General features: G+C 38.8%; 4 protein-coding genes across 7 annotated transcripts in view; 1 reads left to right on the forward strand and 3 right to left on the reverse strand.

Moving 5' to 3' along the window:
- SPAM1 (sperm adhesion molecule 1) overlaps positions 1-14,356 on the reverse strand; it is a 17,113-nt gene extending 2,757 nt beyond the window's left edge. Inside the window, exons 1-3 of the mRNA XM_082692227.1 lie at positions 14,123-14,356; positions 4,592-5,741; positions 3,832-3,921 (exon numbers count right to left, since the gene is read on the reverse strand). Of these exons, the coding sequence (XP_082548353.1) occupies positions 3,832-3,921; positions 4,592-5,623 (1,122 nt within the window). The 5' untranslated portion in view covers positions 5,624-5,741; positions 14,123-14,356. The remainder of the gene's footprint in view (positions 1-3,831; positions 3,922-4,591; positions 5,742-14,122) is intronic.
- Positions 14,357-28,078: 13,722 nt separating this feature from the next.
- Positions 28,079-40,519, reverse strand: HYAL4 (hyaluronidase 4). The gene is made up of 4 exons (XM_082692232.1): positions 40,390-40,519; positions 37,796-38,794; positions 30,408-30,497; positions 28,079-28,799 (listed from the first exon to the last, which is right to left on the reverse strand). Exons 2-4 carry the CDS (start codon positions 38,747-38,749, stop codon positions 28,398-28,400), a joined length of 1,446 nt encoding a protein of 481 aa, XP_082548358.1. The 5' UTR covers positions 38,750-38,794; positions 40,390-40,519; the 3' UTR covers positions 28,079-28,397.
- LOC309844883 (hyaluronidase-4-like) lies at positions 38,889-120,384 on the reverse strand. 4 transcript variants are annotated; one of them, XM_082692231.1, is made up of 6 exons: positions 63,273-63,437; positions 61,619-62,570; positions 58,119-58,208; positions 55,246-55,576; positions 50,084-50,153; positions 38,889-39,008 (listed from the first exon to the last, which is right to left on the reverse strand). In XM_082692231.1, the coding sequence occupies exons 2-5, from the start codon at positions 62,537-62,539 to the stop codon at positions 50,110-50,112; spliced, it is 1,386 nt and encodes a 461-aa protein (XP_082548357.1). In that variant the 5' UTR covers positions 62,540-62,570; positions 63,273-63,437; the 3' UTR covers positions 38,889-39,008; positions 50,084-50,109. The 4 variants fall into 4 exon arrangements, with proteins under 4 accessions (XP_082548357.1, XP_082548356.1, XP_082548354.1 ...); XM_082692230.1 differs by lacking the exons at positions 38,889-39,008; positions 50,084-50,153; positions 63,273-63,437 and adding an exon at positions 119,921-120,384 and having other exon boundaries at positions 55,037-55,576; XM_082692228.1 differs by lacking the exons at positions 38,889-39,008; positions 50,084-50,153 and having other exon boundaries at positions 55,037-55,576.
- A 5,657-nt stretch (positions 120,385-126,041) lies between these two features.
- The window catches only part of WASL (WASP like actin nucleation promoting factor), a 73,104-nt gene continuing 69,289 nt past the window's right edge, over positions 126,042-129,856 (forward strand). The window contains exon 1 of the mRNA XM_082692254.1: positions 126,042-127,207. Coding sequence (XP_082548380.1) covers positions 127,091-127,207 — 117 coding nt within the window. The 5' untranslated portion in view covers positions 126,042-127,090. The remainder of the gene's footprint in view (positions 127,208-129,856) is intronic.

Raw genomic sequence — 129,856 nt, forward strand, 5'->3', positions numbered from 1 at the left:
ATCCCTCCAACGTTAATATCTGCTGCCTGAGTGCCGAGACTTCATCAGTGTTCTTCAATACTGTATCCCCAGGGGCCAAGATATATGAGAATTGATACGAAGTTCAGATGACAGTCTGGGTGACCACAGAGACAAGAGCTGGGCAAAAAGAGGAGTGAAGGATAAGAATGGTTTGAGAATCGTTAGCCCACACAAGATGTAGTCTTTGGAAGGATCTGAAACTGACTTTCTAAAAGATAAGGTCTGGTTTATAGCATTTGTCAATATATCATGGGGTATAAGTACATCTGCTGTGGCCAGTTTTAAGCTATCAACCTGCTATCACTGAGTGATTGGAAATCAAGCCCCTGTTGGGGTAATATGGTGTGGAGAAGCACATCATTATGTACTATTTCCACTTATGCAGATATAATAGATGTCAAGTTCCTCAAGAGTATAGATAATAGTAAAGTGAAGTATATAACTGATACATTTTAAGTATTTATTACTTCTTTTTTTTAGGTTTTATTTATTTATTTGACAGAGCACAAGCAGGGGAAGCAAGAAAGGGAGAAAGAGGCCCTTCACTGAGCAGGGAGCCCGACGCGGGGCTCAATCCCAGCACCTGAGCCAAAGGCTGCTGCTTAACAGACTGAGCCACCCAGGTGCCCCGAGTATGTATTGCTTTGGTTTTAACACTACTTATTTTATTCTAAGTTTTTGTAATTTAATTTTTAATAATGGTTGTGTTAACAACCAGTTCACAAAATTTCTAAATATTTAATAATCAGGTCTCGTGAACTGGGACCGGTAGAAGCTGGCTGTCATACCACTGGATCTAATAACAAGGAATGGAAGGAAATAGCTTGCTTACATTTGATAACAATTGTTTTAAGTCAATTTCAGTCATTAAACCTGCAGGTACCAGTTTCTTAAGTTGTCAATGAATCAGAAATAAGATGAGTAATCCATGATTCTGCTGGCTACAAATGACATAGAAAAAAGGGGAAGTAATTATAGAACTAACGTTCAAAATCATCATGTGGGAAAAGTAGCAGAAATACATAGTATATGTGCTGCCGAAGCGAGCACAGTAGCAGAAATACATAAAACAGAGATCACAGGGGGCAATTTCAAGGCAGTGTCGTTAGGTAGGAAATTGAAGAACTGTCTGTGTATGAAAAATGCTGAAGATGCTCTGAGAGTCATGGTAGAAGAATGTAAATCTAACATTAAAGTGCAATAATAAGAGAAAAAAACTAGGTGTGACTTATAATAATATGTCATGCCATACTACTAATTGGAGAAAGCCTGATTCACTCCTCATCAGAGTAAGGGTGGAGTTCTCAGTTCTTTAAAAAAAAAAAAAAGAAGGAATGTAGTATGGGGAATATTTATAAATGATTCCATCAGATAATTTATAAGACCCTTGAGAAAGGTGTTTACAGATTTGAGACACAGTGAATGAAAATTAGGAATATATTTAGGAGAATTAGAATTTTTTTAATGATTTTCTGACATGGAAGATTTTGCACCAGGGACATACACCTTTCTCCATACTTTTATTTTATATTATTTCTCCTTATTGGTGATCAAGCCAGAGACAATAGAGTTCTACCAAAAAGTAGAAGGGCTCAGATGACCTTGAAAGAATCTCATAATGGGGAACTACTGTTAGGTACTTTTGTAAATGAATTAATAATATAGTGAGGCTATCTGAAGGACAAGAGACAAAAGGCCTCTTCTGGTCTTAGATTGCTGTATAAAGTCTCTTCTCTATAGGTCCTAAGAGAAGTCTCCCTGGCCATGAGCTCTATGAGATATTCTCTGTGGCACCTAAGTCTCTCATATTTCCACATCTATTAGAGAAAGAAAAGTTGAGCTCCAGTTCAGCAGTGTCCATGTGATAGCTTTACTCTTGAGTCAAGAGGATTGAAGAGGTTGGGAAGACAGATCTGACACAGAAAAATAGACAAGGATGAAAATACAGGAAGAGAGAAAAGGATTAGGTGGTAATAGTTAAAGGCCTTTTGAACTGAAGAAACTGCATTAGGAGAAAAATGAAAAGAAGTCACCCATACAGAAAAAAGTGGACATTTTTTCCCTAATAAAACAAGTTTTACTCAAAATTTTACTTAAAATAGACAACAGTAAATATAACTTGTGGAAAATAAGGAAGTATTCCTTTTCCTCTCCCTGAGAGAAGGTTTGAACAATTTAGTAATATTTTGAAAAAAGTAATTCCCAATTGCTTATGCACCTCTTCCCCACTCCCGGCTCCTTTGTCTTCCTCCCCACCCAGCCTCCACCAAACCATTCCTCCTTAGGTCTCTCCCATCTCAGAGGCCAATACCTTCAAACCAGAAGCCTTCGAGTAATCTTAACCACTTCTCTTATCCATCCTACTCATCCAGTCCCTCAGTCCAACCTCTCAGTTCTACTGTTGGGTTATATTCAAACCACACGCCAGCACCTGTGGTCCAGGCCATCAACAGCTTCCTCTCCCTGTTCCCGCTCTTGCCAGTCCACCGTGGATCCTCAGCTCAGCTAAGTAAGAAATGTTGGTCAGAGACTGCCGCTCTTCTGCTCAAGTCTCTTCGTGGCCTTCCATATCAGAGACAAAGCCCCATGGTGGCCTGCGAAGCCCTCCATAAGACCCTCTGTCTTCTCGCTTACCACAAGTCTTCCTTGCTCCCTGCACTCCCGTCACACTGACCTCCTCTGTCTTTCTTTGGCGAGCACATTCCAGCCGGAAGGCTCTTGCACTCACCATCCCCGCTTGGTCTCTTAGAGACTTGGTGCCTGGTTTTCATCAGGTCTCTGCTCCAACAGCACCTCGTCAGAGAGGCCTTCTGTGACTGCCCCATCTTAAGTACCACCATTTTATCTCTCTTTATCCTGCCTACACTGCTTCATTGCTCTTTATTGCTATCTATTGCTCTCTATTGCTATCACTACCTGACATATCTTATCTGCATAAGTTGCATTTCCACTTGTAAGGATGCAGCTTCATGGTGAAGGGACTTCTCTTCATTCAGTTCAAAATTCATTCAAATCCCTTCAAAAATTCATTTTTAGCACCTAGGATTATCTGGCACTTAATCACAGGAGATGTTCAATAAACCAAGAGTCAGCACACGTTTTCTGTATAAAGGCAGACAGTAAATATTTCAGGGTGACTGCCATAACTATTCAGATTATTTCTTTGTACTGCAAAAGCAGCCATAGAAATCTAAACTAAGAAACATGCCTGTATTCCACTAAATAAAACGTAACCAGTAGACACTAAAATTTAAATATTACCTAATTTTCACTGAGTATAAATGCTATTCTTTGGGAGATTTTCCCCATCCATTTAAAAGGAGAAAATTCATTCTTGGCCCCTGGCCGTCATTTGCTGACCCGTGTAACAAACTGCCATTGAATGACTAAATGAATAAGCAAAAGAAGTGCTTAATAAACAGTAATTGAATGAATGAATGAATTGACTATTATTTCATTGACTACTTCATGGGTTTTTTGAGAGGAGACCTATCACAGTACAATACAAAAAGCCAAACACCATGTCAGAAAACTGAGTTTGTAGTCCTCTTTTTGCTACTTGCTAGCCCTATAGCCTAGAGAATTTTGGTCAGTTTCAATGAATTTGTTTCCTTGCTGGAAAAGAGGTACAATTTTTTCTGCCTTATAACATAACCACACAAATGAAGGACAGCTTGATGCAACCAGTATTAACTGAGCACATACTACTATGTGCCAAGCATAGTACTTACTTTTATTATTCAGTACAACCATCCTCAAAAACATTAAAAGTAGAAATCTTTTCAGATATTTCCTGTCAATTCAACTTACCACATTTTGGCTTACATTGAGGCTTCCCCACATTACCATTCCAGAAACACCTAGAGAAACTGTTTCACCGATTGTGTTCACAAGGTCCTCCTGGTGAATGTGACAGAAAGAGTTAACAGAAATAAAATAGAAATGCTATGCATAAGACAGTAACACCAAAGCTAAGAATTCTGACAACAATAATAATTCAAATATTTCCCCACTATTTCTGTTGCCACCACATCCTTACTATCACAAATATACAGATTTTTCTGTTATTATTTTAATTACTTCTATTGACAAACCCCATGAAAGGGAAAAAAGGGAACTGAGTTAATACATTGACTGTGCTACCTAGTTTTTTCATTGTTGCTAAGATATTATATGATCACATTTAAAAGAAATATATTCTTGAGATGCCTGGGTGGCCCAGTCGGTTAAACTGCTCTCTTCAGCTCAGGTCATGACCCTGGGGTCCTGGGATTGAGTCCCTCATCAGGCTCCTTGCACAGTGGGGGACCTGCTTCTCCCTCTGTCTGCCTCTCTCTCTGCTGTGCATGTGTGCTCTATCTCGCTCTCTCAAGTGAATAAATGAAATCTTAAATAAATAAACAAATGAAATATACTCTTATTTTGCATTCACATAAAAATGGAGTACTTATCTGTGTGCATATTTGTAAAGGATGTTAAAAGCCAAATCTCACTCCCTTCAAAAATGATGTTGAATTCCACTAAACACCTTTTGTGGTTGCTAGTTCATAGGTCTCACACCTTGACTTACCTGAGAAAAATATTTCAAATCTATGTCAGCAAAAACTGGACGGGTATATACAAAAATTGGAAGTGGATGTTTAACACTGTGTACTGCAGAAAGTCGAATGGCTTCCAAAACACGATTGCGGACATAGAGAGCAGCTTTTAAAGTAGATTGGAATTTGCCACTCAAATAAATGGATGGGAAAAGGGCCGTGCTTTCCTTCCATAACCAGTCGAGTCTGTCGTTTCTCTTCTTTTCTATATCAGGGCAACTTCCATTGTAATCGGTATCTCTAAAACCATTGTAACAATCAGGAAAAAGATAAAAGCCCCATAAATAATTTGGCCGAAGTTCTTTCACCAGTTTTAAGGTCGTTTCCATGAAACACCTTCCTGCGCTTTCAAAATCTTCTTTGGCTTTCTTGTTGGCCTCTGTGTCATTAAGTTCTGCATGTTGTTGGTGAACCAAATCAATAGAAAGGTTCTTGTAAATATCTTTAGGTTTCCAGTTTCTTATCCAGATAGGCCTCCAGTTTTCCCAGTCAATGACACCCAGGCCCGTCGTGTCTACGTCTATGTAATGGTCAATATCTTTCCTGACTTTCGCCAAGTGCTTTATCATGTTTCCAGTCTGGGGGATTTCTCCATTCATACCTTTGCCAGTCTTGTCATCTATGTAAGGATAGTAGCCAAGTCTGCTATTATAAAATATTGTAATATTTTGTCCCTTGGCAGTTTTTCGAGGGCTTCCTATTAGAGAGAAAAGGTTCAGATCTAGATGCACGTTAAAATTTATAGCACACCCTTCACTTGGGATATTCCAGACCCAGAGGAAAGATATGTTTGGAATAAAAGGGGGTGCTCTGTACTCCTGAGTCGAGCAACATATAATAAGAAGGAGGGTGAGCGCGGCTTGCGTGAGTCCACTGGATCCCACAGAACTCCTAAAGAGGATACGCTGGAACCTGAGCACACCCATTGCAAAGACAAATGACTGAAAATTTTCTCCCAAGCACTTCAGCTTGTCCGATCTTTCAAAAATGCAAGATCTGAGCATAGAAGAGAGGTAGTGGAATGAAGCCACTTTGATGGATAAAGAGGTATAATGATCACACGACGTTTAAATGTTATTCTTCTTGCTTCATGTTTCAAGAATGTTTTGCAAGTTGCTTCATCTATAAATGGAAGAAAATAAATAGAGAATACATGGTTAATGTTACGTTTCTGTATCAAGACTGTCAACTTTACCAAGTTCTCAACTTGAAGGGCAGGAGTTTAATTCTGTTCTAGAAACTGGAGAACTCCTGTTTGAACCAATAAAATTACATTCTCTTCTGCATGATACAAATCCTGTAATAGCTAACATTTGTCTCATCTTTCCAAATCATTACTGCGCCTACAGGGAGACGAATGTACCTGTTTTTCCTTTTGCCTTCCCACTTGTGTAGAATGCTATGCCAAGCATTGCCTTAGCAAAGCCTTGTTAAATAGCATTTCAGTTGAATCTCTCATTTTTGTTTGTTATTTCTTGAAAGACCACCTTATAGTGGCATGCCAAAAATTGAAAAAAACCTCTCATAAAACTATGAGATTTCATCTTATTTCTTTAAGGGGGGCAAGTAGGGGAGGAGGCAAAATTCATTTCTCCCAGAAGTAGTGTATCAAAAATGTGCTAGAAACTATTGAGTCAACCAAAATCTCCTACTGAGGAACAAGTTGAAGTGTTATTTGGAATAGTGCTCCATCATATCTCAAAGTGAACTGAGTAAAAGATTAAGTAAAAGATGCACTACATTTGTAGATATCTGTGTGTCTATATGTATATAGACACACATACCTACACACACAAAATTTATGTATAGATATAAAAATAGGTAATTTTTTTTTATGAAACGATGTATCTCTTCTTTATACATTTTTGGACAAAGCCTTGGGTCACAGAATTGGGGACAGACACAGGTTAGTATCTAGAAATGCATCTCTTTAGAAGATCTACTAGAGACTTTACACAAGAATTTCATCTTCCAGGAGAACTTGGGTGGCTCAACCAGTTGAGTGGCTGCCTTTGCTCGGATCATAATCCCAGGGTCAAAATTTGAGGCTAGAATTTTGTTTGTCAGAACAGATTTGAAGCTCACCTTCTCCTTAGTGGGAAGAGGAAAATAACCATTCACTTTCTTACTGTTTATTCACTGGGTTCTCGTTTTACCTTTTTTTTTTTTTTTAAGAGAGAGAAAGAGCACGCATGGGCATGCAAATGTGGTAGGAGGAGGCGCAGAGGGAGAGAGAGAGAATCCCAATCAGACTCCAGATGAGTGGAGCCCAACATGGGACTTGGGCTCCATCTCATGACCAAAAGATGATGGCCTGAGCCAAAATCATGAGTCAGACACTTACCTGACTGAGCCACCCAGGTGGCCCTCATTTCATGTTTTGGAGGAGTTGGTAGTTGGGATTTTTGAGGTAAGGAGAAGACAGTCACAGACAGAAAAAGCCAAACAAAACAGCTAAATTTCTTGGTTCAATGCTAAGCTCTTCTTTTCTACAACAAATGCTTTCTTTCTAGAAAATCATAATTAACAGGTGTAGAAGTCAGTCACAGGACTGTCTTCAGAAACCACTCTTCTGATAGTCTTACTTCCTATAAGGAGTCTATGTATATATTATCTCAGTGGAATTAAGAACTGAATTTAGATAAAATTCTCTTACTGTTAAAATTGTTATAGATTTCTAATATAAATTATTATATTTATATAATATATAAATTATTATATTATATATTTATATTATATATTATATTTATATAATATACAGATATAGATTAAATATAAATATATAGATTTTTAATATAAATTATTATATTTATATAATATATAAATTATTATATAATATATAAATATTATATAAATATATAATATATAAATTATATAAAGGTGAACATTCAGAAATGTGGACAAATAGTGATAAAGCCAAGATTATAACTTTGGTAAAAGCTCAGTGAAGACTGAAAGGAAGGACAGAGTGGAGAGTCCCAAGGTTTAAGGTGTCTTTCCAAAGCACCTCTGAGGTCCCCATTACCCTACTAACCCCCAGAACAAATGCACATGAGAAAAGTATTGTTACAATACTTAATCAAATAGCCCCAAGCCTCAGGTTGCTGAAGATAACTTTAATATATCTAAATTACCTCCGTAAATACTTCAGGAATCATTCTTTAATATGAAAAATAAAAGGCAAAACTTCAAGTGAGCAGCTGGCCCCAAATTTGCTGCCTTGGTAGCCCTTGTAAACTAATTACATTTGGTAGGCTGTGTATCATTTCTGAAGTACTGCTTGGTCTCTAATTTCAACTCAAAGGCTAACTTCTACCTCCAGTTACAAGTCATTCTCGATCTAAGCCAAGTTCTGAGCAAACTTAAGAGACCAGCATAATACCCCCAAGGCAGAAAAATCCATGTGCCATTTTCTTCTCTCTCTTTTTTTTAAAGATTTTATTTATTTATTTGACAGAGATCTCAAGGAGGCAGAGAGGCAGGCAGAGAGAGGAGGAAGCAGGCTCCCTGCTGAGCAGAGAGTCTGATGCGGGACTCCATCCCAGGACCCTGGGATCATGACCTGAGCCAAAGGCAGAGGCTTTAACCCACTGAGCCACCCAGGTGCCCTTGTTGTTGTTCTTTTTATGCGATAAAAGTTTTTCCTGTTCGGCCATGATATAAATAGAAGGTAATACATCTAAGAAGCTAGAAAACCACCACATGATTAAACATGAATTCTAAATACTGAAGCCTTAAGCAAATTATATTGATAAGGTATAAAAGAACTAATATTTCATCTTTTGAAAATGTAAGATAGTTCAATAGCAAGAGTGTTTAATTGAAAATAAAAAAGTAATTCATCTAAATCTTAGAAGGAAATTCCTTTGGAAAGACAGTAAAGGTGCCTATAATAACATTCTGTGTCCATAATGTCTTTGTAGACCCGAGAGTCCTTATAACAGAAGGTACATAATATATCCTTAATTGTAGGATTAGGTGGTTGTTCGAATTTCCAAGCCACTTACGTGATATTCAGTAGATACATATATGAGTTAATTATTTAACTAAATGAATAAGTTTGATATACTTTGAATTTCAGTAAACTCAAAATTACAGCCAAGGTGATACCTTAAAATGAAGGTGTTCAAACAGAAATCAAAACAAATCACCAGGAATCCACAGAGCTGTCAAAGGAAAAGCAGTGGGGATAGAACTGGACTCAGTTCCCAAAAGCAGTAAGAGAATTTGGGACTTTATAGCCAAAGAGCAAAGTGAGGGGGGAGGGGTGTCTGTGGATGGAAAATTAACTAAGAGGGAACATCAAGGGTGAGGGGAGACTTTGGCTAAACTGACCTAACAGTCAGGCCAGGGTGATCAGGCAAAACCAGGGGGGATAGTAGAAGATAGGAAACATAATCAGATATCCAAGGTGACCAGGTAGGGAGGATGGGAATTCTTACTAAACTGACTTAACAGGATTCTTGCTAGAACTAAATTCTACAAGGAAGAATACAGAAGCCCAGCGTCTGAGGCTTAGTCAGAAAGAGTTCAATGAGCCTGATTAGCGTGGTCAGTAGGGGTTGTTTTGTCAGTCCCCACTGTGGTACATGCTGGGTGAGTTCATCGTTTAATTAAGTAAATGAACTTCATGTACTCTGAATTCCAGTAAACTCAAAATTATGGCTCAGGGTACCACTTTAAGATGAAAATGTTCAAATAAAAAATGAACTAGAAGCATCCAGAAGCCATAGAGTTCAAACATTACTCAGAAGACAATTATGTCTTCTATAGCTTTGCGTGAAGCACTGTCACACCCAGATATGACTGAAACTAAGTACTTGAATAATTGAATCAAGTCTCTAAAATTCTAGAGGCTAGTTGAAAACACAGTAGCTTCACTAGGCATCCCCTCTGCAATGCTATTTGTCAAGCCTCAGATGGAGCTTAGTGATGCCTGACTTACAGCCAACCCAACATCCCACCACCAAAAACCTGGGGCCAGTCCTAGTTCTTCTGTAATTACAGTGTTTCAGCTGCCTTGCACAAATAGGCAAAAAGCCTTAGTATCACTGACGTCAAAGTTTAGGAGGAACAAGCGCCTCCGTGATAACCAGTGCCTTGGGCAATGACGGTCACAAAGGTATACCAGCTTTGATATGGGCTATGAGTTTACAATTGGTCTTCTGTTAGCAATAACTAATATTTCTCTTTCCTTGACCAGTCAGGTGACTTTTGGGTTTTGTTTCTCCGAATTGTCAAAGTCATAGTAACTAAATCTGCATGTGGGATTATAGCAAAGATCCCAATGGCCACTATAGTCTAATTCAGACAGAAAACACCTATTTGCTCATAAATGTCCTGTTTCAAAGGCAGTAGGGACCCAATTGCATCCAATGTGATTAAACACATTTGCCAATGCTGAAGGTAAATACCATGGAAGAAAAACATATGAGCTCAGTTTCAAAAGATAATACAACAGATGTTTTCCTTCTTATCAATTTATTCGGTGCCTGTAGAGATACCAGGCTACTCAATGCTGCACATAGGATGCAGATGGTTTTTTTTCTTCTTAGGAATGAGGACTGGTTCAAAAATCTTGTCAATGTTCTAAATAATTTAATATTTATTTTCCTAAAAATGCATGTTCCACAGTCCACCTTAATAATGCACATTTTGTGAAAGCAAAACTATGACTGAACTCTCAAGCAAACAGTTGTCCTCCCCACCTATTCATCTCTTTCTCCACTTTTTTTTTTTTTAAGATTTTATTTATTTATTAGACAGACAGAGATCCCAAATAAGCGGAGAGGCAGGCAGAGAGAGAGAGGAAGAAGCAGGCTCCCTGCTGAGCCGAGAACCCAATGTGGGGCTCGATCCCAGCACCCCGGGACCATGCCTGAGCCAAAGGTAAAGGCTTTAACCCACTGAGCCACCCAGGAGCCCCTCTTTCTCCACTTCTGAGGAACGTGTGGCAACTCAGTTTAGTCTAGCTTCTGGCCAGGATGTAAAGTAAAATAAAACTCAAATCTTTCATTAGCCACATGAAAGTCCCTCTTCCTTTGAGGAAGAAGAGTTTTGTGGTGACAGATGCCTGTGGACTATATGAATTCCATATGAGAATTATATATGTTTCATTCCAATGGGATCCTGCCTTGCACATCTTGTATAAGTCTTTGCCCTGAATCTGTAAAAATCTGTTCTGAGCCTAGAGATAGATCTCTCAATGACTGCTCCCACTGTGTAGCCTTTCCAGACACATCTGATTATTGAAGTATTCATTTCTGATTGCCACCAAGGCGAATTTAAATGTGTCAAGACTGTCATAAAAATTGTATTTATTTCTTAGTACCAGTCGTAGTTTGTGTTCCCATTTGAAATAAGTCTATCTTTCTTCACTAAACTGTGAACTCACTACTGTGTCCCCAATTCCCTGTACTATGCCTGGTACACAGTAGAAGGTCCATAAGTACTTAATTGTATGGATGAATGAGTGAATCTATCAGTTAATTCTTTGATCAGATTACTTTTTCCTTTCCCCAGTTTCACTAAATTATTTTTCATTTCCTACCATTCTCCCAAAGCACAAGTTCACCTATTGGTTAAAATATAATTTGTTATATCTGAAACATTAACAAGATAAGGAGTTAAGAGAGTTGAAGAAGTAACAGTAGGTAGCTACTTTGACCTTGCATTGTGGTATGGAAAGTAAGATTTATCTTAGTGATTATAATTAGCAGGGATTTTTAAGATTACTAATTCAAATCTAACCTGTTCTCTCAGGACAGTCCCTAACTGCCACCAGTTGGGGTGTGTTATAGCTCAAGATCAAAACAACTGTGCCATAGATCATAGCTAGTAACATTTATTGGAGTCTCCCTTTACAAAGACTCTTCTCTCCTCTTCATACATCTACTTTTTTTTGTTGTTTGATTTTTACATCTATATATATACATCTACTTTTAATTTTTTTTCTTCCTATCTTAACTTTGTCTTCTACCTGCCAATGGGACCTGAAGGCTGGTGGGACCTTTAACCCACAGTTAAAGGGATTAAGGAGCCCAGACCAAAAAAGATTGAGATGTTATTTCCATTTTTAGTTATATCATGCAAGAACTGGAAGATTCAATTACTCAATCTTTAGGTATTAACTTTTTAAAAATATATTGGTGATACCCCGATCAGTCTCACACTGAGGGATGCTGGGATGATGTGTGAAATGATACCTATGAAGTATTTTTTACAAGAAGCTATGCAAATCTGGAGTGCAGTATTGTTACCCCTGGACTACCTATATTATGAAATCTTGCTTATTATGGTTCATTTGCATTTCCTCCAAACCATAAGAAAGACAACTGTAGTAAGGTATGGAGATAGTGGTTTTTGACGTACAGCAACCAGAAAAGTCAATATATGTAATTAGAATAAGGATATCTCTGGAAAAATTTAGGGGTTGTGAATTCCTAGTCCAAGAAGGCCAAAGAAGTGTTTACTGGGGATGCTGAAATTTTTAGATGCTACAGAGAAGTTTGGGGGTTATATCAGGACTCTAATTTCTTTAAAAAGCATGGTCAGTGAAAAAGGCAAAAGGGAAGAGAATGAGTCATAGCTGCAAAAATTTCTTCAAATTGTACAAACTCAGTAAAAAATTGTATTTCTTTGCAATTAAATTGCCCCCTTACTTCACCTAGAGGTTGGGAGGTTGCTGCTGTTTGGCCTTGACAGAGATCACATGCTTCCAGCTCAAGGAAATAGAAGAGTTCGGATAATGCTTCCACACTGAGATCACCTCTGGTCTAAATGTAATTACAAAGAGCATTGCAGAGCAAGGGCTAAATGTTGCCTAAGCATTTTAGGGGCATCTTAGGCAAAAATGGAGAGGAGTTATGAGCACGATTATCCAATCCAAGAAAGTGATGTTGGGGAGGCCTATTTCTAGAATTTTTTCTTCAAAGTTCAGTCCACCAACTATTAGCGGGCCATACAACTGATTTAATTGGTGGTAATGACCATTTAAAAAAAAAAAAAGAAGTGAAATTGACTCTGATAGAGTGGAACGGTTAGATTAGGAGAGAACAGGGCAAAACAGAATTGGAAGCGTGAGAATACCATCATCACTTGCAGTAAGAAAATTATTTTATGGACCTTTTCTGTCTGTTTTATGCTTCTAAGTGTGTGCACTGGGTCACAACGTAATTTTTTTTTTTTTTAAACTGAGGAACAAATGGATCAAGCCACTCTGATAGCAAAAGTTCTGGAGTCTGACGTATCTGGGTTTTGAGTACTGAGAACAGGCCCTTTCTTATTTGGTGGCCTCCACAGAATTCTCAAACCTCATTCATTTAATTTCTTCGCAACCAGAATAGAATTCTGATCTGTCTGAAGATTCTTTAATGTCTGTAAATGACTGAACTACTATAAAGGCTCCCACGTGCATATAAAAATATTAAAGTTTGTATGTTTTTCTCCCTTTAATCTGTCTTTTGTCAGTTCAACTCACAGGCTCGAGGTGCAGAACCTAACAGGGTAAAGGCAAGTTCTTTTTTTTCCCATACACCTGATCCAGAGTAAATACCAAATAAACTTAAGTTGTTCCTGTTATTATTAATAATATTATCCCTTGCCTCCACCCCCTTGTATGAAAGGCAGGGAAAAGCATGACAAAAGTAGACAAAATCCAAGACTATTTCATGATTCATAGACCTGGTAGCATTAAAGCTTCCCTAGGAAATTTAAAAAAAAAAATTTTTTTTTCACTCTAAATGTATGAGCGTTCTGGAATTGTTCTGGTAGAAGTGAGATAGTCAACTAATTCATAGCACCATGGAGCCAGATCTGATGATGGCCTTCATCAACAATGGCATTCTTCAGCTCACAGCATGGTCTTCATGAATCAGACTCTATCAGCAGATCAGACTGGCTCTAGCTTTCGTGTGCCTTGCATTAATTTATGACTGCTTCTTCACATCTTATGGAGGAGTCCACTAAGAAAGCAACCTTTTCAAGCTCAGACTTCAAACTCTTCACTCAGCCTGATGGAAATATTTCTCTAACTTATCAAATGTGATTTATCTGGACAGTTTTCAGCCTTGATATTGGATTAGGGGAATAAGTAAGTAGCATATAAATAAGTGATATTTAAAATGAATAGTAACAAAAATTATTAATATAGAATTCAGATATCTCTACAGTGTTTGGCGATTATTTATCAGTTTGGCTGAACGAACTGGCTCTGCTTCCATTTCACAAAAGAGGAGGAAGAGCCGTTACCCAAACTCAAAGAAGCAATAGTTAACAAAATTATTTCTCGGTATCAAATTTCCTTTGCATGTAGCATCTAGCATGTTTATTACCTGTACAAGATACGAGTACTCATTCATAATCATTACTGTTGTTGTTATTAAAATAAACAATACATCTAACACATCATATATATCAAAATGTGGGACAAATGCTATCCAAAAAGAAAAATTAGCTACAAAGTCAACCTTCTAATGCCATTATAAAGATCCATTAGTACTTACAGTTACCTCTGCTCCTCTGTGCTAGTCCATGAAAACCTTAGCACATTTACCCTTGTCAATGAGAAGAGCCGGCAGTTGGACTTGTGTCTTCACCAAGAACGGAGGAGAACAGAAGGACCCTGTGATTCTCACCTGAGACAAGGAAAACAGGAACTCAGTGTGGACGGGCAGCTAAGGCTTATTTATGATGGGATGGGAGTGTCCCTAAGACTCACCTACTGGGAGACGGCTCAAGGAAAAAAAGGAATTCTGAGAGAATGGGGAAATCAGAATTTCTGCAGCAGAAATTCTGCTTTAGAATTTTTGAAGAGTTTGGACCAACTATGAAGTTGGGGGATGGACCAAGTTTGAGGGTGGGGGTTGGGGACAATTTCTTTATAAGACCCACAATTTTTCTAGAAACAAACAAACAAACAAACAAGTACAAAACAGAATAGACAGATGATAAGATAACTTCAAAGATTTAAAAAGAAACTTCCAAGGCACGTGTTCACTTGTCAACGTAATTATAGGGTAGTGAGTCTCTCAAGGTTGAATCTAATTAGTACTTTAGTTACTTAATGAATGTTTATAATTTTGAGAAAAAAATATTGTTTTTATTCACTTGTGTATGGTTCATTTGCTTTTAATTCTTAACATGCAATGGCTATAGTTTTAAAAATCCAAGATATAGGTAATATTTATTGGTCACCTAAACTGCTTTAAACAAATGTGCAATGTTTATTATATTTTAAATGTTAATGTGAGTACAGAAAGCCTTTCATTAAAATGTCATTGAAAGAGTGTTTACATGAAAGCAGCAGTTTCAACCAATCTTTAAAATCAGACAATCAACAACTAATTAGCAAGTCATCTAAGAGTTTTCAGTTAACAATTAGTTATGATATTTGAACGTCTCCTTAACACTCTGGGGTAAGAATTATCATCTGCATTTTCTAAATGAGGAAGTAAGCATTAGCAAAAACCAAGTAACTTGCCCGCCAACCCGGTTCTAGCTAATTCTGAAGATCTTGCTCTTCACAACGTCCTCTACTGGACAGGTCACTATCATTACAGATATGAAAATATAAAACAGGATATTTTCTGAGAAGGAAGACTGAGTATTTTAACTGTCTAGGACAGCATGTAGATAAGGACATATTGCCACTGGCATAAATTAATCATCATACTTTGCTATTAGAATCAAGTCACTGGAGAAAAAGGAATGAAAGCCCGATCTAAATATCTTCAGAGGTGTACAGTTAGACCGCATTTGCAGTGTGCCTACCTGCTTTTGGTTTCAATAACTTTAACAGAGTGCTTACCCTTTCTATTAGTTTTTTGGTGCAACTCTTGCTTTTTGTTCATTTACTCCAAATGATTAGTGGTATTAATGTGGCAATCGTGTTTTGTGTTTTGACTTCATTTATTCGGTTTTGAACAGGAAAATGGAAATGCTGTATTCATAGTTACTAACTTTGCACATCACAGGACCAAAGAAGCTAGCATAAGAAGTCCTTTAAACTAAAAGTCCAACCTTTACCAAATTAGAAGTAAATTTGCATTATTTATTTATTATTTTATTGTATTTTATTATTATTATTTTATTTCCTGGTTAATGCTTATTACCTTCTAACTTTGCCAACAGTGATAAACAAGCACAGCCTTGTCATGTAACTTTCTCGGAAAAATACAGTGTTGGGCGTGGGAAGTCCTCCCCTATCAGCACCCAGCCTACACTTTTGTCATATATTTGAGGAAACAGAGGACAAAGGGCATTGGCTTGAGTCTAGCCTCAGTCCCAACTCTGAGAAGAGAGTTGAATAGTCACTAACATTTTAATTTTCTTCCTTTCCTTCCCTCCCTTTCCCTTCTGCCCTTCTCTCTCTCAGACACTGTACAGTATTAACACGTTTCTTCCTAATAATAATCCTAAGTAGGCACAAATGTTGTCCCTGTTTTACAGATGCTACTCAACTACCCCCCCCCCCACCTCAGGCAAGCAAGTTTCAGTTGAATCCCTTAACTTCAGATTTCAGAACCATATTGACTCAATTGCCAAAGTCCTAGAGGGTGGTAGCTCAGCAGTTCAGATGAGGAAAATAAACCAGTTGCTATGAGGCCAGGTGGGTTCTTCAGTTCAAGAGATCTGTTTCATCAAAAAGCTAACTTGGGTCATATGTGAGATGTTTCTGGCTATCTTCACAAATTCAGCCTCGAATTTTAAAATCTCAAGGATAGAATCCCAGAAAGAGCCCAGAGATGTGTGGCTGGACCCAAGGTCCCAAATCAGAGGGTTGGCTAAAATTAGACTGTGTCCAGAAACGCTGTTATAGCGTTGGTGTCTGTAGTCATGTATAGGTTACTGCCCAAAGGACAGAGTTTTTCCACACCTCAACCTTGCCCCTTTCCATATTCCTACTAGTGACAAAAGTGGGAGTCTCCATTACTTTTGTCAAAATCTGCCTAAATTGGCTGACACTTCTAATATCTCTCTCTTCATCCAGAAGTAATGTCATGTATCCCCTTAATTCTTCTGTGCCTGTTGTCAGGGGCTTTGCTCTGGAGGCTCTGGCTGTAACCCACTACTTCTCCCTGCTTGATCTGTTCTGAAGCCTGAAGAATATTCCCCTATGCCCTGGTTTTTCGCTTCTCTGCTTAGAACATTCTGGTAAACACTGTAGTATCTGCCTGCTTTGGTTTTAATTCTGGTTTCTCCTCTGTACTTTATCTTAAAACTTCTCGTGGCTATAATCTCTACAACCCAAGTAAGGCTCCCCACACTGTTGTCAAGGTCTGCCATCTACTTGTTTGCAATTAATTAAGATCTACTTCATGATTCTGATCTTACCTGGCCCACAACCTCAGTTACAACTTACTTATCTCTTGCTCCAGTTCCTAAGCTAATTTACGTCTGTTCAGATTTTCATGATGTAATCATTCAAGGAGCTCCCTTAGTGTCTTCCTTATTTGCCTAAGTGAGAATTTCAGACATTGAGGAAGAATATTGAGATGTTCTAGAGTCATTGGGGCATCTCAGACTATATCATAGGTGCTGATTTCTTAATTTGTTGATTCAACTAATTTATTTTTTTTTAAGATTTTATTTTTAAGTAATCTCCACACCCAATGTGCAGCTCGAACTTTCAACCTTGAGACAAGAATCATGTGCTCCACCAACTAAGCCAGTCAGGCTCCCTGACTGAACTATTTTGAATGGCGCATTTATAACAAGTCAAGCATAGGCATGGAGGATACCACATAGACTAGTCTCTGCTCTATGGAGCTTACACTTAGTGTGAGGAGACAATAAGCAAGTAAATAAGCAAATAATTTCAGAATGGTAATGCTGTTTTAATCCATTTGGGTTGCTGTAACAAAATACCACAGACTAAATAGCTTGTATACAACAGAAATTTATTTCTTACAGTTGTCAAGGCTAGGAAGTGTAAGGTCAAGGTGCCAGCATAGTTGGGTATTGGCCCTCTTTCAGGTATCCTCAGATAGCAGAAGAAGGCTAGCAAATTCTGTGGGTTGTTTTTTTTTTTTTAAGATTTTATTTATTTATTTGACAGAGAGATATCACAAGCAGATGGAGAGGCAGGCAGAGAGAGAGAAGCAGGCTCCCTGCTGAGCAGAGAGCCCGATGCGGGACTCGATCCCAGGACCCTGAGATCATGACCTGAGCCGAAGGCAGCTGCTTAACCCACTGAGCCACCCAGGCGCCCCTGTGGGGGCTTTTTCGTAAGGACATTAATCCCATTCATGTGGAATCCACTCTCATGACCTATGCACCTCCCAAAAACCCCACCTCCTAATACCATCACACTGCATATTAGGATTTCAACATGGGAATTTTGAGGGGACACAAATATTGAGACTATAGCAAATGCTTTTACAAAACTTGAAAAGAAAGAGAAAGACCAGAATCAAGGTTGAAAAGGTAAGTCCTGTCCACTTCAAGGTTTAATGTATAATGTTGACTGTTTTAAGATTTTATTTATTTATTTGACAGAGAGAGGCACAGCAAGAGAGAAAACACAAGCAGGGGGAGTGGGAGAAGGAGAAGCAGCCTTCCCAATGATCAGGGAACCCAATGTGGGGCTCAGTCCCAGAACTCTGGGATCATCATGACCCTAGTGGAAGGCTGATGCTTAATGACTGAGCCACCCAGGTGTCCCTATAATGCTGACTCTTAAAGAGATTGTATTGGTTAACACTCCTTCCAAAAATTAAGAAGGCTGACTTCCCCATACCCAAACTAACACTTTATCATTATACTTTATAAAGAAGTTGCCTATCTAGGTAATGTAAAAATGGTATCTTATTGTCATCTTAATTACAATTTCTTTTATTTTGAGAAATTGAGCCATTTCATTGTTTCTTTGCTGTGATTTTCTGTGTCCTTTTCCCATGTTAGATCTGCGTTGTTTTGAACTGATTTAAGAGCTCTTTACATAGAGCATTTAGCACTTTGTCACGTGTTCTAAATGTGTTTTCCAATTTATGTTTTAACATGTCTGTGCTAATTGTTTCCATGTAAAAGGCAAGCTTCCTTTTTTTTATGCTTGTCTCTAAATATTTGGAGAACGAGGATTTTGAGTCAGATTCCCTAGCAACGGGGCGCCTGGGTGGCTCAGTGGGTTAAGCCGCTGCCTTCGGCTCAGGTCATGATCTCAGGGTCCTGGGATCGAGTCCCGCATTGGGCTCTCTTGCTCAGCGGGGAGCCTGCTTCCTTCTCTCTCTCTCTGCCTGCCTCTCTGCCTACTTGTGATCTCTCTCTGTCAAATAAATAAATAAAATCTTAAAAAAAAAAAAAAGATTCCCTAGCAACTAACTTAAGATACGGTTTTATGTGCAGCAATTTATTAAAGAAGTTTTCTCAGGAAAAAAACACTTAGGAGAATGAAAGCAGCAGAGACTTAGCCAAGGAATGATGCAGTTTCAATAAGGTCCTGAGGAGGGCAGCATAAGCCTGCTCACCCAAGGGATCCAATTAAGGGCTACAGGAAGCAAAACCACACTGAACTAGGAGGAAGGTGGGGTTGGGGGAAGCACCGTCAATATGGGCAATTGGATGCACAACAAATTATATAAGGAACCTTGGGGGATCTGTGTGGGCACTGCAAGTGTCTCTTAATAATATGTGTGTCAAGGATCAATGAAAGGAAAGAATAGGGAAGTTCAAACCCAACATTTGATTTCAATGTGGAAATCTCTTTATTTACTTGTTAATTATTAAACTAGGCAACAGAAGGAATCTACCCAGTCAGGACAATTTAGTCCACCCTGACCTAGTCACTAATGATTACTCATGTATAATTTGTTTTCTCTTCTCCCTCACACCTTCCTGGAGTTTGACAATCAATCCCAATGGTGCCAAAATTGTGGAGAAAATCAATTTTTAATAACTTGAAGGCCAAGTAAATAACTGTAGGTTAGATCTTGGGAGTCTATGAAAAGAGGTAATGCATTGAAAAGGGGAGGTTTGATCTCAGTTAAGGAACAAAGAATTTAGCCTTGTACAAATGCTGATAAGGATCACCTTTGCTGTATTTCTGGAGCAACTGGAAAATAGCCCCTGTTACTGACTCACATTAGCATCTCAGACTGTTTTTTTCTTAGGCTCCACTAAGGAAGTAACTTTTTTTTTCTCTTCTTTTCTCTTTTCTCTTAAGATTTTATTTATTTGTTTGAGAAAGAGAGAGCACAAGCAGGGGGAAATGTCATACTTAATCCTCTTGTGAAGTAAAAAAATTTTTTTAATAGATTGCATTTTAAATATTTTATTTATTTATTTGACAGAAATCACAAGTAGATGGAGAGGCAGGCAGAGAGAGAGAGAGGGAAGCAGGCTCCCTGCTGAGCAGAGAGCCCGATGTGGGGCTCGATCCCAGGACCCTGAGATCATGACCTGAGCTAAAGGCAGCGGCTTAACCCACTGAGCCACCCAGGCGCCCCTGAAGTAAAATTTTATCTTGTAGATATCAAGCTGAGAGCATTGGGAAGATTTCCTATGACTCCTAATGACAAACACTTTTTTCTAGCACAGAGCATTAACCAATATAGGGCTGTCGTCTTCCACTGGTCACTTTCTGGCATGTCATGTATGTAGATTAGTGGTTTTCCAGGCTTAGAGGGGAGGATTGGGAAAAAAATGAATAGTGCTACTAATGGGCTTATGGGGCCTGGGGGGACTGATAAAAATGTTCTAAAATTTAATGGGGTGATGAATGCACAACTCTGTGAATATAGTAAAAAACCACTGAAATGAATACTTCAAATTGACGAATTCTGTAAAACGTGAATTGTGTCTCAGTTAAGTTGTATAATTTTTTAAAAATCCTCTCTATGAAGAAAACCCAAATTTTGACACCTAGAATTCACACAGACTAAAATCAAGAAAATATTAACTCATTATTAAAAATTGCCAAACACACAAATAAATAAGCTATCATTACTGAAGTTAGCAAGAATAAAAAACAACAAATATAGGATCTCATATAGATTTCTATATGAATCTATTACATAGAATCTATATGAATCTATCAGAATCTCTATAGATTTCATAATGTTCAAGGAATTATAAAATATTAAAGTCAATTTATAAAATACTAAAAAGGAAAATATGGGATCATAAAAAAATGATTAAGCCAAATGATAAGCAGGATAAGCAGAAAAAACCCACTTACACCCTACACCAAAACTATAGAACTCCAAAACCAGACAGAATGTTGCAAAATGGGCCAGATTATTTACAAAGGAAAGCAGTTAAATAGAAAGCAGTTTTATCAATAAAAACAATAGAAAACTAGGATAAGGTTCTACAAAATGCTAAGGGAAAATAAGTATCAATCTATACTTTTATACCCATTTAGACTATCTTTCTATATTAAGGGTAAAATTATGATCAAATTAAAAACATAAAGAGTTCTCCCCCAGCTGACTTTCACTAATGGAACTATAAAAAAATGATCATCAGTAAAAAGAAAAGTGATCCTAGACATAAATTTGATGTATAAAAATGTAAGATGAAGGAATAAAAGGTAAATATGTAAGGAAATCTAAACAAACTGGGTCTATCTATCATAAAAGTAATAATGATGTTTAATTTGGGAAATTGAAATGAACTAAAATAGTGGACAGAAATGCAATTTAACTGGAAGGAAGGAGAAAAGAAAGAAGAAAGAAGGGAGAAGGAGGAAGGAAGGAGGTAGAGGCAAGCTTCCCCATTTTATGGCTCTCACAATTCCTAGAACAATCTATTTTCTGTTACTACAGCTTAGGATGTGAAGAAGAACTCCAACTAATGGTTTTTTTTAAAAGATTATATTACTTGTTCTTCCCTTATTATTTAGTTGAATGTTATTCTCACTAGGACTACACATTATAGTGGACTGAGGAACTTTTTCAGAATATGTATGTAAGCTCAGGCCATCTGACTCCACAGTAGGTGGTAGGCCCAGGAGTGCTTGTTTTGGGATGGCTACCCAAGTGATTTTAATATGCATCTCTGGCTAGCAAGTTATTATGCTCTGTTTTAACAAACACTTTCCAAGTACCTCCTAAGTGGGTCTGAGCTTGACCTCGAGATACAGTGCCAAAAAAGATAACCCCACTTTCCAGGAAATGTTAGTGAGTAGGGGGAGGAAAAAATGAAATGAAAAAAGTGTCCATTGTACAGGATATAGAGTGGCATAGAGTGTTCATTACTCCTCAATCTCTTGTTCCCTTTTAAAAAAATATTTTATTTATTCATTTGAGAGAGAGCACAAGCAGGGAAGAGACAGAGGGAGAGGGAGAAGCAGACCCTCTGCTGAGCAGGGAGTCCCATGTGGAACTTGATCCCAGGACCCTGGGATCATGACCTGAGCCGAAGGCAGAGGCTTAACAATCTGAGCTACCCAGGCATCCCTCTCCTGTTCCTTTTTTTTTTTTTTTTAATTTGACAGAGATCAGAAGTAGGGAGAAAGGCAGGCAGAGAGAGAGGTGGGGAAGCAGGCTCCCGGTGAGCAGAGAGCCTGATGCGGGACTTGATCCCAGGACCCTGGGATCATCACCCAAGCTGAAGGCAGAAACTTTAACCCACTGAGCCACCCAGGCACCCCCCTTTTTTAATAGTAATAGATGTTAATCTAGCCAAATGGCTGTCAGAAATAATAAAGACCACTTTTACCAGTCTTCCTTGTAGCTAGATGGGGTCAGTGATCAAATTCTGCCAAAGGATATAAACTGGTGCAGTATTTCCCCAGACAGGTTCTGGGAAATATTCTAAAGAGATGTATTGTGTTGCTTTATTTCTTCTTTGGACTTCCCTCCATTGTGCTGCGCGGAATTCATATGTGATAGCTAGAATGTCATACACCATCTTGAGATGATCAAGTAGTGAGTCTGATGATTCTTAGTCCCTGTCTTCTTTGTAGAGTCTTACATTGTCTGCCTCCAAAGGACAAAATCATTTAATGTGTTTTAATAGAGAGTAAGTTTAGATTTCATATGCCCAGAGGAAAATATAGATTGTAAGAATACACACAAATTAAAATCAGTAAATGCTCCTAAATGAAAGATTTTAGCACCACGTTACACTTAGGTGTACAAACACAGTCCAATAGATAATACAGTAGATATAAAATATGTATGATCTATTTTTCCTTGACAAAGGAATGAAGTTATTTGAGGGTAGCAGTAAATTTGATTGCAGAATATTATTTCTCTTAGTATATTAATAGAACAGAATGCCATAAGCAGTCTTAATGATGACCTAAGACTTTTACTTTACAAACACAAAGAATGGAGTACTCTGTTCTGTTTTCATAATAAAAGGGATATTTGAAGTGAAAAGTTGATGGTTCCTGGATCTGCAGAGAAGAACAAACTGTCAAGTTAATAAGCGAATGTTCAGCAACATTAAAAATTTTCCAAGTTGTTAAAGTTAGCATTAAAGACAAAGGAAGCAGTAAGTTTATACATTTAGTTCTCTAGTAGAAACAAAAGAGTACAATATTAACATTCCCTTTGACACAACAGTTATTTTCTCATTATTAAATTTTATTTCATCATTTTAAGCTATAATCACAAAATAGAGCTGCTGCTCAAGATTTAGGATAAGCACATTTCTAAAAAATTTTGATAGAACTACATATTACTTTGTATTTGAGGTACACGACTTAGTAATGGCCTATTCTGGTTCCCTTTTCTGTATGATATCATTTCCTTGAGTTTGGTTGGTCTGTTATGGCTTTGGTATCTGTATCCCTTTAGAGTTCCATTCCCACTAGATCTAAGAAACTTTTTGACTAGTTTAGCTGTATCCAGGAAGTGTTTTCTAAAATGTAATTGGAAATACATTCCTAATATATAAGATCGTGGGTTGCCTCTAGTGTGATTAGTTAGAAGTGAAAATAAAGCCTAAACAAGACAGTGATATTTTAGAGATCTTTTTGACATTGGCATACAGGGAACTTCCTCATTCCCTTTGAAAGCTGAATGTTATCCTATTGTATAGATTTATTATAATTCATTTAACAGGCCCCACATTTATATACACATAGGTTCATTCTCCTCCACCCTCTTTTTTTTTTTTGCCATTTATTTGTTGATAAAACCAGATTACTTGACCTATAGAGCTCCTAAGGAGCTGAATTTTCATCATTATATCCCTGTGATGTTGTTCTGCATTTTCCTTTGTTCCCGTGAATTTGTAGAAGCCTGATCAGATTTCTGGAAGGATTTATTCTTAGCTGGTGTTACATACTTCAGTTAGGTAGTATGTAATGTCTGGCTTTATCTCTTTTCATGATGTTAGCAGCCATTGATAATCTGTGCCTGATTCATTAATTCATTAAGAATTGCAGAATGTATTCTAATTTTATCATACCTTCTTCATTTGTTGCCTTGAATAAGAAAATTTCCCTTCTCCACTATTTGGTTACCCAGAGATTATATATACAATTCATATAGGAAATGTTCTTAATTTTTCCCTTGAATTTACCAGTTTTCAGAGTAATAAAGTTTGTCCCTTAACATTCTTCAAAAGTGGTCAATGAAGATTTTTTTTAATATCATTTTGACCTCATAGATTTAAATGCATTTGAAGCATTTCAACCCACTGCGATTATTTCTTTAGTGATTCTTGAATTTTCCCACCTTTGGCAGCAGAAGACTCTTTAAGTTGGCTAGTGGGTATTTTTGATACAATTCTAATAATCTTTGATAGCATCCTTGCTTAATGGTATAACAAGATATTTCTGATTCATTGTGTACATTTCCTACTTAAACCTAGAGTTGGACATTTTCTTAAGAGACCCTGGTTTCTTTTATAGGTAAATATTATTTAGAGTATGCAAGCTAAGGGTACATTGCTAGTAGATTGGTTAATCTTACAGGGGGTCAAAAAAAAATCACTGATTACCTGATACCAGAATCAATATACTTGTAGGTTATATATCTCTATAAGTCAGTAAAAAGAAATTTGGTACAAATAAGACTCCTGTATTCTGCTGAGATCTGATGAAAAGATAACTAGTTTAAGTTTCCCAAAAAAGGAGGTGCCTGGGTTGCTCAGTCAGTTAAGCATCTGCCTTTGGCTCAGGTCATGATCCCAAGGTCCTAGGGAGCTCAGTGGGGAGTCTGTTTTTCCCTCTTACCCTCTTCCTGCTTGCACTCTCCTTCATGTGTGCGTGCTCTCTCTCAAATTAATAAATTAAAAAATATTTTTTAAAAAGTTCCTCCAAAAAGGGTTCAAAGGCTGGGTACTTCTTTGTGGTATTAAGTTAATCATTTCAATATTCTGAATCATATATAACTTCTACTTCAAAATAGAGATAATATTGCCTATCACAGCTTTTATGGAGACCAATATTGAAGTACGTGATAATAATAGCTAATATTTGCTAGGTATTTTTTATGTGCCAGGTTTTATGCTAAGTATTTTACCTACTTTTTTCATTAAATCAGTATAAAAGGACAAAAGATACCATTATTATCTCCCTTTTGTAAAGGAGACTATTCAGATTAGAGAGGCTAGAACCTTGCTGTTTCCATGAAGGGAAGGTAGGATGATCCAGAAGCTATTGTCATTCAGCAGCTCAGAAGGTAGATTTCCTTTCCAGGAGAAATGAGCCAAATTAAATAGAGAATCTACAACTGGACTATTTAGAGTTTGATTGAGCATAAGTAGTAATAGTAGCCCAAATTAATTTTTTAAAATTCATTAAATTCATGGTCAAAAGATGAAAGAATATATTTGGATTCCATTACAACCAGTTATGGTGGAAGAAAACTCGGCAACTCAGATTCCAGAAGGGGCTTGCTTCTTTTGTGGGCTGTGGTGGTGGGGGGTGGGGAGGTGGTGAGGATGGAGGAGTATTCTTAGCTTTTTATTTTAATTCCACTATAGTTAAAATAGTTTTTTACTAATTTCAGGTGTACAATATAGTGATTCAGCAATTCTATACATTACTCAGTGCTGATCATTGTAAGAGTACTCTTTCTTTAATCCCCATCACCTGTTTCACCCATCCCCCACCCCCAGATTGGGCTCTTTTACAAACTGGCTTTTTGATCTTGCCAAGTGATTTGTTCTCTTTAGGCCTGAGTTCTTCAACAGAGGAGCTAAATACGTATTTCAGAAGCTAACGTGCTAGGACTAGAGTAGAACACTAATGTTTGAGTGTGGCATACTTTTACTTGAGTATGGCTTACTATTCATGTGAAGAATTAAACACACACACACACACACAAAACCCTTACAACAACTATATAGATTCCATAGATTCAGGTTTCTGAATCATTGAATGATTGACTCATTTAACATACTTATTGGACACATACTATGTGCTAGGTACTGTAGCAAGTAGTATTCTAGCAAATGCTGAACAAAATGAAGTCTTCATTTTTCTAGGTTACATTCTAGTAAAGGACTTATGAATGCTTAATAAATTGATGAATGTAAAAACTGGTTATTAGGTGAATGAATGAATTAGGAGGGGGATCTGGAAAGTATTCTCTGATAGGTGACCTAATGTTAGAAAGCTTGACATTTAAAAATGAAAATTTATGGGGGGCACCTGTGTGGCTCAGTCAGTCGAGCGTCCCAATCCTGATTTTGGCTCAGGTCTTGGTGGGGGGTCATGAAATGGAGACCTGCATCAGGCTCCCTGGTCATTAGGGGATCTGCTTGGGATTCTCGTTCCCTCTGCCCCTCCCCTCCACTCTCTGTCTCTCTGTTTCTCTCAAATAAATAAGTATAAATAAATAAAACTTAGGGAAAATTGTTGATTAAATCTTGTTCCATCTATTATGTGGCTTTAAGGATGACATTCAAATGTCATGAGAATTATGAAATAGTATGGAAACTGCTTATAACATGGTTAAGTGAAAAACAGAGGACACAAAATTATGCACATATTTTTATTACAATCATTTTTTTAAAAAGTCATTAGAAGAAAGGCTAAGAAGAAATACATCAAAAGTTACCAGTATATGTTAATAGTGATTATTGGTGACTTCCCTTATTATTTTTTCTATTTTCCAAATTTTCTATAATGTGATTATATCATCTTTGATATGAAAATAAATTTAATTTTTAAAAAGTTAGTCTATGTAATAATACCTCTCATTCATAGCATTATAAAAGTTTTTGTTTCGTTTGTATTTCACATTTAGAAATTAGACCTTAACCATTTCCTTAATTTGGACAAGTTGGACCCAGAGTTGAAAACAGCACACCTGGGTTGCAAATGTTTCCTAAAGAGAGAAAAGAGGCTGCCGATGAGGTTGAGTCAAGTCTCATGCCTTCTGTTATAGCATCATACCTATATGGAGTTAGCCTTCCAAGTGGATTTTCTCCAGGGGTAGGAAATCCTATCAACTGAACATCCCTCTCAATAAAACACAATGCCCAAGTGATTTATAAATAGAACATAACATCAGAAAGAGGAAATTGCCCAAGACCCTGTTTTATCCTAAGTGTGTCCGTTACTTTGGTGATCAAAGGAGGATAACTGAAGATTAGCAACATGTATTAAGAGCCAAAGCCTGGGGGCACCTGGGTGGTTCAGTGGGTTAAAACCTCTGCCTTCAGCTCAGGTCATGATCTCAGGGTCCTGGGATCAAGCCCCGCATCGGGCTCTCTGCTCAGTGGGGAGCCTGCTTCCCCTCCATCTCTCTGCCTGCCTCTCTGCCTACTTGTGATCTCTCTCACTGTCAAATAAATAAATAAAATCTTTTTTTAAAAGCCAAAGTATGCATGGGATATGCTATTCTATGTACTCTTTAGAATAATTCACAGAGGAGAGAACTGTATAACCAAATTTTGGATGAGAAAATAGGAAATATAAATACCTGGAGTCCCACATCCAGACGAGCAAGGAAACTGTGATTCAAATTAGATGCAAACTAACTTGAAAACCACTGCTTAAAAGCTTACATATGGGGACCACAATATCAAATATTTCTTGGTAGAACCGCTTCCCAGTAGCACTTCTGGGTCCCTTAAGTGTTTATTAAATATTTTTTAGTGATGATTTTGCTTGCAAAAGACACCAACCACCTTTTTAGTAGCATGACATCAGTTTCTGGACCTAGAGCAATGTCAGCCTAGGCAAGTGTGAATACTATCCTACAGCTGTTCATAGTGTTTAAATTGCCAGGGTCTGTGAGAGAAGGACTCGTAGTGGGTGAGAGAAGCGCCATATTGGAATAGATGGCTTTGCAATGAGTTGGGAACAGTTCCCCTTGCCTCTCAGTCTCTGCACCTCCATGAGAAGCCACATCAGGACCTGGTTCTGCAGTCAGTGTGCTCAGGTGAGGAACAGAAGCCCAGAGTGAACCTCAGGCTGGAACAAGGAACGTTGCCTTTGGTTCCTTTCAGTAGATCGAGTGACCAGCTCATACCCTGAGGGTGACCTCTTCTATGGAATCAGATGATTACTTAGTCATCTGTTCGTAATACATTGCTGACCAGAAAAACCAGACTTTGAAATCAATAATTTAATATGTATATGTACACACACACATATTCATATAAAGACGAAAATAAACTAGGTCTGGTTTAAATACAACTTAACATTCCAGAGTAATGAAGACTGTACTGATTTTATTCATGGGTATGGTTTCTTAGCCAAATCAGAGCCAAATAAAGCAATATGTTCGTGTTTATGTTAAGGGACATACATAATGTCTACTTAGGATACTTCTCAGTGGCTTTCAGAAGGAAAAAAACCCATCCTAAGTTTCATCCCTTCTCTAGGTGACTATGCTATAAGCTGTAAATCTCCCTTTAAATTCAACTGTCTCACAACCAAGCTCTCTGAGAACCTGCTAAAACCAGCAGGCACAGTGTCATCAGTGAGCCAGGAAAAGAGAAAACCCTGGAGCCCCCATCAGCCATCTTGGTCCCTCTGCAATCGGCTCCTTCGTAACCCCGATAGCAATGACAGGAAAATTTCTTCTCCATCGCTTCCAGGTCTGTATCCGATGCTCTTCCTTTCACAATAAACTCTCCATCCTCGGAGGCCTCTATGCGGTAACTTGCAGGGTTCAGGTGAAGGTAATCCGGGGCTTTCCATACTCTCCTTCTGCATCTCCCATTCCCCCTGCAAAGGTGAAGGCTGCACACCTCAGCTGCTCTCGTCACGTTGACTATGTAGCTCCCTAAATCAGAACTGACGTACTGCTTCACCTTTGTACAGTTGCCCTAGAAATGTGGAAACAAATGGGCTTTAGTGGGTTTGGGCACTGATAGGGTTTGAGCATCTAGGCCCCCAAGGCAGTTCTTTGGCCTTGAGTGAAACCTAACATCTTGGCTCCAGCTGGTTGATCTCTGAGGCTCAGGTGCTAAAACACAGGGGAGCTGATCAGAAAGGATGAAAGGTCCCAGGGGCAGGAGATGGAGAATAGGGTCCAAGGGAGCTAAGCCACTGAACTTGCAAATGGGTCCCAGAGTCATCGTATAAGGACCCTGCCTTCTTCCAATTTACCTCCTTTTTCCCTCCTTCTAGCCCCCAACTTAATGGGTGTGAAAAAAAAGAACAAACCCAGATTAGAAATCATGCCAGAGCTGCTGTCCTCTGGCTGCTTTTTGGGGTGTTCTTTACCTTTCATACTTGTGTAGAAACCTGAATCCTCATAGTCTAACTGATTTATTGTTAACAGTCGACCGGTAGGTTCCTGGATTTTCCTGTCAATTACACTCAAATATCAACTACCCTGGGTTCTGGACTTCTGTATACAATTCAAACACGGGAAAGCCTGTCTAGGTCTTTTTTTTTTTTTTTTTTATGGTTCCTATTATGTGTTCTAAACGGAGGCCACCAGGTTTGTGCCCTCTGCTTCCTCCCATCCGCCGCACAGGCTGGAGAGGAAATATTAACACCTAGAGAGTTAAGAATTGATTCTTCCCACTTCTACCTAATTCTTATGTTAGACAGGGGAGACTTTTAAGCTGACAATATCAGCTTAAAAGTCAGGTTAAAACAAACAGTTTCATGAAAGAGATCTTGACAGCAACAAATTGAACCGGTGCACTTCTCAGAGTAGTATCAGATCATCACGAACTTGCAAAAAATTCAATTTAACAAAAAGTGTTGAGGATACAAGTATTACAATTCCAGGCAAATGTATCATACTGTAGAGATATAAACAAATAGCATCTGGAAATACAGAAGAGATTGTGACTAATATGGATTGGGAAAAACTAGAAAGACTTATTAGAGTAAATAATATCTGAGCTGGGAGAAATTTGAAGAGAGCTATACATCTCACTTTAAATGCTATTAATTTTCAGCTAATTTCCCCAAAGAGGAAAAATAGATTCAATGCAGAGATTAAAAACTTACCATCTGTTTCTTCTTCTCCAAATAGGATATAACACATTTAATGTTGTAGTTAAATGCAAGTTCTCCAGAGTCAAACTGTGGTTAATGCCAGCTTTACCAGTTAAGTAGCCTAACTAGCTGTTAACCTAGTTGGATTTCCTCTCTTGTTTCTTGATCAATAAATGAGGATGGCAGACCCTACCTCATAAGGGTTATTATGGCCAGTAAGTGTGCAAATCCAAAACAAAAAGCATTTAGCACAATCTGAGCACATAATAAGTAGCCAACGAATGTCAGTATTATGATTACTATCTTAACAAAAGGTAATAATACTATTGAGCTCCTTCAATTATTAGGCATTGATTTAGACTTTAATTCTAAAGCTAGTTTATTGTGGGAGCCATGAGAGCTCTGATTGGAGTTAACTATCCCAGGAAAGAGCAAATACTTTAAATAATATTAACTATACCTTCAAGGTTCCGCCTTACCTCAGATGAAGTTAAATTCATGTCTCCCCAGATGACAATGCCTGCCGCTCCCAAGGCAGCACTTTCTCCAATGGTACTGATTAGATCTTGCTAGATTGAAGAGATCAGAGTTCATTATTCATGATATAAAAACAGTACTCCAGGGATTAGGATTAGAGGCTGAGTGCAATATAATATAATAGGAGGATTCTCCACGTTCTTAGAGTAACACAAATGTTGAATAAACCAAGGCTCAAAAATCACACTCCATAATCGTACAGAAAAACATACCAAATATTTTTAAAGAAAAACTTGAATTTTGCCAAATAGGATATCATTTTGATGACAGCCTAGAAATAGCCACCAAAAGCTGTCTAATCAAAGTCAACTGGGGCTAATATACACAAACCAGCCATATGTACATGACCCAGAAACAGAATCTGAAAGTTTTTTTTCAAATGTGGAGAATACCTCACATTCCTCTTAGCTAAATTCTCTTCCCAATTTGCAACACTCCCGGGAGGACTTCGCCTCTGCAAGGACACAGAGGGGTTTTGTGTCCTTTGGATCCCAAGGCCAGACAAAGCGACTCAGTGTTAAGGACCTATAGGCTCTGATTTGGTCCACCCTTATGTTTGATCTCTGAAGCTATTTGTGTCTGATTTCAATGTACCTGACTTCATGGGCTTTATTTATGACTCATCTAGTCATGATAGAGGTGCCGACTTTTTCTTTGTATGTTAAGTAAATGAAAACAAAACTTCAGTAGGGGATTTTTGGTTTTGTCATCCTAAAGGATTTAAGTGTTTAAGGATTAACATGGATTGAGGCCATTTAAGAAGGAAATTAGGAGTTGAAGGTATGCAGTTGGTTTCCTAATTTAAGGTCCTGTGGTAGGTTTCCTAGATAAGTTTATTAAATTATAGTATATTCTCTGATGGTTTAAGATCCTAAGCATTCACCTTTTACTCCAAGGATGAATTTCCATCAGTTACATGCTGGAAAATGTAACTGGGTGATTTGCTGGGAAATAAAAGCAGAACTTTATAATTATATTTTGCCTGGGACCTTTTCTATTAAAATCAACACTTGAGAGATACATCTTATCTGTTCACTTTTATGGTCCACTCAAAGGTTTTACAGTCTCCGTGTCTTAAGTTTTATTCTTCTGGATGTTTTCAAGAAGGGTAGAGATTTTGGGTTAAATGACTTTCCCTTTCAGGTTCAGATCCATTTCCATTTCTGTGACCACGGAGTCTGCTGACTAGGTCAGAGCTGACATAACAGGAAAGGAAGTTTTCATGAGGCTCTCGTGAGATAGGGGAAGTGAAATGTTTTTGAAAATTATCTATGATATGGTGAATATGGGAGGTGCCAGCCGAGTAATGCCCAGAATGAGGACTCTGCTGGGTCTACACCCATTGCCTCTTTCGGCAAAGATACAAGGAGCAGGGAACCTTCCTTCACTCACTTTGAAGTTAGTGAAGCCATGATCACATCATGTGACCAGAGAGGCCAAATCCCCCAGTGGCCTTCCATGAATTACTATTACATGTATGTTACACCTTTTTCAGCTGCCCCATAGTTCTTGAATATTCTGTTCTGGGGTTTGTTTTGTTTTGTTTTGTTTTGTTTTCCCAGCCTTTGTTCTCTTTGCTTTTCAGTTTCAGCAGTTTCTATTGAGACATCCTGAGGCTCTGGAAATCTTTCCCCAGTCCTGTGCAGTCTAAAGCCCATCAAAGACACTCTTCATTTCTGCTATAGTGTTTTTCATCTGTAACATTCCTTTTTGATTCTTTTGTAGCATTTCCAGCTCTGTGCTTACATTGCCCATCTGTTTTTGCATGTCTGTCTACTTTATCTATTAGATCCCTTTGGATATTCACTAGAGTTGTTTTAAATTTCCGGTCTGATAATTCCAGCATCCCTGCCATATCTGCGTCTGCTTGTGATGCTTGCTCTATATCTTCAAATTCTGTTTTTGCCTTTTAGTATGTCTTGTAGTTTTTTTTCTTAATAGCTAGACATGATTTAATTTTTTCTTGATGGGCAAATAGCTCATACTAGGTAAAAGGAACTGCTATAGATAGGCACTCAGCATTGTGCTAGTAAGATGTAGAAGAAATGGAAGTGTTCTGTAGTCCTATGATTAGTTCTTGGTCTTTTAGTGTGTCTTTGCCTCTGGACTGTGAAATTCACAGGTTGATCAGTTGTGTTTCCCACTTCTTAGGTGGGATAGTCAGGCTAGATGGGGTTAGAGCTGGGCATTTCCCTTCTTGCAAGTGGAAGACTAGAGCCAGCTGGAGTTGGGTATTTCCCTTCTCCCAGTTCACCTAGACTCTGATGAGTCCCCAGTAGGTTTGGTACTGGTTAGTGTCTCCTGAGGGCAGACCTTGTTAAGAAGAACAGAATGTTCTTCAAAACAGTATTCAAAACAGTTCTTTTTCTTCTGCCCCTGCCAGATGCATTAGATTTTTCTCTGATATTCACTGTGAGTATCTGATAAGCTTTTGGAGAGAAAACTCACAAAATTATATCCCTACCCATGACTGAGTCCCCTGGAGTTTTTATCTCTCAGATTGGTCCTCACTGAGTCTCCAGCAATTTGTCAATTATAGTTCAAGTTACCCTACTCTGGCTGTGGTTCCCACAGAGGTTTGTGTTCTGGTAAGTTGTCATTCTCTATTTTCACCTGCTTTCCTCTTGAATTTTTAGGGCAGCAATTTGCCCATGTCTTCCCTTCTCATGAATCTAAGAAAAGCTGATCTTTCTTTCTTTCTTTCTTTCTTTCTTTCTTTTTTTAAAGAATACTTGATTTTTCAGTCTGTTTAGCTTTTTTTTTTTTTTTAATTTATTCATTTGACAGAAAGATCACAGGTAGGCAGAGAGGCAGGCAGAGAGAGGGGGGGAAGCAGGCTCCCTGCTGAGCAGAGAGCCCGATGCAGGGCTTGATCCCAGGACCCTGAGATCATTACCCGAGCCGAAAGCAGAGGCTCAAGCCACTGAGCCACCCAGGCGCCCCCAGTCTGTTTAGCTTTTTACTTGTTAGGATGGTATGGTAACTTCCAAGCTTCTTACCATGCTGAACTGGAAACCCCAAATCTCCCATGAATTCCTTTGGGCTAAAGCAGTGTCACCAGAGGGAAGTGGGAGACACAGCATTTACAGGTTATAAGTAAGGAAGCTATAGATGTTTGCCATGAAACCCACACCTTCTGAAGCTAATTATCAGAAAGGAATGCTGGGAACATCTGATTGGCCCAGTCAATTAAGCATCTGCCTTCAGTTCAGGTCATGATCCCAGGGACTGTGATTGAGTCCCACATCAGGCTCCTTGCTCAATGGGGAGTTTTCTGCCTTTCTCTCTCCCTCTGTCTCTCCCCCTCATGTATGCTTAAGCTGTCTCTCACTCTCTCTCTCTCTCTCTCTCTCTCTCAAATAAATAAATAAATAAAATCTTAAAAAAAAAAAAAAAAGGAATGTTACGTTTCTTCCCAATGTGTCCTTTAGAGTTTACTGGAACTGATTCAACATGGTGAGTCTTCATGCACATGTTGACTACAGGTAAGGAGTCAATAGCAGATATTAATGCAAATTTCTCTACCAGATTAGCTCAGTGTCACCTAGCTGAGAGCAGGGTGCTGAATGAATCACAGAGCAGCTATGTTTTGGGGACCAAAAGAGCAAGGCTCTATTCAGGGAGGGAAGTGACAGGTAAGATGCCTCTGGGAATAGATAAGGACCACATGAGAGTGTCAGCTACGTGAGTGATGTCACATGAAAGAAGAAATAAGGAACAACGCATGCTGTAACAGCAACAAATATTCCAAGTCCTAGCATTTTCTCCGGCTCTCCCTCATCTCTCCACAGTGCATGTAAGTAAGGTGCCCACTGTGGGGAGCTGGGGCATCACCAATGAGCTCCTTGCGTGTTACCAGAAGAAATGCTAATTAATTAGAAAGACATTTTTAAATCTACAGTCAAGAAAACTCCCTTCATTATTTTAAAAAACATAACATCAAGTTTTATTTAGGTTGTGTATATATAAGTGGTATAGGCAATCTTTTGTGTGAAATGAGGTGTTACTGCCCCTATATTGTCCCACTACGGCTGCTGATTATGATTCTATTCTTAGATATTCCTTTCCAAGTTTAAGGCTTTGGTACCTGGTAAAAAGTGACAGCTGCACCACATATATTTTTAAGTGTCTCAAATTTTCGTATGTATTTTCTTATTTGATTTTCATACTACTTCTGCTCGGTAGATAGGGCAGGTAATACTGTCTCATTTTATTTATTAAGATAATGAGGCACTGAGGTTGGACAGGTGAGGAAATCTGCTACTTTTTGGTAAATTGTTTCTCTAATCCTAACTATATATGTATGTGTACACATGCACAAACATGCACATACAAAAGCACACTATAAACTGCAGATACCATGGCACTGGCTGGCTCAGACAGTGGATCATGTGACTCTTGATCTCAGGGTTGTAAGTTTGAGCCTCACATTGGGTGTAGAGATTACTTAAAAATAAAAAGGGCATCTGGGATGGCTCAGTCGGTTGAGCCTTTGCCTTCAGCTCAGGTCATGATCCCAGGGTTCTGGGATCAAGCCCTGCATAGGGCTCCTTGCTCAGTGGGAAGTCTATTTCTCCCTCTCCCACTCCCCCTGTTTGTGTTCCCTCTCTCGCTGTGTCTCTCTCTGTCAAATAAATAAATCTTTTTAAAAAATAAAATTAAAACTAAAAATCTTTTTTTAAAGATTTTTTTTTTTTTTTTTTTGACAGAGAGCAAGCAGAAGTAAGCAGAGTGGCAGGTAGTGGCAGAGAGAGAAGCAGGCTCCCTGCTGAGCAAGGAGCCTGATGTAGGACTCGATCCCAGGACCCCGAGATCATGACCCGAGCTGAAGGCAGCCACTTAAACAACTGAGCCACCCTGGTGTCCCCCAAAATTAAAAATCTTAATAAATAAATAAATAAATTGCCGCTATCTTTTGGAAGATTAGAAATGGACACAAGCCATTATTAGTCGTTAATGATTTGGTACAAATGAATGTCAGGTTTTTAAATTTTTGTGGGCAGATTTTAATGGAGGATAGAATAAAATGGTGGGTAAACTAATGGTATAAAACATTTGGAAGTACTTTACCATTCAGAAATTTTCAGAATGATACCGAATGATTCTTGGGACTGCAAAAGAAAACTGTTTCTTGATGAGACCCTAACTGTTGTTCCTTCTTTTCTTAAAACAAATATTTCTGAGGCTGTAGCTACTCAAGGAAGTTAATCTAGGTTTATCAAATGTGCAGAATGTACCAGTAGTGTAAGCTAATCTTTCAAAATGAACACTTTTCCCTTAAAGTTTATTGTTTCTTCTAAAAGTAAATTTATTACCATCAAAGACAGAAACTTGTTTAAGTGAAATATAAAAAAGGAAAGAAGTTTCACAGAAGAAAGTAATATTTAACTTTCAGTTCCAGGATCAAGAAGATCTAGAGGACTTTTTAAGCCTCCCAGGTGATACTAATTCCTATCATTCTTAATCATTTGTTGATGCCTTTTCTGGGAAGTACAAATATAAGTTCACAGTGGAGACTTTTCTCTTCTTACTCAACTCATTGATGATGTCCAAGGAATAGCATTTACCAAATCCTGATACATCTGTGCCTTTTCTTCTTCTGAGGATTAGGCTGTATTCGCTATATGCTCTGTAGATACCTACCAGTCATGCCAAAGCCCTCATCTGGGTTTCCTGAGCCTCACTCTTTGGAGGCTTCACAGTCAGAACATCTCTAAGCATAAGTGTATTAAAATATACTCTGGTGATTTGAAACTTGCAATGGTGGAGAAGGAGGAAATGTGATAAACTGATGGTATCCAGTAATATCTAAAAATATCACTGCACCACCCATGTGAAGGCCTGAATAAGTTCACACAGGGACATGTGGGTGGCTCAGTGGGTTAAGCCTCTGCCTTCAGCTCAGGTCATGATCCCAGGGTCCTGGGATCGAGCCCCACATCGGGCTCTCTGCTCAGTCAGGAGCCTGCTTCCCCCTCTCTGCCTGCTGCTCTGCCTACTTGTTCTCGCTCTCTGTCAAATAAATAAATAAGTAAATCTTAAAAAAGAAATTAAAAAGAAAGTTTACACATACTTATTGAAGTCTGGCCGTTAGAGCAGCATCTACGTTTAAGTGTTTATCTCAAGAAGGTTCCATTTGAGTTACCAGAGTAGCAAAGGGAGAAGAAGGGAGAGAAAACTGAGCTGAAAGTTCATCTATTTTAAAAGTTACCCTTATGGTTTGTGGGAGGCCTTTGGCTATAATAGCAAAATAAACAATAAAACTTGTATTTGTAAGTTTTACCCTAGGGTTGCAAAACCATCTTCTATTGATGAATTTATGATTGAATTTTTTTTATTTTTAAAAACTTTTTAATTGTGGTAAGAAGACACATAAAATTTACTCCCTTCACCATTTCTGAGTTCAGTAGGACTACATATATTCACATTACTGTGCCTCCCTTATACCTTTTATCAAAACTGGTATTATGTATTAAAAAGAAAACATTTTTTTTCTTGACATTAGATGGTAAGGCCAGAAGCAAGAATGCTTCCAATTACACTTCCAAATATGAGGGCAAACTACTCCGTTTTAAAATACCCTCTCTGATTTTCCAGCCTGTGCACCACCAACTGCTTCAATAAAGGCCAGTCATGAGGGAGCACCATCAAAGCTGGGGAGGAAGTGGGGAGGAGTTGATTTCATTGCCTTTTAACCTTCCCTCCATAACATGTTCCTTAAAAGAATAATAAATAATTAAAATTCAGTTGGCATAAATGAAGAGTCTAAAAGGTTGGCTAATCAAAGGAACAATTATGGGGGTGTCTGGGTGGCTCAGGGGATTAAGCCTCGGCCTTCAGGTCAGGTCATGATCTCAAGAGTCCTGGGATCGATCCCTGCATTGGGCTCTCTGCTCAGTGGGAGCCTGCTTCCTCCTCTCTCTGCCTACCTCCCTGCCTACTTGTGATCTCTGTCAAATAAATAAATAAAATCTTAAAAAAAAAAAAAAAACTGAAGGAACAATTATTCTGCTTTCTAAAAGACCACTAATTGGGAATTTCTCAAAGAACACAATTAACAAAGAAATGTCTCTTTGAGGGGGCACCCTGGGTGGCTCAGTCTGTTAAGCATCTGCCTCTGGCTAAGGTCATGGCCTCAGGGTCCTGGGATCCTCCTGGCATGCTCCCTGCTCAGTGAGGAGTCTACTTTTCCCTCTTCCTTTGCTCCTCCCCCTGCTCATGCTCTCACTCTCAAATAAATAGATGAAATCTTAAAAAAAAAAAAAAAAGTCTCTTTTAAAGACAGGGAGGAAACCACCCCCCCCCATCTTTTTGGCAAGGGGTATCTTACCTTAGAAAGAAAAAATAGAGGTTCATTTCTGTAGCCTAATCTTGTGTAGACGAATACAGGCAGAGCATAATCGTGGGATGTCATGGTGGAGATCCTCAGGGATTCATGCACTCGAAATTGCGAGAAAAGCAAAATGTTTTCATTGTCGCCAAGAGATTTTCTGACACCAATAGAAGGATATAAAGCAGCACTGCTATTCCAGAGCCAAGAAAGCTCATTGTTTCTCAAAACTTCCTCTTCTGGGCATGACCCAGTATAATTCGGGGCATAAACATTATAATTGTGGCAATCCGGATATAAATAATAACCCCAGAGGCCCTTGGGTCTACTCCTCATTCCCAGTTCAATGGTTTCCTTCATGAAAGCTTTTGCACTTTCTTCAAATGTTGCTTTGGCTAAGTATTCAATATCAGTAGCTGATATGTTCTCTTGCATATCAGAAATAAGCTTTCTTGACTTCTGTCTGTAAACATCTTTTGTGTTCCAGTTACGGGCCCACTGGGGTCGCCAGTATTCCCAGTCTATAACAGCAAGGCCACTGAAATCTTCAGCAGGGATGTAATAATTAATATCTTGGTCAGCTTTTTCTAGATGCACTTGCAAGCTTATGTTCTGGGGGAGACCCCCATTAATGGGAACCCCCTGGGATGTATACCAAGGATAGTATCCCAGTCTGTTGACATAAAATATAGTGACATTTTGTCCCCTGGCCTTGGCCAGTGGACTTCCAATCACCTGAAACATTTTCAAATTTAGTCCTATATTGTATTTTACCAAACATTGATCTGTTGGAGCATTCCAAGCAGCTATAAAAGGTTTCCTTTGATAAATTGGAAGTCGGGCAGGTTTCAGAGAAGAGATAGACTTCAGAATGAAGAGTATGAGCAGCCATGATGTGAGATGTATTGGTTGAACAGCACAAAACCTTAATTGTCCTTCAGATAATACTTTCATGATAAGATAAAACCTTATCTTCTGCTTTAATATACTGTGGAAGACCTGTAGGGAGATGTATTTTTCTATTAGTGATATTTGGAGGAAAAAAGACTCAAATACTGGATGATATATTGTTGTTCCATATTTCTATTTTAAAGTGCTTTTTATTTAAAGGTTTGAATATAAATAAACTGAGATACAGAAGCAAGGATAGTGATGGAGCTTCTCTTCAGAGTCAAGCAGTGCAATTCGGTAAACATTCACGGAACTTCAGGCCCTGTGTGCAGAATACAGAATGAACAAGATGTGGTCCTTGCCCTCAAAAAAAAAAAGCTCATGATCGAATTTTAAAAAATGTAAAATTGTATCAACTCTCATTTTGGAAAACTCATCAAATCCTGGGCACCATGCTTAAGTACTTTATAAAATATTCATCTCATTTAATCTTACAATAACTTTTAAGTAAGCCCAGATGTCCAGATGCTTTCCCAGGCTCTCTTGCAGCTAGGGTACTAATATGTGTTTGTAGCCAGGATCCATCCTGCTCTAGATCTGTGTGTGTGTGTGTGTGTGTGTGTGTGTGTGTGTGTGTGTGTGTGTTTCCTACTCCAGACTCTGAATTGAGATTTTAGGAATCAAAGAGCCTGAATGGTGGTGGTGCCAGACGTTCCCATATCCAGGAGTGGCAGTGCCTGTAGAGGTATCCAGAACCAGATAGCCATGGTGTTGGTGTTAAGTGGCAGCATCGTTATGGGACAGCACTTTTCTGCTCAAGTCAGTGAGATTTCGTTTTGGTTGGTTACAACCAGGAACTCCAACTGACACTGGTTTCTTCCATGGAATTTGAGGCTTGTGAATAATCAGCAAAACTGAGCGCATCATGTTGTATGTAATTATCATTTTAACCACTAGATGTCACCAGCTATACTATATAACTTTTGATAGGCATTGGACACTATGTAAATCAATATTTAAAATACTTTATGAAAAAAATAAAATAATTTATGAGAAACAGAAAATCTGAACAGCTGAATTACCAAAATAATGTGTAAAACTTTATTGAAAGACATTTAAGAAGTACTAAGTAAACGGATATATACATACATATAGACATGTATATAGACATAAACACACACCACACACACACACACACACACACACACACACATATATATAATATCAGTTTTTAAGAACTATGGAGGTAGATATTTTCTTCATCCTTGAATTGAATAAATACATGTATTTCTCTGCAACACAAACATGGATTAGATTACTTCACTTAGTAACATGAAATATGTTATACTGGAGTATAAATTAAGATTTGAAGAGAACAGTATTTTCAAGGGAATATAATTTTGTGAATACAATAAGAGTCATGGCTCTTAAAAGTATTCCTTATCTTTGTTTTTTTATTATGTTCTGCCTCAGGATAAGAAAAATGGATTTATCTGCATATGTGTTCAATAATAGGGGAGAAAAGAGCTTTTATTTAAAGTTAAGATTCAGTTCATGTTCGAGAAGGTTATATATGTATACAAAAACAAAAATCTAACCTATCAGAGCACTTCCTGCTTTGGATTTTATTCAAAACGTTGCTTTCCACTGATAATTGTTTCCCCTTTGGTCAGCCCCCACATTACTGCTTCAGAAATCCTCACCTGTTCATTACAAAGTTATCAAGTGATTTTTTCCTCCTTATCCTGGAACATTATTATTCCCCTTATTCTGGTGAATGGAAGGTACACATTCCGTGGCAGATGGCAGGCAGAACACCTAATAAAGTGTGAGGATTATATAACCAATACAGGCAAAATAAATAAGGAAAATTCAGTGCCTCTTTCTTCTGTTTGCTGATGTCTCAGCTCTCTGCTTCCCACCCAGGCAGGACAGGATGCTGACGTAAGCGCTGTCACTCACCTAATTAAACGTGGCTGGCTGAGAGAAGTTCCCTTCCTTCTCTTGGCACGTCCTAGAAACTTTTCTGGTCCCCTACCCGCACTATGCAGTCGTTGGCTGTCTGTTTCTCCCACCCTCTTTCCCTCACCTCCCCACACCTGCCCTTCCAAACGTACCCTTGGCTTCAGAACTCTTCTGGACCCCTTTTGCTCATCCCACCCCTGCCACCCAACTCCCCATGGCCTAGAGCTTTCCCCGTCTCTTGACTGGTTGTTACAGCATAGCAGTCTGTGCAGTTACCTACACTTAACCACAAATCACAGAAGAAACACCTCCCTTTTCTTTCTCCCCTCCCCCCCTTACAGTCTACCCAGGAAGATTTGCTTCTTTACGCAAGTCTTTAATCGATGGGATTTTAGGAAGAGTCGGCAAGATATTTGGGGTGGGGGATAAGTGAGGAGTTTAACATGGACTTCTCCCCTAGATTTTATCTCCCAGTTTTTTCTTTGTAGGAGTAGGATTTGTTCTGGGAACCTATGTGAGGAACTAATTCCCTTCCTTCAACAGGGAAACTTCTGTGAAGGCATTTTTGAAGGCCCCTGAATGGACTATTCCCAGCAAAACCACAGCTCCCTGAAAACCTGAAGGTCAAGGGAGGTAGCTTTCTCCTTAGACCCTTCCCCTGGTAGAAAGAGGAGCCACAGTGTGGAACTTGGCTTAGCCCACTAGAGGGGAAGGTGACAAAAAAAAAAAAAAAAAAAAGTCTTAATCCACAGGCCTCAGCCCTCACCCCATCCTGACGTGAAGGATGGTGAAGAAGGGGGAGTCCCCTGAAGGGAGACAGGCCTGCCACATGCACATACAAGAGTCTGCAGAGAACAGAAATGTCTCTATCTTCTGCTTACTCCTATTTCTCCTCTCACTCCTTTCCCATAGAAGTATAGCTGCTTGTGATACACTTAAGGGGGAAAAAAGCAACATCCAGATTTCAGAAGCTGGAGGCGCTTAAAGTTAGGGCCGTGTTATTCTCCTATTAGACAAACAATTTCACAGAATACCAACGTCAACCAAGTTTAATCTCAGACTATGATAAAATGAGACAAAGCAAGGCCACTTTTTCATTTTGTGCAAACACAAATATAAACAAGGTCAGTGTGCCACTCGTAAAATACCAAATATCCCTCTCTCTTGCTGAATGAGTGACTGCTATTCTTTACCCAATTATAAATATGCACCTCCTTTCTGACAACATCCAATATGGAGCATACTTCCATGTTCTTAGGCCCTCTGTCAGATGACCCGACTAAAACCAGTTAAAAAAAATTCTATCACAGGCTCTTCCTGATACCGTCTTAGCGTCCCAGTTCCTCGTGCTGAACATTTCCCCCTGCTGTAAAGTGTAATAAACCCAACCCATTTAACTGGAGGTGTGTTCCTGGTGATCTTAGGGGCATTGACACTGTGTGAAAGCAGTACTTAGTGCTGAGGAAATATTTATTGAGCACCTTCTGTATACAAGGCCCACCCCAAGTACTAACAAATAATAGTGAACAAAGTTAACAAAAACCCCTGCCCTCACAAGGCTTAAATCTTTGCAGGGAAGGAGACAATAAACAAGATGAGTACATAAAATATATAGTACATTGGAAGGTGGTAATGGCAAAGAAAAAAATAATGCAGGGATCACTTTAGATGGGAAGGCCTCACTGATCTGAAAGAGAAAAGGAGTAAGCCTGAAGGATGTCTGGGAAAGCATCCTGGGATGGGATGGGAAGAACACAGGTGCAAAGGCCCTGAGGCAGGAGGATGCCTGCCATGCTTGAAGAACTTCAAAGAAACAGAAGAGACAGAGAGGTAAAAGAGAGGGTCTTGTAGGGCCTTGCTGGGACTCTGGCTTTCACTCTGAGATGGGAAAGTAATTAAAAAGTTTTGAGAGAAGAATGACCTGGTCTGAATTAGATTTCCTGGATTCCTCTGGCTGCTGTGTTTAGGCAAGCCCAAAAAGGAGAGGGCACAAGAGAGAAGCAGCAGGAAGCCTGTCAGGAGGCTCTTGCAATAATCCAGGACAGAGATGAGAGTTCTGCAACCCACATATTCAGAATTTCACAATATTTTTAACACACAAGAGAAAAATAGTAATATTATAGATCTATAAATTAATCCTGCTAGTTTTGTTTTAATTTTGATTGCAACTCTAAATTCTAAATAGAGGGAAGACTCTGGGAAGGCTTTTAAAAACATACACACCCATCTGTTTCTTTTTTTTAAGATTATTTATTTATTTATTTGACAGACAGCAATCACAAGTAGGCAGAGAGGCAGGCAGAGAGAGAGGAAGGGAAGCAGGCTCCCTGCTGAGCAGAGAGTCTGATGTGGGGCTCGATCCCAGGACCCTGAGACCAGGGCCCATGCCGAAGGCAGAGGCTTTAACCCACTGAGCCACCCAGGCACCCCACACACCTATCTCCTAATGTATTGGTAGAAGGAATTAATTTTCTAAATCTATAATTCTTCTGTTTCATTTTTTCATGATACTGAGATTTTGCTATCAAAACGTTTAAGATGCCAAGTGTCTACCCCAAAATCCATAAGATTTGAAAAGATATCCTGAAGTTCATGAACCCTAAATGGGGATCCCAAAGAGGTCCATTTTGGGGGACATTTTAAAAGGCTATGTTTTATCTCCAAACCTATAAGGAAAGTGTTGACCAAAGTGATACTTTGTTACTAACAATAAAAATATATGTATAAATATTTATCAGAATGGAAGCTACAGCAGAGGCACTGAGTTCGAAGCCATACTCTCAGCTCTGCAGAACTAATCGCTAAACTGCTTTCTCATAAAAGCTCTTTAAAGCAAACACCAATAATGGGCTTCCGTTTTTTCCTTTGAAGGATGTTACTGCCTTAGTTTGATTGTCAATCAGTGTCTTATCTTGATGGTTTGTAAGTTCCTCTCTCATGAACTATCAATATTGTGAAAGCTGTGTGTTCCAGCAGAAGAAAAAATATACTTTAATGGATAGAAGTTTCTCAATTAAGTTTTTCCCATACATTTTTATTAAAAACTTAGTGCCCATTGGTTTTTAATATAATCCACTAGATGATAATATCCCTTTAAGTCCCAAAATTCATCATTAGGTACTGAGTTTTATTATAACTCTATTTCATGCCATTGTCAAAGAAAACTGATGTCTCTCCTTCTGAACAAATTTTAAAACTACTGGATTATCTTGATTGTATAAAACTGCTTCCCTTCCCATCTTACTAAAAAATGAGCTTCAGTTTTGTTAAGTATATAAAAATGACTATATCTGTGTCGCTCCTGCTAATGGAAAATTCAGTTTTGTTAAGTATATAAAAATGACTATATCTGTGTCGCTCCTGCTAATGGAAAATTCACTTTTCAGTGGGAAAGGCCAGGTTTTTTATGAAACAAAAACAATTTCCGTTTTTAGGAATGTGATCTGAAAGAGAATATCATTGTGCTTATGCAAGAGTATATACTTAGTCTTTGTCAAAAAGTATGACTTTCCTTTAGGACTTGCAATTTCTTGCAGCCAAGATCAACAGCTTTCTTGGAAAAGCACCCAAAGTCTTAGGGACCACATTTTGAATAAAATGTTCCCTCTGTCAACCTGTTTTTAACTAAGCTCCTTAAAATAACATTAGGTTGATTTGAATCTTCAGGTTTCTAATTAAGGTTGTTGAACTGTAAAGCAATCGAGTGGTTTGTGAAATGTTACTTAGGTCCTTTCAATGGCCACAGTAAAGATAATAACTGAAAACACCCCCTTCCTCCAGGAGATGAGCCAAGCTGTTGGCTGGCAGAGCTGGGATCCGAGGCAGGGTGAATAGACGGAAACCAGGATGGGGAGCGAGGCCGAACCGCAGGCCTGAGGGCCGCAACCGTATTTAAACAGGAGACTTGGATCTGGATTCTCCGGATACTAGGTAGGACCGTCAGGGTGCGAGACGGGAGCGGAAGGGCAGGCACGTGAGAGGCCAAAAGTTGTAGCCAGATCACAATGTTTTAATAGAGTGTAATGGCTTAACTTCATTTTCTGCCCGAGTCCTGACGGGAATACCTTGGGGGAAACTGGGGTTGGCCTAGTTTTCCGGCTGGCGCCCATCTCTCTGTACAGCAGACATATTCTAGCAGCGCAAACTTCTGAGCGAGGTGACATGCATAGGCACAGACTCCAGATTGTTTGTAATGAGGGGAGAGTAAAGGGCGCATTCCCGACAGAAAAGGAAAACTGGACACTTCTATCCGAATTACAAACGCATACAGCTTTTCACCTGGAAATTCTGCTTCTGTGCTATTCACTGCAGCATTGCCTGTAAGTATTAAGTTTGGAGACAAATGGCCATTACCAAAGAAGTGGTTCAGCGGTGGACTTCAACAGTGGCGTCTATCCAATGACAGCAGGGGTGAGGCTGTCTCCGCACACTGATGTGGCCATTCACCAGACACCGCAATTATTCTTTAAGGTATATATATATGTTTTATCACACATATTCGTACGCATATTTAACATTTTTAAAAAAGCAAGATGTGTATAGGAAGCTGCCATTATTTTTTGAGGAGATATATTTATATTTGTGTTTATATTTATGTGCGCATTATATGTATGTAACTTGGTGAGGAATATAAATAAATAAATATAAGTATAAACAAACTAAGGAATATGTCCGGAGTCCGGAGGGACACTCAAGAATTGATGATGTTGCTTTTTCCTCCAGGAAGGAGAGCTGGTGGCTGAGGGAAAGAAGTGGGTGAAATTTCTTTGAGTGGCAACTTCTGTTGGGGATTTTGTCCTATGTTGACATAGCAGTTATTCAAAATGATTATTTGAATTAGAAAACGAATGGAGGGGCGCCTGGGTGGCTCAGTGGATTAAGCCTCTGCCTTCAGCTCAGGTCATGATCCCAGGGTCCTGGGATCGAGCCCCATATCGGGCTCTCTGCTCAACAGGGAGCCTGCTTCTCCCCGCCCCCCAGCCTGCCTCTCTGCCTACTGGTGATCTCTCTCTGTCAAATAAGTCAATAAAATCTTTAGAAAACGAATCGAGTTCTCTCAAAACAAAAAAAGAAGATCCAATTTGATCTGACCATTAGGAATCAGTCATGGCTTCCTGAAAAGGTGACGTCTGAGATGTTATTACAAACATCACTTTTTAAATTAAGTTAGTTGAGAAAATGCTATGCTTTTCCAAAATCTGGCAAGAAAAGCCCTTTTCAAGAAATAAGACGCCCCTCCTTTTTTTTATTTTTTTATTTTTTTATTTTTGTAGCTGACATGAACACCAGCAGCCAGGGCTTTAAGTTACCACTCTATTCTGACATGTGGGTATTAAGAGCTAATTATAGGTTGGTTAATTATCTGTGGTAAAGAATAACTAATAGTGGTTAATGGTTTTGTAGATGTTCAGTAGAAACACAGAAGATAGGCTTGAAGTATTATTACATACCATAAAATGTGGTGTACGATATGAGTGTGTTATTTATTACAAGTGGAAAGATATGCTGTAGAGCAATAGGCCTTCTCTGGTTGCAAGCAATGCAAAACTCTAATTAGAACAATAAAAGTTCTTGGAGGGATCAAATACGAAAAAGATGCTTTGGTTCTTCTTATTTCCTTGACTATATATTAGTTTTGGTGATTTATCCAACCTAATTTTAAATAACTCAGGTAGTTGCATTTTACCTTTTCAACTTGATCATTTTTCCTTGAATTTTCTTTTTTTTTTTTTAAGATTTTATTTATTTATTTGACAGACAGAGATCACAAGTAGGCAGAGAGGCAGGCAGAGAGAGAGAGAGAGGAGGAAGCAGGCTCCCGGCTGAGCAGAGAGCCCGATGTGGGACTCGATCCCGGGACCCCGAGATCATGACCTGAGCCGAAGGCAGCGGCTTAACCCACTGAGCCACCCAGGCGCCCCTCCTTGAATTTTCTTAAGCACTTCAGTTCCATTCTATTTTAGCCAATTATCTTGCTGACAAAGCTGAAATTCTGACGTTTGTTTTTTAATTCTTCAAATGTTCATGGCATTACTTTTACTTTCTATTCTTCCTCTCACTTTCCTCTAATAAATCCTTTCTCAACTTTTACTGCTCTTTTAAAAATTCTGTCCAACTATCCTTCTGTGTTATTATACAAGACAAAATAAGGAAATTTCAACATAAGAGAAGGCAGTATAAAGCCAAGGTTAAAATCTTCAACTCCATGGCTAGTTACTATTTAACACACTAGAAGAAGTTCCGTGCTCTCACCCATTCGGTTTTTATTTTTATTGTTTCAAGTGGCCTTTCCTGTGTGTCACGATGCTGTCTCTTTGGGGGTGATGATGATAAACAATGATAGCATTTTATAAATCCAAACAGTATAGACGTCTATTCTCTGTGATCTTTAAAATGTATGAATATGGGATGGAAACTTGCCCACCAGCTCTTCCCCCCAACCTCTCTGCAGCTCTGTAGTCCTCCTGCTGACACTTTTCACACAGGACAGGTTTTCTATCCAAGATGTCCTCCATCTTTCTGAATTGGACTGCTCTCTGAACATCTCACCGCTATGGTCTGATCTCCTGGTGCTCAACTGAATCACACCCGAGTTTACAATGCCCTATGGCTTTGCAACTAATGTTTCCTACCTGAAATCTTGCTTTCAACCATTGCTAAACTTGATGATAAACTGCCAAATTCATCAAAATTAAGTTATCTGAAAAGATTATGGCACATGAAGAAAGAGCTGGTGAAATTGTTTGCGTGTATTTTTCTTCAGTCTTTAGGTGTGGCTCTTGTATAATGAGCTACAGGACTATCTCATACCTCCTTCTAAGGCACTAGGCTTTCACTCCGGGTACACCTGCTGAATGAATGATGAGCTCTTGATTGCAACTAACTGTGCCAGTTAGGCTGATTTCCATCAGGTTTGAATAACAAATAGTATATATTATTGTGCAACCAAGTGGATTATGCTTTCTTTTTTTTTAAGGTTTTATTTATTTATTTGATAGAGCACAAGTAGGGGGAGTGGCAGGCAGAGGGAGAGGGAGAAGCAGGCCCCCCAGTGAGCAGGGAGCTATTGCAGGGCTCTATCTCAGGACCCTGAGGTCATGACCTGAGCCAAAGGCGGAGGCTTACCCGACTGAGCCACCCAGGCACCCTTATGCTTTGTTTCTTAATAAAATAATAATAAACTGGTGAAACACCACATATATAACTAATTAGTAATTTGCATGCATTTGAAACAGATCATTAAAAAAAGCGTTCTCTACTTTGGTTGCCCATTCACAAGAAATGAGAACTGTATTACATTTGGATATTAGTAAAGAAAGTTGAGTTTCTGCATTAATGATCATCAGCAATAAATATTGCATAAATACTTCTTTATACGAAGACTTTTTAATTTCTTAAAAATAAGTGTATTTATTCACAGCCATTAATTGCATGCAGTCTAATTATATAAACCATGTAAATTGAAAATATTAGGAAATAGTCTTTAGTTTCCAAATATAACCTTGAGAGGGTCCCCTATCACAATGAGGAAATTCAGAAATGTTCCAATGGCAGGTTCTGAGTTGAACTAAAGATGCAGCAGGGTTGTCCTGGAATGCCTGTGACAGAGACAGAGCAGTCCCTGCCTAGAATGATAGCCAGTTCTTGAGCCATCCAATAGAATATGTCTAAGAAATAGTGCTCCTTAAAGCATAGTATTTTTCAAATATACTTGATAAGAGGGAACATGGAATTTATTCATTTGGATCTGTTATGAACACTGGCCCTGTGCTCAGGTGAAAGGTTTCATTCTGTCAAAAAGACAACTGAAGACTGTCCCTGGTAGAAATTCACAGCATCTACACTTCTGTTTTACATAGAAAAAGTCAAGGAATGTGCTAAACTAAGGAGACTAACATTTCAACAAACAAGTAAATATAGATGATGATGTATGTATAAATAGAACTTCACTGAACTTGATAAAGCTTTTTCGGACAAAGAATCAGGCTCACAAAGAAGTCTCTTGCTAAGAAAATATGGTATGCATTTTAATTCTCAAAATTCATGAAGAATATGAACCCTGAGTCTCTACACATGAATTTTTTATAACTTAGTTTCTGATTTTTCTTAACTTTCTCTCTTTCACACCATTTCAACTCTTTGCTTGTGACTCCACTTATATGTTAAGAATCTGTGAATACCTCAGCAATGTATCTTCCTTCCAGCATCGAACTGGGTCCTAATTTATAGACCAGGCTGACATAAATCATATGACTAAACTTTCTTAGCTATTACTACATCAGTATCTATCAGTAAGATAAGTATCCCAATTAGCTATGGTTCTAGATTAAAGTTAGTTATTCAGGAGCTGGCAAAGAAAGGGGTTTAGAGACCCCAAGTTTTATTGCCTACACTACTTTACTCATAATTTTTCAGATCTTTCACCTTAACTTTGATATATGTAATCACTGAAGTAGATTTTTTTCTCCATCTTTTGGACATTTTCTGACTCCAGATTAAATAGTTTTAGATTTATCTTTCTTATATTATTGTGGAACTTGCTCTTTCTTTTCTGGAAAATCTAAATCTATCTACCTATGTATATATCTTCTTCCCAATTACTGAGAGATTTTCTTATTTGAAGTGACTGTTGATTGTCATTTCTAAGTATTCAGTCCCATTATTAGCGTTTGGAAAGAAAATTCAAAATCTATTTATATGACCAAAAAAATCCATTTTCTGAACCGTTTTAAATGTCCTATATTTCCCAAAAACTGAATTTCCTTTTCTGAATAACAGTCTTCTAATACTGCCCGTCACTGTAGATATGATAACAATGGAACATATCTTTAAAACTATCCTTCACTAAAAATTAAGCAAAAATAAGATACTTATCCAATAAAGAAATGTAATTACATTCTAAAGATAACTATTTAGGTGTATAAAGTTAGCTTGAGGAATTCCTCACAGCTATGTTACAAAAAATATCAAAGTTGTGGTGCTCTCTCTCCTGTGGCTTGTTTACAGTTAGTTTTCTAATCTACTCCGGGAAATAACATTCTGATGTTATTATAAGGTAAGTATAAGGTTATGATAACCAACATACTGCAAAAAGCTACTTTTCAAAGAAATTGTGCTTGTAGAGGAGAAATGGAACAAACCTCGAAGGAGAATCAGTTTCAAATATCAATTTACAAAAAATAAAAAGCTAACTGAAACTTAACTTATCACTATCAGTGACAAATATATTTTGTAGAGTGTTAGGTTCATAAAAGCAAGCGCATATTTTGAAAGGTAAACTATTTGCAAAGTAAATAAAGCTAGTCCAGAAAAGAAATTGGGGTATTCCAAGAAATAAAACAAATTACTTTTTCTTTTAACTCCCCTAAGAAAACATATTTCTAAAAAACAGTCCTTACATTTTTTTCCAACAGAACAAAAAATATATTTTACCTTTGCTTTTGTTTGCTCCTGGCCCTTTAGTCACCTGATGCCAAACAGAGGTTGAGCGGCAAAGGATGCCCTGTGGTGGTTCAGAGAAACATGTCATTACAGGGGTGACTCAGTCCTCCAAGTTAAACTGGAGGCTTGCATTAAATCTCTTTATAACCAAACTCAGACTCTTTTAAAAGCATATTGGTAGAAGTGACCATTGCTTTCTGAAAATACCCAACTTAAATTCACTGACTTAAGAAAGACAACTTTGATTGAGACTTTAGTTGGAAAATAGAGAGGTAAAGAAAACTATATTTAAAAGATTTCCAGATTAAAGAAAAAAAAAAGGAGGTCAAATGTTATGTGTACAACAATATATATTATTTGAAAAATAGATTCTAATGGCTGTCTTTGATGGTAATGGAATAATTAACTCTTAGCAAGGCATTAGCTATCATCCTGAGGAAATACAACATTCATTTACTGGAATCAATGGTTCAAGACGATGCACTAAGCACATGTATTTACTGCATTGTTTTTGGCATATGCCCTTAGAAAAAATATGATATGAACCTGAAAATAAGACGTGGTGACATAACTTAAGAACTGAAACCAGGGGCACCTGCGTGGCTCAGGTCATGATCTCAGGGTCCTGGGATGGAGCCCCGTATCGGGCTCTCTGCTCAGCGGGGAGCCTGTTTCTTTTCCTCTCTCTCTGCCTACCTCTCTGCCTACTTCTGATCTCTGTCTGTCAAATAAATAAATAAAAATCTATATATAAAATAAAACTGAAACCAGATGAAATTGAATCAGAAATTTAAATTTAAAAAAAAAATAGTAGAAAGTTATTGCAGAGGTATAAGCTATTCCTTCCTTTGGAGAGAGAAACCCTAAGTGTAGAGACAAGGTACCCGAAAGATAAAGTGTGTTGAGGATTAATTATCAGAGCAATCAATTAAATATTTCTTCCAGTATAGCTAAACCAGTCAGACCACTTAACTCCCCAGAGTATATAAAATGAGAAGTAGCAAAGACGTTTTACCCCAGGACTTTTTTTTTAAGTTCATTTATTTACTTACTTATTTTAGTGATCTCTACACCCAATGTGAGGCTTGAACTCACAACCCTGAGATCAAGAGTCATATGTTCTTCTGACTAAGCCAAGTGCCCCATGACCCCAGTACATTTAAATACAAAGATCTTCCTAGGTAGAGTTCAGAGTTTGGCTACTAGAACTATAAAAGATGAACTGGTCTCCCTAGTAATCATGGGAAGATAAAAAAGTAAAGCCTTCTCAGCCCATGAAGAATTACACTCTTCTTCTATGGTAAGTTTCTCCTTACTTTGATCATTGTGAGGGTTCCTACTAGACTTGCCTGCTTTCTGTTCACATGTTCCACATGGAATCTGACTTGCTAACTTGCCCCAACCCTTTTCACTCTCTACATACAGTCCATCCTACTGTTCCACATAAGAATCCTGTTGAGTAAATATGCCCAAAGAAATGTGGGGAGGAGAAATCCCTAGGACAGTTTTTCCAGTCACATAGGTCCTTCATGAATGTAAAGAGATGGCCGAGGATCACCAAACATTTGATACACATGGACAGTATGAAAGAGCAGAAATCAATAACGTGAACAGCTGATCTTAGAGAAAGTGGGACAGAATAAACTGTCTAGCAGCAGCTGCAATTTAAAAAATCTAATTGATATTCTCAAAGAGATTCAGGAGGCTATCAAATCCACAAACCAAAACAAGCCTATTATAAAAAAAAGGAGCAATTTCTTACACACAGTAAAAGAGTTCTTTAGAATTAAAAATATGATGAAGACTAAACGAGTATTCTAGAAGAAAAGGTGGGCAAAACTGTTACAAATAAAACACAAAGACTTAGAATCATGGAAAGGAAAGCAACATCGTACAGATCTGGAACTAAGACCCATTTAATAGTAATTTCGTAAGTGGATAGAGAAAATGGAAGAAAGGAAACCATTGAGAAATAATGAAAGAATATTGTCCTGGGCTAAAGACAAGAGTCTAAATTAAAAGGAAATGCTACAAGGCTTTGTAAAGACTATCTCTAATTTAAAATAAAGATGACAGGAATTTAGTAAGGACCAGAAAGTATGATTATGACATTCTGTTTCTGAGATGAAGACATACATTCCATCTGATTATGGTGTGAAACAGTTAAGAGACTGGAAAAAAAACAAGAATCTGATCAAAAAGTTTGTGTCCAAATAAAAGGTATTATAATTTTTGAACAATGGGTGATAAGAAACAACAGTGCTTTGAAGAGACAATGCCATTGTTCAGGCAACTCAGGAGAGAAACGGGTGCTTTTGGGGTTTCTAACAAGGAGTACCTATCATCTTGGAAAGTCTGTTTCATTTTTAAAGTGATCTCTACTATTTGAAAGCTATTTTTCGGGGCGCCTGGGTGGCTCAGTGGGTTAAGCCTCTGCCTTCGGCTCAGGGTCCTTGGATCAAGCCCCGCAGCGGGCTCTCTGCTCAGCGGGGGGCCTGCTTCCCCCTCTCTCTGTGCCTGCCTCTCTGCCTACTTATGATCTCTCCCTCTCTGTGTCAAATAAATAAATAAATAAAATTTTAAAAAGCTATTTTTCTTACAGAAGTATCCTTTATTAATGTCTCCTAAAGAATTATTGCATAGGAATAGAGTATAAATTTTGATTTTTTAAAAAAGATTTTATTTACTTGACAGAGACAGCGAGAGAGGGAACACAAGCAGGGGGAGTGGGAAAGGGAGAAGCAGGCTTCCCACGGAGCAGGGAGCCTGATGTGGGGCTTGATCCCAGCAGCAAGATTTTTTTTATAAGAGAAATAGAAGGGTGCATTTTTTGGTCTTTGGATTGGACATAATTGATGACTTCCCATTTTTAAGAGATAGTGTACTAAGTATTACAGTCTGGAAGCCCAAAATTATGCAAGTCCAAATAAATTTACAACAAAATTAAATGTTTTTCATAATCTATTTTTAATGAGATTTTTTTAAAAAACAAAGTTTTGAAGAATCAGTTTTTGAAATGTGGTAGTTCCTTGGGTTTTAGTTTTAGTTTGCTATTAAATTTAAGTGACATAAAATTTAACATTTTTTATTTAGAAAAAAATGATTATCTGTGAATTATAGAATTGGGGATATTTCCTATTTTCTTCTATGTATCTTCTCTATGTATTCTCCTTTTTTTTTCATCTACCTTAATTCTTATTATTCTTGATTATTTTGGATGCGCTGTAAGTTTAAACAGTAGAGAGCAGTGATGTGTATCCTATACTTGATGTATTCATTGATAAGTGGATAAAATTGCCTATCCCTTTCATTCTCTCCATATCTTACTTTCTTCATCTTCAAAATGGTGGTAATACTTATTAATATGTGCCTTTTCCTGCTTTAGTGGAGTTCATTACATGTCAAAACCTTGATAGAATAAAGTTGAAAACATCCCTGTAAGGATAAGAGCCATTCCTTTTCACTTATTATGGCTTAGTGCCAACTTTGATAGTTGTAAAAACAGTTCTTGTTTGGGCAAAAGCATTCAATGACTGTAATTTCAGCCTTGGTGCAACAGAATATCAACAAAATAGGGGAATTTGGCGAAGAGCCCTCCATCTGAATTATTCTATTCCACTGCCTCCTTAACTTTCACTCCTCTTGAAAATGAATGAATGAATGGACAAATGAAAAAATGAAGTCCGAATCTGAGTGTGATCTACGTATCCACACTCTATATGTGGGCCAAGATAAAGTCCGTATGAAAGCGCAATATTTGGAAAGTGTCAGACAGTATCCTCCCTAAGCTGAGGGAAATAGTATTTAGGATACTATTAATCTGTTTTGAGATTAATCTCTGTTTATGAAAGACATTGACCTGAATTATAACTAGGTCAGCCCAAGTGACCAAATGAATTTTTCAAATGACTTGACATGCATCGAGAATTGAAAGAAAATGAGTTGCTTAGATACAGTATACTTTAATAAGCCAGCAAATATCAAAGAATTTTTTATATAAATTCCATTTTAAAGGGGTCTAATAGGACTCACCATCTGATGAGTATGATTGCCAAATCAATTTCTAAGAGCCCTAGAGATGCTCCTGATAGAAACTGAACCCGACAGAATTCAGAATCGATTCCTCTTGCCTTATGACTTGGTATCCTGGGATCACTTGAATTATTTAGGAATTCCCAATTCCTGGAACACGAATAGCTAGAACATAATGTTCGCCTTTTTTGGCTCCGTGTTATTGTGTGCTCCATATTCCATATGACTTAACTACAAATTTCCTGATTTGTTATAAATGATTGGAGTCTCAAGAACATTGTAGCAATATCAATCCAATCCTAGTAGATGCTATTGTTTCTATCCAATTTGAGTGTGTATTTATTTTTTAAATGTAGATATTATATCTTTATTTGACTGGCTTTCCTCCAGAAATTTCTATTTAATTATTAAAAAAAATAAATACCTTTGCTGAGACTAAGAGTCTGTTACAAAGTTAATGAATGACCTGGTTCTCCACGCCCCCTCCTCTCCCTCCTGCATGAGCCATTCTGGCCGCCTTGATGTCCTGAAACACTTCAGGTCTGCTCCCACTTAAAGGTTTTTGCCTTGGCTCTTCCTTATTCCCCATTCCAAGAATGTGGGTGTAACTGGGCTGTGCTTCCGCCTTCAGGTCATTGCATTAGTGGGCTTATTTGTCTACCTTTATGCAATCTCCTGTTCTCCGCCACACCCCCTGGTCCCTTCACCCTCCTTTATTATTTTCCACAGCCCTTATCTTCATTTGCTATATATGTATTTATTTATCATTTACTTATTATTGTTCAGTTTCTCACAAGAATTTAAGCTCCACAAGGGCAGGGACTTCTGGGTGTTCACTTCCTCATCCCCAGCGCCTAGCGCGAAGGAGGCGTCCCATAAAATAATCACTCTGGCAAGGACTAGAGCCAATGATCACTTTGGAAAAATGTTTTACTTTAAAGCCAATAACTATTTCAGAAGTAGCTTAAGTGAAAGGGGTGGGGGGAACCCAGCATTTTCTACTCTTCAGTATTTCAAAGAAAAATTGACCTTGAAAGAGGAGGTGAGAGAATCCCACAGAATTGTAGATAAGGTCACGCTGAGAAAAACTGATAAATTAAAGTTAGTCATGAGAGCCTTACTATTCCCTCTCAAGAGATCTGAAGAGTGTTGCTGGCAAGATTCTCCGTGCCAGCCAGGATAGCAGTGACACATGAATCCATTCTTCATGGCCTTTATTGTCTTCAGTTTCCTGGTTGGAGAAATGATGAATCTGAAACTCTTACTTAGGATGTATTTCTTAGTGCTGCTTCCAGGCATGTGCAGATAGGAGGAGGATTCAGGGACTTTTCGGATACATCTTCCATTATTGTGACACAGACTTTGACTGCAGAATTTAGCCGCTGATGTCACGTTAACAGCGTAATGGCCCAATGACCCTTGGATAGACTTTTGCACAGATAAGCAGGTCTCCTGTAGGAAAAGTAGAGATCTGTTTAGTTCCCTTTTCAAAATGTGATTCTGTTATTATACAGGTGGTATTAATACCTGAAGATTTGCATTTGGTAAAGCTGAGGAGGAAGATCTATGTTTTTAATTAGGAATTCACATAAAGAGATATTTGTAGTAGCATCTTAAAAAGATCAGCATTAATGTGGTATGGTTATTTTATAAAGTCAACTTTCATTGTGAAACATCCTCAACATCCATATTAAATATACACTAATATTACAGGTCAGATAAATTTCTGCCTTGACCCATATAGGAGGAACCATGGGAAAATCCTAGGAGATTCATTAATAACATACACTGAATTCTCCGTTAGCACTTCAGTGATTTTGATCAATATTAACACCGGTCCATAATTAAACTCCAATTAAATTGAAGAGGTGGGGTGTTTTCTCAGTGAGAAGAGGCATCAATGCTGTGAATCCATCTAGTAAGGACGGAGAGGGTTCAAATGGAAAGTTACAAGACAGAATAAACTCCTAATGACAGGCAGTTTAACAAGGTGTCACTTCGGATGGTAACAAGGGCTGAAAATCTCATGTGTCATGTTTTGGTCCAGGGACATCCGTCTAAGCTAGCCTCATGCTATATTTAGGAACAGATGCTATTTTTCGTCAGGACCAGACTCCTTATCTGAGAGGAGGTTCTAGAACCAATGGAATAAAATAAAAACAAGCAAACCATTAAACAAGAAAGAGAGAGATTGGGGGAAGACTATAATCAAAGAGAGCATAGAACCCAGGTAAGTACAATCAAGTTCAACTTGGGCATCTCCCATTCTGCCCTCTTTCTTGACATACGTTCTTCACTTAGCTTCCAGGACATCACCCCCTCCTGGGTTTTTTCTGCCTCGTTGGATGTTCCTTCATAGTGTCCTTTGCTAGATTCTGCTCATCTTTCCTACCTCTGAACATTGGAGAACTTCACGCTTAATTCTTAGACCTCTTCTCTTCTCCAGCTGTAGTCTCTGGATACACTCACCCCATCTCCTTGCTCTAAATAGAACTCCCAAATGTGTACTTCCCAGACTTTGCCTGGGTGACATCTCCACCTGCAAGTCTCACAAGCATTTCCAACCTAACACACTCCAGTGCAAGCTCCTTATCCTCTTGCCAGCCTACAGCTCTGGCAGCCGTCCCCACCTGAGCATTTGACAGTTTCCTCTTACCAAGGCCTCAGGAGCAAAGCCTTGGGGATATGCTTGAGTTGCAGGCTGTGTGGGAGTGTCTCTAACCAAATATCAGTGACCCCTCATGCAAAAAAAGAGCCAGTTCCTATGTGGCGGTTGTGTGGGAAGAACTTCAAAAACCAAAAATAATTATAAATGTCCCAAATAAATAAAAATTACATTGCCCACTTAGTCTCCTCCCAACCCAGTTTCCCCCATGGTTCCTTAAAGCAAATGAACAAAGAAATTGCCCCACGATCCTCTTCCCCATACCTAAGACTTAAGCAAGGGGTGTGGGAACAAAGGGCAGGAAATGTTTACTGGAATAATAGCCAACACGTACATTTCACATCCCGCATCCCAGGCACTGTTTTAAGCGCTTTATGCATGTTATGATGCAGTTCGCATAAGAGCCCAGTGAGAAGATACTATTATTTTCCCCATTTTACAGATAGAGGAATTGTAGAGTCAATGAGCTGCTCAAGGTCACATGGTTAGTAGGTGACAAAAAGCACGCAGTGGACCCCAGACAACCCAACTCTGGCCTCCTGCTCTTAACAGCTCTTCCGTGCCACACTGAATGAGAAAGAGATGGCCCTTTTTATGTATAAGGAGACTGGATGTTTTAATACCTGGAAATGAGACTATCTGTTCATACCTGCAAGTGAAGAAAAGCTGCAGTTCAGAATTTTCATTTAGGCAGTGTGACCCGCGACCAATAGAACATGTTCAAATTCAGTTGTGAAAAATAATAGTTATTTTGTGGGGGCACTACTACGATCAAGAGCAGATTGTTAATAAAACCTTATATACATATATTTTTTTCCTCCCACGAGCATTTCTATCTTTGTTGATCAGGCAATAAAGAGCCATTTTTAGAAAACCCATCCCCCTTAATGTGGATGAAATAATACTTGTTTTTAAAATTTACTATTCTTTTTCTTTGTCACATATACATTATATCATTGCATCTACTGAAATCCCTGCAGAATAGGTTTTTTCGGTACCTTTTTCTTTTTCTTTTTTTTTTTTTTTTTTTTTAGATGGAGAAACTGAGACTCAGAGAGGTTAATTAACTAGCCTAAGATTACACTTCCAGAATATGAAAATTGAATTCTCCCTTAGGGCTGTCTGATTGGAAAACCTGTGCTCTTTCCAGGCTACACTAGCCACAGTGGCGGGTACAGAGTAGGTGCTCAAACAATGTTAGTCCCTGTACTGTTTGAGCTTCATTAAAGTCATGGGAACAGATAACCATTTGTCCCTGATATGGAAAAGTAAAACAGAAAGCAGTATCAGGAATATATTCAAGATGCTGACAGAGAAATCACTGCTTACCTTCGAATCAGAGTATTCGTATCCTCCCCACAATATTATCCCTGCCGCCCCCAACGCGGCGCTCTCGCCAATTGTATGTACTAAATCTTCCTAGAAAAGAGAAGTATCACAAGTAGTTTCTGCCAAACTCAATTTAGTCATTGACATTTCAGTGATAAGACTCAACCCATCAATTGTGGTAAAAACAGATACACACACACACACACACTGATAATGTTATCTGTGTTTCTCAAACAAAATACTGTAGAGCAGAATTAGGAAAGGTAATTCTGCCTTGGATGCTTAGCTTTTGTTTGATAAATATTATGATGTTCCAGGCATATTCTAGACACTGAGAGTATAAAAATGAAATAGATTGCAGTTCCTGTCCTCAAGGGAGCTCTTGATGGTTGAGACAAACATATAAACAAGTAATTATAATTTGCTGGAACTCTTAACTTTGAAGTTATACTACCTGTAACCACTGAACAATAATCATCATCATCATAATAAAAAGAACAAAGCTTGCTGTGATTAAAAAAAAACAAATTAATAAATAAAAAGCTTTAAAAAAAGTGATTATAGTATAACAAATTTGGTTCCATATTGTCCCACTAGACATATAGATCAGAGGTACTGCTTAATTCTACATGGAAGAGTCTGGGAAATCTTCCTTCAGAAAGCTTCAGGAGGTGAGATTTTACATGTGTCTTTGGAAATGAGTGCGAATTCATAAGCCCGATTAGAGAGGGCGGAATTCCGAGTACAGTAGGAAGAATAAGGGCAGAGGTTCCTACGTAGAAGAAAACCAATCCCCCCAGAGAACTGCCAGGAGCTCTTGTGGTAAAACAGTGGACTGGGGAAGAAGTGACGGCATCTGAATCTTTGTATATAGGGAGGTTCCGAATGCAGAGAATCTTTTATGCTATTTTAAAGTATTCAGACTAAAGTACAAAAGAAGTTTTTAGTCCTGGAAAACCCCCAATTTGCAACTTGGATAGATGTTTTTGGCTGTCACATAAAACATGTATTGGAGGAGGAGGTCAGGCTGGTAGGGAGGGACACCAGTTGGGAGGTGATGCATGCTGCTGAATGAGAAATGATGAGGGTGTCAACGAAGGCAGTGTCAGTCCTTGTAAGACAGAGGAAGAGTGACTTGGAAACGAAGATGGGTATCTCTTGGATAATGGAAAGAGCGGGGAGGGTACAAGTGACACAAGCTGGGCGACTAAGTAGATTATAATTTACCAAGACAAGAAACTGTGAAGGTTATGTTCATGATTATAGAGCAAGAACAAAGATGCAGGGCATAAGGGGATGGAACCGAGATGGAACAGAGAAATGAAGCAATTTTCATTCTTTCCTTCCTTCCAAGGTGTGGAGAACCAAATATCCAGTGCAAAGACACAGTGTTCAATACTAGGATGAGAAAATGGCTGTGCCACGGCACAGTGTCCCTGCATTATGGGAAGCCTCCAGTAACACTAGTGCTTCCGTTCCACAATTTGCGTAGGTAACGTAACAAGAAAGGAAATTTTCCTTCTATTTTACTAGCCAGTATCATAATCCTTAAATGTAAATCAAGTCTTTCACTTAAATTGGGAAACTTCTGAAAGAAAATATCAAACAGAGTTGGTATTTTAAATTATTTCTTTGTAAAGTTATGGTATTTAGACAATAGGTAAAAAAGATCCATATCATTCATTGATTGGTGAAGGCCAGTAGGATGTATTAAAATGCTTCACTATAATAATACTCAGATTAATTCTGTAGTTTTTGGTAAGTAGAGTATGTGGTCTATTGATTTCTGAAGTAGAGCTCAGAGGTGTTATGTAGCCCATTATTTATGTCAGAAGTCTAATAACACAAAAAATAGGAAAGTTATGATTAAGACTTTCATTAAAATGTGACTCATCTCATTCTCTCATTTTCTTTCAAGACAAAGTATCTAGCTATATGGACTATTATTAGTTTCTACCACTATAATTATTATTAATAATAATGATGTTATTAATATTAATATTATTGATTAATATTAATTATTGATTAATATTGTTAATATTGATAATTATTAATATTACTGTTGTTATTATTATTACAACACATTATAGGCACTCAGTAAATAATTGTGGACTGAATAAATGTAACCAAGTCTTTTTCCCAAAAGAATCTGAGAAAGTGACATGATTTGAGAGATCTGTTGAGGAATGATTTATGAGAAGACTTTGGTAGGTATAACTGATGTATTCAAATACCTGGAGACCTGACTTCTGAAAGAAGGATTTGATTTATTCTAGGTTGCACCAGAAGATTGAATTAAAATTAATGGTATGAAGTTATCCAGGGGCAGAGTAGACTCAACATACTCAAGAACTTTCTGGGAATTAACACTGTCCGCAAGTGTCAGTGTTTCTTCTGGACTAGGGAGAGTGCCACGGAAAAGTGCTGAAGCAGAGCCAGATAAGTAAGAATCCATGTTTGGGTGAGAAGTGGATTAGACACCTCTGAGATCCTCCAGCTTTTTGTCAAGATGTTATGATTCTTTTCCTCCTAAACTTATTGAATGAGCATCCCATTAATGAGTAATCCTTAATGATACAATGTCAAGTCTACTCAACAGCATTTTTGTTAGTAGATGTTTATTCTGAAAAGTTTGAGGAAGAATTGACACTGCTTTTAAATGTCCTCATCTCAAACATAAGCAGTCTAATAAAGTGACTGGTGTAGTCTTTCCAGTGGCCCTGTGTCTGTGTTGGGTAGTGGAGTAACAGCACTGTGGGCTCACAGGTATGGATGGGGATTTAAGGGTTTTCTTAGCTAGCTATCCATCCAACCATTGAAGCCCTCTAATAATGTCCTATCTAAATGACAGTCTAGCTAAATCTTGAATACTTGCACATGTCGGCAAACTCATTATCTTCCAAACAAGCTCCTTCCCACCTCTTTGTGGCTCCTACTTTGTGTTAAGTCAAAGGACGGTATCCATCTACATAAACTGTTTTTAAAGTATTGACACTAGCCACTAGATCACATTGTAGACTCTTCAATATAAAATCCATGGAATTTATGGTATTTTTCAATGAACTTAGTAAAAACACAATGATGCAGTATAACAAAAACTGTAACTGCTTAATAATTTGTTCTGTATGTTTTAGATTTGAAAAATTGCTATTACTCTTCCCTATTAAAAAGCGGATTCTGAAATTTCTCCAAGGTTAAAATTAATCTGTTGCATCATTTAACTCAAGCTTCATCTGTTGTATCATTTAACTCAAGGGGTTTCAGGAAGCCCCTAAAAATGCTAAGCTGATAAGAATCATCATCTTAAAACCAAGTAAACATCTAGTTGTCAGTGATACTGTTTCAGAATTGACTTAACATTTGAGAAAATATATACCTTTAATAATAAAATAGTATTCTATTATTAAGGGAAAATAATTACACTAAAACATTTTTTTCACAGATTTTGTATAGTCATTGTACTAAATTTCCATTTTTAGATGAGTGTACTTTTTCCTTACCTGTGACAATTCTTCAATACTATGCAAATAAAATGGTCTGGAAAAAATAAAAACTGGCAAAAGGTAGTCATGTCTAGCCATTTCAGCAATCCTCATGGCTTCCCTAACTCGATAATGAACAAATTTCAAAGCATTTAAACTTGACTTCAATATTTTATCCAGATATATTGAAGTATAAAGTGCTGTGCTTTTTTCCCATAGCCACTGGAGTTGGTCATTGCGGAAAATTTCATCATTGGGGCATTTACCTGTGTACGTCTGTGGGTTTATTTTATAATCATAATTGTAGCAGTCTGGGTAGAGATAAAAGCCCCATAAACACTTTGGTCTCATTTCTAAAGCCAGTGTGAGAGTAGTGTGCATAAAACTCCTTCCAGCACTTTCAAATTCCTGTTGGGCAACTGTATTCACTTTCATTTCTGACCAGTCAGGGTGGTGGTTTCTGGTGAAGGCTAAGGAGTAGTTTTTATATATTAGTCTATGACCCCAATTTCTATCCCATTCGGGTTTCCAGCTTTCCCAGTCAATGACAACAAGACCTTCTGATCTCCACCAAGAGACAACACGTGCAATGTCATCAGCTGTCTTCTTGAGGTGTTTAGAAAGACTCATATTCTGTGGTATCCCTCCATTAAAGGGTTTTCCATCTTGAGAGAAATAAGGATAATACCCTAATTCATTTGGATAAAATATGGCAATTGTTGATCCCCTCTGAGTCTCTAAGGGATTTGATATAATATTAAATAACTGAAGATTCAAATCCACATTGAAGAAATGTTGACACTGCATTGTTGGGGCAGCCCAGAAGATGTTGAAAGGTCGATTCTTCATCACTGGAGGCAGTGCTGGTTTGAGGACTGAATGAGTGAACTTGATCAAGGGCAGTAGCACTCCTAACCATGCCATCCATGGGTTACACATGGCTTATGGTTTCCACCGTCACAGCAGTCTCCTTAAAAATAAGAAGAGGGGCAAAAAATTAGACACGATGGAGTCAAATGTCCTTTTCGTTTCATACTGCACCGAGAATAGCAAATGAAGTAAACTCAGTGCTGTTCAAGCAGTTCTTTAAATAGTAGACCAGTTGGGGGGGGGTTAGATTTATGGGGTTTATTGATATCTCGGCTAATTTATAATCTCATTTGAACAAAGAAAGAAAAATGAGGCTTTCAAAAAAAAAAAAAAAACCACTGGAAATGTGAAAACAAAACCCTATGAATAAGAACTAAAGTTTTCACACAAATTCTCATCTATGCCAAGTCTACCTGCAAGATGTTCTGGTTTTAATTTCCAATTATTCTGACTGCATTGATCTAAACCGTGCTGTACAGACAAAACTTTGGTTTTAAGGGAAACTAGGAAAAAAAGGAACACAAATGGATTGCCATATCTCCTTCTTGATGATTGGAAAAGTGACCGAGAACATGGCCTGTTGAAAATTAACAAACAATGGCATGTTAACTTTTAACCGAAATAAAAAAAAAAAAAATAACAAGTAATACCAGCAGTAGGCAATACTTTGCTCGCTATTTCAGATGCGCTGTCCTCAAAGGTTTGCTTGTCCTCTTGTTTATCTGTTTTGTTTATTTGTAAAGGACAGCAATCACCCTTGGAATTAGCACAGGTTAAAATAGGAAACAGGCATGGCGTTTACCTGCTGTTTATTATGGATTTGGTCCTGTCTTCTCTCACGTACATAAATAAGCCTAAAAACCTGCTAGTATTTTAACTAAATGGTTTTCTCATCAAGAAATTAGACTGTATTTTCACCACTTAAATTCCAAATGAAACTTGGCTCTTTAAATCCTTTCTAAATCGTCAGTTGACCAAAAACTGCCAAAGAATCTTCCAGAATACCAGGACTGCCTGCAAATGATACATTCCAGTTAGTGACTCTCACTCAGGAAGCAGTCGAGTTGAAGTTATATATCAAAAGTATTTTGTCATGTACATATTTTTTTATATAAAGAAATCAGAGATTTTTCTCTCATGTAACTAAGCTCAGGATCTTTTTGTGTAGTTTTTGCTACACATTAAATGCAAGAAATGATACAAACCAAAATCATTTGTTAATTCTGGCAAAATAACACCCTAAGTTTATAAAGACCTCGGCATTCTCTTGGTCCCCAGTATGCATTTTACAATTACGTTGTATTACAGAAAGAAAATTATGTGTCACTAAACACTATGGATTTTTAAATAAAATTAATTCTTTCCCCATAATGCTTACTGAGATTTTATTCCATGTTCTAGCCATTGGTATTACTCAGAATATAAAACTAGATCTAAGTTTTCTGGTGTATAACCTGTATCCATACCTGTTTACATATGTATACATTTTGGGTTTTGCTCGACAAATCTGTAGGAGTGCTGATGACACGGACTCGTCTTTGGCTCTCCCTCTTGTTCATGCCCACTGAGCGACCTCCATGGAGGCTGGTGTTCCAGGCCCCATGGAAGTTAATGTAAGTCCTGGCTAGAATGTGGGAAGACTTGTTTTGATCTCCCCTAAAGTGGTGCACAGAAGGCCCCACTTTAGGTAACTCGTAGAGAGCCTGTGATGCCCAGGTGGTGCCACTTTAGAAAACTGCCCTTTGACGTCACCTGCATGCCCCTGGCTGTGGGTTAAGGTCTGGGCTTGGCAGAGACTAGCTGTATAGCTGCCTGGATCACTTCTATGATCTGGGGGATTTTCTTGATTACAGATTTTAAGTTATGGAGGACGTAACGGACAAGTTTGCCAGGTCGGAGAGTGATGTGAATTTCTCTGGATGAGAAGGTACAGAGCAGAATATACAAGTGATAAAAGCAACCTGGGAGTTTGGGTTTTATGCATTAAAGGCATAATGGAAGGAGGTCTGTGGGCTTTTAAAGGGAGGTAAATAATCCGTTGCAATGACAACCTACTTGGCATTGGCGGCTTAGATATTTGCAGTGAGAGGTATGAGGGGGACAGAGCCCCTTTTCAGTTCTGCCAAGACCCGTGTCAAAGGTGAGAACGATGTGGTTTTACCGTGCTTTTGTTACACATTTTCTTCAGTTGAAATGTGAACTTGCTAAGATGGTTCTAAATACAAGGGTGTGTGTGTGTGTGTACATATATTAGAGTCCAAATTCATGTATGATTGGGGATTTTATTCTTTCCGCTCAAAGATAGCAAATCTTGTTATGTCTCCCAAAGAGATGTATTTTTTTACATGTGATAAAATGACCAATCACTAAATTTATTATGATAATGCTGTATTAACTTGGGATTCACTAAAAAAAACTCTTTGAAGTTTACAACATTAAGCCAACAAAGGTTTAGGGGCACCTGGTTAGCTCTGTTAGAAGAGCATGTGACTCTTAATCTCTGGGTCATGAGTTTGAGCCCCAGGTTAGATGCAGAGATTACTTCAAATAAATAACTTTTAAAAAACACACAAAGCTATACTATAACTATACTATAGAGCCTCTAACAATGTGTTGAGGGGTATTCCAGGCAAAGATGAAATTTTCTCTCAAGCTGGAGGTCTTGTTTGCATGAACTATGAAAGGCATTCAGAGTAGGGTTTTGTTTTGTTTTGTTTTGTTTTTACCTACAGATTATTTTATTATTCTTTTATTTTCTCTCAGAATCTAAAAAAAAGTTTTCTAAAAAGAAAATAAGAGTGAGTAAAGCAGATTTGATTCAACGCAGTATTTTGTTCAAATTTAGCCATATTTGCAATTTCTAATGAAATGGTAAACTGGATCAAATTCAAATTATGCAAATTCCTAACTTTTTTTCAACAATTTTCTTTATTTATTTGAAAGAGAGAGAGATCACAAGTAGGCAGAGAGGCAGGCAGAGAGAGAGAGAAAAAGAGAGAGAGGAGGAGGAAGCAGGCTCCATGCTGAGCAGAGAACCTGATGGGGGGCTCAGTGCCAGGACCCTGAGATCATGACCCTAGCCCAAGGCAGAGGCTTAACCCACTAAACCACCTAGGTGCCCGCAAATTATGCAAATTTCTGTACCAAAAAAAAGGGAAGCAAAAAAAATTTCCTGAAAAGCTTATGGGGTTTACAATTTCTCCAGAAATACATAAGAACTTGCTTTTTTTAACCCAGTCTGACAATTTCTGCCTTTTAACTGGTGTATTTGGTCCATTTGCACATAATGTAATTATCAGTATAGTTAATTTAAGTCTCTAATATTGCTACTTATTTTCATTTTATATCTTCTCTTTTTTGTTAATCCCTTATGCCTTTCTTGCCTTCTTTTTGGGTTATTTGAATTTTTTGTGTGTGGGGGTCCATTTTATCTACTGGCTTCTTAGCTATATCTCTCTTTATTATGTTGCTAATGTTTGTTCTACAGCTAACAATAGGATTACTTAACTCATCAGTTTCCATTTCCTGTCAGTATTGTCCATAGTCACAGTTTACCTTTTATATCTGACAGTTTCTATTTTCCATTTTTCAGTTCTCACTTTCCACTTGGCATCTTACACCCCACACCTCACAAATGTAATAACCTTACAGCAGTATAATTCCATTGACTCACTCCCCTGCTTTTACAGACCTAATAAGTGGAAAGGAAAAAAATAAAAACACCATTATTGCTTATATAGAAAACTCAAAAAGGTCTACAAAGAATTGGAAAAAATGGCAGTTTAACATGTAGCTTGATATAAGATGAATATAGAAGTCGGATGTATCTCTATTCACCAGCAGATAACAGCTTGAAAACGTAATTAAAGAGAAGATTTGAAACGTGCAGGATTTAGAGATAGATTATCGGAGACCCAAATAAATGGACTTGTGATTTCTCTACCCTTGCTGTTTACTACATAGCAATGCATCTACTGCCTCATGCTGTCTCCACCTTCCCAAAACAACCTGGGGAAGAGAGGCCAGAGATTAAGAAGGACTGGTCTCTAAGTACCTGGGTGGCTCAGTTGAGTAATTAAGCGTTTGCCTTTGGCTCAGGGTCATGATCTCCCCATCCTGGGATGGAGCCTGGAGTTGGGCTGCCTGCTCCTTAGGGAGTTGTGTCTGCCTCTCACCCTGCCCCCCTCTCCTGCCTGTGCTTTTCTCTCTCTCTCTCTCAAATAAATAAATAAATAAATTTTAAAAAGGGGTGGGGGAACTTGTCTCTGAGCTCCTAGTTAAGAAAGCCCACCCTCCCGTCTGGACGTGATAATAGATTACATGCGTAATGTATGCTTAAGGCAAAAAATTTTAAAGGGCTGGTAAAAGTTCACGAACATAAAGAGATCAATTATGTCTCAGGTATGGCCAAATAGCTTAGTGAGTTCTGGCTGCAATAACAAAGTATCACAGACTGGGTGGTTTATAAACAGAGATTTCTTTCTCACACTTCTGGAGGCTGGAAGTCTCAGATCGGGATGCTAGCTCGGTCAGGTTGCAGCGAGGTCCCGTTCCAAGGCTGTGGAATGCCAGTTTCTCATTTTATCCTCACATGACAAAGAAGGCAAGAAAACTCTCTGGAGTCCCTTTGGTAAGGGCACTAATCCCTTTCATGAGAGCTCATGAACCCATGAATTAGCAGGTCCCACCAACTAATACCATCACGTTAAGGATTAGGATTTCAATACGTGAATTTTAGGGAGACACAAGCATTTGGTTCATTGTACCAAGGTTTATAGAGCTCCTAACCCTTGGATTAGGTGCATTTTAACAGTTTACCATGTTCACAACACTGTGCTTGCTGTTAAAGGTAGATTCAAAGTGTCTTATGCCCAAGAAGCTCAGGCTAATGTGTGGGGGCTTGTATGTACATACATGTGTGTGTAGAATGGGAAAAGGGGAGGCCATGGAAAGATACATCCCAATTAAAACACCAGGCAGAGGAACACCTGGGTGACACAGTCAGTTAAGACGCTGCCTTCAACTCAGGTCATGATCCCAGGGAACTGGGATTGAGCCCCACATCTGGGTCCCTGCTCAGTGGAGAGCCTACTTCTCCCTCTCCCTCTGCCTGCCTCTCTGCCTACTTGTGCTCTCTCTTTATCTCTCTGTCAAATAGATAAATAAAATATTTTAAAAATAAGATTAAAAAGCCAGGAGGAAAGACACAAGTGCTAACTAAAAAAAAAAAAAAAAAAAAAAGCTGCTTTATTATAAAATTAATGATTATACTGAATATGGAAAAATATTTTTAAAAATTCAGATTTATTATATTCTCATTACCCTCAAAGTAATATTTTTCTGTGCCCTTTTACAGAGATTTCTGTAAAGACAAATCCAGGTTTGTGTGGGCAGAGACTCTGTTCCACCAGAGTGTGGTATCAGGCAGTCCAGGCACCTAGGCTGTCTGTGAATTCCTGGTGGAGCAGATGCTTAATATCAGAGATAGGGAGGCTGGAGCAGAAGTCCAGACACGTTTTCCGATCTTTATGAAGCCCAGGACTTCATAAAGAAGTGGAAGAAAACATGACTCTCCCCTGCAGGTAGGCTTCTTTTTTTTTTTTTTTTTTTTTTTGAAGATTTTATTTATTTATTTGACAGACAGAGATCAGAAGTAGGCAGAGAGAGGGAGAGGAAGAAGCAGGCCCCCCGCCGAGCAGAGAGCCCGATGTGGGGCTCAATGTGGGGCTCAATCCCAGGAACTGAGCCGAAGACAGAGGCTTGAACCCACTGAGCCACCAAGGCGCCCTTGCAGATAGGCTTCTAATTTGTAAATTCAGTAAGATGAATTCAGGATCCCTGAAAGAGATGGCTGGAGGAGGAGTTCTGGAGAAGAATACAAGGGGCTACAGTAGTCTTTCTTCTTTCTCTCTCTCTTTCTCTCTCTCTTCCACCTTTCCTCCTTCTTTCTTTCTGTAAGCACCAGCCCAATGTGGGTTTTGAACTCAAGACCCGAGGAACAGAAATCTCATGTTCTTCTGACTAAACGAGCTCTGCACCCCAGAAGGTGTAATAGTCTTGAGGGGTGGAGAGATTGAGCTCCAGTATCCAAAGATTGACCAGAACAGGAACAAGGACTGTGTGATGGTCAAGATGGGCTTAACCATCTCCTTTCCTCAGGAGCCTGCATGCTCTGGATCCGAGAGCTGTGAGGTAGAAGAAAGTGAGGTGGGAGAGCAAGGTTCTTGTCTCATGGAGTTGAAGAATGAATCTCGTGGACAAAGGAGAGTGAATAAGGCAATAGAGTTTTATTAAGCAAGAGTATAAAAAAGGCTCTCAGGACTGAGAGGGGTCTGGACAGAGTTGCCAACATGGGCCTCCACTGGCAGTCTTTTATTTAGAATTGACCAGGGAGCTTTTGGTCTTATCATTCTTGTTGTCTTGCCTTGAGTAAGGAGGCCTTACTTGATGAGGACACCAATCTTGATGTCTTGCCTTGAGTAAGGACTAGCAATGGTATCTTTAATGACTTACTTCTTTTTAGGGTCTGGTTATTCTTTGTTGGTCACAGGTGACTGTCCTAAAAAAGACACACACACCCCAACCTGGGGCAGGGTGGTCTGGTGTATTCTCCTATATCTAATTTCCTTATACCTCCATAATTTGGGGATTTCTGTGAGCCTGATCCCGTAAACCCCTAAGCTATCTTTCCCTACCTAGCCACCCGCCCCCCACCAGTCCCTTACTCAAAAGTATTACTTTCTACTGCTGTAGGGACCTACAGTTCTCCTGTAGAATTCTGACAAATTTCTCACTTACTAGCAGAGAAAGGAAAGGATCCGTATGTAGTGGTCTGGATAGACTGGTGGCCACAGAGGAAAGGGCAGGGACCAGACCCTTGAGCAAATAGTGACAGTAGGTCACAAAGTAAAAGCAGATGATGCTTGAGCAGGAGTGTGAAGGGCTGATTAAATGAGAATCTTTCTTCTCCCTTCCTCTAGGAACCCACAAGGTAAAAATTGGAGAGAGTAATCAGAACGAAATGTTGATCATCCACATGAGGGCTCTCAGAGCACTGGGGTTTTTGTGAATTATTTCCCTTTTGAAACATGGTGCTCTTTGGTGGATGAAGTCAGGAAAAATATGTCATAACCCTCCTCATCGTACATTTCTTTAGAAAAACAATGTCACATCATGTATGCCATTAACTTCTGTGCTTTATTCATACCAGGCAGGTGGTGGTTTGTGAGAATAATCAGCTCAGTCACAGAGGAGGAAAAGCTACATTTGTTTAACATGTAGATAGTACATAGTAGGAATAATTTATGAACTATAGTATAAGGATAAGATGATTATATAAAATTATATGGAATATGGAATAAAACTGTTTCTGTAAGTTAGATATACCTGAAATGCCATGTGAGTTTAAAATACAAAGACATCAAATGTGGTTGAGGAAATCTGGATAAGGGGCACTTGGGTGGCACAATCCGTTAAGCATCTGATTCTTGGTTTCAGCTCAGGTCCTGATCTCAGAGTCTTAGGATTGAGCCCAGTATCAGGCTTCATGATCAGTGTGGAGTCTGCTTGTCCCTCTCTCTCCCTGCTTTGCTCCTCACCACTCATGTTCACTCTCTCTGTCTAAAATAAATAAATAAACATAATCTTAAAAAAAAAAAAAAGGGAAGAAAATCTGGATAAGCTTTGAGCTGGAGATGATATTTAAGGCTTAACTTACCAGCAGAATTTGAACAGGCTGAAATTGCAGAGGGACTCCAGACGGAGGGAATGGCAAGAGGAAAGATACAGAGGAAGGAAGACAAAGAGCCCGTACAAATGGTAACAGACGTTGCTTTTTGAGGTATAGAGATCCCAAGGTGGTGACATCTAGCAGGTAGTTAGGAATTTCTCCAGGGGTGTAGAATTGGGATTCTTCTGTGCTGAGGTGGTGGTTGACACAAAGGAGGGAAACATCTACAGAAAAAAGATGAGAGACCTGAAGATAGAATTTTGAGGATCACCTCAAAAATCAAAGGAGAGAAAATACTCAACGACAGAAAGAAAAAACACAAGTCATGAGAGAATTAGGAAGACAGTACAGTGTACCTAAAGATGAGGGACCACAGTATTTAAGGAAGGGGATGAGCTGTGGAAGATGACCACCAAGAAAAGGCAACTTGCTGAGGTAGATGTTGACTGGTCTCAAACTTCGAAGGGGTTTATGAGGAAGTCAACTGAGTGAAGGCAGTATGGTTCCTTAGACTCCAGTGCAGTCTCCCTGTGACCTCTTGATATCTCTCACTCGAGCTCCTTCAGCTGGAGTAGAGGAAGGATCCCATCTCAAGAAGGAATGCCTGAATGGTACAGGCCTCTCAATTTGGGGGTACTCAACTGAATTTACTCCTAAAGAGCTAAGGAAGAGACTGACACTCAATTCAGAGTAGTTGTAGTAAGTAGTCAGGTACTTGGAGCTTGGTGTTTTTTAGTCCTGAAATAATAGCAAGTTTGGCTTTGAGAGATTTAAGAGAGAGGCATAATACAGCATACTGCATAATACAGCAGTAAACAATTATAGATGTTTCCTAATCTAAAAGATATATTATACATGAAATAGTACTGCCTCTTTCCTGATTATTTATTAAGCCATTCTCGTTTTTGCAAGCAGTTGAAAAATAGGTATTTGTTAATATTTAGTTTTGTTGGGGCGCCTGGGTGGCTCAGTGGGTTGAAGCCTCTGCCTTTGGCTCAGGTCATGGTCTCAGGGTCCTGGGATGGAGTCCAAAATTGGGCTCTCTGTTCATCGGGGAGCCTGCTTCCCCCCACTCTCTGCCTCTCTGCCTACTTGTGATCTCTGCCTGTCAAATAAATAAATAAAATCTTTTAAAAAAATATTTAGTTTTGTCTTTAGTATCTTGTGATTCTGTCTTTAACATTAAAGATTCAGTATCATAGAAAGATCTATAGCATTCTCAAAAGTAACAAACTGAAGCTTTACTCTCTTGCAGGGAGGCCTTTAAAAAAGAAAAAGAAATTGTCCAAACTTGGTCTTTGTAATTTGGGTTCAATTTTAAAATCTAGACTAATAGGGACACCTGGGTGGCTCAGTCATTTAAGTGTCTGCCTTTGGCTAGGGTGGTGATCCCTGAGTCCCAGGGTTGGCCTACCTTCTCAGTGGGGAGTCTGCTTCTCCCTCTCTCTTTGCTCATTCCCTTGATGGTGTTCTCTCTCTCTGTCTCTCATGCTTGCTCACTCACTCTCTCTCTCAAATAAATTTTTTTTTAAATCTTTAAAAAATTCAGATTGATAATATGGAGTGTTTGGCTGGCTTAGTTGGTGTGAGTCATCTTGGAGTTGTAAGTTCAAGCCCCAAGCTAAGTATAGAGATTACTTTTTAAAAAATCTTTAAACAAGCCTTAGATTACTAATAAATGTAGCTCAATCATACACATAACAAAGTAGATAAAACCTGATTTATTGCCTAAATCAAAAAGCTGGTTGATGCAAAAAGATAAGAGTTCAATTTAAATTTAATTAAATAGAGGATTCTCTGAAACAGAGAAGGCATCTTTGGGTGATGTGCAAAAATAGGAAAGCTTCCCTAAAGAACATATTACCTGAACATATGAAAAGATTTACGGTAGAAGGAGCCGTGGTAAAGAGAGGGATATGCTTAAATTTAGTTTTCCAAAAGTCCATATGGACATTTAAAATTAGAATTATCAAGCAAAAAAAAATATTTTATATAATGTCAGAAACTTCTGCAACAAGCATCTGGAGAAATTTTTATTTTTAGAAGTATCAAGTATTACATTGGCTGCTTTGGCAGTAGTTATACTTGGAGATTAAATGCTCCATTTCTTCTCCCAAACTCATCAATCAGCAAAATCACTCCTCATCTCCTAGGGATGGATACGAGAAAAGGCAGAGAAAAGATAAAAGTGTTTTGTTTTGTTTTTTTCCCCATACTATTCTAGAAGCTCCTTCCTCTCTAGGACACAAAATCCTGGGGGAGAAAAGTGTTCCCGTAGAACTTTGACTAATGTGACCAGACATTCTGGTCAGCTGGGAACAGTCAGTTTCTACATTTTGTCCTCAATTGATTATTGGTAATGCTGCCTTTTAATTCTCAAAACTGCCCAATTCAGACAATAAATTATATGGATACCCTACATGTGTAGCAGTTGCCCTGTGTATACTCAGGGGATACATAATACCAAAAATAAACATTTCAAAGACCAGAGTTTCAAGGATCATTTCTACAGTTTGTTACTAGAGAAATTTCTCTGAATACGTGGTGCACTGGAAATTACCAGGAGGAGGCATGGCACTCTCTCCTGAGTGCAAAACTGGTTCTTGTTGTTTCTGCAAACGACATTCACCCTTGATATTGGTTGGTTCTTCTCTTCCTTTGAAAGAATAAGAGGGAGAAGATGCAGTCTAAGTGAAAGAAAGAAAGGAAGGAGAGAGAAAAGTTATTATAAAACTTTCTACTTAGCTTACTAAATGAAGGATTATGAAATTGCAAAAAAAAATAAAACTGATGAAATCGGGATGCCTGGGTGGCTCAGTCGGTTGAGTGTCTGCCTTCAGCTGGCTCAGGTCATGACCCCAGAGTCCTTGGATAGAGTCCCACATGGGGCTCCTTGCTCAGCGGGGAACCTGCTTCTCCCTCTGGCTGCTGCTCCCCCTGCTTGTGCTCAATCTCTCTCTCCCTCATAAATAAATAAATAAAATCTTTAAAAATAAATAAATAAATCATTTTAAACTGATAATATCAATTAGATATGATATTTTAAATTTTATATAGGAGTTAAACTGCTTAGAAATAAGCAGTTTTTATATATTTTTAAATTTAACTGTAGAATTGTTAGCCATCTTCAATAAACTGATTTGTACCTTTTTTTGGAAGATTTTATTTAGTTCTTTGAGAGAGACAGAGAGAACGCAGGAAGGTGGAGCAGCAGGGAAAGGGAGAAGCGGGCGCCCCACCGAGCAGGGAGCCCGATGCGGGGCTCCCTTCCAGGATGTTAGAATCATGACCTGAGCCGAAGGCAGAAGCTTAATGACTGAGGCACCCAGATGCCCTTGATTTGTGCTTTTTTACTCTTTCTTCCCCTGAGGGAAAAGGTCTCATATAATCATTAGATCAAGGTAATGAGTGCACTAAAATACTTCATCTATTTTTGAGAGACTATTAAGGTCCACAGACAGAAAATAGACCAAAACTCCTTTTCTGGATTAATAACTCCCAGTACTACTCTCACCTCCACTCAATTCCACTTAAATTTGAAAAAGAGTTTTAAAAATTAAGTTTTAGAAAATTTTAATAGGTTTTATAATTTTGTTTTAAGTACAGCATTACCTGGCTGGGTCAGTCAGTGGAGAAGGCAACTCTTGATCTTGGGGTTGTGAGTTAAAACCCCACACTGAGCCTAGAGATTACTTAAAAATTTTTTTTCAAGTGCCTCAGTATGGAAACCAAAATGAATAAGAAATAATATGAGTAAATGCCATAATGGATTATATTCTTATAAGACAACAAGGGATAAAGAAATAGGTGGTGGGTGAAGGAAGATTACTGAAACCTATTTTTCAAGGGGTTTACAATCTAGTGGGTGAAATAATCATAGAAAACAATGTGGCATAATAAAATACGTTTCAAAATAACATTGACATTTAAGATGGACGAGTATTACACTAGAAAGAATTTTTTAAATACAGAGAAATTGAGTGACTACATTCTAATTAAATCCTAGCAGATGATAGACTTACTTGATTTTTTAAGTACCAAAAGAGAAGAAACTTCTATTTTTATTTTATAATGAATTCACGTACCAAAAAGTGTATTAGGGAAAAAAAATCATATTCGAATTGACGTCAAAGACAGACCTAGTTTAAAATGCAAGAGACTCATTAGTAGAAAAATATGTCTGATAAAAAGAACAAAATGAACAAAAAACATGGAACCCAATGAAATGAATAAATGAAAAATGATTAACAAAAAGGTTAACAAAAGGACTCATAATTGCCTTTCAGAGTATTGCAATTTTTAAAAGAGCTAGAAAAATGAGCTTGTTGATAAAAGAGTAGGGAATTGAAAATATTGGCTGAAAAGGAGCTATAAAAATAAATAATTTTTTCTCTATTGCCTTTTAACAAGAAAATTAAGGGAAATGTGCAGTTAGGGAATAACAGTGTCTTTACAGAAGGCTGTGAGGGAAAGGAAGGGAAAAGTACATTGAATGTGAATCAGTCAAAGGGAAAGAGTATTACTTCAACAGTACTCAAGGAGCTTGGGATGAGTCTACTGATGCATTTAGAGCCAACTGATAAATGAGGGTACCCCCACTGAATTACTGTAGTAGTCTTTTACAAGTCCCTCGCTTTGTTCTCTGGCTTGGTTCAGTCCAGTTGCAACACTGCAACCATAATGTCCTGTTGAAAGCTTGTCAGATCATGCCATTCTTCTGCTCAAAGTTCTTAAGTGATCCCCATGTCCTTCAGAGTATGGATTAAGGCTTTATAGTATCCTAGAAGGTCCTATATGATTTGGTCACAGTTTCCTCTCTGACTTCCTCTCCTGTCTTTTTCCCGTAGATCTCTCTGGGTCACACCAGCATTCTTGAAGTCCCTACAACAGACTAGGCCTCCCTCAGCCTTTGCTCCAGCATCCATCAAAGGATGACCCAGGGATCTCTGTAAGTCCCCGGGATCTTTTCATGGGGTCTAAATGGTCAAGAAGCTCTTTGGGCTCCTTACCATAGTTTAAGAGTATACAAGAGTCCTGACACCAAGATATTAAGAACGATTGTTCTAGCTAATTCACTCCAGTGTGGAGTGACTTGACCTTAGATATCTGCCTGCTCAGCCCTACACTTTCTTCAAGACTTTGCTTATACTTCACTTCCCTGGCGAGGCCTACCCCGACCATCTCCTCCCAATCCCAGACTTCTCAATCTCCCTTACATTTTCTCTTTTCCATGACATTTATTGCCTTACAACACACTATATAATTTACCTAAATATGATATTTATTGTCTATCTCTATAACTCTATAATGCTAGCTTCAAAAGAGTGAACACCATAGTCAGTTTTGTTCACTGATCTATCCCAAGAGCATAGAAGAGTACCTGATGCATAGTAGATGTTTCCTGCATAAGTGAATGATTAAGAATTGATAAAAAAAATAATTCTGATACATTTATTGTGATGAGCATTGCATAATGTATGGAATTGCCAAATCACTATGTTGTCTACCTGAAACTAATATATGTCAACTATACTTCAATAATAAAAATTTTTTAAATATATATATTCCAAGACATTTCCAAGTAATGGCTTTACAAAAATGCAGCAAAAATACATACATTCACCAAAATTTAATAAATTATTGGGGGAAAAAACATCTAAAGAAAAATAATAATAAAAGTACTATAAAGTTGGTAACTTTATCTGGTGAACCCATGGCAGAAGAAAAGAAATCTTTGAAACATCTTGTATTGGTAATTATGTGCTCTAGTCTGAGAATGACGGACAGCACTGCCATCACCACCCATCATCACTCATTAACTAGAACTAGTCACATGGCCCCGCCCAACCTAAAAGGGACCAAAAGTACTCTCCAGCTATTTATGTGAAGGCAGGAACCTGAAAATATTTGACAAATCGCACTACTACATGATGAATTGTGTTTCAAATTTGGTAAATCAATTCAATAACCAAGACTAATAAAATTTCATGTGAAATTAATCCAGAATATATGAGGGTTTTAAAAAGCAAATAAGTTCCAGTTTCATTATAAATAATAGATGGCTTAATCTTGACTTACATAACAGAAAATAGGTTATGATATGTTACATTAATCATAATGAACTTTATTGATGGTTTGGACTTGGGAGCATTTCATTCATTCCTCACATCTTTTCTTCCTTCCTTGCTTCCTGGCTTCTTTGCTTGCTTTTTTCCTTCCCTCTTTCTTCTTTCAGCAAATATTTGTTGAGCCCTTCTCTGTGCCACTAGTGGTTCTAGGTGATGGGGGTACAGCAGTGGATAGACAAGATTCTTGCCCTCCACAGAGTTTATGGGGGGACCCTGGCAATAAACAGATAAGCAGAATTTCAAAATCAAAATAATTATAGATGGTGATAAGTATTATAATGGAAGTGAACATTTATAAAGAATAACTGGGATAGTCAGAAGAATCTTCCTAAATTGATATTTGAGAAGAGATGTATATAGACCGTGAAAGAGCTAGTTTTGCAAAGATCCAGAGAAAGAGAATTCCAGACCCATGGGACATGTGCAGAAGTTCTGGCATGACTGAGAAATTGCAAGGAGTCCTGTACAGTTTGCACCGGGGAGGAAGGAGGAGAGAGGGGGAGACAAATTTAGAGATCCAAGCAGAGACCGAACCATGCAGGGCTTTGTTGACGAAGACAGTGGATTTCAATTTTATTCTGAAAGTAATAAAAAGTCTGAAAAGGTTTTAAGCAGGAGATTGCCAGGATTTCTTCCGTGTTTTTAAAAAATTACATTGGCTTCTGGGAGGAAAAAAAGAATGGATAGCGGAACAGTTAGGAAGTAAAATGCAGAAATCTGATTAAATTTAGATAATAGAGACAGAGAGAAAGAAATAGAGTCAACCTATTTAATAGGAAAGTCAACAAGATTTCCTGCTGGGTTAGATGTGGAGATAAAAGGGAAAACCTAAATACTGAGGAAATCAGCTAAAAGGTGAGGCCATGTATTGACATGGATAATACAGAGGCAGAGTAAATCAGAATGGTGGGAATCAACAGTTCTTCATTTAACACATTAACACATTAAGTTTTATATGCTGCTTAAATATCCAAGAGATGCTGCACTTTCTGGAAGTTTTAAGTTCTTATTAATTCAACATATGTTAAGCACTTATTATGAACGCTGTGCTCATTCACATATAGAGCAGGGTCATAAATTTAAATCATACTATGTTGTGTATTTTTTTTCGTACTCACATGTAACAGCTTCAAACTGAAGACCAAAGTAGTTGTAGACAAAACAAAGCAATTACATTTGATGTATATATGCATTTTATGTATACGTGTGTATACACACACACATATGCATATATATGCATATATGTAAAAATGTATGTATACATTCAGTGTGTGTGTGTGTGTGTGCATAGAGTGTGTTTATATATACACACACTTTATTTTGTCTACGAATATTTTGGTCTTCAGTTTGAACCCCCTACTTCTGAATCAAAAAGCAAATTAACTGTTTAATTCCATTTAAATTTAATCAAATCCAACATCTTTAGAAGTATAATGTTCTTGTCTATAGAATAAAAGTGCTGTCTTTCATATGGCCTCCTTCATTCTTCTACATCTGTCATGAAGAATGGTGTCAGGTGGGGGTACAAAAATAGGGGGCTCAGACCACCTCATGGGAGCAGGGAAGAATCCAGGATCTGGCGTATAATGTCTTTTGCTTCTGGTTTGTAGGGTAACAGTCTTTATCCACCAGGATATTGCTTACCTTTGGAGATATTTAAGGCTGAGGTTTAAGTTGGGCACAGCTGGGATTTGGCTGCCCTAGTCTCATGGCCGTGACCCCTGTGTGGCTCAGTCTCGGCTCCTGCTGTTCCAGGTCATCACTACTCAGGTCTGTTTGTGTTTCCTACTTGATCCGAGTCTCTCCATTAGGCCTCTTGTTCTGCTAAGGTGACTCTGTCTGGCAAGCTCTCTAGTCAGGTGCTCAGTAACTTGGGGGTCCGTGCATCCCACAAAGGATCAGAGGCAGCCCAGGCAGCCACCTGACCACAGTTCATTTTCAGGTGACTGTGCTTGAAATGGGTGTCTGGCAGCCAGCATGCCTGCTTCCTCCCAGAATCTCAAACGGCGGAAGGAGGAAGAGTACCTCTCTATTCTCAGTGTTCTTCTCACTTAAGGAATGCTCTGCTCTAGGCCAGAGCCAAAACCCACAGAGGGAAAAGTACAGAGACATCTGCTCCCTTTGCTCTCACTCTCTTACTTTCTTCTTCTTCTCATCATTGCCCACAGTTCAAAAAGGAATGTTTTACTCCAGAGAAGGGCTGCGGGTCATCGGTCAGAGTGACCTGTCTCCACCACTGGAGAACTGCCTAGCCGAGTCCATCAAGCTAACACGACTCTTGTCTGACTGCATCATTCAAATGTATCTATCGAAAGCAGAACTGGAATTTATTCTATATGTACTCCTCCTAGAACAAATTTTAGATTCATCTTACACAAAGGGGAGCCTCCTTAAAACCAAGATGAAAGTCATGAGCTCAGAAAAGCAAAAAAGAAAATCATACCATTCGTTTTTAAAAAGTACTCACGGTTATTATCCGATTCAATCCATCTTCACATCAAATTTACAAGTTCAGTGATCTTGTTACTCCCATTTTAGGGAAGAAACTGATACTGAGGAAGATCTTTTTGCTTTTTAACATAAAACAGAAATTATCAAATTAAATTATTGGGACTCCAACCTTTCTGTCTACAAAACTCATGCGAAAATGTCTTTTCTTGAGATTTTTGGAGTTATGACTTGTGAAGAGAGGAAAATAAAAGGCAAGGATTCCAGCACCGTATGTGATACAGATGAAGGCAAATCAACTTAAAACCTACACTCTAACAAAAGCCCCAAAAAGCAAATAAGCAGAAACAGAATCAAGTAATATATTGCTTAGGAATGATGTAAGAAAGCCACGGAGCAGAAAGCAAGCTGGCTTTGTTTGGGGCATATGCTCAAGCATTATGATCAACCCCAAATCTCGGTAGCTTAATACAACAAAAGTTTACTTTTTGTTCCCGTTGTATCTCCCATAGGAGTCGGCTAACTTTCTGCTCCACCCAGAGATCCACACAGAGATGGGGCTATGGCCCTCTTGTTCACTCCACCATCCTGGGCATGCCCCTTCCTCAGTATTTTGTTAGGGGAAGAGAAAAACTTGAGAAACTCACATGGGCTTTTGACTACCTCAGCCTGCAAAGAATATACTTACATCCACTAAGATTTCACTGGTCAGAACTAGTCCTTTTTACTCATCACATGCAAGGGGGCCAGGAAATGCAGGAGAGCAAATGGAATGTTTGCCCCGTCTCTGTCACAACCCTAAGAACCCAATCCACACATCCAGCACTTATCCCTTCTAATTTCAGATCTTTCATTTCCAAGGTTGCTTTTAGGCTCAGAATAACTATTATCCTTATTTTGGAGACTGCTTTACGTTTTGTGATTAAGGAAGAATATTGCAAGGTCTTTGGAACTCTTTGTTAAAGATGAAGTTACAGTTCTAAGATAATTGCGGGTAATCTATTTTCTCTTTAATGAAGCAGTGTTTATGGGATGAGAGCACATGTCCTCTTACCTACATTAGGAGTAAGATAATATGTAGGTAGCACGGTGGGGTCTCTGGTGATGGTGTTGGCCTTTCGTGGTTTAAATACACGAAAGTGACTTAAAAAGTCACGCACCTTGCTTTTCAGTTATGATTGACGGGTTTCCATTTACAAAATTCCTTATTACTTTACAGCATGTTGAATAAGAGACATTTGCCAATTTGAATATGAACATGGCATATCTAAAACCTACTGTAAATAGTTAATTGATGTCTTCAGAAAATGTAAGGAAGTAGCACCATCTGGTGGGTAAGAAGGAAAGGAGGTGGAAAATTACCAAATGTGTATCTGTGGGCACTTTTTAAAAATTATTATTGCCAGAGACATAATCAGATTTTCAGATGAAAACTTTTGGGGAGCTTTAGAATGGAGACCTGAGGAATGAAATCCTCCTCTGAGAAAACAGGGACAAATACAAGGTGTGTGCCTTTTCATATTACCATATTTGTCACGGGAAACCCAGGTCAATGAAAGCAGCCTTGGTCATGATGAAAGGGTTATTTACAACCTGAGACTATTATCATCAAAGAGCCGGGTACCTTGGTAATTTTAGACAGTTTACACATGCCAGACAGAGGCATGGAGTCTGGGCCTCCAATTCATCAGTATTTATTAGTAAAGGACCAGCAGGGGGCCCTTCACACCTATTTTGTTGGCAAGTACCAGAAATTAATGTTGAGTTTTAGTAGTTTGCTGCTGTTGTTTTGACAAAGGCAAGAGAAATAAAAGTTTTCAGCTTTTCAGTTTTGAAGTATCAGTGCCCCATTTATGTGGCTGACACTTTCTCACAACTTAAAGGTTATTTCCTTGAGAGATTAAGTTTGGAATTCAATTTGGCCCTTTTTGAAAGGTGAACTTGACTAAATAGAGCAACAATGTAACAAATCTGATCTGGAGTCCTACCCTGATACTTTTATCCCACATTTTCGCGATGTTCAGGAATGAAAAGAGAATGGTAGGTTTTATCCACAGGGAGGGAGGGATACAAGGAAAGTCACTGCAGATGGATGTTAAAACCTGGTGTAACATGCTACTATTTCTGACGGAGCCTCGTGAAGTCAGCCTCCTTTAAGGTTGACCTTTCCCCCATGCATATCAAACCCATATTTTTTAAGATTTTATTTATTAATTTGAGAGAGAGTGAGAGCGAGTGAGAGAGAGAGAGAGCACAGAGAAAGAGGGAGAAGCAGGCTCTCCACTGAACAGGGAGCCAGATGTGGGGCTCCATCGCAGGACCCCGGGATATAATGTGAGCCCACCCAGATGCCCCAAAACTATATGTATTTTAAGGTATCTGAGCATGCTCATCAAAAAGTTCTGCTTGGCAGGCTTCTGTGGTCAAGGGAAAAGCCATAGCCCAGGGGTTGAAAGCCCAATCTCTTGAACCAGATTACCTGATTATTTTTTCCATAAGATTCTCATATCCCTTAGCTACCATTTCCAATTCCCATGACTCTCACCATAAGTAACTAGTAATTTACTTTCTATCTCTACAGAGTTGGGTATTTTGGACATTTCATACAAATGGAATAATATAATTAGTGATCTCTATAACTGGCTTCTTTGACTTAGCATTGGGTTTTCAAAGTGCAACCATGTTATAGTATGTATCAGCACTTCATACCTTTTTATGCTCAATAATTCCACGCCACATTTTGTTTATGCATTCACACCGTCAATGGACTTCTGAATTATTTCTACCTTTTAGCTATTATGAATAATGCTCCTATAAAAACGACTGCACACATTTCTATGTGGGCATATGTTTTCATTTCTCTTGGAACAGATTTAGTAGGCCCTAGGAGTGAAATTACTACATCCTATGATAACTTTTTTTTTTAATTTTGAAAAAATTATGTATTTATTTGACAGAGAGTGCAAGAGAGAACAAAAGCAAGGAGAGTGGCAGAGGGAGATGGAGAAGCAGACTTCCTTCTGAGCAGGGAGCCTGACCCCAGGTTCCACCAGGCTTGACCCCAGAACCCTGGGATCATGACCTGAACTGAAGGCAGACATTTAACCCTCTGAGCCACCTATGTGCCCCAGGTAACTCTGTCTTTAATCAAGACTACATGATTTTAAATTCTGGCTCTGTTTCTTGCCATGTGTATTTTGGGGCAAGTTATGCCTCAGTTTGTTTATCTATAAAATGGGACCAGCAGGGTCCCATGTGGTTTAAACAAATTACAATGTGAAAGGCTCATAGTATATCCATAGACATCATAGAAATGTATTTTTAAAATCAATTTCCAGATTTTCTTCCTTAAAGATTTTGTGAGACTCCTTAAGCCAGAAGGATAAAGGAGTGAGTAACTCAGGTTTGGCCAGATCTGGACACTTCTTCCTCAACTGTCCCAGCTCTGCCAGCCATTTTCTGTTTTCTCATGTCTATCCCCACACCATTTCCCTGTTTGAATTGTTACCTCTTTTCTTCAGTGCCTTATAAGGATTTTAAGTAGTATTTATTCTTTGCATTGGCAAAGGTTCAACGTTCACCTAAATACAAGGTTTAAAGAGGCTTCATTTCCCAGCAATATAGTTTGCAAGCAGTTGACTTCCCGCTTTACTTGTAAACTGTGGGGAAGGTTCTTATTTATTCTTGGCTCTTTACTTTTAACCTGAGTATCCTACCCTAAGTGTCTCTGTCACATGGCGCTGGAGGAACTTATTTATTCTTCTCCATTTGCTTGATGGGGTCCAAACTGAAACAGCCCACACCTTGGTGCAGTGCCTTGACTCTTCCCTGCTGGCTCTTCTATGTTCTACTAATGCTTTCTTTGATTAAGCCAGTCATGCTTAGAACCGTGTAGGCTACATGGATAGTAAGCTCCTACGTCCTGAAATGCTCTGTTTAACAGCATGACCCAGAGGACTTTGGCTCACAGATTTTTTTCACTGAAGAAACAATTAGGTTGGCATAAAGATAAAATATGTTTTATTGTCAACTATCCACCAAATACATCAAATCATTCTTAGCCGAAGAAGACAAAGGGGGAATTATGTTTATTAAGAGCTTACTGTGTAGCAGAAACTAGTTACTTTAAGGTCTATTTTGGAGTAGGTCAAGGCTGGAGCATGACACAAGGTCCTCTGAATGCCCCTGATAGAACAGCTTCGGGTGACAGAGTGTTCCAGGGGGGTTGTGACCATGACTGAATGCTCCTAAGGATGGAAACAGATGCCCAGACATACATCTCGTTTTGCATGCTCCTGGGATATCTATAGGAGAGCTCAGATCTGGTCCACGTATTATGTTCAGGCATCCAGAAATCAGTCTAGGGGAGTGGGATTCCCCCAAAGTAGGCTGATCTGGAGACAGGGAACTCAGAACCCATGAGAAGATACGGAACAATGGGCCTGAGGTGGTAGTTTGCCTGAATGTCAGAGGGAGCAGTGGCAGCTGGAGGCTTGATCTCCCCTCTCCCCCTAAGCTTGAATATGCTGTGAAATGAGAAGGCAGGGACCTGCGGGGCATAACTATTGAAATCTCTCTAAATCATGGCACCCTAAAGGATTTTCCCCACTGTCCAGAGGGAAAGAGAAGCGTAAGATCAGCAATCTAGGGGTAAGAGCAGAGCACATGAAAATGGAGTGACTGTTGGCACGCCTCATCATGGGGCTTCCCAGACAGAATGAACTAATGGGAAGGGCTGCCATCAAAAGACTGAATTTTCTGCTGGTCAGGCAGCTGTGGACTCGTAGCCTTGAGATTCAGGATATTATTTTAAGTGTCAAGTATATGTTCTGGCAGGAAACGTAAGGCTATCTGGTTTCTGTGCAATTAGCCCGTACAATTAATTTTAGAGAAGAAAAATGGAAGTTGGATGATGTCATTTACCTAAGTTCGCAGAGATAAAGGATGACAGAGCCATGAATCAACACCAGAGCTATTGGCTCCAAAAGCCAGGATCTTTCCCCTATACCTTAAAGCTTCTCAACATATGAAAGATTCAGTGGAGCACAGTCAGTATGCATTTAGAATATTCCAAACAATAATGATAAAAAGTAACATATATTGAGCAATTAACATGTGCTAATATACACTGTTATTTGCCTGTATAGCTGTGTGATTTACTGAGAAATTGATCAGTATTTTTATTTCTTTCTATTGTTTCCACTAAAGAATGATGAGAAAGATGAGACTCCACGCCCTTGAACTCTCCATTTCCCTGAACCTCTGAGTGAGTTTTAATAGGATTCATTTCAAAGGGTTTAGCCAATAAAGGGATTAAACTGGACAGTCCCAAAGGAGGTGAAAACAGAGGCCTTGGGAGGCTGGTCCAACCCTGGAGTTCTAAAACATGGGCAGGATTATGGATTTCTCAATTGCCTGGACTTGGTGTTCTGGAGATAACAGTCCTTATATGAGAACAGATGTTTGAATCAATGCGAGACTTGGCCTCAAATGCTGTATCTTGAGCACCTTGAATAAGATGCTTCTGGCTAAGGAGCCAGCAGAGAGGTATATTGTGAATAGATATGAGTCAGCCCAACCAAAAAAGCCATCTCCTGTGTATGACACAGAAGCAGTGCCCGGCTGCTGCTGAGCAGTTGGGGGACTGAGCTGCTACCCCCATGTGTGAAGGCTGGATACACAATGGCCCTGTATCTGGCAACCACACGGAATCAAGGGAGAAAATAGCCATCCGGGCCCCCCCCCCCACCATTTTTCTAGGAAGATGTAAGCCCCAGGGATTTTGTAAGCTCCAATAAGGATAAGCCCAGTTGATAACTGGTATTGGAGTTATTGACATTGATAAGTGGTGACTTGGAGATGGCTTAATTCAGAAAATAAAGAACCATGGCACTTCTTGCGTCTTTACTGTCACAGAACTATTCACACCTATTATACATAGAGTAACTCACTTCCTTTTCCCACAACACATTCCTGACATTCTCTTACCAACCTCCTTTTACAGATAAAGAGATCAGACCACAGAAGCTGAACAAGTTGCCCATGTTCACACAGCTCAATGCGTTTCTCAACCTGAACTTAGACCTTTCAGACTTGCCAGCTTTATAAAAAGCACTGTGACAGTTTTGTCTGCAGGACTTGAAAACCTAATTCAAGGAGTCTCTTCTGCACTGTAGAAACAGATCGTCAGATACCTGGGTGGCTCAGTCAGTTAAGTATCCGCCTTTGGCTCAGTTTATGATCCTGGAGTCCTGGGACCGAGTCCCTTTCCCTCAGCCACCCCCTGCCACCTCACTTGTGCTTTCTCTTTCACTTTCTCTCTCTCAAATAAATAATGTCTTTGAAAAAAAATAAATAAATAGATTGTCACCCAGCATAAACAGAATATGGGGGAGCATTCACTCTTACTTTAAAAAAAAAACAACTTATTGATAATTTAATTATGTATAGGATACAACAAGGTTTTTTGTAAACAGCATGTCTCAGAATTTAGTTAGGGAAAGAGACTATATTGAAGGTATCTAAGTTTTGAGAGAGTGTTACAGATAATAAATGCTATAGGAATTTGGATTGGGACACTAGTAGATGGTGTAATGGAAAAATTATTAGACAAAAAAAATCATTAGATAATGAGTCAAAAGACACCAGTTCCGACACCAACCAAACCACTCCTAGCTCTTTAACCCTTAAGGTTCTTAATTTCTCTGTGCTTCAGATTTGTCATTTAGAAACTGCTGATAGTAATGCTCCCTTCTTTCCTCACAGGGTTTTTAAAATTATATGTACAAAAATGTTTATAAAACTATAATGAACTGTGTAAACAAATGAGAGATACTGTTTTCCCTCTTTTCTTATTTTTTTTAAAGATTTTATTTACTTATTTTTTTAATTTTATTTATTTATTTGACAGACAGAGACCACAAGTAGGCAGAGAGGCAGGCAGAGAGCGAGAAGGAGGAAGCAGGCTCCCTGCTGAGCAGAGAGCCTGATGCGGGGCTCCATCCCAGGACCCTGGGATCATGACCTGAGCTGAAGGCAGAGGCTTTAACCCACTGAGCCACCCAGGCGCCCCAAGATTTTATTTACTTATTTGACAGAGAAAGAGAGATCACAAGTAGGCAGAGAGGTAGGGGGTATGGAGCAAGCTCCCCGCTGAGCAGAGAGCCTGATATGTGGCTAGATCCCAGGACCCTGACATTATGACCTGAGCTGGAGGCAGAGGCTTAACCCATTGAGCCTCCCAGGCGCCCCTGTTTTCCATCTTTTCATTAGCACCATAGCTTCATGATTCCTGAGAACGATGATAATTTATGTGTCAGTTTGACTAGGCTATTGTACTCAACCGTTTCATCAAACATTAATCTAGATGTTGCTGTGAAGGTAGTTTTAATTTTTTTATTAAAAATTTTTAGAAGATTTTATTTGTTTATTTGTTTATTTGAGAGAAAGGGAGAAGCAGGGAGCCCGGCAAGGGGCTCAATCCAGGGACCTTGAGATCAGGACCTGAGCCAAGGCTTAAGTGATTGAGCCACCCAGGCGCGTCTGAGGGCAGTTTTTAGATGATATCTTCCCTTATTCCTATGAAATAAGTGCCCTTAATATACCCAAGTAGGATATAGGTTGAAACAAGAATGTTTGCTCTTGTCTGAGCTGTTGATCTGCCTTTGGGGACTGAATGTGTGACTTTGCTCAAGGAATTGCCTGCATTAGAAATACCTGCCTTAAGGTGCCTGGGTGTCTCAATTGGTTAAGCATCTGCCTTTGGCTCAGATCATGATCCTGGAGTCCTGGGATCAAGTCCCACACTGGGCTCCCTGCTCAGTGGGGAGCCTGCTTCTCCCTCTCCCTCTGGCCCTCCACCTGCTTGTACTCACTGTCTCTCTCTCAAATAAAGGAAGGAAGGAAGGAAGGAAGACCTGCCTTCCCACTCATTCTTTGTGCAAATGGGATGCAACCCACTCTTTCAAGCCCAGTTCAATGACCCTTCTGTGCGGAAATGCACAATTCTTCTAGCTGAAAGTGGTTACTACTTCCTTTGAACTCTGTTCCTCTTTTAGTATTCATCACTGTAGGTCCTGAATTATAGTGACGTGTGTGTTTCTGTTGTGTTGACCTCTAGAAATGACAATTTTCTTGAAGGTAACAGCTACTGATAAATCATAGTTTTCATCAGAGCCTGCTCTAGGTCCTTGCCTGACGTATCCTGATAAATATATGCTGAATAAATAAAATTTTGTGGGTCATTTTCGTCTCTGGACTTCAAGTCATTCTCTCCCCTTTGTGCAATAACAAGTCCTATAAGAAACTTCTTCAGAGTGATTATAACGTTTTATGTATAATGGTGGTCCAGTGGTGAGTATTTATTACATAGTATAGGAATGAACAGTAGCTGCATGGGGGGCTTTAGCTATGAGCTTGAAAGTTGGCCTAAAATGACATTTTAAATGAAGAAATTTTATGAGCAGAGGTAATAAAATCACACAGGCTTGGTGACTGTACAGTAACCAAGGTACTTCCTTGTTCTCCCATGACTTATTCCTGGTATTTATCAGTGATATAAATTCACTGTTAAAATTATGATGGAAGCAAAGTACAAGTGTCTGTGTACCCATCAAATGCTTCATTTTCAAAGATATTTCTGTGCCCTCAATGAACAGCATGTACTTTCCATCCAAATTGGGAACACTCTACTAACTTCACATTATGTGAGTAGACACAGTGGCACAGAGATACAATGACTTCTTAGGGGAAAAAAGCAGAGATGAAATCTATTTTAGATCGAAGAATTTTAAAATTCTAACTCAGTGTGTTTGGCTCCAATATTCCTCGTGCCTCTGGGGGAAAATTCATCAAAATGGTTTACAGAGAGGGCACCTGGGTGGCTCAGTAGGTTAAAGCCTCTGCCTTCCGCTCAGATCAAGATCCTAGGGTCCTGGGATCGAGCCCCGCGTGGGCTCTCAGCTCAGTGGGAAGCCTGCATCCCCCTCTCTCTCTGCTTGCCTTTCTGCCTACTTGTGATCTCTGTCTGTCAAATAAATAAAATCTTTTTTAAAAAACCTGGTTTACAGAGACTTGTTCTTGAGTTCTGTTCAACTAGTTTTACATTTTAATGCATCTAAAATTCCTAAAACCAGAATTACTCCACAAGATAAGAATAATAATCCAAACTATTGATTTTGATCATTGATCCAGTATTGATTGATAACATATGGTGGCACTATGGGGAATGCTAAAGACCCATCCGTGAAGAAAACATAGCCCCTACCCTCAAAAAGACCACTGTTTGTGGGAGGGGATGGACATATAAACCAAATTCACTGGTAAATCTTAATCATTGTTTATATCCTTTTTAGTTTCCCCCCTATCAGTTCACCATGGTAAAATAAATGGTCTCCTTTCCTAAATTGTACCGGAAAAGGTAAGGTCTAGTCTCTCTTTATATGGCAGCTACCCCTCCCCCACCCAATAAACACAAACAGAACTGTTCAGTAAATTAAACTATTTGGGATTCAGGCCTATTGAGGAAGATTATACTGGATTATCTCAGAAGGAGAGTGGATAGAGGAATTGAATTATTGTTTGGAATTGAATTCCTGAGGTGGGTAGGGACAAGGGTCCTACTCCCAATCAGAATCCCAGTAGGTGGCATGACCAGTGGTAAGGAATGTGTGTAGGTGGCTGGTGGTTCTGTCTCTATAGCTGAGCCTTGCAAGCCTTGGGTCTCAGTTGAGTATGGAGGAAGGGTACTACACAAATAATGGAGTAGCCTACCTTCCAGTAGGCCACATGCTTGAGTAATGGACATGACAACTAGAATGAACTCAAGTAAGAATCCTTTTCTCGATGATGATGTGGAATCATGAACACTCAAAGAAGAGCTTTCTAGTAATTAATATTAGAGGTGTTGACAAGTTCGGAGTGAGATTTATTTTGATTTTTTTTTTTTAAGGTTTTATTTATTTGTCAGAGAGAGCACAAGCAGAGGAGGGGCAGAGGAAGAAGCAAGCTCCCCACTAAGCAAGCAACCCAACTCAGGACTCCATCCCAAGACCCTGGGATCATGACCTGAGCCAAAGGCAGACACTCAACCGACTAAGTCACCCAGGCATCCCTTGGGATTTTTTTTTTTTTTAAAGTGGGACTTGAGCTCACAACCCTGAGATGAAGCCCTAAGCTGTTAACAAGAGTCAGACACTTGATCAACTGAGCTAACCAGGTACCCCTTATTTTGATTTTTTTTTTTAAATAAGGTAATACAACTTTTGTTTCTGTTTTTAAAGATCGTATTTATTTATTTGACAGAGACACACAGAGAGAGGGAACACAAGCAGGGCGAGTGGGAGAGAGAGAAGCAGGCTTCCCACTGACCAGGAAGCCCAATGCAGGGCTCCATCCCAGGTCCCTGTGATCATGACCTGAACCTAAGGCAGATGCTTAACAACTGAGCCACCCAGGCGCCCCATACAACTTTTGTTTTAACCAAATCTCATGTAACAAATTTATATCCAATATGATATAAATGATTTGATAAGTACTAAACAGAAAGTGTACTATGTGCTTATAGGAGTAAGCAGCTGCAGCATTTTTAAAAATTTTATCTATTTATTTGACAGTGTGAGAGAAAGAGAGAGAGCATAAGCAGTGGGAGCTGCAGAGGGAGAGGGAAAAGCAGGCTCCCCACTGAGCAGGGAACCTGACTTGGGGCTCAATCCCAGGACAAAGGCATATGCTTAGCCAACTGAGCCATCCAGGCACCCCAACTACAATATTTTCTAGATTTTAAAATTTGTTTGATCACTTTAGCATTTTTCTATTGGAACATGTCATAAACTGAGGCATAACTTTAATATTCTGTTTGTTTTGCTTTAATTTACCAAAAAACCCCAATATCTTAGAATCCAAAAAATATCATAATTCTCTCTAGGGAACTGAGGAGGATAGGAAGGTATCATACAGAAATTGATTTTATTAATTGATTCAAAAGATGAGTAGCAAAGTGGAGCAAAGACAACGTGTATAGATGGAAATACGTGGAAAAGCATAGCAAGTGCAAGAAAACCTGAGTATTATTGGCAGCTGGATGATTTGGCACCCTTTTAATACATAAAAACTATTTGTTGAGCATTTCTTTAGAGGATAAGAAAATTATATCAATAAAAATCTAAGGGGCACCTGGGTGCCTCAGATCATTAAGCGTCTGCCTTTGGCTCAGGTCATGATCTCAGGGTCTTGGGATTGAGCCCTGAGTCAGGCTCTCTGTTCGGTAGGGAGTCTGCTTCTCCCTCTGTTCTGCCTCTCTGCTCATGCTCTCTCTCTCTCAAGTGAATAAATAAAATCTTTTTTAAAAAATTGACATCGAAGCAAATCCCTTTGCTGATTGACATGTACTGGTCAGAGCATAGTCAATGTTCTGAAAAATGTGACCACTTAGTTGGATACATATTCATAGATTAAAATTATAAATAAAAAGTTAATTATGTCCCCCATCAAGCAGCATTGTGAACTGCATTATGGACCTTGGAATTGTGGCTGTTTGTAACTGCTTATTTGCAAGAAAGTTCAGCAAAGATAGCTAATTCTAGCAAGGGGAGTTTTGTTTTATATTTTTATTTTCGCTCAAGGGCTTGCGTCTTTGGGCAGAAGGGAAACCAAAAATTTACATTTTGCCAAGGATGACAGGTCAAAGTCTACATTATTTGACAACAGACTTCCAGAAATGTAATCCAGGGCTGTGCAGCACTTTCAGACACTAGCACCAGGCTGTGGTGCCCTTGCCCACGCCTTCATCTAACTCTGAGTTCAAGGAACTTTGAGGAGTTAAAATGTGTTTATGGGAGGGAGGGCAGTTGAGGCAATCTAGCAAACTGTTGCTTTAATGAACTACTTTGGCAGCATACACACTCTCTTTTGTTTCCCCACATCATTATAAGTTATCATCGCCTCCACTGTAAAGATTATGAAGCTGATACTGAGGAAATTAACCTATCTTAGACAAGAGTAATCTGCAACAAAGAAGATGGAGTGTGAGTCCCCAGAATCTCAACTGATGGACTGCCCACTACCCCATGCAACAGGCATGTGCCTCTCCAATCCAAGGGAGTGATTCTTTTGTTTGTTCAAAGAAATCACTGTATTAAATTTTTCAGTAATTGCTTATTCCACAAGTATTAAAGCAAATGAAAATTAACTATCCAGCTGGTTTAGGTTGGGAAAACACCATCTTTCCCTTGGTTACACTCAACCTAAGGGGCCTCTACACAGTTAACAGGCTCCGTGTTGCTAATGGTGGTTGCTGTGGCTCACCATCTGCCTTCTTCTAAGATGCAAAGGGTAACAAAAGGGACAACCACATAACTGGACCCAGGGACTGCCGGGGCCCCTCCCACATCCTGGAAGTCTTTTGGTTTTCAATGGAGTTGGTAGCTGTTGTGAAAACTGGAAAAATCAGATCCAAGCAGTGGTGGTTTATAAAGCTCTTTATAGAGTTAAGGTAAGCAAATTTATTTGAAGCAAAATATGCAAGGAGAGTCCTCTGGGATAAACATTCCAACACAAAGTTGCTGAAACCCTGTGGATTTTTAACCACAAAGTAATTCCCTCGTAATCAGTTTTGAATGCTGACAGGCTTGTTTTCTTCCTGGTTTCTTATTTCTGACCTCTTTAAGTCCCTTCTTTAGCAACAGTAAGAATATTCCAAAATAATTCTTTCCGAGGACTCTGTCAGCAGCTGTGAAACCTCTAAACTTCTGCTTTTATTTGGCTCGTCATTAAGTGAGGTCAGTGTAGGGCTTATGTCACACTTTCTAATCGAATTAAAGCAGCTTCTCAACTGGTGGAAAATGTAAGATTCTCAGTTACCAACATGTCAAGAGTTTCTAAAACCTGCTATGACATTGCTATTATGCAGTACACAGCAAGTCCACTAAATTTCTGACTAATATGTTGACATCATTCATTTGGCAACGTTTTTAATTTTATTTTTTCATTGTGTGTGTGTGTGCTCTCTTTTAGTTTTCTTTGCTATTTTAATAAATAGACTGAAATTAAAGAATTAAAAATAAATAAAAGCTGGACACACTTTAAAATACCGGGGCAATTACTTATGATACAGATGGGAGATTGAAAATAAGTAACATTCAAACCACAGAATTAAACTCTCTTTTACAAAGAGACGCTGCTGCTGCTGCTACGTGGACACGCACACGTACGCACAGCCGCCGGGTACCTGGAGCAGAAGTTCTTGCTAAAATAACTAGATTCGCTTATAAACATATTATTTTGTTGAAAGAGGGTGGTCAAATGCTATTGTGCACAGTGGTGACTCAGCATCCTTTATCTATCTCTTTGGTAGAACTTTAACAGACCCGTGAAAGTTCCTTTTAGGATCTTAGAGAATTGGCTCTCTAACGCTGAAGTGTATAGTCACCCATGCCATAAAGTCATAGTGATGAGAAATCATAGGTGATTTCCTCAAAATCCTTAATGAGTCTTTAAAGAGCCTTTGTATTTTGTTCCCAATTATGTTTTCAAATTTCTTATTTGTCCCCCCAGGCATCCTTATCTACTGCCATCAGTGTGAATCATGGATTTTTCTGGTATTGCTTCTTTGTACAAACAATCATCTTAGCCTGGAAATACTTCTATGTCTTGTGTCTGTCAGCATTTTAATTTTTTCTGCTTGCATTAGCACCTCCTCAGTAAAATGCTTTTTAGTGACGTTGGGTAGAGTTGAACAGTCACTGTGTTTTAATGACAAATGTTGTGTCAGCCAGACTAACACCATCTTGGACAAATCCACCATGATGACTGCTCCACGACCTGAAGCCCACCTGAACAGAGCGGGCCCCCCCCCATTCTTTTCTTTTATTTGACCACACCCTAAGTACACACTTAAGACATAATGTCCTTGATCTCCTCTGGAGATATGACAGTGACACACACCTGTTCTCAAGCATTCCCCTGTAGGGTGGTCCTTCCCACATGTACTCACTAACCTCTAGGGCTATAAAGGCAGGTCTTAGGGGAGGTAGAGAGTTGTGGAGATCTCATCTTGTGGCCATACAGATATGCTTCTGTTCATGAGTCTCTTTTAAAAAACTATTTCTTGTCAAGCTGGACTTCTCAGCCTTTTTCTTTGATTCTATAGCTCCTTCAGGCATTGGAAATCATTTCGCATATACCCCCCTTTCAAGGAACACCTGTGTTACAGCACCTAACGCAATCATCTGTGCTCTACTGCTAGATTAACCCCAGTAACATTTATAGAATTTTGGAAATGGGACAAGAACTAACTAGAAATACAATTAAAAAAAAAAACCAATCAACCAAAAATAGAGAAAAATCCCTGCATAGAGAAGGCAGATCAATCCATTTATTTATTTATGTGCAGTGTGGGGATAATGGTCATGTCTGATTCACCTTTGGATTATCATCATTAGGCCAGCACGTGATGGAGAGAAGACATGATAAATATTTATTGAAGGAAACCAGAATTTCAGAGCTGAAACTCAGATTTTCTGATCATGAATAAAAGAAAAATATTTCTTTAAGCAGGTATCTGTTCATGTCACTACTATACTCTAGAAAAAGGCAAAGGGTTTCATTTTATATTTAAAATTTTATAAAATTTTATATTTATGAGTATCTGGATGGCTCAGTGGGTTAAGCATCTGACTCTTGGTTTCAGCTCAGGTCATGATCTCAGGGTCCTGGGATAGAGTCCTGCTTTCTTTGGGGTGCCTGCTTAATGGGGAGTCTGCTTGTCTCCTTCTCCTTCTGTCCCCCACCCCACCCCCACTCCCCACTTGCCCGCACGTGCTGTCTCTCTGGAATAAATCTAAAAAAAATGTTGTACTTATTTACATGTGATAAAAAATAATTGGAACTCTTAGTCAAAGATCTGGCTTTGAAAAACTCTAAATATGGTTAAATTATTTCAGGTGTGTTCTGCGGGATGTTAATATGTTTTATAGGGAAAAAAAGTCCACAATGAAGTGAATTTAGCAAACATTGATTTAAACAAAGTTAAACAACTTTCTTTCTTTATGACTTCTCAAATGCTAGTGTGTGTTATACATTTCTAAGTGGAGGATAGATTCATTCTCCAGACATATTTGACCAAGGAATTGTTTCATTAGTAAAGATCTTACACAAGGGGTGACCATGTCATTTATTGCCTGAACTAGGACAATTTGGAGAGCAAAAGAGAGAGCCATTAATTATGCCAGAATAATAGTTGTGAACTGGGATTATGCCAAGAAATCCAGGATATATGGTCACCCTAGTCTTATGGGATTAGTTTTGTTTTGGAATACACTTCGGAAAAAGAAAAATTGAACTGGGGTGCTTGGGTGGCTCAGTCAGTTAAGCATGTGACTCCTGGTTTCAGCTCAGGTCATCATCTCAGGGTCATGAGTTCAAGCCCCACTTTGGGTAGAGAAATTACTAAAAAGAGATAAGTAAACTTTAAAAAAAAAGTAACTTGTAGTATTGTTGTAAGTATTCAATGAATAAACTAATGTAAGGATTTAGCACAAAGCCTGTCTCATATTAAGCTCATTGAATGTTGGCTTTGTTAGCATACTTGTTCTATTATTGTTAATGTTATTGTATTATAAAGTAGCAGAACCAGGAATCAAATTCAGATCTATCTGATTTTAGGGTCTACACTTTTCAAGAGAGCAACACAGTCTGCATGCAAGCAACATTTAGTTTAGTGCAGCTAATTCCAAAAATACAATATTACTTAGTGAATGACAGTTGTTGAAACTTACTTTGCAAACTTCCTTGAGATGGTCAAAATGTTAAAGAAATGGATAATGAATATTCGTGTTTAAAAAAATCAACCAAGGTTAGTTGGTTCAAACCCTTTAGAAGAAAGGTATTATATAAATCCATGAAACCATGGATTATCATGAATTCATGATACTTCACATAATCTAAATAATTATGACATTTCGGGGAACTAAGCTTGATTCTCTCCTAAATCCTTACCATGGAGAAGCTTATCTAGAGATGAAACCTTTAAAAAAGACTTTTGTTTTGAAAATCTTCAAACCTACTCAAAATAGGATTTTATAATGAACCTCCATGTAGCAATGACACAACTTCAAAGGTAACAGCTCAATTTCTTTTCATCTGTACCCTCCTCACCAGCGCAACCGCCATTAGTGCAACTGCGGCCACCATTATCATCATTTGTATTATTTTAAAGCCAATTTCAGACATCGTGTTATTTTACCTCTTGATATTACATTACATAGTTCTAAAAGGTAAGAATTTTCTGTGGAAAACATCAGGCCTATACTGAAGATGCTGTTGTCCAAAAGATAAACTTACTCCTGGAATTTTAGTTTCAGTTCCCCCTCGCTGACACTTTCCTAAGAAGTTTCTGGAGCGTAGCACTGATACCAACATGTCATTTGGTCTCAGACAGGGGTTCTCAAGCTTTTTGTTCTCCAGGCACCTCTACACACTCAAACTTGTAGAGGATCTCATAGAGCTTTGGCTTCTGTGAGCTGTATTTATTGATGTTTACTATGTCAGAAATTAATAGTGAGAAACTTCAAAATATATTCATTAATTCATTTCAAAATAACAATTTAGGTTAGTTGAAATGTGGAATCATAAGCCCGTAACTCATTAACATGAATAACATATTTGTATGGAAAAAGCTTAATTCTCCAAACCATCAATGAACCAGTGAGAAGAGTGGCTTTATTCCATATTTTCACGAATCTCCTTACTGTCTGCTTGATAGAATTCATCTGGATTCTCATACCTTTTTCTGCTTTACTCTATTGAGATACATTGTTTTGGTTGAATATGAAGTAGAGTTAGTTCAGATAAGAATCATCAATATCAGGGGCGCCTGGGTGGCTCTGTGGGTTAAGCCTCTGTCTTTGGCTCAGCTCATGGTCTCAGGGTCCTGGGATGGAGCCCAGCATCAGGCTCTCTGCTCAGCAGGGAGCCTGCTCCCCCCCCCACCCCTCTCTGTCTGCTGCTATGCCTACTTGTGATCTCTCTCTCTGTCAAATAAATAAATAAAATCTTAAAAAAAAAAGAAAGAATCATCAATATCGGCTAAAAATATGGGTGGACATTTGAAGAGGAGTAGGATATTTAAAGTATCTCTGTCCTAATTATTTATGAATTACAAATTAATTTTAAAAGTTGTAATTTTTTCCTGATTGCGTGTGTAATTTTATAGTGGAGAAGCCTAGTGGACACCACATTTACCAAGCTAATATCACCAAAATGGGAAACTGACATGATCTCACGGGGTACCTGAGATGAGAAAGTCATGGTATCACTTCTGTTGTACTCCTGTCAAAAAGATTCACAGCCTGCTTCTAATCACTTGAAAATTCACATCAAAGGGTGCAAAGGAGGCAGTACAAAACAATTGGCTCAGGCTCTTAAAAATATCGTTGTCATGAGATTAAAAAAAAAAAAAAAAAAACGGCCAGGGAATTGTTCCAGATGAAAGGCAGCTAAAAAAGACATGGCACTTAAAGGCAATGCATGTTCCTGAATCAGATCCTAGATGTGGGGAGGGGGGGCAGTGAATTACATACAGAAAATTCGTAAAATATAAATATGTAATATAATAGATAATTGCATTGAATTATATCAAATTTCATGGATTTGATCATTGTGCTATGATTTTTCCAGAAGAATATCCTTGTTCTTAGGAAATACTAACTGAAGTATTGTGGGGTAAAGAAGTATAATGTCTGCAACACTCAAATGATTCATGAAAAAATAAAAAAATATGGAGAGATTGATGATAGATAGTAATAAAGCAAATGTGGCAAAATATAAATGATGAATCTGATTGAAGGGTGTGCTATTCTTATAAGTCTTTTGAAAGAAAATTATTTCCAAATGAATAGTTAAAAATAAAAACCATAATTGGCAATTTTAGAAATTCAGCTAACATTCCTCCCACGTATACTATATTATCAAAGGCTTATAGAAATAAACACATTAACGAAGAAAAGTGCCCTAATTTCTTTCTTACAATTCCCATTTTAGAAATATAAAGCAAGAGATGGAAAAATGAGCTCATGATGGAATTAAAATAATTCTATTATTCATTAGCACATTTTCTGAACTGAATACTTTTTATAACAATACAAAGCTCTGTTTATAATCAAAACACACTTATCTAGGACACAATCTAAAAGCAGCACACAGATTTATGGGAATAGACAAATAGTCTTTTTAAATCAATTGAAATCAATAAGTAGACAGTAAAAACTATCAATGCTATCAGTGCTTTAAGTACCTAGAAAAATGAAAAATAGAAACTTAGAACCTATCCTCCAAGACCTTATAATTTTATCAAGCTAAAAAATTTTGCATAAATGATTTAAAAAGCAAAATAATGAAAAAGAAAAAAGAGGGGACGCCTGGGTGGCTCAGTTGGTTAAGCAGCTGCCTTCGACTCAGGTCATGATCCCAGCGTCCTGGGATTGAGTCCCACATCGGGCTCCTTGTTTGGCAGGGAGCCTGCTTCTCCCTCTGCCTCTGTCTGCCATTCTGTCTGCCTGTGCTTGCTCTCTCCCCCCATCTCTCTCTCTGATAAATAAATAAAATCTTTAAAAAAAAAAAAAAGAAAAGAAAAAAGAGGGAGGCAAACCAGGGAGGAGACTATTAACTGTGGAGAACAAAGTGAGGGTGGAGGGAAGGAAAGTGGGTGGGAGGTGGGGTAAATGGGTGATGGGCATTAAGGAGGGCACTTGTATTGAGCACTGGGTATTGTAGGTAAATGATGAATCACTAAATTCTACCCCCGAAACCAATATTACACTATATGTTAATTAACTAGAATTTAAGTAAAACTTCAAACAAAAAAAAAGGTAAAATAAATGGCATATTATATAGTGTCCAAACGTTCATTATTGGGCAGTCTTATCCAATGGAAATATAATGTAAGCTATATATGTAATTTTTAATTTTCCTGTAGCTACATTTTAAAAACTAAAAAGAAACATACGAAGTCTCAGAAATCAGTGTGCATTTTACATCTATAACACATTTCAATTCAGATCAGCCACATTTCAAGTACTCAACAGACCATTATGGCCTGTGGCTACAATTTTGCACAGAGCATGCACAGGTGATGGGAGAATTATGGGAGAATTTCTTCATAAAAATAGCATTATGGCAGTGTATGGCTTAAGAAACTGCATCCATGTGACCCTTGTGTAAATTTAATCCGAGTTTTCCCCCATCTCATCATCCTGGGGATACAAAGGAGTTTTTACTAATAACAATTAATCAAATTTAATGACTTTGTTGTTTTTCCTTGCACTTCATGGGACAATGGTCTGTTACAAAATTCTACACCGCCGTATTTTTTCAAAGTTTCCAGGGATGTCTTGCCAATTCCCTTTCCAACCTTCCTTGAGAAGCCCGTTGAAGGGACATATCATCACTGTCAAAAGCTGTGTCTTCCAGTGCATCCCAAATCTTCAGCTGAAGGATCAAAAATGGTACATCACTCCAGTAACAACTCATTGTGTCTGTGTGGCAATGTGTCCTGCTCCAAAGTGTGGAAAACGTTCCTCCCCCAAACCTTGTCTTCTCTCCTGAAAATGTTCCTTCAGCCTCCACCCAAAGCACCTCTCCCCAGGAGGCTCCAATTAATAAGAGACCAGGAAAGAGACATGTTTCCCCCCATAACGTTTGTTTCTAGCTCCCAGGTGCCAGGCCTAAAACTTCCTCAGACTTCCTACAGTGTGAAACAAAAACCCTCATGACAGTCCACCCATAAAAATCAGGCTCTTCTTAGGTCCATCCGACTAGTTTTCAAAAGATGCCCCATTATGCCGAAGTTCTAAGAGTGGACCCAGTCCAGTGTAAAGCTGAGATTCCTAGAATAGAAGGATTAATACTCAAGTTACGGTCATTCAAACACAGACATATTTAGAAATAGACCTTACTTTATGAAGCAGATGTTTTCCTGAAACATGTCTGTCAGTTGAAATTTTACAAATTAATTCCTACTTAAAATATATTATAGAATAGTATTAGGTGATCCAACTTCTCTAATCTTCTAGATGAATAAAATGGCCAGTATGCACCTGCACTTGAGGTAAATGTGGTCCCCTCTATTTTTCTGTATTGCCATGGGTCTTCCACTCCTGGTTGAGTGGCTTTCCATTGTATCAGTTGCCTAGGGAGGTTTGCTATTTTAAAAATTTATATGGAGCATGATTTTATTGTATTTTATTTTTTAATATTTTTTTTTATTTGAGAGAGAGAGAGAGAGAGCTCTTGAGAGAACGAGCATGAGCAGGGGGAAGGGCAGAGGGAGGGGGAGAAGCAGGTTTCCGGGTGAGGCACCCGGGTGGCTCAGTCAGTTAAATGTCTGCCTTTGTCCTGTGTTGGGTTCCCTGCTCAGTGGGGGATCCTGCTTCTCCTTCTCCTCCCGGCGCCCTCTCCTCCCTGCTCCTGCTCTCTCACTGCCTCTGTCTCTGTCTCTCACAAATAAACAAATAAAATCTTCTTTAAAAATTAGTATTCTTTACACTTTTTTAAAGTAAATCTTTACACCCAGTGCGGGACTCAAACTCACAACGCTGAGATCAAGAGTTGTGTGCTCTACCGACTGAGCCAGCCAAGCGTCCCTGTTAAGTATTTTCTTAAAACACTTGAAGTATTTGTCGGGGTGTCCTCTTATTCAATCTTTCATTCATTCAACAAGTATTTATTTAGCACCTACAGTGTAACAAGCACTAAGCTAGTTTCCAGGTATACAAGTAACGTAGACATTTCCCTGTCTCTTAAAAAAGACAAGAAGAGGGGCACCTGGGTGGCTCAGTAGAGATAGGAAAGCTGAGACATTAAGTATGAGTTGGAATTTGCTATGAAAAGGGTAGTGAAGAAGGTGGGGAGATAAAGAACATCAAGGTGAAGAGTCAGAGGGAAAGCTCTTCAAAATAGCCAAAGGTGGGGCACCTGGGTGGCTCAGTGGGTTAAGCCTCTGCCTTTGGCTCGGGTCATGATCTCAGGGTCCTGGGATCGAGTCCCAAGTCGGGCTCTCTGCTCAGTGGGGAGCCTGCTTCCTCCTCTCTCTCTGCCTGCCTCTCTGCCTACTTGTGATCTCTCTCTGTCAAATAAATTCTCAAAAAAAAAAGAAGAAGAAGAAGAAGACCCAAAGGTGAAATAGCACACGTTCAGGGTACTGTAGAGTTTGGGGGAGGGAAATGTCAAGGGTCTGGGAAGGTGAGATATCCATGAGCCAGATCAGGAAAAGACTGGGATGTCATTGTAAGGGGAGTGGAAGACATTGAAGGGGTTTTGAGTAGCTTGTGACAAGATCTGACTTGCACTTGACTGCAGAGTTGAATATGGATCAGAGGAAGAGTGTTTCAGTAATTAGCAGTTGCAGATATCCCAATGGCAAAAGATAGACATCTGATCTAGGGTGGTGGTGATGGAGACTGGTCAGAGCAGCAAGGGACAGGTTTGGCAGGAAAAAGTGGCAGAATTGACAGCATTTGCTCACTCGTTGAAGGGCAATCCACTGAGTGAGCAAACATAGAGGCAAGAATCTGGCTCATGAGGCTGTGTCTCATTCCCCTTGATTCTCCTCTGCCTAGCCAACTACCGTGCATGACGTAATGCGAAATAAGTGTTCGATGAAGGGATGGATGGATTTAGATTTATTGATTGACTAAGTGAATTCATTAATAAAAAGCAGAGAACTTGAGAGGAGAGGTTAAAGCAAAGAATGAACATTGCTAAAGAAGAAAGCTCAACTTGAATAATTAAAAGTTTTTATCTAGATTGAGATTTCTATGAGCTCTGAATCACAAGCTTGAGGGATTAAGCAAAGCAAACAATAAAGATCTGACTCAAATGATGAGTGAGTTGATACAAGGAACACATATACACTGGTAAAGCTGGGTTGTTGAAAGCTAATACCATCAGAGAAAAACATGCTAAGTAAAAACATTCTGTGTGATGAAATTTACCCCAAGAGCATAAAAATCCACTGTAGTTATTCTCTTTTTTTGAACTAGTATAAAAATTGAACTAGCACAAATTAACGTGAAATTTATAAGCCAATAATGTAATCTCATCTAGTGATCAGGTTATATTTATCTTAATTTTCCATTAAAAAGAGGGTAAGAATTAAAAAGAATAACAAAGCAAACTTCTTATTCCTTAATACAGTTACTAAATAACTGAAATAGTAAATATCTAATATTTTTAAATGTAAAACTAGACTCAAATCTGTTAAATCACAGTTTGCATAGTTCTTTCCTATGCAAGTTACCAAACAGAAGCTCATCCAAGAAGAGCACATGGACAATTTGTTCTATTAACAGCAAAAAAATTTCCTAACTGACTGTAAAATCTAAAGCAGCAAAGAATAAGTCTGAGCAAGGATCAGGAAAAAGACTAAAGACATTCAGTAGTTTCTATAGTCAAGAATAGACTTAGACCATCATAAAAATATTCTAATCTTTCTAATGACATAGAAAAAAAGAAAGGCAAATCAAGAGAACCAGTGAATATTAGGAGACATCATGGTGTGTCATCACATCAATGGCATTAATTCTTTTTCTTGGGTGTTGGATAGCTTGCCATCAAATGTAGTTTTTTAACTGTAATATCAGCTATTGGCTTCTGTGGGCAATCAGCAGACAAATAGTCCTTGGGCCCTTGGATTCGCCCAACCCAATGGCATTTCCTTTTGACTTCAGGCAGAAAGTAACCAAGCAATTTTCCTCACGCAAAGCTTGATTTTAAGCCACTTTTCTATAATTTTGTTCCAAAAATACCATTCTTCTGGTTTCATTTACTATTTAAGTCACAATTTTTACCATGTAGTTCAAATCACTGGACTCCTGTGTTGTCCTGAGTTCTTAGCTTCAGTCCTAGTGTTTTGCCTAGTTGCTCAGTCCCACCACTTCAGCCTCTGGGTTTGAAATTTTGTACCAGAAACATCATTGCATTGGTTGGAAGGCCCATGATTTGCACACCAGCCTCTCAGATGGCAACTGAGAAAGATTTAGATGTCAGAGTATCACATGTCTGATTATGTTCTTGCCACCCATGGAGATGCCCTTGCTAACCATCAAGGTGCCCCACTTTTAGATGTCAGTCCCCACTCTTGCCTGAACTCTGACTGGATGTTGCTGTTTCCATGGATTCTACCCACTAACCGCTCCACTTCAGTCTTAGTGACTTCTCTCCCAATCCAGGTAATTGGCGTCATGTACAAAATACCCATAACAAAAATGCCAAAGTACTATAACCACCAAAGGTTTTTAGACTGCAACTACTATACTGGCAGAAAGGTGAGACTTTATAATCCAACTCTGTTACTCGAATTTATATGGAGGAAAAATATAGGATTACAAACATCGTGAATGATGAGGTAAAGAGAGGAACAACTTGGGTAGACTGAAATCAAACACAATTACATGTAAGTAATGGTTGTAGAAGTACGTGTGAGAGCACCAGCTGACAGATTCCCCTGATGTCCAGCAACATTGGTTTCTCTCCTTTTTAGAGCAAAGTAACCATGACGCATGAGGTAAAGACACAGAAGTACAAGCAATAAAGTCAATACATTCCATCAGTGACTGCTCAACAAAGTTGAGTCTCTGTGTAGATGTAATGAGGACAGAAGTCTTAGTCATGGAGTGGTCATAACGCCATCAACTGGGCATTTTACTATCAGTCACGAGATGGATCAAAAATAATGAGGTTCATCTCTCACTATAAAGGTCAATTTATATTTGTAAATTTGTAGCTACGTGGACATATATCATGGTGGTTCTCCACTAGGGCTGTTTCCCCCCAACAGGGGGATATTTGGTGATGTTGAGGCATATCTTTGGCTGTCACAATGGAGTATGCTAGTGGCATTGAGTGGGCAGAGGACACAGATGCTGCTAAACATCGTACACAGGACATGCACAGGACAGCCCTCCAAAAAAAGAATTATCCAGTTCAGGGGCGCCTGGGTGGCTCAGTGGGTTAAAGCCTCTGCCTTCGGCTCGGGTCATGATCCCAGGGTCCTGGGATTGAGCCCCACCTTGGGCTCCCTGCTCAGGAGGGCACCTGCTTCCTCCTCTCTCTCTTTCTCTCTGCCTGTCTCTCTGCCTACTCGTGATCTCTGTCTGTCAAGTAAATAAAATAAAATAAAATAAAATAAAATAAAATAAAATAAAATAAAATAATTATCCAGTTCAAAACACCAAATGCTGAGGAACAACAACCCTGATAGACACTTCTTGAAATCTACATACAGGCAGCTCCCATTTTGCATGGTATAGTGTTGACTGAGGTTTGATTTCAGTGAGGAGTAAGGAAACAGTTCTGATATGAACAAGAATCAGTGAACATGCAGAGCAAAGACTGCTTTCATCTAGTTGTTGGGTGAAGCGGAACAATTCACAATATGATCGCAAGCAAGGAAAAGCATTTTTAGAAATAGACTTTCTCTCCAGCCTACTCTTCTTAAGGCACACTATTTAAATTTATAATGCCTGCAGCTGAACATTTTATCTTTTTTCAAAGTCTATCTCTTGCTCACACTCTTTTTCTATTAATGGAATTACCACTATCTTTCTCTTCCTTCTCGCTAAGCTCTTATATTCAATACATGGCCAAATCCTGTTGATTCCATTCCTGTTCTACTTCCCACATCCATTTCCTCCTTAATATTCTCAATGCCACATTCCTAATCTGTGTCTTCCTTTTACCTTTCACAGACTACAGCAATAGCTTTATGACAAGACACAGAAACTCCACCATATAATCCATTTTCAGCACATTTCATGAATAAAACCTACTTACTAATAATTTATTTTTCCTAAAACACAAACCAAATCATGAAAATTCCTAGCTCGGAAACCTCTAATATTTCTCTATTGCTTCCTGAATAGTCAAGTCCCAACGTACTTTGCTTTCATTGCTCAACACTCTTCTAAGTGACTAATGGCCCTCCTGAGCAGGATTACTTCATTTCGTTCTGTGATTACACCTACCCTATTCAATCTCCGTGTCTTTGCCCACATTCTTCACATAACCGGAAATCTTTTCCCTGACTCATCCTGCCACCCAGCTTTTCAAGAACTGTCCAGATTGACTATCACCTTCCTTACAAAATTGTCCTTGGTATCTTAAGGGGAACTTCTGCAGTAGATTGTTTGGGGTGTGTGTGTGTGTGTGTGTGTGTGTGTGTGTGTGTGTGTTTTAATCTCAATAATTGCTAAATACCAGTAATGATTCCTAATAGTAATGGTAATGATTCCTAAATACCAGTTCACCGTCACACTGTTGGTGACATACATTTTTCCTGTCCGTGATGAAGTAAGATAAATAGCTAGGCAGTACCTTTTTATGAAGGTAGATTTATTTAAACATAAGTTGTCCTTTATTCTGGTATCGTGTCCATCCTAACTTTTGGTTTAAAATAACCTGTTTCTTTAATGACAATGTAAAAAAAATTTTTTTCTTACTTGATAAATTTAAAAGCCGGCAACCTTATGTATGTCATCTCCATTTTTAGGGGCAATTTCATTGGTCTATGAAACCTAAAAATCTGTCTATCACATTTTACATTTACATTTACATATCACATTTTATTTACTTATGTTAATAAGTGTTCACATTTTTTCCTTCGAATCTCTTTCCCTTACGGTTTTGAGGTAGCTTTAATACTACGAATACTGCGATTCTTTGCAAAAGGACTGCATAAATTATGAAGTAGACAGATGTTTGCATCTCTAGGGACAAACTGAGGGGGTTCTGATAAATCTTGCTGGTAACTTATAACAAACTCTCACATTTAGGTTCGCAGGGATAGGTTGGGTTTGTTTTTCTTCTGTTCTGTTTTTTAACCTTTCCCCTCAATTTTCCATTAGAATAGTTCCTAAAAATGGATTTCATTTTTCACCAAGTGCCTACATTCCCTGGGCAGGTAGCTTCTGGCTTTTCTTGCCTTCCAACAATACTTTTATTATGATATTAAGACCTTTCTTTGTATAATACATTGCATCTGTGTTTTCAATTTTTCAAATAAATACTTCAACCTGGCCCCCCCAAAAAAAAATCTTTTGCATGAGATGGTTAACTGGGGTGTACATTGTGAGGAGTCACTCAGATCCTCCTCCCAGAGGACTTGCTACCCCAGTTCCTGGAAGGGCCACTGGCAGGCAGCTTTCCACTGTCAGCCTCTACAGGGATTGCTCCAACTCTAGAGAGCTCCCTCACCCAAGATAATGCCCCTTTTGTGGTGGTTTCCTTCCAGTGACTAATTGACAGCATCATGGGAATACTTTAAAGGGCCCTTTTAGCTCCAGAGGTTTTCCTGGGCTGAGCCAACACAAACACGGAGTCCGATCCAGCTCTTCTACCACAGCCCTCTTTTACTTTAGCAACTCTCTACCTTTATACGAGCAGAGCACGTGTGCTGGCCCAGCTCCGCTAGGTGCCTGATCCAAACTGCACCAGTCAGAACACTGCACCCAGTTTGCCGAGATGCTAATGAGCACCTGCCCCTGGGGGCAAGGAGAGCCAGACTGAAGACTCCTGCTCAGACTGGGGGGTAAGAGCAGTGGAGCTTTTCTACAAAGTGCTAAGCTGGCAGGTGCTAAGTCCTGGAGCTGCGGGGAGCCAGCACAGGGATAGAAGCTGCCAGGGAACTGTGGCTACATAGGATAAAGTTGAAACGTGGAGAATGAAATGCTGGGACCTATGGACATCAATGAGCCCTAGATATCCAGCTAAGCCTTGAGAAGTCTATCTTGGTCTTTTCAGTTATGAGAACCAATAAACCCAATCTTTTTTTTCCCTTCCTTTTTCTTTCTTTCTTTCTTTCTTTTTTTTTTGCATGAACTTATACTCAGAATTCTACCACCTGTAGTTGAGTCCCCTTTTAGCAAGTTATCTTAAGGCACCCAAAGATTTATACCGTAAAGTTATTAAGTTGAAATCAGAACCAAAATAAATCATTCCTAAAATTCAACACAGTTCACTGTTTTTCCAACGGATGATAATTACACTACGGATTGTATGTGAGATGATTTTAGCATGATGTGTAAAATAACTTTTTGTTTTAATAGCTTAATATTTCTTTGAATATGAATTAAAAATATAGCTAGCACATCAAACCCAAGCATTGTTTTAAAATACATTTGTTAAAGCCAAAATAAAAAAAAAAAAAAAAGATCTGATTAGAGTGGGAATATAAATTCTTGTGGGAGGGCAAGGAGATGACAAACATCAGAACGTAGGCATATGTCGGAAATTTTGAAGACACTGATAGTTCATGTGACTGAGTATCTGTGTGTCATACTAGGCTGAGGTGAGGCAGGTGAGGCTCTTGGGGGATGGGGTAGAAATGCATGTGTTACAGCTCTTATCCGAAAAGAGCAATATGTCAGCACTTCTGGAGAGCCTATTCCCCGCAACTAAATTCCAAAAGAAATTTCTCAGTAAGCACTTTTATAGGGAGCCTATTAACTCATATTACTTAAGAAAAATATCCCAAGCAATCATTTTATACTCAATATAAAAGTGAATATTTTTTTCTTACAATAATCTTCTATTGAAGTCAAGAGTTTTTAAGCTATAACTCAGAGCATTTGAAAGCATAAACAGTGCGTTCTGATCCCACAAAAGGTTTAAGTTAATGTGGTGCAACTGTGTGGCCTTCCAGGGATCTAATTTAATACAAAAATAAAAGTTAGGTCATCTAGGGGTTTCAATGGGGAGCATTTCCATTGAAAACTTTTCTAAATCTCACATCTCTTACTGGGCTTGAGAGTAGCTGAATAGTGAAAAATTTATGGTTTATGCTGTCTGAGGTGGTTTTGGAGTACTGATGTTCTGTATTTCTAATTAAGGACAGACTCATATGCTTTGGAAATCAAGAGAACAGAAGGCAACTATTACTGATGACAAAAAGAGAAGTCTTTTTGTAATACAAAGAGTTCTGTAGCAACTACAATTAGGAACCTTTTCATAATAGGAAAGATATCAACATAATGTCCTTCAGAACAGAATATAAGTTATTGGTAATCTAAATTTAGTGGTCAACTGTGAATCAAGAACTACAGGAACAGAAGCTAGAGAGTGGGAACCTTAAGAACCTATTTATGGAAAAAAGAGTAAGTAATGTCCTAGAACAATAGCAACGGGCACAGGAGAGACACATTGGGAGTTGGCCTTGTAAAGCATATCTTCGGAAGGAAATTGAAAAAGTTAAAGGAAGAGTAGAATGATAAAAAGTGAAACCTGACCTAGTAGGAGAGAGTAAGAGAACATATCCAGAGACTAAACCTCCTTTGGACAATGTTTTGTTACACTAAGGAAGCAGGAAGGGCATATTGTTGGCTTCACTCATAGCCTTGGTTTAAATAAATATGAAAACTGAGATAAAGACCTGCACTGTTTTGGCAGCGCAGTAGCTGAAGAAATGCTGACTACAGAAAGAGGAACTGCAAAAGCAGTTGTTCCTTTAAGTCTTAGTTTTTGATCATTTCAATAGTGAAAAGTTACGCTTTCTTCTACATACATAAATATTTGCCATCTAATGGACTAAGTGTGAAAAGACAAACCATTTCATTAGCAGAAGCTACTTTTGAGAAATGTATGAAAACTGAGAAGGGAATTAAGAGCAAAATATTAGAGAAAGAGACTGTAAATCCCTTTTTACCATGTTTCCCATAGAATTAACAGATACCCAATTCTGTCGTATGTGAAGAGCAGGGATTTCCCCAACTAATGCTTTAAACCCTTTATGTTTTAAACCCTTGACTTGCAAAAGTGCCCAAGATACTGCATCCCTGACAATTGTAAACTGTCAATTTCTGCCTTTACCCATTCTGACCTGGTCTCTGTTCCCTAGCCCTGCCCCGACTTGCTTAGAAAACAAGAAGATTGTTTTGTAGAGGCAACATCAGTACTTGGCTATCATCTTTATTCACCTTCAGAGGGACAATTCATTTTCTTTATTTATCACTTGTAGCTTTGTTAATTCAAAAGAAGATGAAAAAATTTCCTTGAGAAATTGACAAGTTTTTTGATTAATAAATACCTTGAATGATGAATAAAGTGTTCAGAATTATTAGCTTCTAAGTCTTTGATGTATTTTTTTTTGCAGTAGAAATATATTCAGACAAATTATTTAAATATAACATATGATTCCTGGTCAATCCAGTACCATTTTTGAATGTGTTTTTGTCATTAAGAGTCATTGCCACTTTCAAAAGATTTGTTTATGCATTTGTTATGCATCAGGAATGTCAATGGAAAGGAAGTAAGATACGAGGGCGCCTGGGTGGCTCAGTGGGTTAAGCCTCTGCCTTTGGCTCAGGACATGATCCCAGGGTTCTGGGATCGAGTCCTGAATTGGGCTCTCTGCTCAGCGGGGAGGTTGCTTCCCCCTCTCTCTCTCTGACTGCCTCTCTGTCTACTTGTGATCTCTGACTGTCAAATAAATAAATAAAATTTTTTTAAAAAAAGAAAAGAAAGTAAGATTGGAGATGCTGGTACCTGGGCAAAGATCTTCCAGTAAGTATAGGAACATTTTGAAGGAACCTACCTGACTGCAGAGAGTGGCATTAGTATTTGTATTCAGATGGGTGAGAACAGAAATCTTAGTCATGATTCAGACATTTAACACTGGGAGGGCCAAGATTACTTAAAAGAAAAGGAGATAGAGAACTATAAGGAATCTGGAGTCTTAGAACTCTGAAAGGTCCTTCTTTTGTTTCTCTCTTCCTTGCTTTCTTTCCTCCCCTCCCTTTTATGTTTCTTTAAATATTAATAAATAAATACTTACTGAGAATCCTTGCCAGGCAGTAGGGGGATCATGTGTAAGAAAAATCTACATACGCATGGAAAGTTACAGGGTCCATCTCTTTAGAATCACATGAGGAAACAGGTGAGGATGAACACGTTTAACTCATTGTAAGCTGTAGTAGAATTATATGCAAGTTGCAATGTGGGCCCATAGGAGAAAGGGGCACCTCCCCTGGGAAATTCGGTCAAGGCTTCGCAGAAGTGGTAAATACTTGACCTGGCTGTTGAAGGAAAGCTTGCGACACAGACAAACAAGGGAACAGGAAAGAGGACATTCCAAGCGGAGGGAATAAGCTGTAAGATATGTGGCCTGTTTAGGCAACTGTAAGTCCTGGTGGGGCATTAAGTATGAGGAGTGAGGAAGGGGGAGCTACCAGAGCACAAGGCTGAACCCATCAGAAGGGACAGGTAGTGAAGGGCTTATACATCCCTTTAGAAGGAACTAAATCTTACCCTGTAAGCAATGAGGAATCTCTGAAGAATTTCTAGTAGGGAGGGTAACATGATGAGTGTCTCATCTGCTTGCCGGCAATATGTGCAAGATGAATTGGGGGCAGGGCAGTAAGAGTAAAAACAGAGAGACTATTAAGGCAGTCAAGGATGGCCTGATTTGGGGCACAGACAGAAGAGATGTGAGAAGTGATGGATTGAGATCTTAAAGGAGGTAAAACTGACATGATATGATGACTGGAGTTTATTTATTTATTTATTTTTAAAGATTTTATTTATTTGACAGAGACAGTAAGAGAGGGAATACAAACGGGGAGTGGGAGAGAGAAAAGCAGGCCTCCCGCTGAGCAGGGAGCCTGATGTAGGGCTCAATCCCAGGACTCTGGGATCATGACGGGAGCCAAAGAAAGACTTCAGGACTGAGCCACTCAGGTGCCCTTGGTGACTGGAGTTTAGAGGACAGGGGCAGTGTGAGGGACGGGAGAACCCAACGGTTTTGAAGTTTCTGATTGGCAGAGAGTATATGGCAGTGCTATTCACTAAGGTAGGGAACACCTGAAGAAGAAAGATTGGAAACAAAGATTTTAAGTTCAGATTTGTGCGTGATGACTTGGAGGAGCTTATCAGTTGAAGATACAGATCTGGGGCTCAGCAGAGAAGTCTGGAGAGATATATGGGAATCACAGAAATGACAGTAAAAAGCCGTGGACATTAATAGTGCCACTGCTGAGGGTGTAGGCTATTGTCAAAATAAGCAGCTTTGAATCAGATTTTCCTCTCACTGACTTGTACAAGTGGTCTAAATCTGAAAAGAGATGTTAAAAATATTTCCCATAAGCCAAAAAAGAGTTACATGAGAATATATCTAAAGCACCCAAGAAGGTGTATGCATGTAGTAAGTACTCAATAAATGCTTGCTTATGTTATTCTGACAAATAGGATTAACAAATTAGAATTAATCTAGTCATGAGGTCTCGTTAGGACTCCTGCTATATTCAAGGCCAAAGAAAAGAAGCAAAATGAAAGCACTCTGGGTGGATCGATATTTTTAAGATGCAGAGCCCACAGAGAAAGCAGAGTGAGCGGTCAGACTAGTGGGAGAGATAGTGTATTGACTGGCGGTACAGCGCCTGCAAAGAAGAGAAAATGTCAAACTCTACCAATATGTCACATAACTAATGAGTTTTGGGGGAATTTAGTAGTTACTAAGTCACTCGTGAACTTAAGACACCAGAATGTTAGGGGTGGAAACCAGCTCACACTGCTTGATGAGTGAAAGAGAAAGTTAAAAAACGGGGACAGTGAATGGACATGACTCTTTTTAGAAGCTTGACTGTGAAAAGGAGAGATACAGGATATTAACTAAATCAGAGTATTTTTAATTTCAGTTTGAGAGATATTTGAGCATATTTATATATAGATTAGAGAAAGCCAATGAAGAAGAAAATACTGGGTGGCTCAGTGGGTTAAGCTGCTGCCTTCAGCTCAGATCATGATCTCAGGGTCCTGCGATCGAGTCCGGCATCGGGCTCTCTGATCAGCAGGGAGCCTGCTTCCCTCTCTCTCTCTCTGCCTGCCTCTCCATCTACTTGTGATTTCTCTCTGTCAAATAAATAAATAAAATGTTTTAAAAAAATATATAGGAAAGAAGGTGAATCATCCATGGAGCAAGTTTACAGAGAAGTGTAGAATACAGCAGGTGGAAGGCTTTAGGAAGGGCAAAATGCTGCTTCCGTAAACATAGAGATAGATGCCAGACATGATGCAAACTGAGTTACCTTTACTGTCATTTGAAGGATAGAATTTGAGCTGTCTATATTATAAAAAAAGACCTAAAAATGTATAACATCCTTAGGTCAATGATTCTTAAAGTTTTTTTGTTTTGTTTTGTTTTTTACTTATTTATTTGACAGACAGAGATCACAAGTAGGCGGAGAGGCAGGAAGAGAGAGAGAAGGGGAAAGCAGGCTCCCCAGCGAGCAGAGAGCCCGATGCAGGGCCCAATCCCAGGACCCCGGGATCATGACCTGAGCTGAAGGCAGAGGCTTTAACCCACTGAGCCACTCAGGCACCCCAGGTCAATGATTCTTAAAAGAAATTTACAGTAAAAAAAGCCAGTGAGTTTCTTTTTCTTTTCTTTTCTTTTTCTTACTTTTCTTTTTTTTTTTTTTTGAGTAATTTTAATGGTTATCCCTATCTCATTGCAAAATATTTAAGATACTCTAATCCGCAAGTCATTAGTTCAGCAAACCGTGGATAAAATTATGAACTTCACTTCTGGCAACCTCAGTCCTATAGTCCTATCAATCCAAGAGACATGGTTTTTGTTTGTTTGTTTTCAGAATTATCACAGAATGTCTCTGAGTATCAGGCTGTGCTCTGAGGCAAGAATTTATAGACAAGAGCTTGTCATTCTCACTGGTTCATTTATTCAGTGCTGTCTCACAGTTACTGAATTCTTCATACCTTTATTATTTGATGGCAAAAAAATACTTAATTACCTATCAAGGGTTAACAAACTTTCTGTGTATGGCCAGATAGTAAATATTTGAATCTTTGTGGGTTATACATGTTTCTGTTGCAACTACTCAGTTCTTCTATTGTAACATGAAAGTAGTCATAGACAATATTTAAAGAATGAGCATGGCTATGTTCCAATAAAGCTTTATTTATAAAAACAGGAAGCAGGCTAGATTGAGCCCTGGCTAGTTTGCTGACTCCTGCCCTAGAGCTTTCTGGAATCCCAATAAATTTTAGGTTGTAATAACCATAGGCAATCTCAACTTAGAATGTGAATTACAGTTTCACTGCCTCTTGCCCCTCGCAGCCACATAACCAATTCCAAATAACCCATCTTCCTTAATGATACATTATGTGCAACCAGCATTATGGTAGAAATGTTAGAATCACCTAGGGTTTCCAGTTCCAGCAACAGAAACTGACCCTAAATAACTAAAGCAAAGGGGAATTTATTGGAAGGATATTATGAGGCTCACAGATCAGCAGATTTCTCAAGCACAGGTCAGACCTCCTGGACCATGTTCCCATTCCACTTGATACTGTGTTAGGTCACTGCATAAAAACATCACACGGAAACTGACATGTAGATCAGGAGGTTACAGGTATCCTAGGTGCCTTGGCCAGATAAATGATTGTGATGGGGAAATGAATACGACCAAATACAGAAGTCTGATACCATAGGGACATTTTAGGAGGACATATAAAAATATCTTCTTCAAAATGAAGGGCATGTTGCCATTCCTAACATGTCTTTCCAGTAAAAAAAGGCTTGGTAGACATTTTTGGATGGTTATGTCAGCAGATACAGTTGAGTGCCTTATTTCAATTTATGTATCCAGTGTTTGCAAACTTCTATTTTGAAGTGGAGCCAAGAGTAAAAGAGGGCTTTCCAGTAAGTTCAACCTGAGGTAAGATGGTCTGCCAATCATCTCTTATGGCCCAGTAAATCCAATGGTGCTTGGAGAGCCTGGGGAAGATTGGGATGTTGTATGAAACTTCATTAAAACAGGAAGTTGTGACGGGGTCACACATTCTCCTTTTGTGTGTAAGAACATTATAATGTACATGCATGTAGATACCATCATTATGTAGGAACTGAATTAACGCACCAAGTCAGTTCTGATGCTTATTAGAGCTTTCCTCTTTCAGTGGTATGAAGTCTCAGTCTAACTGAATATAACATAAACATCTGTTTATGTAGCTTCAGTATGAAGAGTATCCAGATGAACAAAAAAAGTATCAGTATTCCACTGTGCATATCTTCCTATCTTAAAGAAGAAGAAAAGGAAATATGAGAAAGGAAATATGTAAATTAATTTTTAAACTACTTATTTAAATTAGTTAAAATGTTAGCTTAGGCAAGGATCTTTTAGTCCCAGGCAATAAAACCTCCCCCATCCCTGGAATAAGGCAAAAAAGAGGAATTTATATAAGATTTTTGAATTTATGGAGTATTCCTTAGTATCTAAGAGCAGGAAGTCATACTGGGTCTCAACTAGGAACTGGGCCACTAGCAGGGACACAGGCTGCTCTTCCTTGGAGCTCCCTCTTGGAGGGTGGGGGGGTTTGCATGAACTCCCATCTTCGCTTCATTCTGATTTCTCCCCTCAAAATGCCTTCTCTTCTTTCATGCACACAGAAAATGGCCACCGCACATTCCTTGCATTTATATGTCCTTAGTTGATGCAATTAGCACACACTAACATCTAGCACATAGGATTCCCAGATCCAGATCCCAATCCTGGATTGGTCCAGCCAAGATTAGGCGCTCAGCCCTGATCCAATTTTCTATGGGAGGGTCTTAGACCTTAGATTAGATTTTCTAAGCGCAAGGTCACAAAATAAAACATGGCTACCACTACTTCAGTACGGACATGAGCTTTTGTTAAAGAACAGGTATCTATTATAGGAAAATAGGGACGAGTAAAGGTAATATGTGGAATCTGATTATTGGTTTCACTGGTGCTAGGAATGCTGAAAAACCAAATAGGGAACAATAGAAACAGAGATTAGTAGAAAGAGAAAGTCACTAGAATTTTGAGTCTGGAAGGACAAAGGGAGAAGGAGGAACCAGAGATAGTTAGCAGTAGCTGGATCCTCAGCTGGCCCAGTCAGTGGAAGCTCTCTACTCTCAGAGAGGCCATCTCAGAAAAACAAAATACAAAACAAAACAAAACAAAGTTTCTTGACTGCTCTCTTTCTCCTGTCTTCCAGTCCTTAAAGTACCTCTCATTAACTTAACCTAGTTGAAAATCAGCTGATTTGGAAGCTGGGAATTGTACCCTTGTAGGAGTCACCCCTTTACAAAACAGAACAGAACAGAGGAAGAGTGAGAAATTGGTTTGATAGCAAATTCTCAAGGACAGGTATGATACTATTTGCTAAACTAACCTTAGAAGGTTGTATGTAGCCTTCTAAGTTCCCAGTCCCTGTGTCTCCTTCAGATACACACACACACACACACACACACACACACACACACACATATATATGTGTATACACACACACACATATATATATATTTTCAAATTCATTTTGTCTTGACTGGACTTCTTTCACTCAGAGTTTCTGCTCATTACTAGCTTTTAAATCATTTACCAATCATCAGATTCCACATGTTATCTTTACTCCGGGTTAGATTCATTCCGTCTTAAATACTTCATTTATGATTGCTTAGGTGGACCATGGTTGACCATATGAGCATCACTATGAGTATTTTTTTTTTATTGTACTTATTTGAGAGAGAGAGAGAGCACGAGTGGGGTGTGGGGAGGAGCAGAGGGAGAGGGAGAAGCAGGCTCCCCATGGAGCAGAGAGCCAAACATAGGCTTAATACCAGGACCCAAAGATCATGACCTGACCCCAAAGCAGATGCAAAAACCCCTCTGCGGGTTTTTGATTTCTCTGAAGTTTCTCTGAAGTCTCATAGGACTCCAGAGTCAGAGCCAAAGGCAAGAGTCTAAACCCAAACAAAACATAAGCCCCCGGATGCTTTAGAGACTAAGAAATTATTGTTTTTCACTGGTAACAGTTGAAATCAAGATTAAGTGATAACCAGACAGAGAAAAACAATTATTGGGCTTTGATGAAAGGACAATTTGTATCCAGCTTTATTTTTTTCTTAAACATTTGTCAGTATTGCTTTCCAGGCCCTGCTGAGCAGCAGGTACTGAAGCCCTTCACTTGTAGTTTATGCTTCAAGGGCTGTCACTAGTCTACTCAGTGCTTTTGTAGGAATTAGCAAAAAGTGTCTCCTCTGGGTGCCAGGGCTATAGAGTGTAAACTAGGCTATAGAGCGTAAACTAGGTTTTAGCTCATAGAAATTTAGAAATTATTAATCAGGATGCTGTGAGTGCAAAGGAAAAATGCTGGATTCAGAAACCTTCCTGGAAGAACTATTCTGTTGGTGTACCTCCTCCATCTCCTTGACCAATCCAGGAACCCAGCTCCCAGTGTTGAAAGTGCTGCCAGCTAAGGGTGCACAGCTGCTCCTCTTCTCCAGAGACTTGCCATTGCCTTTGGCTAGTGGGCATCACCATCCAAACTGCTACCTCCTCCCAAAGCCAATGGCTGAGAGTGTAATATATGACATACAAAAGGGTGATCCTCAAGAACTCAAGGTGACATTTCTGTGCAGTCATTTCTGCTTCAGAGCCTCATCTTCTGGATCAGACTATGGCCAGACCTCATCTGAGATGTCATTCTTGTGGCTATTTCTTTCCTCCCCTTGCAGCTTCCTTCATTCTGTTTTGAGTGTTTCCTGAACAACAGTCCCTCCAGAAATCATGTGTGCCTGAATCCCTATCTCAGGCTCTGCTTCTAGGGAACTCAGTCTAATACAAATACTAATTATTATTATTATTATTATTATTATTATTATTTTAACCTCTAGAGAAGGACAAATAGATTCTGGAGAAAGAGTACATAGAAATAATTAGTAATTTAATATTAAGGTTTAAGGATTCAATCTTAAAACAAGTGGCTAATTTGTACTTATAGATGAAATGACAAAATATTTTTCTTGGATAAGAATCTTAAAAATGGAGAAAACAAAGCAAGGAAGTGTTTTAAAACTTGATCTGTGCACTATAGGGTCTTCAGGTTACACATGTTTTTATGTATAAAGTACATATAAATATGGCTGAGTAGTTTGATTAACATTCTTGAAAATCTTTTTTGTGGGAATTGCTTACACCTTCCTTCTATTTAGTAGTAATAGCTACCATTTCCTGAGCAACAATTAAAGATCAGTTTTGTAGCAGGTGTTGTTATATACATAATTTCAATTTTACTCCTTGCAACAATCCCATAGGATAGTATTATCTAAATTTTACAGATGAGAAAAATGAGTTACAGTGACGTTAATTTGACCACTACAGAGCTGGTTTTCAATAGAGGTCTAACTGACTGCTATAATGTCTACCTTATTTTCATTATATTATGCTGCCTCTCCATGGAATTTTTAGATACATTTAATCAACAGCTGTTGCTGTGTAGCAAACCAAATATATCCAGCTATTCTCTTATACTTATTTGCTTTTTTCATTTTTAGGCACAGATGAACGAAGAGTTTGAACTATATAATTGTTAATGTCCCTTCCACCTCTAACACAAGGATTTGAGCTGAATGATTTTCCAAACAAGGAATAAGGAATTTATTCTAGTATAACCATTAACTCTGGATAAAGTCTTGAGTGTTCTATGTTTTTCTCATCTCTTAAAAAAAAAAAAAAACAACTAATAATATTAACTCCCAGCCATGGGAAATTGAGAAGCATGACTGATTTAGCAATTACCAAGTTTTGTGTAATCTAGTTTTGAATATAAATGATACGTATTAGAGTGACATTTCCATGAAACCATAGTCACCAATTACCCATTCCTTTCTGCTGCAGTAATTAGAAGTAAGATTTTTATGCTCAGGGTATAGAAATTCTTACCAGCCCCTCCTGCAATAGAGGTAGGCTTATCATTAGACATATATTCATTTTTATACTCCCAGAGGGCATTTATAATAATGCAAAAAATAGCATTGCTTATATTCTCTTATGCACTGCCTTTTTATCCATTACTTTTAAAAATGCTAGATGTCTTTCCAATTCAAAAATATGGGATTGATTATTTTTAAGCTGTAAAAAACCTTAGCAATCATTAATTAATTCCTTTCATTTCAGAAATCAGAAATGGAAGCATAAAGAAGTTGAGTGACTTTACTACGGTATATCAGAACTGAGATTAGAATAGCTAATCCATTTGCCCTAGCAGCTATTTTGCCAGATGTGAACAGTGAAGATGTTGTGCCTATGTCTAGGCCTTACACTGACAAGAATACACCCTAACAGGTTTTTTTTAATTAAAAAAATTAAGTTTTTATTTGAATTCCAGTTAACATGCAACGTAGTATTAGTTTCAGGTGTACAATATAGTGATTCAGCCCGTCCACACATCACCAGGCACTTATCACCACAAGTGCCCGCCTTAATCCCCATCCCGTTTTTTATATAATTTTAAAAATTTTTTAATAAACATATAATGTATTATTAGCCCCAGGGGTACAGGTCTGTGAATCGCCAGGTTTATACACTTTACAGTACTCACCATAGCACATACCCTCCCCAATGTCTGTAACGCCACCACCCTCTCCCTACCCCTCTCCCCCAGCACCCCTGTTTGTTTTTGTGATATTAAGAGTGTCTTATGATTTGTCTCCCTTCCCATCCCATCTTGTTTCATTTACTCATGTTGCATCTCCCCCCAGACCCTCCACGTTGCATCTCCACTTCCTCATATCAGGGAGATCATATGATAGTTGTCTTTCTCGGATTGACTTATTTTGCTAAGCATAATACTACCTCTAGTTCCAATCACATCATCGCAAAAGGCAAGATTTCATTTCTTTTGATGGCTGCATTGTATTCCATTGTATATATATACACCACATCTTCTTTATTCATTCATCTGTTGATGGACATCTAGGTTCTTTCCATAGTTTGGCTATTGTGGACATTGCTGCTATAAACATTCATACACCCTAATGGCTTTTATAGTTCCCTCCCCAAAAAGGAATGGGATTCAGATATGGCGGCCTAGTTCAGAAGAAATGTGGGATCTGTTGTTAGAGATTTTGATAATAGCTTTTAGCATGAATCATTTGCCAGAAAACTAAATCAAGGCCTGACTTCATCTGGGGAAGCAACTCTGAAAGCAAGTCCAGTACCCAGGCATATTAAAAACTGGAGTAAGAGCAAGGATCAGGACAGAAGGTCAATAGACTAGCCATCCCTAGGGACTCGGTGAGACAGATAGTTCTCAAAATGTGGTTCCCCCAACCAAGGGCAATGGAATTACCTGGGAAATTAAAGAAATTCCCGTTCTTTTAAAAAATTTTTAAAAATATTTTATTTACTTATTTGACACAGAGAGAGAGAGACAGGGAGAGAGGGAACACAAGCAGGGAGTGGGGGAGGAAGAAATAGGTACCCTGCTAAGCAGGGAGCCCAATGCAGGGCTCGATCCCAGGATGAACCCAGGACTCTGGCATCATGACCTGAGCCAACGGTGAACACTTAACAACTGGGCCACCCAGGTGCCCCAAGAAATTCCCATTCTTGAATTAGAAACTGAATCAGAAACAGTGGGGACAGAACTCATGAGTGTATATTTTAAAAAGCCTTCCTGTTGATTATGATGGGCTGATTTTCAAGAGGACATCTAGGGGGCTAAATTTACAACTACCAACAACTACCTCCCCCCTGTAGCATATAAGATATATAGCATTCTACACACCATATCTGAAGTGATTTCATGCTCTGGACTTGAATTCATTTGCTGGGCCACCTATAGCGAGAGCCATCCATGTCTGTTGCTCTAAGTTATAACCGCTCTCCCTGCTCCCACTAGGCTTTATGCAGATTTCTGTGTGTTGTATTTTCTTTCCAGATACTCTTTGAATATTATGTGATTAGTATTGTGTGGAAGAGTTTGGACAAACCAGTAAGTTTTCTTGTCTCGATTTTAAAGCATGTATAACCATTTTTGTACCTTATGAGAAATATTCATGTACTGTTCCTGGAATCAGAAGTGATCATTTGATCTAGGAATATACATTTAATTCAGTATAGGTTCAATATTAAGAATAAGGAAATATTAAAAAAAAGAATAAAGAAATATCAAGATGAATAAGACAGAGCTTTCAGGCTAATAATGGAAGAAACAGACATTTACAAACTAATTATATTTACCAAATAGAAAATTTGTATGTCACTGGCTTTGACAGCACATTATGATATATTAAAATGACACACAACAGTTTTCTTTAATGGACTGGCAAAGCAGCTATTAGTAGACAAATAACATCAAAGTGTATAATCTTATAGTTCCAATCCATTCAGCCATTACTAACTTTCCAAGAACAAACCTAGTTGACCTGGGTCAGGGGAAGGGATAACATTGTTAATTCTTATTTATTTATTTTTTAAAGATTTTATTTTTTATTTATTTATTTGAGAGAGAGACAGTGAGAAAGAGCATGAGAGAGGAGAAGGTCAGAGGGAGAAGTAGACTCCCCGTGGAGCTGGGAGCCTGATGTGGGACTCAAGCCCAGTACTCTGGGATCATGACTGGAGCCAAAGGCAGTTGCTCAACCAACTGAGCAACCCAGGCACCCCCGCTAATTCTTATTAAAGACCAAAAAAAAAAAAAAAGAAAAGAAAAAAAAAGAAGGAATGAGGAATGAAAAGGACTGCTTACTTCCTAGAGACAATTTTACAATTTTTTATGTGTGGGATATGCCTGTACTATATAAAATGCTGTCACCTTCATAAAACTGGAAAGCAAATACTAGTTAAATTTAATACTTAATATTATTGTTTTGTCTTTAAAAAGATCCCCTCTCTAGTCATCCAGTGTTCTAAAGTTCTGTCGATTGCCACCTTCTCTCCAACTGAATCAACTTGCTGCTGAGTGCCTACAAATATTCTTCCTAGGTTCAGGGAATTTCTGACCTTATGAATCTGCAGATCCCTAAAGTTGAACCTGAAATCACAGGCCCCCTTGCAGCAAGGGCACAGGTATGTGACTTTTCTCTAAACAGACAAATTCATGGGCAACTGTGATTTCAAAGCACAAAGAAGTGGGTGGCAAAGGAATCCATTCTGGCAAAGGTAGCAGCAGAAACACACAGCTTTAAAGAAAGAAAGAAAAGAAATATATGGCTTTTAGAAACCTAGAAGAGATTCTGGTTTCTTGTTCCCAATATTAGCAGTGGATTTATGGTGTCTGTGTCCAGAGATGATGACAGGTGAGAGTTCACTGGAGTAATTCCAGAGGGAAACTTACGTTTAGTTTCTAGTTGTGTAAAGAATACATCAGGACGTTTAACATTCGACCAACAGACATTCTGGAAAGAGAAGAGAAAAACTGAGTGGAGAAAATGATGAGAAAGTAACCTAACAAAATTTTCAAGTACCAAATAACACGAGTTTTTAGGTAGAAAAAGCCTTTGGAATACCCAGTACAATAACTGAATATATATAAAAAATGCCACTATGATACATCATCAAATTGCAGAATTCCATGAGCAAAGAGAAGATCCTAAGAACTTCTAGAAATAATAAAAAGTCACACAAAGGATCAGAATCAGAATCGTAGCTCCACATTTCAACAGCAATGTTGAAAATTAGAAATCAATGGAATAACACCCTCAGTTTCTGAATAAAATTGATTTTCATTCTGAAATCTATCTACCCTGTTAAACTATCAGCCAAGGATTATAATAAGACAGAATCTGATATGGAAGGTGTTAAAAATTTTACTTTCTATAGTTTTTTTTCTAGGGAAGTCACTAATGGATATAGACTACCAAAATGAAAGAATAAGCCAATTTAAATAACACAGGATCCAGAGACAGAGGCCCCAAGAATAAGAGGGTTGAAGGGAAATCCCAGATAACAGACATGTAGTCAAGAGAGCTATAGACTAGGTTAACAAAGGATGGGGGAGTACTCAGGGAGAGAGGTCTCTGATTTAAAAATAAACAAACAACAATGTAAATATATCAAATAGGTTTCTGATACATGTAATTACCTGGAAAATAGTATGGGGAGGGATTTTATAGTTGTTAAAGAATATGGAAAAAATGCAAAAATTAAACATAAGAAAATTTGAGGAAATCATTGAGGGGAAAAAAAAACCCCAACAAAGTTAAAGTAGTATAAGGATATAAATATAATCATAGTGCAACACTTGACTCATTAGAGACTAACGCACATTTTTCTGTGTGATAATGCCTTAAACACAAATTGTGCTATAACTATGTGGGAAGGGAGAGAAAAGTGGGAATGGTAGTTTAAGAGATAAATCCTTGCCATTTGTAATAGAAAGTTAATAAATAATACTTTAAATTGATCAAGTTAGTATATAGCAGCTTAGCCTAGTATTTATAAATACATACGTAAAAGCCAGAAGAAACAATGAGGATGTCTCTGGGGAGAGTGAGAACAGAGAAGGAAGCATGAAGATTCTATTTTTGTTGTTATAAACTTTGTCATATTTTTAAAATTATGCACATGTATCACTTTTATAAAACTAAATATTGATTTTAGAAAGTTCTATGCATCTTGAAATATATTCAAATACCCAATCATTATGTCGTTTACCTGAAACTGATATAATGTTACATGTCAATGATATCTCAATTTTTAAAAAGCCTCGATTTCAACTCTGAAATGGAAAAAGAACTACAAATTACTAAGACTGAAATAGAAAAGAGCAATAAAAACACAAAAATTATTGAAATAGAAAATCAAATAAACCTGATCAATATAACAACAACAACATATTAGATGTTAGGGATGACCATATCCTTCACCCTGATACTTTTAGTGAGGTAATGGGGATCTGTGGCGTCTTCAAATGATCCCAAGCATCCAAGATGCCCACTATTTCAATCAAGGTAGACTGACATGGAGCACATTATAAAAAAGGAAGCGATGTTCCCGCCCCCTCATCTGAAATAATTAAACTAAGAGCCATTGAATATTCATTAACATTAAAGAGCAACAACAGAGAAAACCAGTAAGCAGCACCCTGGGAACTATTACACACTTAGCTGTTTAAATAATTTCTTCAAAAAGGTACTGAGGTGGGAAACAAAGGCAGAACAAAAATTGTTAAATTTTCTTACTACCTACAGCCCATCGACACGTCCTTGAAACAGGCAGACTGACATTCCTCTAGGGACTCAACTGCCCCCTCAATGTTAATAATACTTTGCTAAGGGCAAAAGGCAATCCTAGCCTGACCACCCACCTCCACCCCATCCCCAGCTGAAATCCTATAAGTTTAATGTATAAAGATTCCTTTGGAAACCTCCTTTATCTATAAACCCACCAAGATATGTGTTGGCAATCATCTCCCAAGCATATGGCCCACCGGTATGCATCTGAAGGATCTCATGACTAAGGTTTTATTAGATAGCAATAAATGACCTTTTGCCAACAATAGCTAGCTAGCCCCCTCAAGATCCTGAAAACTTTGCTTCCAAATTCCTTTGAGACTTATGCTATCCCTAACCCCCTCTCAACTTGAAAGTATATAATGGGCCATGCCTCATGACCCCAGTGCAGCTCTTTCTACCCAAGGGTCCTGTCCCCATGCTTTAATAAAATCACCTTTTTGCACCAAAGATGTCTCAAGAATTCTTTCCTGGCTGTCAGCTTCAATCCCTAATGTCATCTTTCTTACATCAGGTATATATTAGGCATCTGGAGATTATGCCATATAGTGGTGGTGACTACCACTATAATTCACTAGCATGAGTAAGAATTCAGTTTTCTACTAACATCAGTAAGAAATTAGAACGAATTGTAAATAAGCTATCTAATTCTTTAAAAAGTAAGCCCCAAAGAGGCTTATACTCAAAAGGAATTTAAAAGGAAGCGGAAAGGGCACCTGGGTAGCTCAGTTGGTTGGCCTCTGATTCTTGATTTTGGCTCAGGTCATGATCTCAGGGTTGTGAGATTGAGCCCCCTATTGTGATATGTGCTGGGTGTGGAGCCTGCTTAAGATTCTCTCTCTCCCTCTGCCCCTCCCCCTCTCTCCTCTCTAAAAAAATAAAAATAAAAGGAAGAGGGAAGGGAAAATAAGTTTGCTAGCCTTTTAAGATTTTAGTTGATGAAAAACAAAACTTTCAGCATTTAATGAGAGAAAGTACTAGGACAAATTCTTTTGCACACTGCTGTGTGCAACATTTACATAAACATGAATAGAGACATTTTACAATGTGAACATTTTAAACCCAAGGCACTTGGAGGTTGGTTGGTAGAAGTCACATTCATCACCCCTGCAGTATCCTGATTCACTGTTGTTCTGTCTCTATAACTCAGTTCTGCCAAGTAAAGCAGCTACTCAATACTGGTAATTATGGCTACAATGGCTGCTGAATGCAATTGATCCTGTGTGCTACCTCCACATTCCTCTACAATGATGGGTGTCACTACATTTTAAATTATTAACATTAGCAATGAGAACAGGGTGTTTCAAAGGACTTGTAATAGTATATAAACAACGATATCTGTGAGAAGAAAAGTGGATTAACAAAGGAGAAATTTGCAAAATATAATAATGGCAAGGAATCCATCTGAAATTATGCCCTCGTTTCCATAAATAAGCTACCCTAATGTCTTCTGTTAAAATAAGGACTTTACCTTAAAGGATCATAGCAAAGAAAGAAGAAAATAGAAGTAGTTAGAATACATTCTGAGTCATGGAAAGTCAAATGGAAGAAATTAAATTTAAAAATTGCCTTATTCTTAATTATTTTCAGACATTTTAATACAGCATATGCATTTTATACCCACATGAAGATAAAATCCTTACAGTCTTCTTAACCTAGCTTATAAATTTCAAGATACTTAGTGGAAGGGAAAGAGAATACTTCTTATTTCCTGGACCAAATCCAATCTCTCAAACTGGGTAAAAAGAATTTGAGATAAGAAAATAACTTGCCAAAGAAAACAGAGAGAAAGATGTCTTGTGTTCTGCCAAATAGAGGATATGCTATCAAGAATAAAAGAAGAGACTTGCTAGAACTTTGAAACAAACCAAGCTGCTACTGCTTGGTCTCAGGATGAACATGGAAAAATAAAATCCTTGTATGCATGCTAAGAAGGGAAAACCCCAAATATTGCTTGTTCACATGCTCCTAAGAGTAAGGAAGTCATATTTCCAATGTAATGTTCACAGTAACATTTTCCATATTTTAAGAATAGGGAGTTGGGCAAAGGCCAAAGAAAAGCAAAAATAAGAATGAAGGGGTAGAAAATAAAAAAACTTAGATTGCAATTTTGTGGACAAAATAACCATATTTCAAATTTTGAGTCAAAGTTAAAGAAATGATTTGGGCCATCATCATTTCTAAACAAAGAAAGGGGCAAACAGTCAGAAAATTGCACCTAGAAATAGATGACATTTAATATTTCCTGAAAGGAAAAAAAAAAAGCAATTAAAATAGTACATAGTCCAGGTTAACAGGAGGTTGTGAAATGATTGGAGTTAACTCATAGCTGATGTCCCTTAACTAGCTTTCCATGCTGCCTGCTTTTTTCCATAGCCCTCTTCCATGGCTCTCTCTCTGATCTTCAGAATAATTGGGTGGTCTATAAGCTCTTAAAAGCTAACCTTCTGCATAAAAATTGCTGCCTTTCAGTTTTTATTAATGAGTAAAATTAACATTAGAAAATACAATATTATAAAATATTATTTAATATAATAAAGATAATATTAGAAGCAAATGAGTCTGTCTCTAGATTTATAGTTTTTAAAAGATTTGTAATTTTGGCATAGTGGGTGGGACATACATACTCCACATGACATACTATATAGCCTTAGTCGAAATTCTGCTCACAAAGAAATAATTCACCACTATATATTTGGAGAAGTACAGAGTTCTAAATGCGAAAAACAGTTTTTGAAGTATCACATTTAGATAGCACAAAGGTAAAAATACACATTTCAACTCAACTTTTGATCCTTAGCTAAGAGAAGGGAAGCTGACCACAGGCAAAGGGAATACAAGAAGACCATAGGCAAGGATGGTCAGTAATGAACAAATAATATTTGAGTAACCACTATGTGTCAGATATTTTACATCTATTTTCTTGGTAAATTTTATAAGTTTGAAGTAGGTTTAATTATCTCTATACTACACCTTTATTAAATAAAAATTATTTTCATTTTACAGATCAAGACTCAGGCAACTTGTCCAAGGTCCATAAGGTTGTATAAATACATGGCAGAACAAGAACTCCACGTAGGCCTATCTAAAGTGTGTATTTGTTACTACCCTGGTTCACAGGTTTGACACTATTAGGTCTCTGATTTCTATTATTTCTCAAAAATTTGTACTGTTTTCTGCTGTCATTGTGATTTTAATTTAAAGGAACCGCACTTTTAAGAGACAAACTGATGTAATGTCTGTTAGTTTTGTAATTCAGAGGCAACTGCAGGTTTACATTTCTGCCTTTCTATACCTAATTATTTTATAAAAAGTCAGCTTGCTTTTCTTGAATCACTTTTCCCCCTAACACTACTAATCAAGTTTAATTTTGAGATGTCCATATTTTATAAGAGGACTCCCAGGACTACATGATCTCATTTTCCTTTCTAGATACCTTAGCTAGTTTCATAAGGGCCGCTTTAATTTTGAATTTTTATAGTATTTCCAAAGTTCATTTATCATGGCTTATCAGTTTCTTTAGTACATCGGAGATTTGCATTGGAAGCTAAAGGGATGTTAACATCAAATATTGTTACCAAATTTTATCTGGTGTAACATCGGGGTCAGGTTTAATATATGGCAACTCCTTTGTTTATTGAAATTGAATAATTACCAAACACAATGGTAAAGATTATACAATAAATGATGTTTAAAGTGGAGATGTCAGGGGCGCCTGGGTGGCTCAGATGGTTCAATGCCCTCAGCTCAGGTCATGATCCTGGGGTCTTGGGATTGAGCCCGGCATCCCGCTGCTGGCACAGTGGGGAACCAGCTTCTCTCTCTTTCCCCCTGATCATTTTCTTTCTCTTCCCGGTATCTCTTTCTCAAATGAATAAATAAAATCGTTAAAAAAAAAAAAAAGTGGATAAGTCAGATACTTATTGCTGCAAGGGTATTCTTTACGTTTCGGTAAGTGCGAAATCTCGTTTAGCAATATTTGTTTAGTATTTCATTTGCTGAACAAAGAACGTTATCCTAAGTAACTATCAATATTCTGAGGCATACAAATTTAACAAAAATTCTTGAGATTTTCTTCTAAGGATTAAATCAGACTACCTATTTTCCTGTGTGACATCCCCGTATGGGCGCATTTCTTTTGGATAAAAAGACAAGAGTGTTTGGGGTTTGAGAGAAAGAAAAAGATGGGGAAGGGGGGGGGGAGCATATTTTCCAATTCACAAGACAGGGAAAAATGTGTTCAGGGCACGTCAGAGAAGAGAAATTGAATTTAAATGTTCCAAATACATTTATCCCACGCAACACTCCAGGCAATCGGTAGAAAAAAAAAATTTTTTTTTTTTTTAAAGCGCGTTTGATTTTTGTTAACCTCCATCAGCAAGATCTGTCTTTCACAATACTGGGAGAGGCCTGTTTGTTCCTCCACTCCCACTGCTGAAGTTTGGACAAAGTTTGAGAAACCCCAGGCACCTGCGGCTCCGACCGAAACCGGCGAGGAGCCCAGGGAGCGCGTCCCCTCTTTCCAGTCTTCCGTCTCCAGATTCCAGATCTTTTTGACCCGCGATGTGAACGTCCGGCTGCCGCGTCCCCCCAAATAAGAGCTATTCTGGGGCGGGGGGACCTGGGCCTTTACCGACGCTTCGCCAAGGTGTGCGTCCGCGGCCCGGGGGCGGACGGCCCCTCTTCCCTGCCGGCGGCTGCCGCCGGGCTCGAGCCCCACCGAAGCGAGGCCAGAGGCCGGGACCGGTACGCGTGATCACAGCTCCGCGTCCCACCGCGCAGCCCGCGCCCCGCCGGAAGGGGGCGGGGCCTCGGGCCGGCGCGGCGAGGCCGGCCGCGGCGTGGGGTGGGGGTGGGGGGTGCTCCTCAGGGGCCCGGCCCGCAGCCGCGCGTTTCCGGCGCGCTCCCCCGCGTCCTGCGTCCTGTGGTCTCGTCCGCCCCCGCTGCCATGTTGGATTGTGCGGCCGCCACCGCCGCCGCTGCTGCCGCCGAAGAAGGTTTGGAGGAGGAGTTGGGAGTTTAGCGCAGTCGCCAGAGAACGAAGACAACGGCCATCCGGCCGGAGCCTAGCCGGGCGGGAGCCGGGAGCTTCCCTTTCCCTGCGCGGCCCGTCGTTGGCTCCTCCTTCCCGTGGCCTCCTCCTCCCCGCGCCCGAGGTGCTGCGAGATGCTGCGCCTCTGATTCCCCTCCTCCTACCCCTGTCACCGAGAGGGAAAGAGCGCTCGCCTACTCGCCGGAGACGGCCCTGGACTCGCAACCCCGCCAGCGAAACCATGAGCTCCGGCCAGCAGCAGCCGCCGCCACCGCGGAGGGTCACCAATGTGGGGTCCTTGCTGCTCACCCCGCAGGAGAATGAGTCTCTCTTCACCTTCCTCGGCAAGAAATGTGTGGTCAGTGGCCGAGACCCGCGTCTCCATCCCCTCCCCGACGTTACCTCACGGGCCCGGGAAGTGGGAGTGGGGAAGAAGGCGGGAGCGGCGCGGGGAGGGTCCGGCTGCCGGCCAGGCCTCCAGCCGGCCGGCTCCCTGGGTACGGGCTCTGCGGGCCGGGGCCGCCGGACGCCGCCTCCCGAAGCTGCCCGGGAGCACGGAAAGTGTCACCTCCGCAGGCCTGTCCTGGAACCCTGCCTGGCCGGGCCCGGGTCCGCGCCCTTGCTGCTGGTTCAAACTTTGCTCTCAGGCCACAAGGGGATTTTATTCTTGCACGAGCTGCTCGATCTTAAAAACCGGGCCTCTGTACTGGCCCTCGCTTCACCTCCTACTGCTTGATTTGGGGGTACCTTCTTTCACAATGGCTGAGGTTCAGGAGTGGGTAGGTCAAGGAATGAAGCCCAGATATGAATGAAGAGGACCAGATTGGGGTATTTGATCCCCCTTTAGGATCCCAGGAGGGAATGAAGTCGAGTGCATCGGTTCAGAATGAGGGCAGGAAATGCTACTGATCCCCATTTGCAGAGAACCAGCGTTTATTTCTCCAGCAATCTCGCCCAGGCCTGGTTTCTGCTCTCCTCCCCACTGACTTTTTTTTTTTTTTTCCTCCATTGGTGGGAGGAGGTGCTGCTCTCCCCACAACCATGCGCAGGGGAACCGCAATCTCTAGTAGTTCTGGGCCTTTGGGGGCCTGAGAGTGATTCTTAGGTTGGTGCTGTGCGGCCTGTTCCAACCCCAGATGGCCGGTTGGGAGCAAGCAGTTCTGCTGTGGGAAGGGGAATGTGTGTTGTTGACGGAAGCATTCATTACATTGGCTGCTGGCACTTCTGGGGGTGGGGAGGTTCTGCTCTGTGGTGTAGGCCTTGTCAGGCTGCATCTTACTGCGGTGGCTGGGTTGAACTGTGGTTGAGTTTGTTCAAACGCTGTTTGGGTCCCTTTCTCCCCTCCTTGGCGTGTTAGCACCTGCACTGTCTGTGCCGCGGCGACTCAGGAAACCCCTACTGAAATGTCCACAGAGCAGTACCATTTTACAACTTTTCTTAGTAGTGTTAAGCTAGGCTAAGTCTGCTTGTTTAAGAAGTTAAGATTAGACAGTTTCTGGAAAGTTACCGTATGGGTTAATTGTTAACTTTATAGGAGTCAACCTTTTGTATCCTCTTGGAGATTGAATCATTACATTTAATTCAGATGTGTTTCATATTTTGCTGATTAGAAGAGTGAAATAAGAAGACTGGTTTAAAATCAATATTTTGGGAAACGACTTTAAGGATAATCAAGTCCCCACCCCACCCCCACTGCTTTTAAACAAATGAGAAAACAGCCAGTGAACCCTAAGTCACACAGCAGTTTAGTAATGTAACCAGAACTAGAAAACCTGGACTCCTGATGCCTAGTTTGTTGTACTTTCCACTACATCATGTTGTTTTAGAAGGGTATTTCTCTTAATTTGTTATTGATTTATTTCAAAAAGTCGTGCAGAAGGAATAATCACTTCTTTTTTTTCCATCAGAACTTGATACAATTGGAGTGTGAGATTCTTAAAAGCAGCACTAACTTTTGTATATTTTCAGTTTAGGAAAATCTCCAGCTCTTTAAATGTTACATTATCTGCAAATGAAAAAAAATTAAAATTTCACTGGTTTATTTTTATTTGCTATGTAATCTGTGTCAGAAAGGAAGTAGTTGTATTATGTTTTACATACCAGACACATTAACTTTAGGCAGGAAGGACGTTACATTTAAACACGAGTGCACTGACTAATTGCTCTGTGCTTACCTGTAATGTTTACTGGTTTCAAAAAAAAGATGTGGAAGAATACTGTCATTGAGATAGTTTTGCTTTCTGGTTAGCATAAGTGGATTGCAGAATGAGCCATCAGTATTCATTGCTCAATATCTTTATGCCATCTATTATTCATCACCTTTACCTTTTGAATTTGTCATTTAAAACCACACTCTAGTGGTATGAAATTATTGTGAAGATTAACTTTTAAAATTTGAAGTCTCCAGTTACTTGAGTAAAGTAAGACTATTTTAATTTTTTGAACGATCTTTTTTTTCTTCTTTGCTGACTTGCAGTTTTTTTTTTTAGCTTAAAATAATAGTGAAATAGGCTATATCATTTAAAAAAAAATCAGCAATAACGTTTACAAGTCAGACCAGATTTCTTAAGGAAGAAGTGTATTCAGAGCCATATCTAAGCGTTCAAGGAATGAAACATAAGTAGTTATATAGTCCCAGTTCTGGAGGAGCTGCATTCCTTCTTTGACTCAACAAATATATATTGAGTAACTAAATGTTGAGGTCAAAATCAGGGTAGATGCCTGCCCTCAAGGAGCTTCACTGTCTCAAAAGGGAAACAAGTAAGTAAACTGATGAGTAAGTCAGTACTTCAGAATGATGTGTAAGATGCTGCATGTCACAGTGCAGAATGTCTTGGCTTGTAGTCAGCACATCAGAGTTCAAACTCATTTGGTCACTTAGGACAAGTTTTGTTCTGTTTTTTTCTTTTCTTTTTCTTTTTTTTTTCTTACTTCTTGCGATAGAATTGATTTTCTCATTTCTAAAATAGGGATACCGTCTGATGGGATGATTTTATGGATTAGGAGG

Source organism: Mustela nivalis (genome assembly GCF_964662115.1).
Source record: "Mustela nivalis genome assembly, chromosome: 12".
In the NCBI taxonomy this organism is placed as follows: domain Eukaryota; kingdom Metazoa; phylum Chordata; class Mammalia; order Carnivora; family Mustelidae; genus Mustela; species Mustela nivalis.

Bases quoted from the DNA above. Each gene is read 5' to 3' on its own strand.
- HYAL4 (XM_082692232.1), bottom strand. From the start codon at position 38,749: ATGAAAGTATTATCTGAAGGACAATTAAGGTTTTGTGCTGTTCAACCA. The intron at 30,498-37,795 runs GTAAGATACCCC...TCTTCAATCTAG, and splicing joins CTCTATTTTTTCTTTCTAAG to CAAGATCTAATCAGTACCAT. The intron at 28,800-30,407 runs GTAAGGCGGAAC...CCACATTTCTAG, and splicing joins TGAATTTAACTTCATCTGAG to GGCAACTGTACAAAGGTGAA.
- LOC309844883 (XM_082692230.1), bottom strand. From the start codon at position 62,539: ATGTGTAACCCATGGATGGCATGGTTAGGAGTGCTACTGCCCTTGATC. The intron at 58,209-61,618 runs GTAAGGAAAAAG...TCTCTTTTCTAG, and splicing joins GTATTGAAGAATTGTCACAG to GAAGATTTAGTACATACAAT. The intron at 55,577-58,118 runs GTAAGCAGTGAT...CTTTTCCTACAG, and splicing joins ACGAATACTCTGATTCGAAG to GAGACCTGCTTATCTGTGCA.